Source organism: Malus sylvestris, assembly GCF_916048215.2.
Source record: "Malus sylvestris chromosome 4 unlocalized genomic scaffold, drMalSylv7.2 SUPER_4_unloc_1, whole genome shotgun sequence".
Classification (NCBI taxonomy): domain Eukaryota; kingdom Viridiplantae; phylum Streptophyta; class Magnoliopsida; order Rosales; family Rosaceae; genus Malus; species Malus sylvestris.
The window spans coordinates 8,909-133,096 of NW_025920893.1; the positions used below are offsets into that span (position 1 = coordinate 8,909).

At 38.0% G+C, this 124,188-nt stretch overlaps 2 protein-coding genes and 5 long non-coding RNA genes across 13 annotated transcripts; 4 read left to right on the plus strand and 3 right to left on the minus strand.

The window, feature by feature from the left end:
* The first annotated feature begins 7,133 nt into the window (after nucleotides 1-7,133).
* LOC126612788 (leucine-rich repeat receptor protein kinase HPCA1-like) lies at nucleotides 7,134-87,030 on the plus strand. 4 transcript variants are annotated; one of them, XM_050281145.1, is made up of 18 exons: nucleotides 71,213-71,402; nucleotides 71,497-71,886; nucleotides 72,001-72,107; nucleotides 74,362-74,485; nucleotides 74,596-74,667; nucleotides 82,004-82,078; nucleotides 82,167-82,238; nucleotides 82,329-82,490; nucleotides 82,604-82,678; nucleotides 82,762-82,833; nucleotides 82,932-83,003; nucleotides 83,101-83,169; nucleotides 83,261-83,335; nucleotides 83,451-83,522; nucleotides 83,598-83,732; nucleotides 83,827-84,293; nucleotides 86,423-86,593; nucleotides 86,695-87,030. In XM_050281145.1, the coding sequence occupies exons 3-18, from the start codon at nucleotides 72,029-72,031 to the stop codon at nucleotides 86,751-86,753; spliced, it is 1,851 nt and encodes a 616-aa protein (XP_050137102.1). In that variant the 5' UTR covers nucleotides 71,213-71,402; nucleotides 71,497-71,886; nucleotides 72,001-72,028; the 3' UTR covers nucleotides 86,754-87,030. The 4 variants fall into 4 exon arrangements, with proteins under 4 accessions (XP_050137104.1, XP_050137103.1, XP_050137102.1 ...); XM_050281147.1 differs by lacking the exons at nucleotides 71,213-71,402; nucleotides 71,497-71,886; nucleotides 72,001-72,107 and adding exons at nucleotides 7,134-7,355; nucleotides 7,470-7,576; XM_050281146.1 differs by lacking the exons at nucleotides 71,213-71,402; nucleotides 71,497-71,886 and adding an exon at nucleotides 7,134-7,355.
* LOC126612791 (uncharacterized) lies at nucleotides 20,110-20,972 on the plus strand. Its single transcript, XM_050281149.1, has 2 exons — nucleotides 20,110-20,722; nucleotides 20,821-20,972. The coding sequence occupies exons 1-2, from the start codon at nucleotides 20,382-20,384 to the stop codon at nucleotides 20,945-20,947; spliced, it is 468 nt and encodes a 155-aa protein (XP_050137106.1). The 5' UTR covers nucleotides 20,110-20,381; the 3' UTR covers nucleotides 20,948-20,972.
* On the plus strand, nucleotides 22,030-32,683 carry LOC126612796 (uncharacterized). The gene is made up of 4 exons (XR_007619331.1): nucleotides 22,030-22,202; nucleotides 22,413-22,543; nucleotides 22,673-22,946; nucleotides 32,629-32,683. It is a non-coding gene; the product is annotated as an uncharacterized LOC126612796 (long non-coding RNA).
* On the minus strand, nucleotides 22,949-32,097 carry LOC126612793 (uncharacterized). Of its 3 annotated transcripts, XR_007619327.1 has the most exons (5): nucleotides 30,607-30,648; nucleotides 24,987-29,690; nucleotides 24,813-24,881; nucleotides 24,055-24,113; nucleotides 22,949-23,138 (listed from the first exon to the last, which is right to left on the minus strand). It is a non-coding gene; the product is annotated as an uncharacterized LOC126612793 (long non-coding RNA). The 3 variants fall into 3 exon arrangements; XR_007619325.1 differs by lacking the exons at nucleotides 24,987-29,690; nucleotides 30,607-30,648 and adding an exon at nucleotides 31,528-32,097; XR_007619328.1 differs by lacking the exons at nucleotides 24,813-24,881; nucleotides 24,987-29,690; nucleotides 30,607-30,648 and adding exons at nucleotides 31,354-31,422; nucleotides 31,528-32,097.
* Nucleotides 87,031-88,043: 1,013 nt separating the features above from the next.
* Nucleotides 88,044-90,049, plus strand: LOC126612795 (uncharacterized). Its single transcript, XR_007619330.1, has 4 exons — nucleotides 88,044-88,235; nucleotides 88,341-88,409; nucleotides 88,974-89,032; nucleotides 89,831-90,049. It is a non-coding gene; the product is annotated as an uncharacterized LOC126612795 (long non-coding RNA).
* Nucleotides 90,050-117,420: 27,371 nt separating this feature from the next.
* LOC126612792 (uncharacterized) lies at nucleotides 117,421-118,826 on the minus strand. Of its 2 annotated transcripts, none has more exons than XR_007619324.1 (4): nucleotides 118,711-118,826; nucleotides 118,125-118,521; nucleotides 117,928-117,977; nucleotides 117,421-117,735 (listed from the first exon to the last, which is right to left on the minus strand). It is a non-coding gene; the product is annotated as an uncharacterized LOC126612792 (long non-coding RNA). The 2 variants fall into 2 exon arrangements; XR_007619323.1 differs by having other exon boundaries at nucleotides 117,928-117,982.
* A 110-nt stretch (nucleotides 118,827-118,936) lies between these two features.
* Nucleotides 118,937-120,129, minus strand: LOC126612794 (uncharacterized). The gene is made up of 4 exons (XR_007619329.1): nucleotides 119,876-120,129; nucleotides 119,426-119,542; nucleotides 119,207-119,287; nucleotides 118,937-119,065 (listed from the first exon to the last, which is right to left on the minus strand). It is a non-coding gene; the product is annotated as an uncharacterized LOC126612794 (long non-coding RNA).
* Nucleotides 120,130-124,188: the final 4,059 nt, after the last annotated feature.

Here is a 124,188-nt window from a genome sequence, read left to right on the forward strand (position 1 = left end):
ACTCAAAACCGAGCCCAGTAATGTTCTAAGATTCATATAGCCGACTCCACTTAATGAAATAAGGCTTTATTGTTGTTGTAGACACAGTCACGCTCAAGAAATCGTCTGTTTGAATAAGATGTAAATTTTTATTCAACAATCTTGGGGATCTAATATTTGATTAAATATGCTTGAATGCTAAGAAACAAAAGGAGAAGAAGACATTACCTTCATAAAAAAGGCCTCAACCGTCACCACCACCAAGTGGAGGCAATGACATTAGTTACAGACACACCATAGGTCGTCCTTACTCCTCTTATCCATTTCTTACGAAAACTGGTTCCTAGTTGCAAATAAATTAGGGTTTAACTTATATGTTGTTTTAATGCCATGTATTTCTAAAATACGAGATAAACTTGCTTGCAAGGATGCTATTGGCAGCATCTCTGTTAATAACGTGTGGTCAGGTGTTATAACTTGTTCAATATCTTTTAAGCCTATAATGCGTCCTCGTATATTTTAGTGAATCGACCTAGACACGAATACAATCAGTTTACCAAACTGATTGCATGTAAGTTCTTCTCATTTAAGATGCGTGATGCACTTAAGAAAGAATGACTCTATAAACAATTACTGTATATATATTGTTTTACTCCTTACATATAAAAAGTTATTTTTCTTCCAAATGAACATCTTTAAAAAAATTATTTGATCTAGAAATCCTTTAGTTATTCATATGAATCACACAAATTGATGATTCATAATAAGGATGTTACTTGTTATCATGACTGCCGATTGGTCTGACATATATGGATGACTAAATTGTGTCTAAACGAATGAATTTTTGTATAGATGGTTGTTAGATGGTGATAAAAGGAATGAACAATTCCGATAATAATATGACAAAATCATATCATGTCATGGCTGAAGGAGGAAGAATAACCACATGTATTGTCTCTTAATTTTAATTGGTCAAATTGATTATTTTTAAAATTACAATTGTCGATTATCGATATTTGATTGTTATGTCCTTATTATGTGATCGATATATCGTTATCTAATTTTGATGAGTTCTGAACATATTAGATATTTCCTAGAAAACGACCAAACCGTGTTCATTATTTCATTCAACAAGAAAATGGATGAAACCAGGAATCGGTCCCAGCCGAAGGAGGAGGAGCCCGTCGCCTTTAATTTACAAGTTGTAATCTTAATTAATTTTCATAATTTAATTGAGAGTCCCATTTGGTCATATATTCAAAAGAAACCTGCTTTGCTTGTTCATATTGCTGTCTTATTTGTATTATGCGTTTTGTTCTCTCAAATTGCGCGGGCGGGCAGAGGAAACGGTAAAACCTCCCACTTTATTTAATTAATTTACTCGCTTTATTTAATTAGTTTAATTTAATCTAATTCTATGCTAATGGACTATGATTACTACAGAGAATGATGAGGATGATAGTTGTTTTTTGTTCTGGACTAACTGGAAAGATCAGATGATTTTGGTTTGTGGGTTTAATCTGTTGAATAATTGGAGTATGTGGCCAAGTGGCCAACTTTTGGCTATAAAAAATTATAAAGAAAAAAAAGACAACTTGATTATGTCCCTTCCATGTTTTGGGGAGGAAAACATGGAACTTTGTCAAAAGTCCTTTGTTTTTTATTTGGCCTATGAAAAGCCATGGATGAGGTTTTGAATGAGAAGTAATTGCAACTTCTGATGAAGAGTAGTAATGAAGCCATAGAAGAAGAAAAAAACGCAGCAGAAAATATAGAGCAAAAACAGAGGTGCTGCAGCCCCATTTTGAAGAGAAGAAAGAAAGGTGATTTTCTTTCTTTGTTGGTACTCACTCAATCAAAGTTGTATTTGTGTATTAGCTTTGAGCTTTGTATAGAGAGGAAATTATTCACTATATTTCCCTCTCTATTTGTTTCTTTGGTGAGTGAGAGTTATTGGGTGTATTGTGGTTTTGGGTTGTGAGATTGCCAACACTTTGTAAACTCCCATTTGGTTAATAGTGGATTATTGGGTGAGCTCCTACTGCTCCGAGGACGTACTCCAGTTACACTGACTGTTGAGGAACCTCGTTAAAATCTTGGTGTCTTTAATATTTTGTTCTTGCATTTCATTTGATAAATTTATTGTGGGTTAGCTTGAGTTGGTTCCAACGGGTTTGGTGCTATCCTAGCACAACAATTGGTATCAGAGCACTAGTTGCTCTTGGGTACTGTCTAGTTGCCAAAGATGTCAGACGGGCAAGATGAGAATCCTTTTGGAAGCACCTCCGGGTTTGCAAGAACTACGGTGCAAAATGCAAAGTTCGAAGTTGAAAAGTTTGATGGCACAAACAACTTCGAGATGTAGCAATGTGAGGTCAAAGATGTGTTGGCTCAACAAGATCTACTTACCGCTTTGGGAGAGAAGCCAGAAGCTATGTCGAAGCCGGAATGGGAGAAATTAAATTTGTGGGCTTGCTCTTCAATTCGGTTGTGCCTTGCAAAAACTCAGAAGTATTTTGTGATGCGGGAGACGGTAGCAAGTGTGTTGTGGCAAAAATTGGAAGACAAGTATATGACGAAGAGTGCAGAGAACTGGCTACACTTGAAGAAAAAGCTCTACCGCTTCCAATACAAAGAAGGTACAAAAATGATTAGACACCTTTATGCTTTTAATAAGTTGATTGTCGACTTGTTAAATTTAGATGAGGATATTAAGGATGAAGATAAGGCCTTAATATTGTTGAATTCCTTGCCGGACTCTTATGAGCATTTTGTTACCACTATTATGCATGGTAAAGAAACTGTGAAATTTGAAGATGTGTCAAATGCCTTGATGAATTATGAAATGAGGCATAGAGATAAAAATCATGATAGTACCTCTGAAGCTTTGTTTGTTAGAGGTAGATCATCGGAGAGGAGGTCATCTTCTAGCAGGAAAAAATCACAGTCTCGACCTAGAGGAAACTCTAAAGGTAGAAAACCTTTGGAAATGGATGAATGTGCCTTTTGTCGTAATAAAGGTCATTGGAAGAAAGATTGTCCTAAATTGAAGACCAAAGGCAAAGAAAGTTCTGGAGCTAATGTTGTTGAGGTTGAAACAGATTTTTCTGATTTTGCTTTAACCACTTCCTCATCATTTGATTGTGCTACTAAGTGGGTGTTGGATACGGGTTGTACTCATCATATGACTCCTCACAAGGATTGGTTTTCAAGCTTGAAAGAGTTTGATGGTGGCGTTGTGTTCATGGGAGATGACAATCCTTGCACAACAAAAGGGATTGGTACAGTTCGTTTGAAGTTGCATGATGGCATGGTTAAAGAGTTGACAGGTGTTCGGTATGTACCGAATTTGAAGAAAAATCTTATTTCTTTGGGTACTTTGGAATCCAAGGGTTTCAGGTTTCATTCAGATAGACAGACATTGAAAGTTACTTATGGTGCACTTGTTGTGATGAAAGCTCCTAGATGTGGCCATTTGTATTTATTGCAGGGAAGCACTGTGACAGGTGAAGCATCTGTAGTCTCTGAAAATATGGGCACATCTGATTCAGATACTACTAGACTGTGGCATATGAGATTAGGCCATGCCGGTGAGAAAGCTCTACAAGGGCTTGTGAAAAAAAAGGTCTTCTAAAAGGTGCCACGACTTGTAAGCTTGATTTCTGCGAGCATTATGTCTTGGGGAAGCAAACTAGAGTGAAGTTTGGTACTGTTGTACATCAGACGAAGGGCATTCTTGATTATGTGGATTCGGATGTTTGGGGTCCTACAAAGACTCCCTCTTTGAGTGGTAGACATTGGTTCGTGACATTTGTTGATGATTATTCAAGAAGGTATTGGGTCTACACTATGAAGCACAAGAGTGAGGTGTTGAGCATTTTCTTGAGTTGGAAGAAAATGATTGAGAACCAGACTGGGAGAAAGATTAAGATTTTGAGATCGGATAATGGTGGTGAATACACATCCGACCCTTTCTTTAAAGTTTGCAAAGAGGAAGGAATTGTGAGACATTTTAGTGTTCGGGGAACTCCACAACAAAATGGAGTTGCAGAAAGATTGAATCGAACCTTGCTTGAGAAGGTTAGATGTATGTTATCTCAATCGGGTTTAAGCAAGTCATTTTGGGCAGAGGCAGTTAATTATGCATGTCACATCATCAACCGGTTACCCTCAGCTGCTGTTCAGGGTAAGACACCAATGGAGGTATGGACTGGAAAACCTTCTTCTGATTATGACTATATCCGTATTTTTGGTTCACCTGCTTATTTTCATGTGACTGAAAATAAACTTGATCCTAGAGCCAAAAAGGCTATCTTTCTTGGTTTTAGTAGTGGTGTCAAAGGTTACAGGTTGTGGTGTCCAGAGATGAAGAAACTGGTAATTAGTAGAGATGTGACATTTGATGAAGAAAGTATGTTCAAAGACTCTGAGAAGAATGTGAAAGATGTCAAACAGGTGGAGCTTGAGAAAGTTGCATCTAGTACTTAAAATCCTATTTCCGCTGATGTCGAAGCCACTACAAGTGAAGAAGTTGAACTTGAAGATTCTATTCAAGTTGAAGAGGAAGTTTCACCTCAAGAGTCTATTGCCAAGAATAGAGGAAAGAGACAAATTACCAAGCCAGCTCGGTATAGTGATTATGTTGCTTTTGCTCTTCCTATTATCACTGACGAGATTCCATCCAATTTTGAGGAAGCCATTGAGAGTGAGGAAAAGAAGAGGTGGTGCAATGCCATGGGTGATGAGATGAATTCTCTCTTGAAGAACAAGACTTGGGAGTTAGCTAAATTGCCTAAGGGCAAGAAAGCTATTGGTTGCAAATGGGTGTATGCCAAGAAGGAAGATGCTGATGAGAAAAGCAATGTGAGATTCAAAGCAAGATTAGTTGCTAAAGGGTATGCACAAAAGGAGGGCATTGACTACAATGAAATATTTTCTCCGGTTGTGAAGCACTCCTCAATTCGTATTATGTTAGCTCTTGTTGCACAATATGATCTTGAGCTTGTGCAACTCGATGTGAAGACGGCTTTCCTACATGGTGATTTGAATGAAGAGATTTATATGTGTCAACCGGATGGGTATATAGTGAAAGGGAAGGAGAATTTGTTTTGCAAATTGAAGAAATCACTTTATGGCTTGAAGCAATCTCCAAGGCAATGGTATTTGAGGTTTGATAAATTTATGAGAGGCCAAAATTATTCTAGAAGTCAATATGATCATTGTGTGTACTTCAAGAAGTTGCAAGATGGGTCTTTCATTTATTTATTGATATATGTTGATTGCCTCAAAGAATGTTGAAGAGATTGAGAAATTGAAGAAACAAATGAAGAATGAGTTTGAGATGAAGGATCTTGGTGAAGCAAAGAAGATCCTTGGCATGGAGATCATTAGAGATAGAGAGAAGGGTTTGGTCAGTTTGAATCAAAGACAATACCTTGAGAAGTTGATTCGGAAGTTTGGAGTTCATGATTCAACCAAACCGGTTAGTACCCCTTTGGCTCCTCATTTTAAATTGAGTTCTCTACAGTGTCCTAAAACTGATAAAGAGAAGCTGCAAATGAAAAATATACCATATGCAAATTTGGTTGGTAGTTTGATGTATGCAATGGTATGCTCTAGACCAGATATTGCTCATGCAGTTGGCATGGTGAGTCGATATATGCATAATCCAGGTAAAGAGCATTGGCAAGCAGCTAAGTGGATATTGAGATATCTCCATGGTACTCGAGATGTTGATTTATGCTTTGAGATAGATGACTCTGGTATTGGTCATTTTGCAGTTGGTTATGTTGATTCAGATTATGCAGGTGATCTGGATGGAAGGAAGTCTACTACAGGCTATGTGTTTACTATGGCTAAAGGGCCAGTTTGTTAGAGGTCCATTTTGCAGTCGTCTGTTGCCTTGTCTACTACAGAGGCTGAATATATGGCAGTTGCTAAAGCTATAAAGGAGGCCATTTGGATACATGGGCTGATCAGAGATTTGGGGGTTGATCAGAAGCAGGTGGAGGTACATTGTGATAGTCAGAGTGCCATTTATTTGGCTAAGTATCAGGTTCATCATGCGAGGACCAAGCACATAGATGTGCGTTATCACTTTGTTCGTGAAATTGTTGGTGAAGGGGAAATCATTCTCCAGAAGATTCCAACTAAAGACAACCCCGCTGATATGTTGACTAAGGTTGTTGGTGTAGCCAAGTTTGTTCACTGTTTGAACTTGGCTCACATTATGCCTATATAAAGAAGGCGTTGAGCAGTAGGAGTTTTGGAGCATTTGACTCGACATGAGTTGTTCTCTTGCTAGTGTTTGGGAGTGATGTTGTGTGTTAATTGTGTTGGTTGGCTTATCATGGCGTTTTTCTGAACTTGGCCAAAGTGGAGATTGTTGAATAATTGGAGTATGTGGCCAAGTGGCCAACTTTTGGCTATAAAAAATTATAAAGAAAAAAAAGACAACTTGATTATGTCCCTTCCATGTTTTGGGGAGGAAAACATGGAACTTTGTCTAAAGTCCTTTGTTTTTTATTTGGCCTATGAAAAGCCACGGATGAGGTTTTGAATGAGAAGTAATTGCAACTTTTGATGAAGAGTTGTAATGAAGCCATAGAAGAAGAAAAAAACGCAGCAGAAAATATAGAGCAAAAACAGAGGTGCTGCAGCCCCATTTTGAAGAGAAGAAAGAAAGGTGATTTTCTTTCTTTGTTGGTACTCACTCAATCAAAGTTGTATTTGTGTATTAGCTTTGAGCTTTGTATAGAGAGGAAATTATTCACTATATTTCCCTCTCTATTTGTTTCTTTGGTGAGTGAGAGTTATTGGGTGTATTGGGGTTTTGGGTTGTGAGATTGCCAACACTTTGTAAACTCCCATTTGGTTAATAGTGGATTATTGAGTGAGCTCCTACTGCTCCGAGGACGTACTCCAGTTACACTGACTGTTGAGCAACCTCGTTAAAATCTTGGTGTCTTTAATATTTTGTTCTTGCATTTCATTTGATAAATTTCTTGTGGGTTAGCTTGAGTTGGTTCCAACGGGTTTGGTGCTATCCTAGCACAACATAATCAAATTGCTTTGGCTTCTAAGACAAGGCTTAATCATTTAAAAGAAACAGAAAAAAGCCAGCCGTAAACCTTTCTCTCTCTCTAGTTTCTCTCTCTCAAGATATTGTAGCCTGCAGGGTATTTTTTTGGATACAGTTGAAAGAACCCAACTCAGGAAATCCAGCTTCATTGCTCAGAAATAAGCAGAGCTTCCAAAAAAAGCACTTTTTTGGTTGCTTGGTGGGAACTTGGAGGTTTGGCATGTACATGCATGCGTGGGACTCTTAATTTTCTTCATTAAATAAAATTCCAACCATCCAAGTGGTGTAGTAGTTGGTATGCAGTGGAAGAAGATATGTTTGAAAAGTGCTTTTTTTGACATTTCAAGGAAGTAAAATTTTGTACAAATGTGCTTTTTGGCCTCTGCTTACTAGCTGATCGGTCTCACAGATTCACACACAAATTTCCCAAGGCAACCATGCGGCTGCTGTTGCTCTTTCTGGCTTTCTGGTTCTCTGGAATTCATGTGATCTCTTCTTCTACACACCCGGATGATGGTATGTATAGTCTTAAATATCAATATATATATATATATATATATATATATATATATATTTGTGGATGCAAATTTTTTCCTCCTTGATCTTGGACAATTTTACGCCTACAAAACAATTAACACCTTAGGTTAAGGCCAAGAGTCTTACGCGCCCACGATGAATGGAGGGCTTTGGCCGAAGAACCTCCGATGCCAAAGTTAGAATTTAGAGAGAAAGAGTGTTTAGAGAATTTTGGGATTTTTGCCAAAGTGTTGGAATAGCTTTTTGGTGAGAATGAGTGCCTATTTATAGGGTTAGGCTTTGCCCAATTTTCTCAAGGTGTGACCGGCCACTAATGGGTTTTGGTGGTTATAGTTTTGGCTTAATTAGCCAATTTATTGGCTAATTAAGTATAAAAGAAATAAATAGGAGGTTACAAAATTGAATAGTTGTGTAAATAGGGTAATAAAATGGAAAAAGTGTGAAAAGCTAGGGAGAAAGGGGGTGGCCGGTCAATCATTAGTTTTGGGATTGAGTGGGATATATGTTGTGGTTATTTGGATGTTTTAATTGATGTTGAATGGATTAATTGGGTAATTAATCCATTAATTAACCAATTAATATAATTTTGGAATAAATATTTTGGAGGTTACGGGATTTGATGAGATGAATATTGAATTGTTACCTTTTTGGAGCATTTTTGAGCTGCTTGCATGTAGGAATCCCAGTGTGCCTCAAGGGTAGTTTGGTCATCTTTTACTAAAAAATTCACGTGTCGCCTTGTGATTATTTTTGGCTCCACAATATTGATCTCTTAATTCATGGGAAAATTGGGTTTTGTGTAGTTTCTACTTTTGGTCTACAATTTCAAAGCTACCATCATATCCGTTGACTTGATAGGTTTTTTGTGATATCATGTTCATCTTCCTATTCTCCGTGACGATATTCCAAATCAATTATCTATTATTATATGGGAAAGTAAAAACGGATGACACAATGTGATTGGTTTGGGATGCCACCTTGGTGTAGATTCTTTCGTGTGTGTTGACACGCCCGACCCCGATATCTTCCAAATACCCGAGGTAGGCACGTTCTGGCCGACACTTGAAGGTGACGAAGCCATACTAACATGCATGTGAAGTAACGAATATAAATAAAAATTATAAATTTAATTACAATGCTTATGCAATTGAGGAACGTGTTCAAAGCATACAATTAATCCTAGACACTAAAAAAGAATAATATAAAATTGAATGAACAAAGAGATGGGTCCTACACTGAGAGGACTCGAAGATGTCAATGCGGGAGTCCCTTGACACCAGGATTGTACGCCTCGATTCTAAGTCCTGAGGTGGTGCAAAACAAAACATGAGTGGACCAAGTTGATATATATAAGTAGTACAAAAATAGTTATTCAACAACGTACTAACCTCCAAAGTTTATGAAAACTCAATAGCATAATATATAATAGATTTTCCAAAACCCTAGCATGCCATAAAAACATTCATAAAACATATATTATATATAGTGTGCTTAGTAGTGGTGTGTGTATATATATATATATACATATATATAATATTTCATTCGCCCGAAGGCATATAGAACACTTCTTCAGTCATCTGAAGGTTCTACATCACGTGCTCGTAGGTAGATCATTTGCCCATAGGCAGTATCATTTGCCTGTAGGCACTACATCTCCCGATCGAAGCCAATATAAATATCTTCCGCCTGTAGGCCCTACACATGCCCGGCTAAAGCCAATATAAATATCATTCGTCTTTAGGCCCTACACATGCCTGACCGAAGCCAATCATATATCTCCCGCCTGTAGGCACCAACCAAACACCCGGCCGAAGCCAATCATATGCATCCAACCCATACCGGGCCATCATATGTATCCAACCCACACCCGACCGTAGCCAATCATATATATATATATATATATATATATATATATATATATATATATATCCAACCCACACCCGGCCATAGCCAATCATATGTATCCAACCACACCTGGCTGTAGGCAATCATATAAGTATCGTTTGCCCATAAGCAGTAATATTCGAATAACCACTAAGTAAGTACGTAAGGACATTAACATAATATTTCTAATATCTATATATATATCTATTTTAATTGGAGTTCAGTAGCTAAAACGTCATATCGTAAAACCTATACGTAGTATATAGTCATCAATCATATATACTACGAAGAATGTAAAATCGATAAAGCATGGTAATTCGTAAAGCATGAAACTAATTTACTCATAAATTTTTCATAAAACGTAGCCATTAAATCATGTTTTTCATGTATGCATTTCTAAAAATTAAAATATGCATTTTGGAAGGGGTCCACTTACCTTACACCGTTAGCGAAGAGCCGTGCAAACAAGCGTGGATGGAAACACCACTAACAATTGCACCTAAGCACATAAGGGTATCAATTAATAAAAATATACTAAAACGATTGAATTTGGGAAAACGGACGTCGAAAACGAATTTAGGACGTCGAATTTAGTCTAGGAAGGGTCTCGGACAAAATCCGAAAAAGTCAACGTTGTCCAGTCAATGGTCAGCGATGATCAGAAGTCAACGGTCAAATGGATTAGTCAAACAGGTTCGGGTCAAATGGGTTAAGTTGGATCCGGTTAGGGTTTAGGGTTTTGGACTTAGGTTAGGGTTAGGTTAGTGGGTTAGGGCCTAAGCTAATGGGTAGTAGATTGGGCTTTGGGTTTGGGCCGATTGCATGGCCCAAGGGTTAGGTTATTGGGTTGAACCTGGGTTGGGTTTGATACAAATTTGGGCTTGGGTCACAAAGGCCCAAGGTTTGGGTTGGTTTTAGGTTGGGTCTTAAGTCACGGGTCGGGAAGAAAAAGAGGGATAGGGAATAGTAGGTCGGGGGACAAATTTGTAAGAGTGGGCCCTAAGTGGCTCTCCAATTAAGACCAATCATCAACCCTAATTTAAAACAAAATCTCTCACCCATAATGAAATTATGAAATTGCCCTCCCATTACATAATATATGAGACGGGTCGTTACAGTGTACTTAGCGATTAGTCTATTTAATTTTCGTCTAATGTGAATTATTTTGAAGTTTTGGTTAAATTTCGTTCTAAACCCTCATTGTTCCTATTAAGGGTAGTTGATTGATTTATATGTGTGTTGATCTAGGTAATGCACTCCAATCCTTGAGGCAGACATGGAGCAAGTCCACTTAGCTGGGCAAGTCAAACGATCCATATGGGGAGCGCTAGGAGGGCATCACTTGCAACGGTTCGAGGGTGACTAAATTATGAGTGTTGTTCATCTTCGAATTTTAATGTGATCGTTGTAATTACGAGCATTCTCGCTTACTTTCTTAATCGATTTTGAACCAAAACCTCTTCTGATGTTCACTGTGCAGGGGATTATCAGGAATGAACATGGAAGGGAAAATTGAAGGCGACATCGAAGGGCTCTCTGAGTTAAGATCCTTGTGAGTGTGATTGTTCCTCTTTCATACCAGCATTATGTTTGCATTATATTATGAACTGAGCAACACAAAACAAATTTGATGTCTAATTATAAAAATATGCATAAAACATGTTTTATTTTTGCAATGTCAGTTATTTTGTTTAGCTCAATCTTGATTAGGGATGGAATTTTATTTTATTTTATTTTTTTGTCAAGAAGGGGGATTACAACCCAAAGAGAACTACAAAACAACAACAAAACGAGTCTGAGGGACTCCAGCAACATCATCAATGAGAGCTGATCTAATCCAAACGGGAGGCATATCAAAAACAAGAACACCAATATCCATATTATAACTCCAGTTAGCCAACTAATCCGCCATAATATTCTTCTCTCTGTAAATGTGATTCAATTCACACCTCCTCAATTGTCTCATCATTAATCTGTAGCTATGCATAATTGTCTCTAAATGATGGAAATTATCAACTTGAGTTTGCTTCAACAACATAATAATAGCCTTGGAATCCATCTCAATATGAAGATCAGTAGCACCTTTATCAATAGCAAGTTGTAAACCAATGTATAAACTCCATAATTCAGCATCACAAACTTGCCCTTGTCCTAAATACGTAGCAAAGCCACTTAACCAGTTGCCATTATGATCTCTTAGTACACCACCAGCCCCAATTCGACTAGAATTTGTCCTTCTAGATCTATCCACATTTACCTTACACCAACCTACATCAGGATGATCCCAAGAGAGTGAAATTTGCCTCTTGACAAGATTAACGGAAGACTTCACACAAGCCTTCAACCATTCAGCCACATCTCTCACGATGATCGTTTTTGGATCCATAGGCATGACAAAATTGACATACAAAATCTACTTGTTTCTCCATTTCTAAATATACCAGCAAATAAAAAGGAAAAGAGTACACCAAGCACCCTCATTGGTCCATTTTGAACTTACTTTCAAATTTGCCAGCAGCCAAGCCTTAAACTCAAGATTTTGGGTATTCCTCAGTTGCCTTGGAACTCCCATACTTTCCCAAATACACACAGCTCTGGAACAATCTTTAAAAATATGAGCAATAGATTTAATTGGTCCACAATAAGTGACACGCCCGACCCTAATATTCCTCGAACACCAAGGTAGGCATGTGCTGGTCGACACTCGAAAGTGACGAAGCCATATTAAAATGCATGAGAACCAAAAATATGAATAAAATAATAGAATTTTAAAGGTAATGAATATACATTTAAGGAACTTGTTCAGAGCATATGACTAACTAGAACACTAAAACAAATAATATAAAATTGAATGGACAAGGGAGTGGGTCCTACACCGAGAGGACTCGAAGATGTCGATGCGGAAGTGCCTTGATGTCGGGATTGTACGCCTCGATTCTAAATCCTGAGGGGGCGCAAAACAAACATGAGTGGTCCAAGTTGATATATATATATATATATATATATATATATATATATATATATATATATATAATACTGAAACAGTTAACAACATACTAACCCCCAAAGTTTTATAAAAACTAATAGCATAATATGTTATAGGTTTCCGAAAACCCTAGCATGCCATAAAACATTTCATAAAACATATCTTGTATAGTGTGCTAAATAGTGGTATCCAATAACAATATCTCCCGTCTCTCAGCCAACAACCATGTCTCTGCGCCCGAAGCCAGAGATTATTTTCTCCCGACCCAATGCCAGTGTCACGACCCAAAATTTACTTCGGAAGCTAATTACTAAGATATGCTCGAATTCCTTTTCTTAGCCAATTTTCAATAAAAGATTAATCTCAATTATTTTATGATGGCTGCACCACGCGCCGCCACACGTGGTGGTTTCCGGCGAACGGAAACCCCAAATTCCGACGAACTCTAAAAATTTCCAAATTTCACAGGCAAGTAGAGTTCAGTGAGTGGAACAACTTTCATACCAGGGCTGAAGTGCAATTCGGCTGGGAAACACCTCAATTTCACTCGAACCAGTCGGAAACCCTAAAAATGGGTGGTTTCAATCCGTCACCTTCGGTGCTCCACCGCCCAAACCAATGTTTGGGCTTTGTTCCTGGCCACTAGAAAAGTGTTTTGGTGGTGGTAATTGTAGGAAATAGCTTCAAGATTTGAGGAATCATCTCACGAAGCCGTCGCACCCACCGACGTTCTTCACCCATTTACAACCAATTTTCTTCTAAATTTGGGTGGAAATGGAAGAGGGAAAGGCTAGATGATGATTGGGAGTTGTGGCTCGGTCCAATTCATGGGAAATCTGATGGCAAAACCATCAAAAAATATGGAGAAAATGCGTTGAAGGAAGACCTGGTTCTTTCCCCCTATTTCCTTCTCTCATTTCCCTCATTTCCTTCTTCCCTGATTGGTCCCGTGCTCTCCACCCTCTCACTGCCTTTCACGTGACACTCCCGTTGCTCTAGATTTTCTGGAGCCTTCCAAAATAAATGGCAACATGATTATTTTGCCCTCAACTTCAATCGTTAATAACTTCTTCGTTATAACTCCGTTTCACAAACGGGTTTTGCCTACACGCTCGTGGAATTGTCCTCTATCCAGATATTTCAAGAAATATGATAAAATATATCCTCGAAAAATTCAATTTAGCCAACTAAAGGTATTTTCATCTTTTCCCCTTTTTGATAAATTTTTCCTCATAAACATATATTTTAAAATTTTTAGGGTATTACAGTCAGCTCTATGTCTCTCAGCCCGAAGCTAGAAATTATTTCTCTTGGCCCGTAGCCAATAACAAATCCTCGCCCGTAGGCGGAACAGTGACCACTAGATACACACAAAACATTGAACATAATATTCTCAAAAATCATATATCATATAACTCAAAGCCACTTCATAGTATATAGTCATCCATCATATACTATAAAGAGGGTGGTGCGTAAAAACATGTTCGTAAGTAGTAAATCGCCATCCATCAGATATACTACAAAGAACACTAATTCAATAAAATATGGTATTCCAAAATATTCTTAGTATAGCATAATATCTCATAAAACATTTCATAAAACGTAATCATTATATCATGCTTTTCATATATGCATTTCTACTATTAAAACATTCATTTTAGAAGGAGTCAACTCACAAATACTTTACCGCCGAAGTGCTACGCAAACTAGCGAAGACGAAAACGCCATAACAATTGCCCCTAAGCACATACAAGGTCCCAATTAATAAAACTATACTATACAATTGAATTTCGAAAAACAGATGTCTGAAACGGATTCAAGACGTTGAATTATCCTAAGAAAGGTCCCGGGTAAATTTCGAAAAAGTCAACAAAAAGTCAACACGGGAATATTTCAAAGAATATTACCTAACATATTCCACGAAATATTCCCTAACGGAATATTCCAGAGAATATTTCGTCAGGTCAACAGCCGGTCTCACGGGTTGGGTCAACATGCCACATGGTTGGGTTGAAGGCTTAGATGAGTTTAGGCTTTAAGCCCGGCCCACTGTTTTGGGTTGGGTTAAAGGGTTTTAAGTTAGCCAATAGGGCTTGCTCCATGGCCCAAAGGCCTGAGACTCAACTAAAGGTCACCATATAATATACCAAAATGAAGATAAAAGAGTGAGGATTCGAGTAGTACCAAGATGAGATTGTGTCGAGGTCGGGATTGGCTGGCAAATAGCCTGAGATTCACGGACCTTCGCCGGAAAACTAGAAAGAGTTTTCCCCGGGTATTCCTGCGTCCAAAAACATCCCAAAACGTCTCAAAAGCTACCTTATCACTTTTCTTAACCCGACTTAGGAAGATTTAGAGGTGAGTTCGACTTACCTTGTCGGAGAGACAGGAGGGTCCGATTGGTTGTGACGGTGGTGTGATGGTTGTTGCCCGTGTGTATGAATGTTTGTATGTGTGTGAGTTCGCCGGTGAGGAGAGAAAGGTGAGGTCAAGAGAGAGTTTCGGGGGAGACAGTGAAGAGAGAGCCGGGAAGAGAACAGAGAAGAAGGGGGAGAAAAAGAGAAGACTTGGTAGCCATAAGGGAAGGGAAACCGGGGAACCAAAAAGAAAAAGGGTCCCACCCGGCTCACCCTTTAAGGTTTTAAAGCAATCCCAAATAAAATATCCCCTTTTTCATAAAATTACAGAAATACCCATTCGTTCCGTAAAATTCATAAATAAATCCACGACAGGTTGTTACAACAAATCATACAAGAAGAACCAGAAGTTATTTGTCTTCTAACTCGCTGCTCATTAGAAAGCAATATCCCTTTACTCATCAACCAAAGAAAAACTTTTAGCTTAGGTGGAACATTAATTTTCCAAATAAAATCCCAGCAAGAATCAGGCAAATCCTCTCCATCAAAGAAAAGATTATAAGCTGACTTAATAATAAAAACTCCATTTGAAACACATCTCCAAATAATTTTATCCATACCTGCACCAGTAGTACATGTAGGCCGACATATAACTTTTTCAACCATATCCTTTGGCAACACATCTCTGAGCTTTTCAAGATCCCACCAACCATTACTTAAAAACTCAGAGACAGCACAATCAATATTGGAGATATTAGCAACATCAATAGTTTCAATTAAAGGGACATTTAAGACCGATGAATCCTTCCAAAATTTCACACTCTCACCATTGCCAATTCTCCAAGTCATGCCCTTTTTAAGAAGATTAGCTCCATACATAATTCATTTCCAAGAATAAGAAAACTCAGTTCTTTCATGAATTTTGGGGTCTAAAATAGAATAACCTTTTCAAATACTTGGCCTGATAAATTTGAGACCAAAGACCAAAGTCCTTAGCATGAATCCTCCACCCTAACTTGGCCAAAAGAGCTTGATTCATTACACAAGCTCTCTTAATCCCCAAACCACGCTTACTTTTAAGTCTGCAAACCATACTCCGTTGGCACAGATGAACTTTTTTCTTTTGATATGTATCCCCCAAAAAAAAATCCCTGTTCAACTTGTCTAACTCTTCACACACACTAGCAGGAAGCTTGGTCATTTGCATGGCATAAACTAGTATGGACGAGGTAACAACTTGAATTAAGGTAATTCTTCCAACCATGGACAATACCTTGCTCTTCCAAGTTGCCAACCTCTTCTGAACTTTATCAATAACGCCCAAATAAGTAGCCTTTGAAACTTTAGTCTAAATTAGAGGCATTCCTAAATAATTCCCAAGACTCTCAGAGACAGGAGAACCACAAATTGCACTAATACTACTAACAACAACCCTGGACGTGTTTGGAGAACAATAAAGAATAGATTTTTCAAAGTTAATAGCTTGACCGAAAGCTTTGCAAAATTTTTCAAGGCACCTTTTCATTAATCTTGCTTGCTTTGGAGTAGCTTCAGAAAACAAAATTAAATCATCAGCGAAAAAGAGATGAGAGACCCTAGGTCCAGATTGAGAAGCCTTAACAGGTTTCCACCTTCCTCTGTTTATAGTTGCAGAAATTAAATGAGAGAGTATCTCAATACATAGCACAAACAAATAAGGTGACAAAGGATCCCCTTGCCGAATACCGTTTTGAGGAGTAAAACAATCTGTTAATTCACCATTGAAACAAATTTGGTACTTAACGGTGGATACACATTTCATCATAAGTTGAACCAAATTCGAAGGCAACCTAACCTCATTCAGTACATACTCAATAAACTTCCAATTAAGTATGTCATAAGCCTTAGAGAGATCAATTTTCCAAGCTAAAAATCCTTTTTGGCCTTTTGACATTTTGAACTTGTGAAGAATTTCTTGAGCAATAAGGATATTGTCATAAATTTGTCTACCAGGAACAAAACTAGCCTGATTATGACTAATCAGATGAGCCAAAAGAGGTCTGATTCTAGCAACAATGATTTTAGAGAGCACTTTATAAAGAGTGCAACAAAGACTAATAAGTCTAAAATTCAACATCTTTTGAGTATTATCAATTTTAGGGACCAAAGTTATCAGCGTATTGTTTAACCTCGCATGCAATCTCCTTGACTGAAAAGCATTCCATACCATTTCAAAGATATCATTAGCACATATTTTCCACTAACTTTGATAAAAGCAAGCAGGAAAACCCTTAATACCTAGAGCTTTAAAGCCTCCAATATTAAAAAGGCTTTCCTTGACTTCAACCATATTGATATCTTTGATAAGAGCTTCACGATCATTATTATGTATATCAAGAAAAAGATTAGGAAGAGATTCCATTTGCTTAGACTTTTGCCCATGCGAAAAAATAGTTTGAAAGTACTCCACTGCCAACTTTTTCAGATCAGAAGACTCCTTTATCCAAGCACCTTGATTGTTAATGAGCCCCTCAATTCTATTTCTCCTCCTCTTTACAAGTAGTGAGATGAAAAAAGTTTGCATTACGATCACTTTCTTGAAGCCACCTCAACCGAGACTTTTGATGCCAAAATATAGCCTCCTTTTTCAGAACTACATTATATTCAAAAATCAACTTATCCTCCAATTTAGAAAGAAATTTATTAGGCCCACGACACAAAGCATTTTGAATCCCATCAATTCTTGCTAGAAGTATGCGCTTTCTGTATTTGAGATGACCAAAGACTTGAATATTCCACTTCTTAAGCAGTTCAACAAGAGCACAAGTTTTATCAACAACCGAACCTCCACCATTACTCCATTAACCATCAACAAACTCCTTGAAATTTTCATGCCTCAACCACATAGCTTCAAAACGAAAAGGACGATGATCTGACTTGGTTCGCGGGAGATGGTGAACATAAGCTTCAGAGAAAAGGCTCCTCCAACTCATATTACAAATCCCTTGATCAATTCTTTCTAAAACTTTTTTATTAGTTCAAGTAAATTTAGGACCAATAAAACCCAAATCAATCATATAATTCCTATCCACCCAGGATTTGAAGCCTTTTAATCTGCATAATAGAGCACCACCAAGTTTATTTTCCACACACAACATATTAAAATCCCCAACAATTAACCAAGGCAATTGATGACAATCGGCTACAAAATCCAAATAATCCCACAACATATTTGAATCGTCAAATACTATCCAAGGTCCACTAGTTAAAACAAACTCCTTATCCTCTTCCAAATCAAATTTAACAATATAAAAATCATGAACAATGCCAATAAGCTGCATACCTCATTTTAATTGCCTTTTTTTCCTCAGCCTGTTCAACAAAAAATTATAAGTGTGTGATCGCCCAAGAAGTTTGATGACCAGAGCATCATGCCAATCCTTACCAAATTTCGTCACAGCTTTTTTAGAGAACGTAAGACCATCTCCAACTGAATGGTCCATAGGGCCAGAAGGCCGAAAAATACCCGAAAACTGTCTCCAACCAAGGGTTAGGCCAAAGGGCTCGTGGGCCCCACTGGACAAAAAAGGCCAAAGGGCCAACCGGCTGGCCCAAATGAGCCAACCAGCCAGCCCCGGGCTGGGCCAGAAATTTGAGTATTCCTGTCGGATATAACCAACAGCAATATAAAAATATTGCTCTCAGTTATATCAAACAGGAATGATGGGCCAAATTTTCATATGCAACGGCTAAAAAAATTTTCTTGGCCCCCTACCCCCAATCCTCCTCGACCTATATCACACATGCCGAGCTCGGCGAGCTGAATTTTTCTCGACCATATGTTTCTTCGACTGAGCTAATTTCCTTAACCATTCGGCTTATGAGCCGAAGTTCAAGGAAACTGAGGGGCAATGTTTAGACCTAAAATTACACCATCGGCCCATACAATCAAGGCTGTTGAGTGAACATAGCTCTCGATTATTGGATCAAGAAATAAAGGTCATTATTAAAAGATAATGATTTTTAAAGTTATGATTTTATCATAATTATCTTTTAATAATGATTTATTATGAAAGATGAGATATATATCTGGAAGTATGACGGCACAACTGGCGTGTGAAATGTGTGGATAGGATTGGATTTAAGTGACAACCATCAAGATGCATGCATGGATGAGTTTAAATCATAGGAAACCTAGGTAGACTAGGCTTTTTACTTGGTGATGGATGTGGCAGACATGTCGTGGGAATGACTAATATATATATTTGGTGGTGGCCGTACTTTTTGGCAATCTGCATGCCATGGGGAAAGTGTGACGTAGGCTTGGTAGTTAGCTTATAGATTACTCGGTCTGCGCGCCACGTAGGCTTGGTAGTTTTTAGGGTCAACAGAGGGCTATCGAAACCATTCTGCAGAACGATGGGATGAACATAAACTCAACATCAGCATCTTCATTAGCCACAGAGTTTGCAGCATCAAAAGGTGCTCCGAAACATCCCTACAACGATGGCTTGCTGAAAAAGGAATTCAATGACAGCACCGGCTCCTTTGATTACAGCGGTGGATACGCTGTTTCAGCGAAAATCGAACCCAAGTAGTAATTATGGAGTGCAACGGAGTTTTGTGTTAATTAATTTCTTCTTTCGTAATTGTAATTTTCTGTCTCCATAAATGTAGCAAAAGAATACGTAGCGATCTTGATTTCAACTGACAAATAGGCATGTAATATTTTTATGTTGTGTCTAAGTTCTTTTGGATTTGATGCAAGAATTCTTTAAACGTGGTTTTTGACAATTGATAACGTTTCTAACTAGTGGCCACATTTGACATAAAAACTTACAATTAAGCATGGTTGTAGAAGCACTTTATAGAGAAGCACCTAAGTACTTTTTTAGAAAGCACTTAAATAAATCATTTGAATATATAATAGAAATTTCAACATGTTTACACTTGTAGCCTTATTAGCATAATTACTTTAGTCTAAAGAAGGCTTTTCAATTGCACGGTACAAATGAATAGTATTTGGAGCCGAATTTCACTTTATTTACGAGGTTGCCACTGACTCTCTCTGCCGCTAATCTTCATGCCGCGTGTTGATGATCGTGGAAAGGCAGGGGTGCAATGGTTAGTTTGGTCTGTAGGGTTTCAAACGGGTTGGGTGGGTTAGAGACTTTCATTTCCTTTCTTTCTGAGTTACAGTGGGACTCGGTGAGACCATGCCGTCGGGAGAGAGAGACCGAGCGAGCAGAGAGAGAAGAGAGACACAGAGGGAGAGAGATAGGGATTTGGTGAGACGAAGGCATGTGGCTTGCAGGCAAACAGAGTCACAGGGGGTGTACAGTTCGAGAGAGAGAAAGAAAGGGGATTGAGTGGTGATGCTCAATTTGGGAAGAGAAAGAGAGAGAGAGGGAGAGCGCGATTTTGGGGTTAGGCGACGGCGGGAGAGAGGGCGAGGGTTGTTGCATCTGTGCCACTCAAAGTGGGTTGCGAGAGAGTGAGAATGCTGAGTTCTAGGGTTTGAGAGTTGGTTTCGAGAAAGTGAGGAGGCCAGAGTTGGGGTAAGGCTTGGGCTGGGTTTATGGAATGGGGGAGGAGGGTGTGGAATGTCATGGAGAGGAAGGGTGAGGGAGGTCTGCCAAAAAACGTGGGTTGCAGAGCTACAACGAGGGAGATGGGCGTGGATTGGCAGGGAGGGGAAGGGAGAGGGAGGAGAGAGGCTTGCCAAAAAAAGTGTTGGATTGATTTTTCCTCCTCAAATCAAGGGTTGGTGTCAGGATTGAGCGGTGGGTCCAAAATAGGTATGGTTGTGAGGGAAAGAGGGATGGCAGAGACAGAGGTCATGGAGTTGGGCGTGGGAATTCCACAAATCAAGGGCTGCTATCAGTGGGTGTTAATATTAGCAATGAGCGTGATTGGGATGTGAGTTCTCTCAACCTTTTGATTAATTTTTATATTTTGGCTTTTTATATAAGCTATGTAAATGTTTAATTTCCATTTGAAAACTTGGGGAATTCTAGGTATATTGTTTATGGAAGAATCTCAGTCTCAAACCCCTCAAACGATCTCTCGATCTCTTCTCCCCGCCTAAGGCGAACTCCCTCCTCCCGACCCGAGAAGTGCCGCCGTTGCCTTTACTTTCTGTAATTTTTGGGGTTCGTGAAATTATTGAGTTGAATGTAGGTTTTTTTGTTTGTTTGAAAATTTGTATTTTAATTGTTGCTCACTCTTTTTTTTTCTTGCAGTAAAAGACTTTGCATGAGCCACAAGGTTAGTGAAATTATAGAGTTGAAATTGTTATTGTTTTTCTTTTGTTTTTTGTGAATTATAAGCTTTGTGAAATTATTGAGTTGAATGTAGTTTTTTTCGTTTGAAAATTTGTGCATTAATTGTGCTCACTCTTTGCAGTAAAAGACTTCGAATGAACCACAAGGTTACTGAAATGATAGAGTTGAAATTGTTAGTGTTTTTTTTTTTTTTTTTGGTGAATTATAAGCTTTGTGAAGTTATTGATTTGAAGAATGTTGTGTTGGAACTTGGAATGAAAATTTTGATTTGAATTATTAGATAAGCATGGAGTATGTAGGAATTCAACCCACGGCTAGCCAAAAACCGCCTCGCCGGGCTGAGTCTGGTGCACCGGGAAGTGGTTCTGAATGACCTTCTGATGCCCTTGCCCTCACAGGTATTATTTGTTCTAATTGAAATTTCTAATAAGCAGTTAGAAGTAGGGAAGTTATAGCATATTGCTTTGTGGAAGTTAAGTCTATCTGGGCATTCTATATTGCCACTGTAACATGCTTAAGCTATTTTGTTGGTTGTAATATCATGTGTATCATGAAGATTCTATGGAAACGCAGATGGGAGGAGCTCAAAAAGCTTTGGTTGTTGGTCTATTTGCACCAAGGGTACCGTGAGTAGTTTCTTGCTTACAGGTGTATTAATGGTTGTTTTCGCGTTTATTTAATATACCTATGTTGCACATGTTTCAACTTATACCCTATTGATTCGGTGACTCGAGCTTTGCAGTTCGCAAGGATGACAAGTCTACACGCAGCCCCGAAGGCCGAGTCAACTCACCAATGACTGTACGAGTTCACAAATCTGTGAAGGTACATATAGCGTGATGTTAAATTTACCCAATTTTTCGATTTTGATTTCGTTCAGAGTTGCAGTGGGATTGAAAATTGGGACTTTGTGGTACTCTCTCTCTCTCTCTCTCTCTCTCTCTCTCTCTCTCTCTCTCTCTCTCTCTCTCTCTCTCTCTCTCTCTCTCTCTCTCTCTCCTATGTGTATGAATTGAGTTCTGAAGTGCCTGTGCAAATGGGCGCGTTTACTAACTAAGCTTTCAAGGGGAGCCCATCAACGGTTTGCGTGCTGGGGGAATACGGAGATTACCAGTGTATGATTTGGTTATCTTTTATTTTTTATTTAAATTTATCCATATATAATGTGGGTATATTTATAATAAAGAATTGTGATAAGCTATTGTGCCATATGACTTTGAAAGCATTAATTTTGTGTTTAGTTTGGATTTTTACATTGTGAATGTTGAATTTGTGTTTATTTTGGATTTTTGTGTTTGAATTTGTAGCATGATCTTCCACTGCAGCATCCAAATTTTGCATTTGTAAATTGTGAAAGAAAAACGAAGTATGAGGAAATTATAGGAGATTGTGTTGGCTTTGGCCATTAAGGGTATTAGCAGGTTGTTCCCCCATACAGGTGATTAGTTGTTTTTCAGTCTCTGTTCTATTTGGATGAGAAAGTGATTGAAAAAAAGAGGATTTTTTTTATTCGTTGGTTGATTTGTGTGTGGACCATGTTTTTTTTTTTGTTTTTTTTTGTTTTTGTGTATAGATGTGAAACCAGCAATGCAAGAGCAGGATCTGATTAGTCGCACCCAAAAAGGGGTTTGTTTCTTAAATCACATTCATTAGATTATTAATGTGCTTTGAAGGCACTTCAATATGATTTTCTAATTTCTCCTTTCCAGCATTCTCTTTTTGGTTTTTGGAGTATGTTTGTGATTTATATTTGATTATATAAATGCAGCAATTAATTTGCATCCTTATGACATCGCATATGTGAAAGTGCGTTCGATTCCAATATGGGTATGTGCGACAGGATGTGCCTGCTGCTGCTGGTATGACACACCCCGTCCCGAAGGAGGGCATGCTGGCCGTCACGTGAGAGTGACGTAACCATTTGCACAGTACGGAAGCTTTAATTATACAATTTATAAGTTGATACACCCGAAAGTGAGTCTTAATTTTGTCCATTCTGTCAGAACACCGTCGAATTCCTCGTAGTCACCACACCTTTGTGATTCCTGAACCTGGAGGGGCGCAAAACCAAAATTGAGTGGGTCAGTAAAACAATTCTTTTCCAAATCCAAACATTTCTCAAAACGTTGTAACCCCTCTCCGTAAAACCTGTATACTTTCCCAGAAATGTAAAATATAAATATACATATATATTCTCAAAACTTCATTTTTACTATCTCAACATTATCTCTTTATCAATCATGCCATGCCATGTCATCTCAACATTTCTCATATTAATTATGCCATGCCACATCATCTCAACAGTAATAAGGTATGAATGCATCAACATAATCATATCAGGTGCAAGAAAGTAATCAACCGTAGGCCCTCTAATAGCCCTATACGGTTGAACCTAGAGCTCAAAATCTATCATTATCACTCTACCGGAGTCACCTCTGTGACCCGTCCGGCCTTCTGCACACAAGTTACGCTCTAGTGCTTCTCATAAATCATCTGTGCACATAATCTAAGGTCACCCACCAGTCGGAATCTCACTAACACTCTTCGACTGGCCCGTCGCACCCACTCCGCGTGGACTGTGCGACCAGCATCTACTTGGATCCAAGGCGAGCGTGCGATGCGGTGAATACTATAAGCACTAAACCAAGGTGCAGGATTTGAGCTCAATATACATCAACATCATCATAACAGTAATTAAATACTCACCTGATACTCACCTGTGCGTCCGCCGCACCATTCATTCATATGCATCATATATCTCAAATCATACTTTTCATATCATTTCATGCATGGCAATTCAATTTACATTTCCATATATATTTCATATACTTCTATGCATGATCTTTCAATTCACGTTTTCATATCATTCTATATACCTTTCATTTAAAACATAATTTCATTCTAATTCAATTTCTGGGAAAGCGTCAAGTATATATATATATACGGAAAACAAAACTGCCCACTCACCTGGAGTTCGCCCTACAACTCCCTAGCACAATACGCCAAGGCGTCATGACGATCGCCGCCTAGAACAGTAATCAAATCCAACCTCAGAATTCATATCGATAGAATACATAACTTATATAAAATACGTCACTACGTAGTTCGATCCGGAAGATCTGCCACTCAGATTTTAAATCCATAACTTCCAGAGGTCCACAATATATCTCTAGGATAACATCCTAAAATTTCATTACCATCCAACGGTCGGATCTCCGTCAATTTCCAAAACTAAGTGACGGTTAACATTTTATATTATGGACTTACAATTCCAATTCCGGAAGATCCGTAACTCGGATTCCCAATCCGTAAGTTCCAATAATCCTCAAATATTACGTATTACAACGTATCAAAGTTTGGTGACGATCCAACGGTCGGATCATCAATTCACATTTTCACCTAAATGTGAAAACTATAAAACGTTATTTGAACACCTAACCAACAATCTTCAATAACTTTCTCATACGGTGTTCAATTTAGGTATATGAATATACCACAGTGATCTACTCGACGTCACGGACGTCGACATATTTTTAAAATAATTTTATTTTTATTTTTTTATTTTTACTGTAGCACCTTCTTCTTCCTTGGGTCGCCGGACTGGTTTTTCCGGCGGCCGTTTTCTGGGCAGTTTTTCAAATTGCTATAACTTTGTCATTTCTCAACGAAATCAAGTGATTCAAAAACGAAAGTTGTAGCCCTTGAAGAGAAAAAGAGAATGGTACCTTGAAAAACACCTAGTTCGCCGTATTTTGGCCGGAAACTGCCTCGAAAGCCTCGGAGGTCGCCGGAAACTGGGTATTTTTCAAATGAGTATAACTTCTTCAATACTCAACGAAATTGAGTGAAACAAAAAGGAAAGTTGTAGTACTTGACGAGACGAAGAGATTGATACCTACCTCGACTCCTAACTCGCCGGGGATTCGCCGAAAAACGCCTCGAAAGCTCCGGCCAAACTTTGAACTTGTCGATCTCCGTGTTCTTACGTCCAAAAACTTCCAACGAAGCACTCCGAGCTTCCTTGGGACCTCACTAAGCTCACTATGAGCTTGGATTGTCCTAAAAATCAACCAATTCAAAGCTCATGAATAGTACACTTTCATGGGGAGTTTAGAATCTAGGTTTTCCGAAGTAAAACTTACCTGAAATGGATACCAACGTGATCGTGAAGTCCTCAGGATTCCAATGGTGGTCTCAAACTTGACGTTGGTATAGATTTAGGGTGGTTTTGTGGTGGTCCGTGTGAGTTCGAAGGAGAGGGAGAGAGAGAGAGTGAAAATCTGAAATGGAAGAAGAAGAGAGAGAAGGAAAGGTTACGGAAAATGGGGAGGAAATTAGGGTATAGGACCCTACCTAAAGTCCAACACAACAATAGCTTAGAAATTTTAGGTAAAACAAACACCAAAATTACGCACCTTAATCCCGTTTAAGGGCGTTTTTGTAATTTCACGTCCTCGGAATTAAAAATTCCGGGACAGGCTGTGACAATCTCCCCTCCTTATAGAATTTCATCCCCGAAATTCCAGCCACCAACCAAACTCTCAATACTAAAAAAAAATAGCCTCGGATACATATCTCTCATCCGTTCTTTTGTCTCCCAAGTAGCTTCTTCTGCTGAATGGTTCCTCCACAATACTTTTACCAAGCTCACGATCTTATTCCTCAGAGTCTTATCTTTCCAATCCAGTATAGTCACTGGTTCCTCATCAAGTCGAATCCGGATTAATCTCCAAAGGTTGAACCAGAATCTTATGCGACAAATCTGCCACCTAGTGACAACGCATCGAACACAAAATACATTATGTGCCTTAGCCAATTCTGAAGGCATCACAAACTTGTATGCAACTTCGTCGATTCCTTTAATGATCAAAACGGACTGATGTGTTCAAGACTTATCTTGTCTTCCTTTCTGAATCTTACTATTTCTGTTCATGGTGAAATTCCAAAAATATCAAACCATTTACCTTACACACTCGATTAGTGGCATATCCATCTGTTGATCTCTTTTGCCATTCCTGGTTACTTCAGTTTAACTTAATCACCTGAATACTTTGAGGAGACTCATCCATAGTCTCAGGGTCTACTAAAACTCTTTCTTGATCGAATCTTTCTCTATTCAGAAGCATTTCATTCACACGACACGCTTCAGGGACCCTATGGCGTTATTTCGGAAACTGCGCACCCAACATACTTAAGAAACTCAGCAGTTCCGTAATCCAATTCTCTTTCCATAAAACAAATAAGTACCGTTGGTTTTCAATCCACAAGATGATACTCTTGCCAAACGTGCCAGACATTAATCTTACTGTAGTCTTCTCACCAAGTGCTTCAGCTAGAACAAACTTTACGATCACCCTGATCGTACAATCATGTTCATTAAGCAATACAATTCACATTCGCTGCCTCATATCAAAATCCTTCCAAGTAATGGATATTGAAGACTTTTTGGATTCGTAAAAATCTTGCATTCCCACTAAAATATAATGTCTCCATAACTTCACAGCAAGAATGGTAATCGTGACTTCCAAATCACCCGTAGGGTAATTCATCTCATGAGATTCCATTTATCGTGAAACGTATGCAATCACCCTAACATTTGCATCAACATGCCTCCAATACTATTCAAGAAACATCACTAAAAATTTATGATTACCACTATTCTCTGGGAATACCAAAATACGTGCATGAGTGAGGAAATACTTCAGTTGTTGAATCCTTTGCTTACAATTCCTTCCCACTCATACCTAACCTCATTTCTCCACAGTCTCGTCAATGACAAAGCAATGACTGAAAAATCTTTCACAACCATCCAAGATAGCCTGGTAAGCTAAGAAATTCCGAATCTCAATTACAGCTCGTGGTTGTTCCAAATTTTAATTTCTGTTACCTTTTAAGGATTCACTTGAATACCTTAAGAATATATAACATATCCCAGAAATGCTGCTTGATTCATCCAACATTCGCATTTGCTAAACTTAGCATACAATCGACATTCTTCCAATCTTTGTTCTACCGACTTAATACGTTTACATGCTCTGCTCTGGCTCAGAATATGCCAGAATATCTTCAATGAAAATGATATCAATTATCAAGGCATTATTGGAATACTTCATCCATCAACTCATAAAACCGCATGAGTATCCACATAGCATCACCAAACTTTATAAGGACCATAACAAGTCCAGAAACCATCTTATGATCAACGTCACTTATAATATTCAATTGGTAGTAACCAGATCTCAATTCAATCTTTGAATCTTCGCAATTACTTCTGAGCTGGTTAAATAAACATCAGTACATCACCATGGATAACGGTTCTCAATCGTTACCCGACTTCATTGTCTATAATCAATGAACAATCTCTAAGTCCATTTTCTTTCTCACCAACAAACTGGTGCTCCTCAAAAGTGTTGTACTAGGTTGAATGAAACTTTTATCAACCAATTCTTTCAACTGAATTTCCAATTCCCTTAACTCATCCTGAACCAATCTTTAACATAGATTTATACCTGGCAACAATTCAATAGTGAACCTCATATCTCTGCCCGAAGGCAATCCAGGTATACTTTCAAGGAAGACATCAAGAAAAGTCTAACCCCTTTCTCATTTTTCACACTTCTCCGAGCAACATCCTTTAGTACCACATGAACTAAGTATTTTTGACAGCCTTTTGAAAACAATCTCTTTGCTCTCACAGCATAAATAACGGCCTGACTCAATCCACTTTGCATACTTACAAAAGTAATCTCTGGTCATCCAGATCGATGGAAAGTACTGGTTTCCCGTAACATTCCGTCTTGTCACAATTATAACCAACCAATCTAATGGAACAGAATTAACTGATACAATATATATTCTATTATTATTAAGCATTCTAAATAAGTACAATACTAACATAAAATAATCTACCGGGTTGCTTGCTTAACGAATCCACGAATGAGTTATTAATATTACGGTCTGCAGCCCGCAATACTGATAAATCATCGTTGTCTTGATAAGTAGGCAACCACTCTCAAAGATATAACATTACTATTTTGTTACTCAATGCAAAATACATACACTCGTCTCAACTACATTTATTTACTACTCTCTAGGTAATAACATACATAATAAGAAATATATCAGCCGAAGTCAACTAGAATGACCAATACGGCTGATTCAACTCTTATCTCAATAATACGTCGGCCGGATCCACTCCGCGTGGTCGGTACGGCCGAGCCTATAACTCATAAATTTCGCATGTGTCAATCGAATCCACTTCTCGTGGCCTGTACGGCTGAACATATAACTCATCAAATCTCTCTGTACTCACAGTCAATCCGACCAAACTACTAAGTTTATAACTCTTCTGAATCGACACTATGATATCATGGAAAATTATTGAGTACAACTGATTCTAGGGACGATTCACAATTCTGTGTCCCCTCTGTTCACATAAACACATTCATTAATTTCACACTTCCCAAAGTGTTAATTTTTGTACCTGCAGCACAAGGTACATTTCCTTTACTCGAGACACCTTGTCTCAAATATCTGGGATTACCAGTATATCCATCACTTTTATTCTGACCAGCGACATTAAAACCTCAGCTAGAAGAATTAACTCTAGCTTCACTTCTTTCGAAGCTCTAAATCTTTCTATATCCTTGATATGACGAATCATTAACTTTATCGTCTTCTTTTAATTCCCATTCATTTCTTATTCTTCTTTATTCTCGTTGCTCATGTTCTCAGAGTCCTCAAGATTCAACAACATCTAGCATACTCCTGATAAGAACTACAATGGATAGTGGTCACCCAAAATACCACTTCCCTTTTGTCACCCAGCTTAAAACAACATAACACCTCCACCAAATTAACAATAATATATGGATGGAACGAGGCAAGTCTGAAAACTTTCTATAATATCCCTCGATCATCACCTTCCTTGTCTCATATTTGTAAACTCTTGTTTACTACCATCGATAAATGCCGGAGGGATAAACTTTTTCTTAAACAAGTCCTTAAACAATTTTAAATCGGCTGATTCCTCTGGTGACAACAATTAATACTCCTGCTTCCATCAGGATACACGTTCATAACTCAAACCAGGTAGTCATCTCGACCCCTTGTCAGAAGGAAGATTCCTTTGACTTGCATAATCCGAAACATCTTTTCCAAATGGTTAAACCGTTACTTCGCTCCCTCAGGTTCATCATTTCATAAGGTGATTCAAATTCAACTCATAACCCGTCTTAAAATGTCCTTTTTTATAATAGACTGAATCACCATAATAATAGTTTCCCCCAAACCGCTAATTCAAGGAGACTAAATTCCTCTAACTACGTGGTTTGCTACGAGGCGGTGTAATTCTGACAGAATTCACTATAAACTTCTCAAGATGTCCAAGATTGCAACCATGCTCTGATACCAACTGACACACCCCGTCCCGAAGGAGGGCATGCTGGCCGTCACGTGAGAGTGACGTAACCATTTGCACAGTACGGAAGCTTTAATTATACAATTTATAAGTTGATACACCCGAAAGTGAGTCTTAATTTTGTCCATTCTGTCAGAACACCGTCGAATTCCTCGTAGTCACCACACCTTTGTGATTCCTGAACCTGGAGGGGCGCAAAACCAAAATTGAGTGGGTCAGTAAAACAATTCTTTTCCAAATCCAAACATTTCTCAAAACGTTGTAACCCCTCTCCGTAAAACCTGTATACTTTCCCAGAAATGTAAAATATAAATATACATATATATTCTCAAAACTTCATTTTTACTATCTCAACATTATCTCTTTATCAATCATGCCATGCCATGTCATCTCAACATTTCTCATATTAATTATGCCATGCCACATCATCTCAACAGTAATAAGGTATGAATGCATCAACATAATCATATCAGGTGCAAGAAAGTAATCAACCGTAGGCCCTCTAATAGCCCTATACGGTTGAACCTAGAGCTCAAAATCTATCATTATCACTCTACCGGAGTCACCTCTGTGACCCGTCCGGCCTTCTGCACACAAGTTACGCTCTAGTGCTTCTCATAAATCATCTGTGCACATAATCTAAGGTCACCCACCAGTCGGAATCTCACTAACACTCTTCGACTGGCCCGTCGCACCCACTCCGCGTGGACTGTGCGACCAGCATCTACTTGGATCCAAGGCGAGCGTGCGATGCGGTGAATACTATAAGCACTAAACCAAGGTGCAGGATTTGAGCTCAATATACATCAACATCATCATAACAGTAATTAAATACTCACCTGATACTCACCTGTGCGTCCGCCGCACCATTCATTCATATGCATCATATATCTCAAATCATACTTTTCATATCATTTCATGCATGGCAATTCAATTTACATTTCCATATATATTTCATATACTTCTATGCATGATCTTTCAATTCACGTTTTCATATCATTCTATATACCTTTCATTTAAAACATAATTTCATTCTAATTCAATTTCTGGGAAAGCGTCAAGTATATATATATATACGGAAAACAAAACTGCCCACTCACCTGGAGTTCGCCCTACAACTCCCTAGCACAATACGCCAAGGCCGCCGCCTAGAACAGTAATCAAATCCAACCTCAGAATTCATATCGATAGAATACATAACTTATATAAAATACGTCACTACGTAGTTCGATCCGGAAGATCTGCCACTCAGATTTTAAATCCATAACTTCCAGAGGTCCACAATATATCTCTAGGATAACATCCTAAAATTTCATTACCATCCAACGGTCGGATCTCCGTCAATTTCCAAAACTAAGTGACGGTTAACATTTTATATTATGGACTTACAATTCCAATTCCGGAAGATCCGTAACTCGGATTCCCAATCCGTAAGTTCCAATAATCCTCAAATATTACGTATTACAACGTATCAAAGTTTGGTGACGATCCAACGGTCGGATCATCAATTCACATTTTCACCTAAATGTGAAAACTATAAAACGTTATTTGAACACCTAACCAACAATCTTCAATAACTTTCTCATATGGTGTTCAATTTAGGTATATGAATATACCACAGTGATCTACTCGACGTCACGGACGTCGACATATTTTTAAAATAATTTTATTTTTATTTTTTTATTTTTACTGTAGCACCTTCTTCTTCCTTGGGTCGCCGGACTGGTTTTTCCGGCGGCCGTTTTCTGGGCAGTTTTTCAAATTGCTATAACTTTGTCATTTCTCAACGAAATCAAGTGATTCAAAAACGAAAGTTGTAGCCCTTGAAGAGAAAAAGAGAATGGTACCTTGAAAAACACCTAGTTCGCCGTATTTTGGCCGGAAACTGCCTCGAAAGCCTCGGAGGTCGCCGGAAACTGGGTATTTTTCAAATGAGTATAACTTCTTCAATACTCAACGAAATTGAGTGAAATAAAAAGGAAAGTTGTAGTAATTGACGAGACGAAGAGATTGATACCTACCTCGACTCCTAACTCGCCGGGGATTCGCCGAAAAACGCCTCGAAAGCTCCGGCCAAACTTTGAACTTGTCGATCTCCGTGTTCTTACGTCCAAAAACTTCCAACGAAGCACTCCGAGCTTCCTTGGGACCTCACTAAGCTCACTATGAGCTTGGATTGTCCTAAAAATCAACCAATTCAAAGCTCATGAATAGTACACTTTCATGGGGAGTTTAGAATCTAGGTTTTCCGAAGTAAAACTTACCTGAAATGGATACCAACGTGATCGTGAAGTCCTCAGGATTCCAATGGTGGTCTCAAACTTGACGTTGGTATAGATTTAGGGTGGTTTTGTGGTGGTCCGTGTGAGTTCGAAGGAGAGGGAGAGAGAGAGAGTGAAAATCTGAAATGGAAGAAGAAGAGAGAGAAGGAAAGGTTACGGAAAATGGGGAGGAAATTAGGGTATAGGACCCTACCTAAAGTCCAACACAACAATAGCTTAGAAATTTTAGGTAAAACAAACACCAAAATTACGCACCTTAATCCCGTTTAAGGGCGTTTTTGTAATTTCACGTCCTCGGAATTAAAAATTCCGGGAGAGGCTGTGACATGGTATGCTTGCTGTTGTTTCTCGCGCTGTTAACTTTTTTGTGTGTTGATTTGATTAACAATTCAAGCATATATTTTTTGTGGTTTTTTTTTTTGTGTTTAATTTTATTTGAATTTCTTAATTTGTTCAAAGGATGCTTGGTTAGCAGCCAGTTTTACTTATTGGTTTTTTTATTTGGATTTATAGCACTGAGGGTATAAGTGAACGGTGAATCGGTTTGTATGGGCTCATGCATCTTAAGCATGTAGTGAGAAGTGAGGATTTTGTTTTAGTGTTTTAGATAATCTAAAGGAATATGTAGATACTATGATTTGGGCTTGCGTTCTTAAGTCATGATAAAGCAGTCCAAGTAATTTTAACATAGATATCATCTTTTATCTAATGCATGAGTGTATGAAATGCTAGACGATAATAAATTGTGCAGCACCATGTGATTTAAAATTCAAAGAAAGACAATGAACTGTGTTTGATATTTTGTTTGTCTTGGTTCGTTTAAATTTGGGCTTTTTTCAGTTGGATTCATGGGTTTTGTGTAAGATATCATGTTTCCGTAAGAACGCCAGCGGACAGAGACAGAGCGACAGAGAGAGAGGGAAAGGGAAGAGTGGGGATCTCACAGCCATGGATTATGTCGCCTGTAAATTTGTAATTTTCGTTACTGTTATTTGTTAATTAATCCCTTTTTTTTTTTAAGGTCAGTTAATTTATCAGTTAATAGTGTTGCTGTTAATGATTTAGTTTAATTAATCAGTTAATAATGCTGCTGCTAATGATTTAGTTTTAGTATAATGATGCTGTTAATGATTTGGTTTTGAGTTTAAATCTGATTAGCGAAAATCGGAGGGTTTAAGGTTATGCACTTGCTTTGCATATGACTGCCAGAGAAATTCAAGCTTCTGCTAAGGTAATTATCGATAATTGGATTGTTTAAATCAAACGTGGTAGTGAAATGTTAAATTTTATGGCTACAAGTTTCTAATTAGAATGCTAATGCTGCAATTCATGATGATCAATATGTTCTGACTTAAACATTTACTACAAATGTATTGTTGCTTTGTGATGAATGAGTTATCTTTTGCATATAAGTCTTTTTGTTTCTTGATACTAAGTCTAAAATAGAGATTTCAGAGCAAAATGTTGATCCAGTATAAGCGAGTTGTGATTTTGTAGTTTTTATATGTTTCCAGATAAAAGTTAGGATCTGGAAAGTGATAAAGGGCAAAGGAAAGCTATGCTGACTCACGAAAGATGGTTCAAGTCTCTGTTGGAGGTACATTGGATTTATGTTTCTGGTGTGTTAACTACATTGTTAGGACTTTAGGTTTGGATTGAACTCAATATTGTCAGTGTATATAAATATATGTGTGTGTATATAGATTTATACATAAGGGGAGGATGGATGGATAGGTGTATGCTTAGTTTGTAAGAGAAGAAGAGAACACGAAAACCACACCAAACAACTCGCATTTAAAGCTCTTTTTCTTTTTCTCTTTTGACATAAATCTTTCTTTGTTAGATTGCTAGGGGGCTGCACTGTGTGAGGGATTACTATAGATACTAGCCTTACATGACTGCCTTGATTTATGCATGATGGAGCTAAATTACTTAAGAATAGATAATTTTTTTCGTCTTCTTTCTTTTGTTGGAATGTTGTCACTGTAATCCGTTAATTTTGGATTGTTTAGTGTCATGGGTTCTGTAGAATTAGACTCCAGTTGTGTCATGGGTTGTGTCATCCCACAAACAATTATGCCATGAGTGGGATGCTGGATGATTGCAAAAACATGAGACTTATCAAAATGCAAATAGGAAATAACACCTATGTAAGTATACTTTGGTTTTGGCCCTGCATTCTTAGTTGTGTGAGATATGCATGGTTGATATCAACTAATTATGCACATTGCAATTATATTCCCTTAATTGATGGGGTCTTCATAACCTTTATGAATTAAGTATAGGATTTAGATGCATAGTGTTGCGATGGGAACATGAAGACTGCATTTGGGAGTGTGCATTAAGTGTATTTGATGCATCAATATTTTTTTAACTTAAAATAACCCCAAAGGTTTGGCCTTTCTGTATTCTCATATAGCATTCAACCAACAACATGCCATTAGGTCTCCATTCTCTTTTCTCATTTTTGTCGGGTCTTCTGAAACAAAAGCATTCAAACATACAGTATGAAATTGCATGATTAGAAGAAAACAAAGATATCCAAAAAAAAACTACACAAACTAAACGAAATATTAAGTCTTCCGGACACCCAAATTCAAAACCAGTAAGTAATGATAACTACATTATTGTCTTTCCCAATACAGAACAAATTAGCACAAAAACTCTATATATATGTATATATAACGCTTCCATATGCTTATTTCTCTTTCTTATACGAAATTATCCATATGTCAAATAAACCATAGTGGATAATTTCACTTCATCATTAATAACACTTCCATATGCTTATTTCATCTCATTATTTTTTGCATTTCAATTGGTCTTTGTTTCATTCTCAGACAGTTATCGGCATAGATAAAGTAAAATTCCGTTCTTGGCTCTCCTTTTCTTTGCTGTAGCATCTGTTTGTTTGTTGATGTAAATTTGGGTTATGTTGGATTTTTCAATTTGATTCTCCAATATATTTTTTTGGTGACCAACTGTGTTAAATTGGAAGACTAAATTTATATAAAACATGACATAGTATGCCATACATTTATGTAACTGTAATTGAAGAGGAATGTATGCATTAGTATGCCATTAATATGGCATGGAATGGCATTGGATACTATATAGCTAGATTGTTCCAGGTTCAAGCTTATCCAGTGACTGCCTATCACTTTCTTATTAGTATTACTAATCTCCTTAGAGATTTGATCAAAATTAATACTTTTTCCAAGACGGTTGAGAGAATTATTATGTGTCACCTGTTGACAGCCTTATAAATAGTAAAATGCTGCTTAAATATTCATCACGTTAAGGTTTTCATGGTTTTTCTTGAAAACTGCAAGAGAAATTATTCTGAGTCAGAATGTTATTAAACGAATATGACAAGAAGATCGATCCCGTATGGAGCCACCGTCACAGTATGAGAATATCATATTTAAGTCACTAGAATTCTTTATACAGGACTGACTGGGCTCCTATTTTAAATGACAGGTCAATCCCAATTTTATGCATTTAAGTGGATCACCCTCCTTTTAACCCAGGAGTTCAATTTCGCTGACAGCCTTCACACTTGGGATACACTTTCAAGTGATCTGAGGGTCCTCAGGTGGTATTATATCCCTTTGGACTGTATAGACTGAAGAGTCTGTTTTCAAGGCATGAAATGAAAAAAAAATTTGGCTTTTGGTTTTCGCCTCCTGAATTATCTGAGCTATTGATTACATTAATGTGTGTAGTACATGGTATTTTTAAGCCCGAGAAGGACTAAATTATTAATTTATACAAATTTTCTTATGAGAAGACTTTCTACATCTTTTCTCACTCTTCTTAATTTATGATTGAACTTTATACTCCTTTCATTCATTAATTTATGAATTGGGTTGTTTTTCTTTTGTGATTTCAGTATTTAGGTCTTTAGTGACTGCAAAATTTCATGGTTTTTTACTATTTCAGAAGTAATTGATAGAGTTAGATGTGATGCTACTAAAGTTGGAAATCGTTGTGTCCTTAGAGCAAGCAAGTCTGCAGATATCCATTTTATTTTGATTCGGGCACCTTCTACCAGACTGTATAGGACATAAAAAATGATTTGATTGTGCTGTTATGTATTTCTTTTTTTTTTTAATTTTTTATGGCGGTATCATTTTCTCAACAAAATAGAAATCACTTAAATAAATAAACCACTCAAGCAATGAATCTTCAATGAGAACTTAATATCTTCTCAGGTTGGACAAACCAGCAGGTGTTTTCTTCACAAAATTTACTTGCCCATCTCTTAGATGGACATAAAGAACATCAATTGTGTGTCTCTTACTTTTTTTGGTTTAGCTTTAAGTTATGATTTCTGATACCGTAATGAGTTTTTTCTCATAATGCATATGAATACCTTTGATTATGTTGGTTCTATGTTTGAACTTTGAAGCCAGAAAAACTCATATGTTGCTTTTGCAGTTTGATTAGTAGTTGTTAATTAGAATTGGCTAATTCTTTTCCTAAGAATTTTTTTTTACTCACTCTGTTGGTTCTTCTTCATATAAGTACATAGAAAGTGCATCAAAGACTAACTAGAATTAGTTAGCTTATGGGTGTGTTAACATGTTTAAGTAGTAGTACTTAAACTCAAAAGATGCTGGAGTGTTTCTTAAATTAATAATTTGTATTGAACTCAGCATTTCATAAGAGTTGAACCTAAGAGCTTTGTGGAAAGGAATAAAACTAGATCGTACCATTTTATGTATGTTTGATTACATTGCTTATAATTAGTAATAATTACATTTTATGGACATTGTAGCTTTCATGGAGTCCCCTGCTCAAACATGTGTGAAGCTGAATGACAATAGACTACAGATATCAAACAACGTGGCTCACAGAATTAAGTAGGAGATTTAGGATGGTCAGTTTGTGGATACATCCATTTTAATTTTCAAATTAATTTAGTAATTGTTTGTGAAAACTCACATTTCTGATTTTTTTAATTCATTGGACTATTAAACCGTGTCTTTTCACTTTGCTTTGTTTTACATACGTATTCAGCTGGCAATGCAATAACTTTTTTACAGTATCACTAACAACTCCCTTTCATGAAACCAAGGATGTAAATAGAATTAGTATTTATGATGTAAGATGCCAATCATGTATATTTTTAGGAGTATTACTTAATTGAATTTGGCACTGCAAAAACCAATGTTGCTGCAATTGTTATTTACATCCATGCCATTGGTTTATAAGAATGGGCTTTGTGTGTTTGGTCTCCTGGAGTTTGTTTGGTTGCTATGAATTGTTTGTGGCGGATGAATTTACCATTTTGATGTGATCCTTTATATATATAAATTTATGAAATTGCTTTGTGGTTAGATTTTTATTATATATTTTTGGTTGCTATCAATTTACTTGAGTCACCGACAGAGAGCAGGGCTGACCTGCTGAGATGGCATACAGAAGACCAAGGCTGACCTGCAGGGATGGTAGAGAGAAGAGGAGAGAGGGAAGAGTCGTGTGGTTTGGAAACGAGCGGTGGGAAGAAAGCTAGGAGGAGAGAGGGAGGGGTGGGATGAGCAAATCAAGGGTTAGGGGTGCCTGAAAGCTTGATTGCGTTTTTATCGGAAACGGGTGCACAGAGAGACGGCTAGGCAGGGAGGGAAGGCGAGGGTAGGGTTGCTTTCAGGAATTTTGTTCCAGCTGGAAGTCATTTCCACAAGAATTGATGAAGGTCATTTCCACAACAATTGATGAGGTGTTCTCCCCAGCTGGTAGTTTCATTCGGTTCAAAAGATAAGTCTCAGTTTCGAACCAATTTTTTCTTCTTTGGCTGCTTATAGTTTGATCCAAAGTGAAGAGGCATTTTTTTTTCTTCTGGTTTGTTCACTGTTCAGTTGTGGTTCAGTTCTCCACCTTTTGGTTGGAGTACAACAAATGCTTTTAAATTATTAAATTAGGAAAGCTAAGAAAGATATTTTGTGCTAATTGCTATTTGATAACTCTGGTTTTCTCTTTTGGCTACCACCTTGCTCTCCATTTCTCTTTTTCCTCTTGCTCTGCTGGTTTTTCAGTGTTACAACCTCTCTGCAAAAACCACACTGTATGTGTTTTGCATGTTTTTGTTCATGCTTCTATTGTTTGTTGTTGTGGTGGTGACCCTGTGAATGGAATTCTCAGTTATCTATTCCTCTAGAATACATGATGCATCTGATTTTTGTTCATTGACAGATATGCCACATGCTTGAGATTTTTATGCCATCACTCTTGGTTCTTTTGTGATTGTTATTGTTTGTTTTAAAATGTGTATGTTGTGTGTGATGCACAGATTAGAGCAGAGGTTTCTACATGTGTTTTTAAATTGAGCAAAGGCCATAATTTTTTTTATCAGAGAAGGAATCATTGAGATCACTTTAGAAAATGGATGGGTGTCTGGTTATTTTGTCATTTGAGTGGTGTAGCTTTGTTATGATCTCTGTTCCGGCACTGTGTGATTAGTGCTAATGGTTTTTTAACACTTTTTGTAACCTATTTTCGTTGTTGTCATGTAACTTAGTGCTAATGGCTGTGTTTGTGATTTTCAGAAATTTGGATCGTTAGAGGGAGTCTTGGTATCACCGTTCTGCAACGGATTAAGTTCATGTCACGGCCTCAATGCATTTTATGGGTGCGGATGAGTGGTACAAATTTTTTGTTTTAGCACGTTTTTGTGTTTGTTGGAAGGTCTCAATTATTATTTTTAGATAATCTATCATCTCTGATGGAAGAGTTGAATGCAAAAAAGGTCATGATGACAGATGATACCTTCCTGTTATTAGCTGCTTTTCTTTCGTGAAATGTAATTCTGTCCTAGATTAAGTTTGTTGCACTGTCACAGATTGAGGTATTTTTCCTATGTCGGTTTATTTGCACTTTGAATTCTTACTCTGAATCTCATTGATTTTTTGCAGTTTAGATCGGACTATCATCGCAACATCATGATCTACTCTTGTTGCTGCCTTTGATCTAGGGGTTCGGAGCGATTGCACTTGAATCAAGGCTCTGGTAGTGAACTTTCTCATTCTTCCCGAAGTGCTTTAATATGCGTTGTTGATAACTGTGCTCTCAATGAACCAGAAATATTTTTAGACAAATCACAACTTCCATATTTAAGAAAATGAGTGGCTTTTTAACAATGCATGAATGTAGCTTACATGTTCAACAAAATTCATGGATATTTACATTCAACCCGCAAGGATCATTAACTCATAAAAAATTAAGTTTAATTCATGGATGTTTATATTGAACCCGCAAGAATCATTAACTCAAAAAAATATGTTTTGTATTTTCTTTATCGACTATCGCTTCAAATTTTTATCTAAAACACTGTCTAAAAGCTTATTGGTTGAGTTTTTTGTCCTTCTATTCATTCATGATTGTGTTGAATTTATTCAGGTCCCGCCGCAACGCGCTGGCCTATTTTCTAGTTGCTCCCTATAAAAACAGTTTCTCTTCAAGGTAGAAAAACTTGGAAGTGCTTATATGTAAGAAGCACTTCAAACTGTTTTTTCAAAAAGCACTTGAATTTAATAAATTTTTGACATTCTTCTAATAAAAGCACTTTTAGCAGCATTGAAATTCAGAGAATCGTTTCATTTCACACTTCTAATTATACACAATCCCATCTTAAAAATTCAGTCCTCGACTTATTTGGAGAAAGAAAAAAATGAGAAAGAAACATAAGGGAACAACTACAAATGCAGCAACCTTGAGCAACTCCTCACTCTCTTTTGCGATGGCTCTAATCCTCGACCAGTCTCCACTGTATCCCGCATCGATGAATCCCAACCCGAACACTGCAACCGCAGCCCTAGGAAGAACCGTGTTCGAAACCCTGACCCTCAACGGGAACGTGAAGTTTTCTGGCGTCGTCGAATCTTCAGACATATCTTTCAAAGACAAGGCTCTTTTCTGCGACCAACATTTTTTCTTCACTTTTGATCAACTTCTGAATTTGGTAGCTATATCTATATGACTTGGCTTCTTTTCCCGAAATACACCAAAACGGTTGAAGCAGTTTGGTTGTTGGACGGCCGCAACTACTTTACTTCCAGGAAAAAGATTGTTTGAAAACTCAACAGTTGAATTTTTACTGAAGTTTGAGCTAACACTCACGATTTGTAATGAGGTTTGTGATTAAAAATTTATGTAGAACATTTCAGAGGTGTTCCGACTGTCAAAATGGATTGTGGTCACAATTTTTAAGTTTTTTTTTTTTTTTTTTTTTGTCAAACGATAAATTTTGTTAGATTAGCCATTGACGGAATTTGAACCCACGCCGTCATGTAAGGACTCAACACATTTTCACGTTGTAGTAACACTTTGTTGACCCTAGAAATTACAAAGCCTACGTGGCGCGCAGGCCGAATATATTCTAAGCTAACTACGTCCTTCGGTGATTGCGGGGCGTGCCAACTCGTCGGCCGAGGCTCGGCCGAGGAGTAAATTTGATGATGCTGCGTTGGGTCGCGCTACTGACTTCTGCGTCTTGCGATTGCGGCCGAGAAAGGAACGCGTCTCGGCCTCTTGGGTTCTCGAGCCTGAAGACAAGGTTGCTATTTCTTACAAAGTTCACGAACCGAATTCGGCTTACAATGTGCCGAATGTAATAACTGTAACACCTCACCTCGCCGAGAAGGCTAATGAGATGACCTCGACCAACAAGGATTCGAAAACCCTTCTCGACCGAGACTTGGATAGGCAATCGACCGTTCTCGCCGCAGTGCTGTTGATGCCAACGGAAGATACTGCGAGACCGACCGACTCTACGGTGACAGAGCTATCTATGCCGACTTAAGATATCACCGGTTGCTTCCACAGTGCTGTTGATGCCAACGGAAGATGTGTCAGCGAAAAAGGAAAAGAAAAAGATCTCAAGTTGTGAGAGTTTGCGCAGGGCAATTTTTGTGTTGATTTTGTGGGGCTTTTCCATTGCTGAATGTCTTGTATTTATAGTAGCAGAACACCGAGCCCGAGTTCCAATCCTATTCGAACTAGGTTTCCCTCTCCGGATTAACATTACCTCGATCAGTCCTATCTCTGCTAGGACTACGAATCTAGTCCTTAACTGAGCCGGATTCGCCTTCTAGTTTTACTGATCTCGTCGAGGGTCCCTATTGTATTAGGACTCGACTTGCATTCTGATTTAACCGACCTAGGCCTAGAAGCCCATGAGCTGAACGCCCCATGACCCTCTCGCCGTACGTCTTCCTGGGCCGAAAGTGATTCCTCCCTCGGCCCAAACTGTTATTTTGGGCCCAAACACACTTACTTCACAAGATTAAATATTCAATAAAAATTCTTCTGTAAATTAATAAATGGTGAAACTGCTCACAAATGGTGTAAAACTCAATGGTCGCAAAAGTGGGTGAGTGTTAGTGTTGTTGGCGTGAGTCAACCATGTAGTGTAGGAATGTAATCCTATAATTTATTCCTTGTATAATTGGGATTCTTATTTCCTGTTATGTGGGATATTGTACAACTATATACTTACTTCCTAGAGAGAAGAATAAACATACAATTCAAACCCTAACCACTTTTATCTTGGCATCAGAGCAGATTTCGGCCTGTCTCTTTCTCTAAAACCTAATCATGTTCACTGACAACTCGATTTCTTCTCGGTTGGCTGCTTAACAGCTGTGTGGAATTGTGCCCAGAAGTCTCGAAGCAAGAGACTTCTGTTAAACATCCAAACCCAAGTCTCGAACAAGGTCTAAAATATCGATATTATCCCGATATTTCCATCGAAATTTCCGTGTTTTTGGACTACCAATATTTCCGATATCATCGATATTTTAGACCTTGATAGGAACTCTATGTGGTACTAAGTCACTCATGTATCTTACCATGCAATGTATAAAGTGTAAAATATTGTACTAATTCATTATATATAAATGATTATGGTGTGTTTAAACTTCTTTCATTAATTACTACATATTTTCTACACTCACAATGTTTGCCAGCTCGTTATATAATCAACTTAAATCAGTTAAATCCATCATGCAATGCATTTCCTTCCAATTTTTTGTGATAAAGTAATAGATAATTGACTAAATAAACATCTTGCAAAGTTTCAATAAAAATTTTCAAATTTTTCTTACAATTTCCGTGGTTTTTATTCAATTTTTATCGATATCGATAATATCCCGATATTTCCATTGAAATTTTCATATTTCCGATATCATCGATATTTTAGATCTTGGTCTCGAAACAAGAGACCAGACTTTCCTTTGAAAATCCCAAACCCAGACATTTAAAACATAAAAGCAAAACCACAACTATGGTAGATGGCAGAGTCGTGGTCCCAATCATGACCAAGACATCTGGTTCAAACAAGTCGTCCTATTTGAATGCCCAAGCCTAGATTGCAGACTCGGCACCTGGGTTTGCAGTGCTGATTTCCAGCGGACATGGCAGCAACACTCATCAGCGAGCTGGACTTGCTGAACCGAAGGCCCAAATCAAAGTGGGGCAGCTATCAGGAGGCGCTGACATAAGTGATGCCAGAGAAAAAGAAACTGCGAGCTTACCGAGTGGAAAAATAACCGTGGGCCTACCAAACCCATCAGCGGACATCAATCATGCACCGGATTTGGATCTAGACAGTATGGGCCAACAACTTTCATTATTGAATTTGATTTCGTCCCAAGAACAATCCGATGATCCAAGTAAAATTGGCACTGCATTCACAACATCCTCTAACCGAGATTCTGGTTGGATAATTGACTCTGGGGCTACAGACCATATGACATATAATGAATCTTTGTTTCACTACTTAATCGTGCCACCCAAGGAGAATGTTATCACAACAAACGGTGAAATTGCTCCAGTTACAGGAATGGGTTCCATCACCCTTACTCCATCTCTATCTCTGCATAACACTCTTCTTGTTCCTTCACTATCGAATCATTTACTTTCTGGTGGTCAAGTTACAGAACAATTAGATTGTGTTGTACTCATGTTTCCCACTTTTTGCTTACTACAGGATATCCAAACACGGACGATCATTGGGCGTGGTATCAAGAGAAGAGGGTTATATTATGTGGATGATGTGGTACCGGGCCGAGTCAACCAAGTGAGTAGTGGTCACAACAACAAGGTTAAGAGAATCTGGTTATGGCATCGTCGACTAGGACATGCATCTTTTGGTTATTTAAGAAAATTACTTCCGTCTTTATTTAATGGCGTTTCAGACTCTGATTTTCAGTGTTAGGATTGCATTCTTGCAAAAAGTCATCGTACTTCTTACCACTTGAGTCTCAATAAAAGATCAGTGCCCTTTGAGTTAATTCACTCCGATGTATGGGGTCCCTCAACAATTGTGACGTGCCACAGTATTCAGTGGTTTGTTACATTTGTAGATGATTGCACCAGAATGACTTGGCTCTATACCATGAAACAGAAGAGTGAAGTTAGGCAAATTTTCCAACAGTTTTATCGGATGATTGGAAATCAATTTTCTCTTCCTAACAAAGTCCTGAGATCCAATAATGGTGGAGAATATCTTAATTCTGGACTATCACAATTTTTCGCAGAGCAAGACATACTTCACGAGACTACTTGTCCTCAAACTCCTCAACAAAATGGTGTGGCAGAACGTAAGAACAGACATACCTTGGAAACTACGCGGGCACTTCTAATTGGGGCTTATGCTCCTCATGCCTATTGGGCGGATGCAGTTACGTATTCCGTTTATCTTCTTAATCGAATGCCCTCTCGAGTTCACAACTTCCGAACTCCCATGGAAGTCTTGACGGATTATGTCACTCTACCATCTTCTCTTCAAGTATGACCTCGCATATTTGGATGTGTGGCTTATGTGCATCTTCACAAGAATCAACGGAGTAAATTGGATCCGTGTGCTGTTCGTTGTATATTTCTGGGATTTAATAGCCAACAAAAAGGATATCGATGTTACCATCCACCTACTAAGCATTTCTATGTCACCATGGATGTCATGTTTTTCGAAACCGAGATGTTTTTCATCTCTGATCAAACCCATTGTACTCTTCAGGGGGAGTTGAATAGTAAATACGAAGACTACAGTTGGTTTGATATTCCACATGAACGAGACAATTGGCATGGTCCCAGTAGTACAGGCGAGACCGAGACTGAAGACTTAGGTGTTATGAGCAACCCACCTGATCGTGCCTTACTAGAGGGCCGCAACACATCAATTCAAAGCCCAACAGTAGGCCACGACATAGCAGTTCAGAGCCCGGTAGTGGCCAATGACACAACAAGCCAACGCCCAGTGGATCTTGACCGTGAAACCCCTGACTGAGAGATAGCTCATGCAGCGTCGAATAGTAGGCATACGCCATTTATAGATTCAGCAGAAGGTAATAGGTCCGCGAGTGATATCGAGACTGTGCAAACAGAAAATAACCCTCATTCTCCTCCCCTAGTACACTCTCATGTCACCGCGTATATCCAAGAGGTACGTTCTCATACTCCAGATATTGTTGAAAATTCCTATATTTTACCTCTTAGGCAAAACTGTGGGAAACCACCTGATAGGTTTTCTCCAGAAGGAAAAGTGAGATATGCAATTTCACAGTATGTGTCCACTCATCGATTATCACCTAAGTACCAAGCCATGGTGAATCAAATGGCTGGGATTAAAATTCCAATAAAAGTGGAAGAGGCTTTGCGAGACCCTCGTTGGGTAGAATGTGAGTAGAAATGAAAGCCTTATAAAGAAACGGAACATGGAATGTAGTGTCACTACCACAAGTGAAGAGACCAGTGGGATGTAAATGAGTGTTCACCATAAAGCACAAGGCGGATGGGTCCATTGACAGATACAAGGCAAGATTGGTAGCTAAAAGGTACACACAGACATTTGGAGTTGACTACCAAGAAACGTTTGCTCCGGTCGCAAAAATGAATACTATTCGAGTTCTTTTATCTTTAGCAGCTAACCTGGACTGGCCTTTGAAACAATTCGATGTGAATAATGCTTTCTTACATGGAGATCTGGAAGAAGAAGTATACATGGATCTTCCACCAGGATATGAAACACCGAATGAAGCAGGGAAAGTATATAGACTCCGAAAGGCTCTCTACGGACTCAAACAATCACCCAGAGCATGGTTTGGAAGGTTCACTGAAGCAATGAAAAAGTACGGCTATAGACAGGGAAATGCTGACCACACCCTGTTCATCAAATTCATGGGAGGTAAAGTTACTTTGTTAATTATCTATATGGATGATATGGTAGTTACTGGTGATAGCACAGAAGAAATAAAAAGGTTGCGGGGGTATCTTTCATCAGAATTTGAGATGAAGGATTTATGAGGCTTAAAATACTTCTTGGGCATTGAAGTTGCTCTTTCTCGTGATGATATTTATTTATCTCAGCGGAAGTATGTTCTTGATCTTCTCTCTGAAACTGGAATGTTGGCTTGTAAACCAGTTCAACTCCCATTGTGCAGAATCATCACCTGGTGATATAACAGGATCAAGTTCCTACCAATAAAGAAAGATATCAGAGATTGGTAGAACGGTTGATTTACCTATCACTTACACGTTCGGATATTGCGTATGCAGTTAGTGTTGTAAGTCAGTTCATGCATGCTCCTAGTGAGGATCACATGGCTGCAGTGATGTGTATACTGAGTTATCTGAAAGGTGCATCGGGTAGAGGATTGATCTTCAGGAAGCATGGACATATGGAGGTAAAAGGGTATACTGATGCTAATTGGGCGGGAAACATTACTGATCGTCGTTCCACATCAGGCTACTTCACATTCGTAGCAGGAAATCTGGTAACTTGGAGAAGCAAGAAGCAAAATGTAATGGCTAGATCCATGGCCGAGGCAGAGTACAAAGGGATGACACATGGAATTTGTGAATTGTTATGGCTCAGAATTCTTCTCACTGAGATTGGGTTCAAACCTCAGGGAGCTATGTTATTATACAGCGATAATCAAGCTGCAAGAGAAATAGCCAATAATCCAGTTTAGCATGATCGTACAAAGTATGTGGAGGTAGATAGACACTTCATCAAAGAGAAGTTAGATATCAAATTGATTGATATTCCATACGTGAGGTCTGAAGAACAATTAGCAGATGTGTTAACTCATGCGGTTTCAGCAAGGGTGTTTCAAGACTCACTTGACAAGTTGGGCTTAGGAGATATGTATGCACCAACTTGAGGGGGAGTGTTGGCGTGAGTCAACCATTTAGTTTAGGAATGTAATCCTATAATTTATTCCTTGTATAATTGGGATTCTTATTTCCTGTTATGTGGGATATTGTACAACTATATATTTACCTCCTAAAGAGAAGAATAAACATACAATTCAAACCCTAAACACTTTTATTTAGTGTTACTCAATAATCATATTTTCACACAAAAAAAAATGAAAATATGAGCAAGCATACATCAACAATTAAGCGTTCGTTTGAAAGCTTTTAAAATAGTTGAAAGCATTTGTTTTTTTGTGTGAAAATGAAAACATGTACACAATGGAACTAGGGTTTTGTAAGGGGTGGCGGCGCGGCCGCTCTAGTCTCCCTTGGCTAGAGTGGGTCGATTGGATTCCGCGCTGGAATCCAGTGAATTGGGGTGAAGATAATTGGTTTTCTAGGGTGGCTAGAGTAGGGTTGATAATTATTAAGCTTGAAGATAATTTTGATAGGGTTGAGAGGGCGTCTGCTAATTGGATTTGGGTAGAGAAGAAGCTAATTAGGCTTGTGAGGACCAGATCACTTAGAGTTGTTTGCTGTAGGGTGACCTTAGTGTTAATTCGGGGCACGCAACCTCCTTTCTGGATGCTAATTGTTGTTCAGTGGATTCCTATGGGGGGAGTCGAGAGCTATGGGTATTGGGTTCCTCTTAGTCTTTGGCTGGATTCTTGGGTTAGTTTTCTATTTCTTCATTTTGCTAATTACTTGTGGGAAGAAATTTCGATTTGTGAATTTTAGATTACATCTAGTTACTTTTATATGCTTAATGATTATAATTGGATTTCGTAATTGGGTTGAAACGGTTGAGATATGGCGAAAATAATTTTGCTTGCTATGTACTCATTACTTACTTTAATTGTTTCATATCTGCCTTAATGTGCTTAGTGAATTGTTGTTTGATTTATTTCACCGGTTGGGTTCCTCTAGATATGATATTTATAAGGTGGTGTATTGCAGAGCTGTAAGTTATGAAGAGTTCTAGTAGAGTAGGAGAAAGTTGTTCTGCTGCTGGTGATGTTGTGGCATCTAGCAGGGCAGCTGAGGCAGTGGTAAGTGATAGGTTAACTGTGGGGGTTTTAAGTCGAAAAAAGCGCATCCAAGAGGAGGTTGTAGCAGAAGCTAAAGGTAGTCAGAAACAATTTTCTTGAGGAACTAAATTAATGAAGTGCTTTATGTGGAATTGTAGGGGTATATGCAAGTCAGACTTTAGTGGCAACTTCATTTTTTTGTGTTCGTTAGTAAGAGTGGACCTTTTTTGCTTGTTAGAAACTAAAGTAGCCCTGGATAAAGTCCATCAGAATTTCTATGGAAGGTTCTTTAATCAAAATTATTGTAGGGCCCCTGCTGGTAGAGCCGGGGGAAATTTGCTTGTTCTGGGATGATACTTCTGTGTCTGTTACGATTTTGAAAGCATATGATCGTTTTATCCATTGTCAGATAAATGAATTATCTACAAATATGTCGTACTTTATCACTTTTGTTTATGCTTTCCCGCAAAAGAACTTGCAGGACTCTCTTTGGGAGGAGATTCTCGCCCTCAACCCTTTAAACCAACCTTGGTGTCTCAGGTTCTAAAAAACGCTAGGCGCTAGTCGGGCGGTGGGCGGTGGGCGGTGGGCGGTGGGCTGGCGCCTAGCGCCTAGGCGGCTAGGCGAGATCTAGGCGGGTGCCAGAAAATCTCTCGAACTTGCAGCAGGTGAGTGCACTGCAGTTGAGGAAAAAGAGACGAAGAAACTTGGTTTCTAAAATTAGGGTAGCTGCAGGGCACGGGAACTTAAAAAAAAAAAAACAAAAAAAAAAAACAAAACCGCCTAGCTCCGCTAGCCGCCTAGGGCCGCCTAGGCGGCTGCCTAGAGCCCAGCCGCTTTTTCCCACCGTTTTGCACAAAAACGCATCGGCCACCCTCCGCCCAGCGCCTAGGCGGCCGCCTAGGCCATTTTTTAGAACACTGCTTGGGAGACTTCAACAACATTATTGATTTGTCATAAAAATTGGGAGGCTGTCAAATTACTACTAGGAGTTCATGAACAAATTCATCAATTTTTTAAACAAGGGTAATCTCTTATCTCTCTTTGCTTCTGGTATGCCTTTTACTTGGTGTAATGGTCACAATGACAGTACAAGAACCTATGAAAGGTTGGACCGAGGGTTAGCTAATCCTTGTTGCTTAAATGCCTTCCCTAATTTTAGTCTTCACAATTACTCAATTTTTGGCTCCGACCATAGTCCCATTCTCCCTTAATACCAATGTTGAGATTACAACGAAGAACCATCGCCAATTCAAATTTGAGGCCATGTGGTTGCAACATCCTGAATTTCAGGAGTTTGTTAAGAAGGTTTGGTATTGTATGGATTGTGATAGACCTATTGATAAGTTTAGCCTGTTTAGGGCTTGTATGGGAACTTTTAAATTTCTGGTTAAGAAGCGGAACAAGAAGACATTCGGAGATGTTAGGGAACGTAAAAATAAACTTGTCAATGACCTAAAGAAGTACAAGGTAAACTAATGGCCAACCAACATACTCACAGTAATATTGAGTTGGAATTGAGAATTAAAGAGGACTTAAATGAGGTGCTGAAACAAAAGGAAATTATGTGGGCTCAAAAAGCAAAAGTTAAATGGTTGTAACTAGGTGATCAAAATACAAAGTACTTCCAAACAGTGGCAACCATAAGGAAAAAGCGAAATGCTATAGAGAAAATCAAAGATTCTAATGGCTACAAGTGGTTCAAAGGGGAGGGGCTCGAACAAGTTTTTGTGCAGGAGTTCACGCTGCGTTTTTCTTGTGGGAGTGCACCTTCTTTGGACAAGTTGGAGGCCTTAACCGCAAGTCTTCAACCTTGCATGGAGCATCGTCACAATTCCCAACTCCTCCAGCCAATCACGGAGGATGAAGTGTGGAATGCTGTGAAGAGCATTGGTCCTTTTAAGCCCCCAGGGCCTGATGGTATTGGAGCTGCATTCTATCAGGATTGCTAGGAAGTGGTTAAAGGTAATATAATTTCTATGGTCAATGATTTCTTCCAAAACAACTCTAGCCTTAAACTTATAAACCATACAAATATAGCTTTGATTCCTAAGGTCGAGAACCCAGAAACAGTTAGCAATTATAGACCTATTAGTCTTTGCAATGTTAGTTATAAGATAATAACAAAGATAATCATTAATAGACTTAAGCCGCTCATGAATTTTTGCATTTCCAAAAATCAGAGCGCTTTTGTCCCAGGTAGGTCTATTCAAGATAATATTCTCATTGCTCATGAGTTATTTGCTAGTTTTAAAAACAAGAAAGGACAAGTAGGGAGTATGGGTGTTAAATTGGACCTCGAAAAAGCTTACGACTTCCTTAATTGGTATTACATTAGACATGTACTCCTTAAAATTTGGTTTTGAAAATAAGTGGGTTCCCTTAATTTAATCATGGAGTGTACTACCCCTGCCTCGTTTTCAGTTTTGGTAAATGGTACTCCGCATGGTTATTTTTATCTTAAAAGAGGCATTCAACAAGGTGACCCTTTGTCGCCTTACATATTTATCCTTTGCATGGAGCCACTAATTCGCAATTTTAATTTGTTGGCAAACAACCATAAGTCTCATGTGGGCATCCTTTCTTCCCCGAGAGGTCTGAGAATTTCTAATCTTGTTTTTGCTGATGATTGCCTTCTGTTTGCTAAAGCTACTACTAAGGGAGCTAGGAACGTTCTTCGGATTCTTAATTTGTTTGCAGATGCCGCAGGCCAACACGTAAATTTCCACAAATCATCTCTTTATTTCTCCAACAACACGGTTAACCAAACTAAAATTGACATGGTAAATATTCTTCAAATCCAACATAAAACTACTATTGGTAAGTACTTGGGAATACATAATATTGTTTTTTGGAAAGATCTTGTAAATGAAAATGAGTTACTAAAGCGGGTTAAACAAAAAATGGCTGGGTGGAAGGCAAGTACCCTATTGAAAGCCGGAAGATTGACTCTCATTCGTTCAAACCTTACAGGTTTGCCTAATCATATTATGACTTGCTTTAAATGCCCAAATAGACTTACGAAGAAGATTAATAATGAGTGTAGGGATGTCTTCTGGGGTAGAAATAAGAAAATTTACCCCATGGCCTGGAATAGTTTATGTACACCGAAAGAAATGGGTGGTTTGGGAATCAGGCGCATTGACCACTTCAATAATGCGTGTTTAGCAAAACTCGGGTGGAAGGTGTTAACCAATGAGAATAACTGGTGGGTCCAAATAGTAAAGAATAAATACCTCAAAAATGATTCTTTTTTAAGTAGCAAGATTAAGCAAAATCACTCTCTTGCTTGGAAATGTATTTTGAATTCTAGAGACGTTCTGAAGAATGGGATGAGGCGGATTATGGGTAATGGTAAGAACATATTGTTCTGGTCCCATCATTGGGGTTTTCCTTACCTGTTATTTCATCTTATTCTAGAGAATGCGAGAGTTAGCTTTAATTGGGATCTTAAAGTTAGTGATTTTATTACTAATAATTGTTGGGACGTAACTAGACTAAACGAGACAATTCATCATGACATTGTTAGGAAGATTCTTTTAATCCGTCTCCTTAATAGGGATATAGAAGATAAGTTAATTTGGGGAATTACCAATAATGGTGAGTTCTCAGTTAAGTCTGCTACTTGGCTTCAAAACCAAACAATTAACTCAAATACAAGAAGTTCTCTTTTAAAGCGTATGTGGAAACTAACCTTACCTCCAAAAGTCAAAATTTTTGCTTGGCTTTTGATTAATGATAGACTTCAAACTAAATTGCGGCTAAGTATGTTTGTTAATAATATTGATAAAATTTGCCCTATTTGTAAGGGAGATGATGAGAATACTTCCCATCTTTTTGCTAATTGTCAGTTTGCGAAAGCAATATGGTCAAAAGCTACCCTTCAGGTTAATCAGTTCCAAGATTGGTTGGAAACTCTTAATTATAATGAGGATGATGGTTTATCTGATTTATTTATTTTTATTTTTTTGGTAAATGATGGTTTATTGTTGTTGGGAAAAGGCTTTGTTGTTGTTGTTGTTGGTAAATGATGGTTTATCTGATTTAAGCAAAGCTATTCTGTTTTGTTGGCAAATTTGGTCTAAAAGGAATAATCTTGTTTTTAGGGGAGTTCCTCCGAACCATGAGAGGGGGGCTGCCATTGCCTGCAGTGGTGGGAAGGTATTTTGGAATGCTAACAAGAAGAAGTCTAGAGTGGATTCGAGTCTTGCTAATAGTTGCATCAAATGGATGCCTCCGACAGAGCCAGCTACTCTTAAGCTAAATTTTGATGGCTCGGTGTGCATTGACAAAGCAGCGGCGGTTTTTGTTCTCAGAGATTGTGGTGGTCAGGTGGTAGGAGCAGGATCCTTGGACCTTGATAGAGCTACTATTACTTTTGCGGAGGCAATGAGCTTAAAGGAAGGTCTCAAGCTTGCTAAGGCCAAGGGCATTCGGAAGTTAATCGTGGAGGGAGATTCCAAAGTGGTGATCGAAGCAGTGTTAGGTAACTGGGATGTTCCTTGGAAGATTCAAACTATCATTGAGGAGGCTCGGTTTATTGTTGCTTCGTTCTAGCAGGTTGAATGGAGACATGCCTTCCGGGAAGCCAATTTGCGCATTTTCGGCTTACTCTTACTTCACCCCACATTTGGGACTATTGTCTGTCTTCGAGTGCTTTACCTGCTTACCATTTTGATTGTTTTGGGAACGGATGTACTAGAGGGTTTTCTCTTTAATTAAGGTTTTTCTATCAATTTTTTTTTGTTGGTGAAAATGCTTTTAAACCATTCTTAATAAAAATGCAAGTTAATCTTAGAAAAACACTTGAAGTGTTTGCCTGCAAGGAAGCACTTCAAGTGCTTTTGAAACTTAAAACTATTTTATTTACAAGCGCTTTCAGTCGCTATTTTAAAAGCACTCTCAAACCAAGTACATATTGCCTTCAACTTAATCACAGTTAAATGTTTAGTCTCAAACTATCTCAATTTAGCGTAAGGCAATTATGTCAACTCAATATTGGATACGTTACAACCACCAGAGATGCCTAGTGGTTGTGGACGAATTCCAAGTCCGTATTCCACACGGCACTTCTTGGGTTCAATTCCTAGAGTTGGTGAATCACAAGACGGTAGCCAATGAGAGTATGAAATGCCTCAATGAGTTTGCTTCCGAAAGACGGACTGTAGTGGTGAAGCCACTAGCTAGTCCCATTATAAAAAAAAATAGATATGATATGATATATACGTACAATAATTGTTCATGGTTGATGGCCTCCGATACTTATTTAGGTGTGAGAACAACGCAGACGTAGGAAAGGGGAGAATCAAACTCCAAGTTTCAATCACAAAGTTAAATACTTTTCACTATTGAAGCTCCAAATCTCTTCCAAAATGTTTCGTTTTTTATTCCCTTAGCTTGAATTTTCTTTGTGAACGAAAAACCCTATGGTTGGAGTTGTTCTTATTGGTGGGTGTTAGACGGCATTTTGTACTTGGTTTGTGTATTTGGACTTTGACTCACTAAAAGAAAGAATTTTCTTTGTTGTAGTGAATTTGGATATTTTATTTATTAGACAATATCGGTTAAAGTGGTTTGACCATGTGAAATGAAGGCATATACAGATGCTCCCGTTAGAAAATACGATTATGAGACAGAGGCTTAGGGCAAAAGGAGTAGATGAAGACTTGGAAGGAAACTTTAAGAAAAGATATTGAGTATTTGAAGTTAATGGAAGACTTGGCGCAAAACCGAGCGTAGTGACGTTGTAAGATTTATATAGCCGACTCTACTTAATGAAATAAGGCTTTATTGTTGTTGTACACATAGTCACACTCTAGAAATCGTCTCTTTGAATAAGATGTAAATTCAACAATCATGGGGATCTAATCTTTGATTAAATATCCTTGAATGCTAAGAAAACAAAAGGAGAAGAAGACCCTACCTTCATAAAAATGGCTTCAACTGTCACCACCACCTAGTGGAGGCAATGACATTAGTTACAGACACGCCATAGGTCGTCCTTACTCCTTACTCCTCTTATCCATTTCTTACGAAAACTGGTTCCCAGATTGGCGCGCCATTCGAATCCAATGGTTGTATCGCCTCATGAGTTTTGATCCAGTGCTGCGCGCCAGCTATATCCTTTTTAAATTTAATGGCTCAAATTCAATTTAATCAATTTTAACTGTAATAAAAAGATTAAACGGCTCAAATTTAAATTCAATTGTCAAAATAACATTATTTATTAACCAAATCATATCCAACACCAAAACTCTAGAAATACACATCCATGTGTTCATTAATCCATTAAAATTTCAATTTTCTCAACAATTTTTTTTGTTCAGAATTTGAATTTTTTTACATCCAAATGTTTGCAAAAATAAAACAACATAGATTATACAAAAGCTAATTCCAAAATTATTAACAAAAAAAATCAACTAAATATAAAAGTTTAACAAATTATAAAGTTTGGGGTGGAAATTATAGGCCTCTTACCGTTGAAGCAAACAAAAATGTCTACCTCAAGTGTCGAACTCACTATTGCTGGCTGTAGCAATGCTAATACTGGTTTAGTTGTTCACGACGCAGATGTAGGCCAGCAACGTTTGGTTTGGGATGAAAGGATTCTTTGCCATCCAAATGGAAGTATATATTTTTGTGTAAACTGTCTCTCTTGTCCAAACATCAATTTAGTTGCAATATTAGGGAAGTATCAACTGTCACTCCTCACTTGGATAAGAAGTATAGTTATTGCAACATGCTCATAGTCACGAGTACAATTTACATGAAATGAGTGTTGGTATGAGTCAACATTTTTTATATTTATCGTAAATTTGTAATTTCTTTATGGATAAGGATTTCCTTCTTGATGAGGGATTTTATGTATCTTGTACTTATATCAAATCTTCCTCGAGAGAAGAATATACAACAATTACCCTGAAATTCTCCTACAATTTTATAGCTCACTATTAGCTATTATGACGTTCCGTTCCAATAATACATTCTCACATATATGGAAAAAAGCCTTATACATGACAATGTATTATTATATCAGGATGCAGAATAGTGATAAACTCGTTCGATGTAAGTCTTCCTGCATACCAATGTTATGTAGAGAGAGAGAGAGCAATAGCTTAGCTACTTATGAGTTGGAATTAAATTCATACCAATGTTATGTATAGAGAGAGAGAGAGAGAGGAATAGGCTTAGCAAAACGAAAAATTATCCTCAGTTGCTGTTTATTGGCCTCGCTGTAAGTTTGGACAAACTTTGTTGATCCCAAATTCTTTGTTCTAATAAATTGCATTTATTTTCTTTTCTGAATATTGATACATGCATGATCTAGGTTACTGAAGTTGTAAGAATTTGAATTCAATGGTTGTAACACCTCATGAGTTTTGATCCAGTGTGGCACGCTAGCTATATCCTTTTTAAATTCAATGGCTCATATTCAATTTAATCAATTTTAACTGTAATAAAAAGATCAAACGGCTTAAATTTAAATCCAACAATCAAAATAACATTATTTATTAACCAAATCATATCCAACACCAAAACTTGTCCAAAACTCTATAGATACACATCCATGTGTTTATTAATCCATTAAAATTTCAATTTTCTCAACAATTTTTTTTGTTCAGAATTTGAATTTTTTTTACATCAAAATGTTTGCAAAAATAAAACAACATAAATTATACACAAAATAATTCCAAAATTATTAACAAAAAAATCAACTAAATACAAAAGTTTAACAAATTATAAAGTTGGAGTGGAAATTATAGGTCTCTTACTGTTGGAGGAAAAAAAACTATCTAACCTCATACGTATAGGTGAAATAATTGAAAATGTTGGGCTAAAATTTGAGAGCTCACCCTTGGATTGGAGATATCCTAACAACTAACTATTTAACTAAAAATAAATAAATTAATTAAAAAAAGTTAAGTAACTAAAATAAATAGGAGTATATAGAAAGAGAAAAACGTGTGTATAAATTATTTTTCAAGTGGTTTTGATCATTTGACAGAACCCTAACAAATAGTAGTGTGGTACCACTTATTCCACGCTATGAACTCACAACCTCAAGAAACCCATGCGCAAATGTACTAATCAATGTCATTATGCGCATGCCTATGTGCAGATCAAAAACTTAAAAGTCCAATAGTACTAAAGGGCAGAAAGATGAACATACTCATGCAACTGGTGCAAGAAAGTTCTTCTCATTCTTTGGGGGCGTCAAGGAAAAGCTAACCGAAGCTAGCCCCAAACAGAAACCTCTAGGATAACATGTCTCTTAGTGTTGCATCGATATTATCTTCCGCTTAACCGCATAAGCTGAATTAAAGTGACACAAATTGTTTGGATAAAACCTTAGAAAGAATCTCACTTGATGTACCAAAAAACAATTGCATTTATTTTACAAGATCCATAACATAAAATTAGGTCAAACTCAAATACTTTTGGTCAAGTGTCGAATTCACTCTTGCTGGCTGTAGCAATGCTAATACTGGTTTAGGTGTTCACAGCACAGATGTAGGCCAGCAACGTTTGGTTTGGGATGAAGGGATTCTTTGCCATCCAAATGGAAGTAGATATTTTTGTGTCAACTATCTCTCTAGTCCAAACATTAATTTAGTTGCAAGATTAGGGAAGTATCAACTGTCACTGCTCTCTTGGATAAGAACTATAGTTATTGCAACATGCTCATAGTTACGAGAGCAACTTACATGAAATGAGTGTTGGCATGAGTCAACGTTTTTTATATTTATTGTAAATTTATAATTTCTTTATGGATAGGGATTTCCTCCACTCCTTGATTAGGGATTTCATGTATCTTGTACTTATATCAATCTTCCTCGAGAGAAGAATACACAACAATTACCCTAAAATTCTCCTACGATTTTATATCCAGCTATTAGCTACTATGACGTTTCGGTCCAATAATACATTCTCACATATATGGAAAAAAAGCCTTTTACATGACAATGTATTATTATATCATGATGCAGAATAGTGATAAACTCATTCGATGTAACTCTTCCTCCATACCAATGTTATGTATAGAGAGAGAGAGAGGAATAGGCTTAGCTACTTATGAGTTGAAATTAAACTTGGGATGTCGAGTTTATTTACATAAGTGGCTTTTAGGATGGTGAATCATACTCAAAATCTAAATTACAGGAGTGAATACGTCCGCTTGGTGGCTTGGTTTGGAACTAATATCTTACTGTTTCGTGAACTTATAAATGCTGAGATTCAAAACTTATTATTTTACACTAACACTACTACAAAAGGTCTTTATAGTGTCAGTGGGTAATGTCGGTTTAACATAATATAGTGACGGACAAGACATTTGCGACACCTACTGGACATGACGTCGGATTTACTGTCGCTTGTAAGCGTCATAAACTGTCTATGTCGCTTTTAACTGACGTAAACATTTAATGTCGCTTATAACCGACGTACATTTTAATAATTTTTAAATAATTGTGTTGCTTTAAACAAAATAGTGTCGCTTTTAAGCGGCATAAAGTATTAGTGTCACTTCTAGCCGACACTAATTATTGTTTTTAAATATTTTAAACACTGCGTCGGTTCTGAACGACATAGATTTTACTTTTTTTTAATATTTTGAAACCCGGTGTCGGTTGTAAGCAACAGATTGATGGTACTCTCCCCCGTGTTTTCTTCTTCCTCTCTTGCATCTTTCTTAAGGATGAGTTTATGAGGTGGCACACAACTAGGCCTAGCAAACGGGTCGTGTCTGTCGTTTTCGTGTAACACCTGTTAAGAAAAATATATTTTTTTTCTTAAATTTGCACATACCACACATTGCCACATAAATATTACTTCAAAACATTAAAACAAATTTGTCGTTTAAGTACTACATCTACACTCAAAAATAAAAGCCTAATAAACAAACATCCATACACCACTAGTCTATTACAAAATGTTAAATGTGCAAAGATATGCAAAATGAAAGAGTTTTTGTTTTCAAGTTGTGAAGCCTTTCTTAAAAGTTTAAACCTTGCCAATGGAACTCAAAGCTTGCATGTTATTCTTTTGACAAAATCCTCAATTTTCATCGATCATCATGACATAAGATTTTGTGATATCCACTTCTGTAAATATTTTAAATTGACGATCAAATTAATTCATTGTATTCATATAGGATCAAGGAGTGTAGCTGTAAAAAAATCATCAAAATCGGAGTTAAAATAACCATTAAATCATGATTTTTCGTTTACAACCGTAGAAAAGTTTTGTCTCGTTACTTGATCTTTAAATATTTGTTTTTTTTTTTTTGCGATTTTTGGCGCATGCGATCTCGAAGTATATACAAACATGTTTGACGGTTGGATCGTTGAAACTAGTTTAGTAGAATGCGTATCCCATCAAAACAATAGATTCACTAACACCTAAGAGTTTATTTGTACTTTCATTAAGTATAACATAAGATTTTGTGGTATTCACTAGTGTAAATATTTTAAATTGAAGATCGAGTTCATTCATTGTATTCATATAGTGTCAAGGAGTGTAGCTGTAAAAAATCATTAAAATCGGAGTTAAAATCACCGTTAAATCATGATTTTTCGTTGATAACCGTCGAAAAGTTTTGTCCCGTTACTTGATCTTTGAATGTTTGTTTTTTGCGATTTTTAGCGTATGCGATCTCGAAGCATATATAAACAAGTTTGATGGTTGGATCGTTGAAATTAGTTTCGTAGAATGCGTATTCCATCAAAACGATAGATTCACTAACACTTAGAGTTTATTTATACTTTCATTAAGTATAACATAAGATTTTGTGCTATCCACTAGTGTAAATATTTTAAATTGAATATCGAATTCTTTCATTGTATTCATATAGGGTCAAGGAGTATAGCTGTAAAAAAATCATCAAAATCGGAGTTAAAATAACCGTTAAATTGTGATTTTTCGTTGATAACCATCAAAAAGTTTTATCCCGTTACTTGATCTCTGAATATGTTTTTTTTTTTGCGATTTTTGGTGTATGCGATCTCAAAGCATATACAAACAAGTTTGACGGTTAGATCGTTGAAATTAGTTTCGTAGGATGTGTATCCTATCAAAACGATAGATTCACTAACACTTAGAGTTTATTTATACTTTCATTAAGTATAACATAAGATTTTGTGGTATCTACTAGTGCAAATATTTTAAATTGAAGATCGAATTCATTCATTGTATTCATATAGGTCAAGGAGTGTAGCTGTAAAAAAATCATTAAAATCGGAGTTCAAATAACCGTTAAATTGTGATTTTTCATTTATAACCGTCGAAAAGTTTTGTCCCGTTACTTGATCTCTGAAAGTTTTTTTTTCCTATTTTTGGCGTATGAGATCTCGAAGTATATACAAACAAGTTTGACGGTTGGGTCGTTGAAATTAATTTCGTAGGATGCGTATCTCATCAAAACGATAGATTCACTAACACTTAGAGTTTATTTATACTTTCATTAAGTATAACATAAGATTTTGTGGTATCCACTAGTGTAAATATTTTAAATTGAAGATCGAATTCATTCATTGTATTCATATAGGATCAAGGAGTGTAGCTATAAAAAATAATCAAAATCGGAGTTAAAATATATTAATTATTTTATGTATTTTAAGTATTAATTAGACTATGTTTCAATTAGAATGTGATGATATTTTATAATAAAATTATATTTCTGTTTTTTATTACGTATTTTATTTATTAAAATCTTAAAATGTTATATGAGATAACAAAAAAAAAAGAGCTGGTTATTTTTTTTCTTTGGGTTAAACAATTTTTTTTAAAACTAGTATGTTGTCGCTTTTAGCTGACGACATTGGTCGAATAATTTGAAATATTAGGCGGGTAATTTCCCGCTTGTTCTGCATGGGGAAATGGATGGAGAGACTTAGTGTCGGTTTTAACCGACGCTATCATCTTTTAATTCGACGCGAGTTTCATTAAACCGATACTACGTGAATTTCAAAAAATGTGTCAGAAGTTGGTGTTGGTTTTAACCGACGCTATCATCTTTTATCAAAAAGTGTGTCAGAAGTTGGTGTCGGTTAAGACCGACACCAACATTAATTTAAACTGACGCCGTGATTTCCAATAAAGAGTGTCATAAAGTTGACTGGTTCATTTCAAGAGGTGAAGCCCAGAGGCTAACCTCCCTCATTTATCTCTCCCTTCTTCTAAGCACACTCTAAAATCGCAGCTCATCTCTCCACATTTTCTCAAACCCTAACCTCTGTTTTTGCAAACCAAACCTTAATCTTCCATCATCAACCCATAAGACCTCACAGCCATGGATTTACTGCATCACCAGAAGGGTAGTAGCACCGATCTTGGTGCCGACGCACTCAGGGGTAAATTTCTCACCTTCCTTTGTCGATTCATGCACTCAGGTTCACCGATTGAAATATACCATACAAGAAAGAAATCTTCAACTCCTCATACTTGTGTTGTTTCTTTTGCAGGGACTTGAGATCTGTATAAAATAAAATAAAATACATAAAAAAAAAGACGATGCAACCATTGGTACAACACCAAATCGCATCTCAAGGAAAAACCACCACAGAGTTGTCTCCGTTCTAGATCCGTCATTTAAAGGTATAATCTCTACTGAGCTCCTCTTTTATGTTCTTGTTCAGTAAGATCAGCAGTTCGAAAATCCATATAAAAATTCATGCATGTTCATTTTGGATCTGAAGAGTAAGGACAATGGAAATTTCAAATCCATAATTTTTGAAAGGTGACTAGAGCCCTAATGTTGAAGTAGTACAATATTGGAGCAGTGATCTGATGGCAAGCATGGCAGCATAGAGCTACAAAATCTGTGGTCTTCGACAAAGGCAAGCACGGGAAAGCATCATGGCAGCTGCTAGTATTATATGCAAGCATGGAGCTCTGATTAGTATTATATGTAATTATTAGTTTTTTTATCTTCATATTGTAACCGGTTCTCTAATGGCTCCTATATATGTGTTATTTGTACTTCCTTATTTATATGAAATAGAATACATTTAACAAGAAATTCTACACCTAAACACCCCAGTTGAATTCTTGAATAAATTGAATATGTGAAGTTTGCATCTCATGTACCATCTATGTAGGAATGCATGATAATTATTTCATTTATTGAGATGTTGGCTAATGTCGGTTAGGACCGACAATAGATTGAGTATTTTATTTGTTAGCTGCTAGTTGACGTCGCTTTAATGTTGAAGTATACGTCGCTTTAAACCAACGTCAGCGTCAGTGTCACTTTTAACCAACGCTGCGTAGTGTCGGATTAAGCGAACAAACCGACACTGAAGCCCCTTCGTGATGCTAGCATTAGTGTCGCTATTCCAATCCGACATTACATTGTTTTATGTCGGATTTTTGCCAAATTTCCGACAGAAATTGGATTTCTTGTCGGTTTTAGCTTTGCCGGTGATAAGTAGTGAAAACTTAATCATTTGACAGGATGAAACTTTGTCCAAACGATGCCAAAAAGTCAACAACTACAAGTCATTGGCAATTGTTAGAGTTGAGTTAAGGAAATGGATCCTCTCCGGATCCCTTCCACCAAGTCCACCAAATCCACCCATTTGGGCAATTGAAATTTGATCAAATGGCTATAAACACGGGACTCCTTTAAAAGTTATAATAACTTTAGTCGTTGGATCAAATTTCAATGGTCCGGATAAGTGAACTTGGTGGACTTGGTGGAAGGATCCCTTTCCCTGAGTTAATTGTGATTTTGATCGTTTGACATAAGACCTTAATCAAATAGTACTGTCGTATATGTACGACTTAGTCAAATGTCTCTGTTGCAGTCTCTGTCATTGGTCGTAGAGTTAACAGTTTAGCACTACAAAGCATTAGGCATAGACCTAAAGTCTCGAAGCCTTACGGATGAATCTGAGACTCATTTTGGGGGCGACATCTTTCAGGCTCTTACATTGTATCTATGTTACATGTTTTTGGTTTTGCTTTTACAAACCAAGAATAGAATCTTAAACCTTAAAAGCAAGAGTGACACTCTTAACTAAATGAGCCACAACTGTTTGTGATATTGCCTTCAACTTAACCACATGTAAATGTTTAGTCTCAAACTATCTCAATTCAGCGTAAGGCAATTAGGTCAACTCAATATTGGATACGTTACAACCACTAGAGATGCCTAGTGGTTGTGGACGAATTCCAAGTCCGTATTCCACACGGAACTTCTTGGGTTCAATTCCTGGCGTTGGTGAATCACAAGACGGTAGCCAATGAGAGTCTGAAATGCCTCTATGAGTTTGCTTCCGAAAGATGGACTATAGTGGTGAAGCCACTAGCTAGTCTCACTATTAAAAAAAAAAATAGATATGATACATACGTACAATAACTGTTCATGGTTGATGGCCTCTGCTACTTATTTAGATGTGTGAACAACGCAGATGGAGGAAAGGGGAGAATCAAACTCCAAGTTTCAATCACAAAGTTAAATACTTTTCACTATTCGAGCTCCAAATCTCTTCCAAAATGTTTCGTTTTTTATTCTCTTAGCTTGAATTTTCTTTGTGAACGAAAAACCTTATGGTTGGAGTTGTTCTTATTGGTGGGTGTTAGACGGCAATTTGTACTTGGTTTGTGTATTTGGACTTTGACTCACTAAAAGAAAGAATTTTCTTTGTTGTAGTGAATTTGGATATTTTATTTATTGGACAATCTCAGTTAAAGTGGTTTGACCATGTGAAATGAGGCATATACAGATGCTCCGGTTAGAAAATGCGATTATAAGACAAAGGCTTAGGGCAAAAGGAGTAGATGAAGGCTTGGAAGGAAACTTTAAGAAAAGACATTGAGTATTTGAAGCTAATGGAAGACTTGGCGCAAAAACGAGCGTAGTGACGTTGTAAGATTTATATAGCCGACTCTACTTAATGAAATAAGGCTTTATTGTTGTTGTAGACACAGTCACACTGTAGAAATCGTCTCTTTGAATAAGATGTAAATTCAACAATCATGGGGATCTAATCTTTGATTAAATATGGTCGAATGCTAAGAAAACAAAAGGAGAAGAAGACCCTACCTTCATAAAAATGGCTTCAACTGTCACCACCACCTAGTGGAGGCAATGACATTAGTTACAGACACACCATAGGTCGTCCTTACTCCGAACTCCTCTTATCCATTTCTTACGAAAACTGGTTCCCAGATTGGCGCGCCATTCGAATCCAATGGTTGTAGTGCCTTATGAGTTTTTATTTTTGTTTATAATTTGAATTTTTTTACATCAAAATGTTTGCAAAAATAAAACAACATAGATTATACAAAAGCTAATTCCAAAATTATTAACAAAAAAAATCAACTAAATAAAAAAGTTTAACAAATTATAAAGTTTGGGGTGGAAATTATAGGTACTCAAGCCCAAGGGAAGAGCCCAACCCAAAAGACTAGTCCAATAGGTGGGAGGACCACAAGGACTTAAGAACCTTTACACCCCCATAAGTGTAGTCGATGTGAGATCATAACATTACACCACCCTTCGGAAGCCGATGCCCATGGCGGCCCTTACTCTGGTGGCTTTCACTCTTAACAGTGGCGCACCCTTGGTCGTCCTGTTAAGGTAGCCCTTTCCAGGTCGCCCCATCCGCACCGTCGGGAACTTAGGCTCTGATACCAATGTTAGGTACTCAAGCCCAAGGGAAGAGCTCAACCCAAAAGACTAGACCAATAGGTGGGAGGACCCCAAGGACTTAAGAACCCCTACACCCCCATAAGTGTAGTCGATGTGTGATCATAACAAAATTATAGGCCTCTTACTGTTGAAGCAAAAAAAATGTCTAACCTCAAGTGTCGAACTCACTATTGCTGGCAGTAGCAATGCTAATACTGGTTTAGGTGGTCACGACACAGATGTAGGCCAGCAACGTTTGGTTTGGGATGAAAGGATTCTTTGCCATCCAAAGGGAAGTAGATATTTTTGTGTCAACTGTCTCTCTTGTCCAAACATCAATTTAGTTGCAATATTGGGGAAGTATCAAGTGTCACTCCTCACTTGGATAAGAAGTATAGTTATTGCAACATGCTCATAGTCACGAGTACAATTTACATGAAACGAGTGTTGGGATGAGTCAACGTTTTTTACATTTATAGTAAATTTGTAATTTCTTTATGGATAGGGATTTCCTTCTTGATGAGGGATTTCATGTATCTAGTACTTATATCAATCTTCCTCGAGAGAAGAATATACAACAATTACCCTAAAATTCTCCTACAATTTTATAGCTAGCTATTAGCTACTATGACGTTCCGGTCCAATAATACATTCTCACATATATGGAAAAAGCCTTATACATGACAATGTATTATTATATCAGGATGCAGAATAGTGATAAATTCGTTCGATGTAAGTCTTCCTCCACACCAATGTTATGTATAGAGAGAGAGCAATAGGCTTAAGCTACTTATAGTTGGAATTAAACTTAGGGATGTCGAGTTTATTTACATAAGTGGCTTTTAGGATGGTGAATCAAACTCATAATCTCAATTACAGGAGTGAATACGTCCGCTTGGTGGTTCGGTTTGGAACTAACATCTTACTGCTTCGTGAACTTATAAATGCTGAGACTCAAAACTTATTATTTTGGGTAAATTACATAAAAGTACCTCAACTATAAGTTAAACTACAATTCATACCTCATGTTTTAAAAGTGACAATGTCATACCTCATCTTACGAATTTGTTACAATGTCATACATCCGTCAGTTTCTCTATTAATTTTTCTGTTAAATGCTGACGTGGTTTGAGACGGAATCCTCTTCCTAGCCAAGTGAATAAAAATATTAATAAATTAAAGATAAATTATTTTAATATTTTTATTTTAAAACATGTGGGACCCACCCCTTCTCTCTCTCATCTGTCTCACATTCGGTCTCTCTCATCTCTCTCACATCCAATCTCTCTTCTATCTCTCTCTCACATCAGATCTCTCTCCCCTTTCTCTCTCTTATCTCTCTCTCACATTCAATCTCTCTCCTCTCTCTATCACACACAAGGTATAAAATATTGATGATATTGGAAATATCGGTAGTCCAAAAACACGGAAATTTCGATGGAATATCGGGATATTATCGATATCGATAAAATTGAATAAAACCCACGAAAATTGTAAGAAAAACTTGAAAAATTTTATTGAAACTTTGCAGGATGTTTATTTAGTCAATTATCTATTAGTTTATCACAAAAAATTGGAAGGAAATGCATTGCATGATGGATTTAACTAATTTAAGTTGATTATATAGCGAGCTGGCAAACATTGTGAGTGTAGAAAATATGTAGTAATTAATGAAAGAAGTGTAAACACACCATAATCATTTATATATAATGAATTAGTACAATATTTTACACTTTATACATTGCATGGTAAGATACATGAGTGACTTAGTACCACATAGAGTTCCTATGAGGTTCAAAATTTTCACTATCTTCATCATCTCTATGTGTAGATTTGTTTCTTGCAAAAAGAATTCAAAACAAAACCATATATATAAATATTTTAGCATATTTTCACAAAAACATAAGTGATATGGTGGTTAAGGTGTTGAAGGAGTAAAATGGGAAGGGTTCGAATCCCTTGGTGTTTTTTTAAATATAGAAATTTATCCTAGATAATAAATATTAGGGTAAATTACACAAAACTACCTCAACTATTAGGGTTTGATTTATTTATTTATTTTTGGGTTGCAGTTAGTGGGTGCGGCGTGTAACACCCCAACCCCCAATTATATGTATAATTTCGTAAGTCCCCTAAAGTTTTATTGAGATTTCATTTTGCCCCCCCCCCCCCAAAATTTTGATTAAATCTAGACCATTTATCTAGATTCCTAAACATTCCCAAACTGCCACGTGGCAGCACCATATCACTCCTCACTCTTCTCTCTTTCCGTTCCCTACCCCGTGACCCTCTTTCCTTTCTCTTTCTTCTTCTTATTTCTCTGCACTCTATCTCTCTCTCTCGAAACCCTTTATCTATTCCCTCTCTGTCGCCGAGACACACACACGGCAGCACCATCATGCAAACATCATTACCGTCATCATCATCATCATCAAACCTCGTCTTTCTCCCTCTCATTCTCGTCTCTGCAACTCGGCGAACACAGGAACTCTCCGGCAAACTTCTTAATCTTCTCCGGTTAGGTAAGCTTCGGGTTTACCTCTTTCTGTTCTAGATTGAAGCTTAGATGTGAATTTTTAAGTTCTATCTCGTGTTTTTCCAAGGTTTTTGGGACGAAATCGGCTCGGGATTAGGCACACCCATCTTCGGCGAGGCCGTGGGTGTCTAGAGGTGTTTCGACCACCACAAGTCGTTTCACGGCAAACGAAAATGGTTTGAGTGGATTCGATGACTGCCACATCGTCGGGAGTCGTTCACCGCCACAGAGAACGATGCAGCGGCGGCCGAGGGTCTTCAAGTCACCGATCTTGTTGAAGACGAGGAGGAGGAGGGAGTCCAGGAGGCGATTGAAGAGGTTGTCGTCAATGGGGGAGTAGGGTTCCAGACGACAACGACGAATTCCTCCGATAATATCGATAATATCGCAATATATTGACGATAATTAAGTGGATACTCGTAAAAATATCGTTCTTTCACAAAAACGATATTATCGGCATCGCCGATAATATCGATATTTTGATCCATGCTTACACACATCCTCTAGATTTCTTCTTCCATTCTTCACCTTAACTTTCATCCATTGTTCACCTTCTTTCTTCCTCCATTCTTCACCTTCATCCTCCAGATTTCACAACCTATTTCGTCCTTTTCCTAAACATTCAAATTGGCATAAAGAAAAAAAAATTCACCACTCTTCTCCTCTTTCTCCAAAAAAATTTCATCTTAAACCTCCAAATTTCACCACTCATTCTCTCTCCCCAGAAAAAAAAATTTGGACAAAACAAACCCAGATTTTTTTCTTTAAGGGGGGTCAAAAGCAAGAAAAAAGGCCAGAAAAAAAAAATTTGAACAAAACAAAACAAACCCAAATTTCACCACTCAGTATATATAAAATCTGGGGTTCAAAAGCCGAGGAGGACCCTGTTGGAACAGATTGGGAGAAAGGGAGACTTGGAACGGATCAGGAAAAATTTCATCTTAAACCTCCAAATTTCACCAAATTTCACCTTCATCCCCAGAAAAAAAAAAAAATTCATCTTCCATCAATTTGCAACGGCCGTGCCATGCGCGGCGTCAAGGCTCAGACCAACTTCGTCTATCCTCTTTCCCCGCCTACCGATGTCGTTGCTGATCACCCCTTCCCTTCTTTCAGCTACCACATGCACTCTCACCCGTCTACTAAAACCCGTAATGGCTACGGCGGCGCTAACTAATCTCCAAATTTCACCCTCATTCGTCGGGCCTGGGGACAAGGTCAAATTTGGGGATCTGGAATTTCACCCTCATCCGTCGGGCCTGGGGACAAGGTCGAATTTTGAGGTTTTAGATTGGGGAAGATGGATGAGGGTGATGGGTTTATAGGGGGTGGGTTCAGCTGCAGGGATTTGGTGGAGGAGGAGGAGGGGGACGAGCTCCATGGAAGGGCGGTGGAGATGGCCGAGGAGGACCCTGTTGGAACAGATTGGGAGAAAGGGAGACTTGGAACGGATCAGGAAAAAGGGGGAAAACGGAAAGAATTATAGGGGGTGGGTCCCACCTGTTTTAAATAAAAATATTAAAATAATTTATGTTTAATTTATTAATATTTAATTAATATTTTTATGCTAATGAGCGGGGCCCATCTGAAACCACTTTAGCATTTAACAGAAAAAATTAATAGACAAATTGACGAATGTATGACATTGCAACAAATTCGTAAGATGATATATGATATTGCAACAAATTCGTAAGATAATGTATGACATTGTCATTTTTAAAACATGAGGTATGAGATTGTAGTTCGATCCATAATTAAGGTAGTTTTATGTAATTTATCTTATTATTTTACACAAAACTTAATCATTTGACTTTGTCCAGACGATGCCAAAAAGTCAACAACTATAAGTCATTGGCAATTGTTAGAGCCGAGTTAATTGTGATTTTGATCATTTGACATAAGACCTTAATCAAATAGTACTGTCGTATATGTACGACTTAGTCACCAATGTCTCAGTTGCAGTCTCGGCCATTGGTCGTAGACTTAAAAGTTTAGCACTACAAAGCATTAGGCACAGACCTAAAGTCTAGCAGCCTTACAGATGAATCTGAGACTCATTTGGGGGAATTGGATCCCCTCCTGAGCATTAGGTGGGGATCCTCCTGACCAAGAAGTATAGGTCGTTTGATGAAAATCCAACGGCTATAATTATTATAACTTTAAAGGAACCCCCTTATTTGTAACTGTTGGATTTTCATTCAACGGTCCATACTTCTTGGTCAGGAGGATCCCCACCTAATGCTCTGGAGGGGATCCATTTCCTCATTTGGGGGCGACGTCTTTCATGCTTTTACATTGGAACTGGACTTCGCTGCTGCAAATTCAGCAGCAGCTGCTGCTTACACCCAATTTCGGCTGGACACGTGTCTAAGTTTTGATTTTTTTAATCAAACTCGGACATGTGTCCAACCGGAATTGGGTGTAAGCAGCAACTGCTGCTGAATTCTTCAGTAGTGAGTTAAATCCCTTACATTGTATCGATATTACATATTTTTGGTTTTGTTTTTACAAACCAAGAATAGAATCTTAAACCTTAAAAGCAAGAGTGATACTCTTAACTAAATGAGCCACAACTGTTTGTCATATTGCCTTCAACTTAACCACAATTAAATGTTTAGTCTAAAACTATCTCAATTCAGCGTAAGGCAATTAGGTCAACTTAACATTGGATACGTTACAACCACTAGAGGTGCCTAGTGGTTGTGGATGAATTCCAAGTCCGTATTCCAAATGGCACTTTCTGGGTTCGATTCCTGGCGTTGGTGAATCACAAGACGATAGCCAATGAGAGTCTGAAATGCCTCGATGAGTCTGCTCTCGAAAGATGGACTATAATGGTAAAGCCACTAGCTAGTCCCTATAAAAAAAATAGATACAGTACTGTTGACCCTAAAAACTACCAAGCCTACGTGACGTGCAGGCCGAGTAACTAATGAGTTAACTACATCATTCGGTTATGTGCGGGGGTGTGCCAACTCGACGGCCGAGCTCGACCGAGGAGTACAATATGTTGATGTTGCGTTAAGCGCGTTGCTGACTTCTTGATCTTGCGACTGCAGCCGAGGAAGGAACACGTCTCTGCCTTCAGTCTAGAGCCTGAAGACCAGGTTGCTAGTTCTGTGAAGTTCACAAATCGTCGACGCTGGGTTCGATCACGGTGATTATATTCGTAAGAGTATAAGCACGCCGAACTGGCACCAAACTATACGGAAACAAGTACTCGAATGACATGTATGTCTTGATGGTAAATGTGGTTCGGCCGTCAAAATGCCAAACTCTAAAATGTACTTGTGAATATTCAATCATAAAACTCGACGTTCAATGTGCCGAGCCCAGTAACCTGTAACACCTCACTTCACCGAGAAGGCTAATGAGATGACCTCTACCAACAAAGACTCGAAAACCCTTGTCGACTGAGACTTGGATAAATAACCAGTCAGCCTCGAAGCAGTGCTGTTTATCCAAATTGAAGGTGCTCCTCGATCGGTTGATTCTACGACTCCAGTGTTGTTTATCCAAATTGAAGATGTGTTGGCGAGGAGAAAGGGGAAGAAGATAAAATCTCAGGATGTCGAGAAGCTTTGTGCATGGCAACTTATGTGTTGATTTAAAGGGGCTCATTTGTTGCAACACACCTTGTATTTATAACATTCATATCTTCTGCTTGGCACGGCCAAATAATTTTGTAGAGTCCAACTGTAACTTTAACTCGCGGAACTGAAATTGATCTGTGTTAGAGGCCAAGGTATATCCTTCAGATTATTGTTCATGACTTTTCAAACAAAATAAAAGCCTATCTAGGCTTATCACATCTCATCAGAAGCCTAGCCCACCTAGGCTTCTTATCTCATCACCAAAACTACCTTGATAATATCCCTCAACCTTAGTCAAAATCAAGATTTCTTGGGTCAATGTCGTGCTCCTCTCATCTTTGCGGAGCACCAATTTAATCCAAAGATTGGTTTTAATATTTAAATGCCTAAATCGCAGTTTACATGGATCTCTGTCGTCCAAATTGCCATGCACCAATGACATTCCAATCTGCATCATTATCTTGACTTCATCGTTATCCCAAAACCATGCATCTTGACTATTCAAACCTCATCTTAATGTACCATGATGCTCCAATCCGATAACAAGAATCCTAGGTCCATTTGAACTGTACTGCTTGCTTGGAAATAAAATTTGCATCTTATCTATCCCATTTAAGAATATGCCAAGATAATTCATATTAAAAGATAATTATTATGATAAAAACCATAATATTATCCTTTAACAATAACAAAATTATCTTCACTTTTCCATCCAATGGTTGGGAGCTATGCTCACTCAACGGCTTTGATTGCATAGGCCGATGATGTAATTTTGGGTCCAAACAGGTACATACGTACAATAATTGTTCATGGTTGATGGCCTCTGCTACTTATTTAGGTGTGTGAACAACGCAGACGTAGGAAAGGGGTGAATTAAACTCCAAGTTTCAATCACAAAGTTAAATACTTTTCACTATTCGAGCTCCAAATCTCTTCCAAAATGTTGCGTTTTTTATTCCCTTAGCTTGAATTTTCTTTGTGAACGAAAAACCCTATAGTTGGAGTTGTTCTTATTGGTGGGTGTTAGACGGCAATTTGTACTTGGTTTGTGTATTTGGACTTTGCCTCACTAAAAGAAAGAATTTTCTTTGTTGAAGTGAATTTGGATATTTTATTCATTAGACAGTCTCATTTAAGGTGGTTTGATCATGTGAAACGAAGGCATATACAGATATTCTGGTTAGAAAATATGATTATGAGACAGAAGCTTAGGGCAAAAGGAGTAGAGAAAGACTTGGAAGGAAACTTTACGAAAAGACATGGAGTATTTAGAGCTAATGGAAGACTTGACTCAAAACCGAGCGCAGTAACTTTCTAAGATTCATATAGCCGACTCCACTTAATGAAATAAGGCTTTATTGTTGTTGTAGACACAGTCACACTCTAGAAATCGTCTGTTTGAATAAGATGTAAATTTTTATTCAACAATCATGGGGATCTAATCTTTGATTAAATATGCTTGAATGCTAAGAAAACAAAAGGAGAAGAAGACCCTACCTTCATAAAAATGGCCTCAACCGTCACCACCACCTAGTGGAGGCAATGACATTAGTGACAGACACACCATAGGTCGTCCTTACTCCTTAATCCTCTTATCCATTTCTTACGAAAACTGGTTCCTAGTTGCTGATAAATTAGGGTTTAACTTATATGTTGTTTTAATGCCATGTATTTCTAATATACGAGAGAAACTTGCTTGCAAGGACGCTATTGGCGGCATCTTTGTTAATAACGTGTGGTCATGTGTTATAACTTGTTCAATATCTTTTAAGCCTAGAATGCATCCTCGTATATTTTAATGTGTCGACCTAGACACGAATACAATCATTTTGCCAAACTGATTGCATGTAAGTTCTTCTCATTTAAGACGGGCGACGCACTTAAGAAAGAATGACTCTATAAACAATTACTATATATATATATATAAAAATATTGTTTGACTCCTTACATATAAAAAGTTATTTTTCTTCCAAATGAACATCTTTAAAAAAATTATTTGATTTAGAAATCCTTTAGTTATTCATATGAATCACACAAATTGATGGTTCATAATAAGGATGTTACTTGTTATCATGACTGACGATTGGTCTGGCATATATGAATGACTAAATGGTGTCTAAACGAATGAATTTTTGTAGAAATGGTTGTTAGATGGTGATAAAAAGAATGAACAATTCTGATAATAATATGACAAAATTATATCATGTCATGGCTGAAGGAGGAAGAATAACCACATGTATTGTCTCTTAATTTTAATTGGTCAAACTGATAATCTTTTAAATTACAATTGTCGATTATCGATATTTGATTGTTATGTCCTTATTATGTGATCGATACATCGTTTTCTAACTTTGATTAGTTCTGAACATATTAGATATTTCCTTAGAAAACGACCAAACCGTGTTCATTATTTCATTCAACAAGAAAATGGATGAAACCAGGAATCGGTCCCAGCCGAAGGAGAAGGAGCCCGTCGCCTTTAATTTGCAAGCTGTAATCTTAATTAATTGAGAGTCCCATTTGGTCATATATTCAAAAGAAACCTGCTTCGCTTGTTCATATTGCTGCCTTCACTGTATTTGTATTATGCGTTTTGTTCTCTCAAATCGCGCGGGCGGGCAGAGGAAACGGTAAAACCTCCCACTTTATTTAATTAATTTAATCACTTTATTTAATTAGCTTAATTTAATCTAATTCTATGCTAATGGACTATGATTTCGACAGAGAGTGATGAGGATGATGGTTGCATTTTGTTCTGGACTAACTGGAAAGATCAGATGATTTTGGTTTGTGGTTTTAATCAAATTGCTTTGGCTTCTAAGACAAGGCTTAATAATTTAAACGAAGCTGAAAAAAGCCAACCCTAAACCTTTCTCTCTCTAGTTTCTCTCTCTCTAGATATTGTAGCCTGCAGGGTATTTTTTAGGAGACAGTTGAAAGAACCCAACTCAGGAAATCCAGCTTCACTGCTCAGAAATAAGCAGAGCTTCCAAAAAAAAGCACTTTTTTGGTTGCTTGGTGGGAACATGGAGATTTAGCATGTACATGCATGCGTGGGACTCTTAATTTTCTTCATTAAATAAAATTCCAACCATCCAAGTGGTGTAGTAGTTGGTATGTAGTGGAAGAAGATATGTTTGAAAAGTGCTTTTTTTTACATTTCAAGGAAGTAAAATTTTGTACAAATGTGCTTTTTGGCTTCTGCTTACCAGCTGATCGGTCTCACAGATTCACACACAAATTTCCCAAGGCAACCATGCGGCTGCTGCTGCTCTTTCTGGTTTTCTGCTTCTCTGGAATTCATGTGATCTCTTCTGTTACACACCCGGACGATGGTATGTGTAGTCTTAAATATCAATATATATATACTCTTAATTCATGGGAAAATTGGGTTTTGTGTAGTTTCTACTTTTGGTCTACAATTTCAAAGCTACCTTCATATCCGTTGACTTGATAGGTTTTTTGTGATATCATGTTCATCTTCCTATTCTCTGTGACGATATTCCAAATCAATCATCTGTTATTATATGGGAAAGTAAAAACGGATGACACAGTGTGATTGGTTTGGGATACCACCTTGGTGTAGATTCTTTCGTGTGTGTACACACCCGACCCCAATATCCTCCAAATACCCCAGGTAGGCACGTGCTGGCCGACACCCGAAAGTGACGAAGCCATACTAACATGCATGTGAAGTAACAAACATAAATAAAACTTATAAACTTAATTACAATGCTTATGCACTAAAAAGGAATAATATAAAATTGAATGAACAAAGACTACACTGAGAGGACTCGAAGATGCCGATGCAGGAGTGCCTTGACGCTGGGATTGTACGCCTCGATTCTAAGTCCTGAGGTGGCGCAAAACAAAACATGAGTAGACCAAGTTGATATATATAAGTAGTACAAAAATAGTTATTCAACAACGTACTAACCCCCAAAGTTTATGAAAACTCAATAGCATAATATATAATAGGTTTTCCAAAATCCTAGCATGCCATAAAAACCTTCATAAAACATATATTATATATATAGTGTGCTTAGTATTGGTATATATATAAGGCATATACATATATATAATATTTCATTCGCCCGAAGGCATATAGAACACTTCTTCATTCATCCGAAGGTTCTACATCACGCGCTCATAGGTAGATCATTCGCTCGTAGGCAGTATCATTCGCATGTAGGTACTACATCTCCCGACCAAAGCCAATATAAATATCTTCCACTCGTAGGCCCTACACACGCTCGGTCGAAGCCAATATAAATATCATTCGCCCAAAGGCCCTACACACGTCCAGCCGAAGCCAATCATAATCTCCCGCCTGTAGGCACCAACCAAACGCCCAACCGAATCCAATCATATATATGTATCCAACCCACACCCAGCCGTAGCCAATCATATAAGTATTGTTTGCCCATAAGCAGTAACATTCGAATAACCACTAAGTAAGTACATAAGGACATTAACATAATATTTCTAATATATATATATATATATATATATATATATATATATATATATTTTAATCGGAGTTCAGTAGCTAAAACGTCATATCGTAAAACCTATTCGTAGTATATAGTCATCAATCTTATATACTACGAAGAACGTAAAATCGATAAAGCATGGTAATTCGTAAAGCATGAAACTAATTTACTCATAAACGTTTCATAAAACGTAGCCATTAAATCATGTTTTTCATGTATGCATTTCTAGCAATTAAAACATGCATTTTGGAAGGGGTCCACTCACCTTACACCATTGGCGAAGAGCCATGCAAACAAGCGTGGATGGAAACACCACTAACAATTGCACCTAAGCACATAAGGGTACCAATTAATAAAACTATACTAAAACGATTGAATTCAGGAAAACGGACGTCGGAAACGGATTCAAGACTTCGAATTTAGTCTAGGAGGGGTATCAGATGAAACTCGAAAAAGTCAACCTAAAAGTCAACGTTGACGGGTCAACGATCAAAGTTAAAGGTTAGCGTTGACCGGAAGTCAACGGTCAAATGGGTCGGTCAAACAGGTCAAATGGGTTGGGTTGGATCCGGTTAGGGTTTAGGATTTTGGACTTGGGTTAGGGTTAGGTTAGTGGGTTAAGGCCTAAGCTAATGGGTAGTAGATTGGGCTTTGGGTTTGGGCCGATTGCATGGCCCAATGGTTAGGTTATTGGGTTGAACCTGGGTTGGGTTTGATACAAATTTGGGCTTGAGTCACAAAGGCCCAAGGTTTGGGTTGGTTTCAGGTTGGGTCGTGGGTCACGGGTCAGAAAGAAAGATAGGGAGAGGGAATAGTGGCCCATGGGACAAATTTGTAAGAGTGGGCCCCAAGTGGCTCTCCAATTAAGACCAATCATCAACCCCAATTTAAAATAAAATATCTCACCCATAGTGAAATTATGAAATTGCCCTCCCGTTACATAATATCCGGGACGGGTCGTTACAGTGTACTTAGCGATTAGTCCATTTAATTTTGGTCTAATGTGAATTATTTTGAAGTTTTGATTAAATTTCGTTCTAAACCCTCATTGTTCCTATTAAGGGTGGTTGATTGTTTTATGTGTGTGTTGATCCAGCTAGTGCACTCCAATCCTTGAGGCAGATATGGATCAACGTTCCACCCAGCTGGGACAAGTCAAACGATCCATGTGGGGAGCGCTGGGAAGGCATCACTTGCAACGGTTCGAGGGTGACTGCATTGTGAGTGTTGTTCGTCTTCGAATTCTGATGTGATTGTTGTAATTACGAGCATTCTCGCTTACTTTCTTAATCAGATTTTGAACCAGAACCTCTTCTGGATCACTGTACAGGGGATTATCAGGAATGAATGTGGAAGGGAAAATTGAAGGCGACATCGCGGGGCTCTCTAAGTTAAGATCCTTGTGAGTGTGATTGTTCCTTCATTCATACCAGCATTATGTTTGCAGTATATTATGAACTAAGCAACACACAACAAATTTGATGTCTAATTATAAAAATATGCATAAAACATGTTTATTTTTTGCAGTGTCAGTTATTTTGTTTAGCTCAATCTTGATTAAGGATGAAATTCTTTTTTTTTTTTTTTTTGTGGTGAAGAAAGGGGATTACAACCCAAAGAGAACTACAAAACAATAGAAAAACGAGTCCGAGGGACTCCAGTAGCATCATCAATGAGAGCTGATCTAATCCAAACGAGAAGCTTATAAAAAACAAGAACACCAATATCCATATTATAAGTCCAGTTAGCCAACTGATCCGCCACAATATTCTTCTCTCTGTAAATGTGATTCAATTCACACCTCCTCAATTGTCTCATCATTAATATGCAGTTATGCATAATTGTCTCCAAAGGATGGAAATTATCAACTTGGGTTTGCTTCAACAACAGAACAATAGCCTTGGAATCCATCTCAATATGAAGATCAGTAGCACCCTTATCAATAGCATGTTGTAAACCAATGTATAAACTCCATAATTCAGCATCACAAACTTGCCCTTGTCCCAAATTCACAACAAAACCACCTAACTAGTTGCCATTATGATCTCTTAGTACGTCACCAGCCCCAATTCGACTAGAATGTGTCCTTCTTGATCCATCCACATTTAGCTTACACCAACCTACATTAGGATGATCCCAAGAGAGTGAAATTTGCCTATTGACAGGATTAACGGAAGACTTCACACAAGCCTTCAACCATTCAGCCACATCTCTCACGATGATCGCTTTTGGATCCATAGGCATGACAAAATTGACATAAAAAATCTGCTTGTTTCTCCATTTCCAAATATACCAGCAAATAAAAAGGAAAAGAGTACACCAAGCACCCTCATTGGTCCCTTTTGAACTTACTTTCAGATTTGCCAATAGCCAAGCCTTAAACTCAAGATTTTGGGCATTCCTCAATTGCCTACTTTCCCAAATACACACAGCCCTTGAACAATCTTTAAAAATATGAGCAATGGATTCAATTGGTCCACAATAAGTGCCACGCCCAACCTTGATATTCCCTGAACACCAAGGTAGGCAAGTGCTGGCCGACATTCGAAGGTGACGAAGCCATATTAAAATGCATGAGAACAAAAAAATATGAATAAAATAATAGAAATTTAATGGTAATGAATATACATTTAAGGAACATGTTCAGAGCATACCACCAACTAGAACCCTAAAATAAATAATATAAAATTGAATGGACAAGGGAGTGGGTCCTACACTAAGAGGACTCAAATATGTCGATGCAGAAGTGCCTTGATGCCGAGATTGTACGCCTCGTTTCTAAATCCTGAGGGGACGCAAAACTAACATGAGTGAACCAAGTTGATATATATATAAATAATAATAATAATAATAATAATAATAATAATAATAATAATAATAATAATAATAATAATAATAATAATAATAATAATAATAATGAAACAATTAACAACATACTAACCCCCAAATTTTTATGAAAACTAATAGCATAATATGTGATAGGTTTTGGAAAACCCTAGCATGCCATAAAACATTTCATAAAAAATATCTCGTATATAGTGTGCTAAATAGTGGTATCCAATAACAATATCTCCCGGCCCTCGGCCAACAACCATGTCTCTGCGCCCGAAGCCAGAGATTATTTTCTCCCGGCCCAATGCTAGCTCCATGTCTCTCGGCCTGAAGCCAGAGATTATTTCTCTCGGCCCGCAGCCAACACCAAATCCTTGCCCGTAGGTGAAACAGTGACCACTAGATACGCACAAAACATTGAACATAATATTCTCAGAAAACATATATCATATAACTCAAAGCCACTTTATAGTATATAGTCATCCATCATATATACTATAAAGAGGGTGTGTAAAAACATGTTCGTAAGTAGTATATCGTCATCCATCAGATATACTACAAAAAACATTAATTCAATAAAATATGATATTCCAAAATATTCTTAGTATAGCATAATATCTCATAAAACATTTCATAAAACATGATCATTAAATCATGCTTTTCATATATGCATTTCTACTATTAAAACATGCATTTTAGAAGGGGTCCACTCATAGATACCTCACTGTCGAAGAGCCACGTAAACTAGCGAAGACGAAAATGCCATAACAATTGCCCCTAAGCACATACAGGGTCCCAATTAATAAAACTATACTATAACAATTGAATTTAGAAAAACGGACATCGGAAACGGATTCAGGACATCAAATTACCCTAAGAAGAGTCTTGGGTAAATTTTGAAAAAGTCAACAAAAAATCAACACGGGAATATTAACAGAATATCCACGAAATATTCCCTATCGGAATATTCTATTCCAGAGAATATTCCATCAGGTCAATAGCCGGTCAAACGGGCTGGGTCAACATACCATAAGGTTGGGCCGAAGAGTTAGATGGGTTTGGGCTTTAAGCCCAGCTCACTGTTTTGGGTTGGGTTAAAAGGGTTTTGGGTTAGTCAATTGGGCTTGCTCCATGGCCCAAATGCCCGAGTTAGGGTTTTTGGATTAAAGGGGCATGGGTTTGGGCCTGGAGTAAATGGGGTTGGGCTCGCTGATTGGGCCGCTTCCATGGCCCAATCCTTTGGGCTCAGTTTAGGGTCACCGGACCCAAGGGAAAAAGAAGGCCGAATTTCGGCCGGAATTTCCCAAGCTTCGACGGAGCTCAAAACTTAACTAAAGTTCACCATATAATATACCAAAATGAAGAGTGAGGATTCAAGTAGTACCAAGATGAGATCGTGTTGAGGTCAGGATTGGTCGGAAAATGGCCTGAGATTCACGAACCTTTGCCGAAAACTAGAAAGAGTTTTCCTCGGGTATTCCTGCGTCCAAAAACATCCCCAAACGTCTCAAAAGCTACCTAATCACTTTTCTTAACACGATTGAGGAAGATTTAGAGGTGAGTTCGACTTACCTTGTCGGAACATCCACGTGCATAGTGGTGGTGCACAGTGCCGAGAGAGAGACCGGAGAAGTGAGGGAGAGACAAGAGGGTCCAATTGGTGGTGACGGTGGTGTGATGGTTGCTGCCTGTGTGTATGTATGTTTGTGTGTGTGTGTGAGTTCGTCGGTGAGGATAGAAGGGTGAGGTCGAGAGAGAGTTTTTGGGGAGAGAGTGAAGAGAGAGCCGGGAAGAGAACAGAGAAGAAGGGGAGAAAGAGAGAGGACTGCCACTTGGCATCCATAGGGGAAGGGAGACCAGGGAACCAAAAAGAAAAAGGGTCCCCTTTTTCGTAAAATTATAGAAATACCCATTCGTTAAGTAAAATTCTTAAATAAATCTGGGACGGGTTGTTACAACAAGTCATACAAGAAGAATCAGAAGTTATTTGTCTTCTAACTTGCTGCTCATTAGAAAGCAATCTCCCTTTACTCATCAACCAAAGAAAAACTTTTAGCTTAGGTGGAACATTAATTTTCCAAATAAAATCCTAGCAAGAATCAGGCAAATCCTCTCCATCAAAGAAAAGATTATAAGCTGACTTAACGGTGAAAACTCCATTAGAAACATATCTCCAAATAATTTTATCCATACCTACACCAGTGGTACCAGCAGACCGACATATAACTTTTTGAACCATATCCTTTGGCAACACATCTCTGAGCTTTTCAAGATCCCACCAACCATTACTTAAAAACTCAGAGACAGCACAATCAATATTGGAAATATTAGCAACATCAATAGCTTCAATTAAATGGACATTTAAGACCCATGAATCCTTCCAAAATTTCACACTCTCACCATTGCCAATTCTCCAAGTCATGCCCTTTTAAAGAAGATTAGCTCCATACAGAATTCCATTCCAAGAATAAGAACACTCGGTTCTTTCATGAATTTTAGGGTCTAAAATAGAATAGCCTTTTCAAATACTTGGCTTGATAAATTTGAGACCAAAGACCAGAGTCCTTAGCTTGAATCCTCCACCCTAACTTGGCCAAAAGAGCCTGATTCATTACACAAACTCTCTTAATCCCCAAACCACCCTTACTTTTAGGTCTGCAAACCATACTCAATTGGCACAAATGAACTTTTTTTCTTTTGGTTGGTATCCCCCCCCCAACAAAAAATCCATGTTTAACTTGTATAACTCTTCACACACATTAGCAGGAAGCTTGGTCGTTTGCATGGCATAAACCGGTACAGACGAGGTAACAGCTTCAATTAAGGTAATTCTTCCAGCCATGGACAATACCTTGCTCTTCCAAGTTGCCAACCTCTTCTGAACTTTATCAATGACGCCCGAATAAGTAGCCTTTGAAACTCTAGTCTGAATTAGAGGCATTCCTAAATAATTCCCAAGACTCACTGAGACAAGAGAACCACAAATTGCACTAATACTATTAACAACAACCCCGGACGTGTTTGGAGAACAATAAAGAACAAATTTTTCAAAGTTAACATCTTGACCATAAGCTTTGCAAAATTTTTCAAGGCACCTTTTCATTAATCTTGCTTTTTGTGGAGTAGCTTTAGAAAACAAAATTAAGTCTGTCCTAAGCCTTAGAGAGATCAATTTTCCAAGCTAAAAATCCTTTTTGGCCTTTTGGCATTCTGAACTTGTGAAGAATTTCTTGAGCGGTTCAACAAGAGCACAAGTTTTATCAACAACCGAACCTCCACCATTACTCCAATAACCATCAACAAACTTCTTGCAATTTTCATGCCTCAACCACATAGCTTCAAAACGAAAAGGACGATGCTTAGGAGAAAATGAATGATGAGAATATAAGCATATCTTAATTGGGCAATGATCTGACTTGGTTCGCGGGAGATGGTGAACATAAGCTTATGAGAAAAGGCTCATCCAACTCATATTACAAATCTCTCGATCAATTCTTTATAAAACTTTTTTATTAGTCCAAGTAAATTTAGGACTAATAAAACCCAAATCAATCATATAATTCCTATCCACCTATGATTTGAAGCCTTTTAATCTGCATAATGGAGCACCACCAAGTTTATCTTCCACACACAACATGTCATTGAAATCCCCAGCAATTAACCAAGGCAATTGATGACAATCGGCTACAAAATCCAAATAATCCCACATTCTCTCTCTTTTAGTAACACAAAGGCTAGCATAGACAGCGGTGAAAATCCAATGGTTCTGACCAACACCTCTCACAACAACAGAAATAGCTTGGTCAGTGGTACTGATAACTTCCACCTTTAATCTAGAATCATTCCACAACATCCACAAACCACCAGAGAAGCCAACAACATCCACAATCTCAAAGCACGAAAAACCAAGAGATTTCACTACTGAAATAGCTTTCTGACCACTAATCATGGGCTCACAAATAACCAAAATCTCCATTTGGTGAATATTAATTAAATTTGCAACATTTTCTTTAAATTTGGTGCAACCAGCACCTCTACAGTTCTATACTACAATGTTCATCATAAAAATGGAGGAGATAAATAAAACCAAGGCAAAAAGTCTAGCAACCCATAAGGGTTGCCTCCACATGGGAGGTATACATCTTATCAGACTTAGCTGAATAAGAATCCTCAGATGAACGAGATCGCTGAATAATTGAACCTGGAATAACATGATCAGTATTCATCATCTCTTCACCTGGATCCAGATCACACGTAGCTAACTCAACACCGCTGCCACTTGCATTGGATGGTTGGTGACCCAAAATACATGTTACCTTCGACATATTCGAACCATAGTACATATCAGTCTTGAAGGCATTAAAATTAAATTTGAACGGCTGAGCCTTAACATTACTAATCGAACTAGAACTTGACCTTCTCACCAAAGGTTGTCTTAGCTGCCCCAAATTATTAGTACTCAGTCGGGAAGGAGCATTTGGCTTACCACCAAAGTTAAATATTTCAGCAAGTGCATCCCGATCACCAGTTTCCTTCTTCTTCCTAGCCACCCAAACTTTCCTTTCAATAAACCCTTCACCCTTCTCACCATCTATGCCACTTCCCACATTGCTCTCATTCAGACTCTTATCTTCCCCATTAAGCACACTGAACCTTGACCCCTGCCCATTAAAAGAAACATCCACACCTCTCTGTCCATTATTTATTTTCCGAGGTCTCTCTCTAGGCTTAACTTGCATCCATGTACCATGAATAGCAGAAACATCATCGTTACTTTGAGCAGACTTTACTATAGGCTCATCCATATTCATACTATTACTCTCATTTTCACCACCATCAACCTTTTTCGCCATAGGATCAACGCTCCAAGGACAGCTCTCCCTCTTATGCCCATAGCGACCACATCTGAACAAATTTCTGGCATATCCTCATACTCCAAATTGTACCATCCTTTATTAATTTGAATAAACGCTTCAAGAGGCTTAGTCACATCAATCTCAACACAAATTCTAGCAAATTTGCCCCTTTATTAAGAGTTGGTGTTTACATCAATCTTCAATAGTTTTCCCAGCACACTATCTATCTTCCTCATTGCCCAAACATTAAAATACTCAATTGGAACACATAGTATCCTAAACCATATAGCCATACGAATAATAACCTCAGTTGCAGACACAAATCATGGTCTCCATTTTTGAATCGTCAAATACTGACCCGCAATTATCCAAGGTCCACCAGTTAAAACAAACTCCTTATCCTCTTCCAAATCAAATTTAACAATATAAAAATCATGATCAATATCAATAAGCTGCATACCTCCTTTTAATTGCCATTTTTGCCTCAACATGTTCAACAAAAAATTATAAGTGTGCGATCGCCCAAGAAGTTTGATGACCAGAGCATCATGCCAATCCTTACCAAACTTCGTCACAGCTTTTTCTGAGAAGGTAACGATAGGCCCTTTCACCTCACGAGAGAAGGAAGCGTCCATGTCAACGAGATCAGGATCAAAATTAAAATCAGGGATAGCAACCGAGTCAAGTCGCCGAGTTGATTTCATAAGCTTGTCTTTTAAACTCACATTAGGCTCCAAGAGCAGATCAACCATGTCACGTTTAGCATCCAAATTCAGTCCATCAATCCCACGAATTCTCTTACCAGATCGGGAAGAATCAGCACCATTAGCTCCAAATTCAATCGGTGAAGAAACTGATTCTCCACCCATCCCCGAGGACTTCCCCTTCGCCTGCCCACCAAGCTCCACTGGCTCCGCCACCTTCACTGAGCAAAAAAGCACGAACAAGTTATTTCTGGGTTTTTGGTTCTCAGTGCGTGAGGCGCGTTCAAAACTCTTTAATTCTAGGGTGCTCTGAATTATTAACGAAGCTGAAACGTTAACATTGCAGGGTTCTTTCATTCAACAAGGGCCTCACCGGTTCTCTCTCTCCACGATTAGGGGATCTGAGCAATCTGAACATCCTGTAAGAACAATTTACCAAGCAATTTTGAACTTTATGGAACATGAGTTTTTATATCAGATAATTATACGAGACTGTTTCCGTCTTTTAGGATCCTAGCTGGTTGCAGCTTCAGTGGAATTATTCCAAGTGAATTGGGGAGACTTGGAGAGCTAACCTTCTTGTAAGAATTGGACTAATTATTCATACTGTTAGTTCAAACCAATATGATGTTTTTCTTTTCCCAAGTTTATATAACTTTGGTTTTTCTCAGGGCTTTGAATACGAATAACTTCACCGGTAGTATACCTGCTTCTTTGGGTGATCTCTCCAACCTCTATTGGCTGGACCTGGCAGACAATCAGTTGACTGGACCTCTCCCAGTTTCAAGTGACACTACCCCCGGCTTAGACCAACTGTTCAAGGCTAAATATTTGTGAGTATTTTCCATTTTGAAACTCTCTCCATTCTGAAAAGAAAATGAAATTCTAGTAAGGATTATGCCACTGCTTATTGCGTAAGCATTAAACAGATTATATGAATTTGCAGCCATTTGAACCAGAACCAGCTTTCAGGTACCATTCCACCCGGACTGTTCAGCTCCAATATGATACTGATCCATGTGTAAGTTGATCGAACAATCAGTATCTAATTTGTCTATCAGTTTATGTTCTATACTTAAACTGCTTGTCATTCTTTATTTGCAGATTGTTTGATGGAAATAGATTCAATGGGACTATTCCATCAACAATATTTTCCGTTCAGACTCTCGAGGTTCTGTGAGTGAAAAGCCATCTTGATTTTTCTTTTTCTTCCGCATTTAAGTGTATCTGCTTCTTGACACTTATTAGACTAAAACCGTTCTTTTCTGCAACAGTCGCCTTGATAGAAATGCTCTGACGGGACCAGTCTCCTCAAATATCTCCAACCTAATAAATCTCGGTGAACTGTGAGTACAAACTCTCCAAGAAAATACTTTGATGTGCTTTTACCATGATCTTAGTGATGGTTAATCAGCTTTTACATGGTTTTATATTCTCTTCCAGAAATTTCGCGCACAACAATTTGAACGGCTCTTTACCCAACCTAACTGGATTGAATGCCCTCAATTATGTGTGAGTACATGGCATGGAGCTGTCATTTGCAGTTTCAGTTTTCCGGGTTGTTCTTGTGTTGTACTGATAAATCCTAATGATTTTACTTCAGAGACCTTAGTTACAACTCGTTTGATCCATCAGAAGCTCCGCGTTGGATCTCAACCTTGCCCTCGCTCACCACTATGTAAGTCTGGTGGAGGTTGCATGAAAATGTCTTGGTATAGATTGATGAGTCTTGGAAAAGGACAGTGAAATTTAATGTGATATCATTTTGAAATTATTTACTTTTATGAAGCCAGCGTTTTAGAAAATGGAGCACTTCAAGGGACTGTGCCAGAGAGAATGTTCAGCCTACCGTCATTGCAGCAAGTGTAAGTAAACTGGCCATTCATCTAGGTGCTGCAATTTCAGTAAACTGGCCATTCATCTTTTCTGTGATTCAACAGGAAACTGAAAAACAATGCGTTTAACGACACATTTAACATGGATGATAACATCAGTTCGCAACTGACGCTTGTTGATCTGCAGAACAATAAGATTGAGAAAATAACTCTGGCTTATGAGTACAACAATACATTAATGTAAGACAGTTCACGGGCCTCGATCTTAATTTTCTATGCTGTTCTGTATTTTCATGGGACAATTATTCTTAGTTGTGACTTTTACATATTGCAGACTTGTTGGGAACCCATTGTGCAGTGAATCTAGCTCGAGTTTGTTCTGTCAGCCTCCACAATCAAATACAAAAACGTATGCTACTAGCACAGATTGTCCATCCATTACATGCCCCGGGGGTCAGCAGCCAAACCCTCAGAGTTGTCAATGTGGATATCCTTATGAAGGAACACTGGATTTCCGAGCGCCCTCTTTCGGGGAATTGACAAATGTGACTCTGTATCAATCCCTAGAAAGGAGCCTATGGGAGAAACTTGACCTCATTTCCGGTTCAGTGTCACTTGATAACCCTTTCTTCGACATCGATGACCATCTTAAAGTACATGTGGCTCTCTTTCCACATACAGGAACATATTTTAATAGGTCTGAGATTATCAGGATTGGTTTTGATATGAGCAATCAGACTTACAAGCCGCCAAAGGAGTTTGGACCCTTCATTTTTATTGCAGCTCAATATAATTTCCCAGGTAATTTTAAATCAGTGTTCATATACACTTTCCCTGCATTAGAAGCAATGGCGGAGCCATAAATTATTTGTTGGGTGGGCTAAACTAAAATTATTACCACGAAATCAAATGGTTAATTTTTTTGTTACTTACATGAAGTTACACAATAATAAGCCTAAAAGCAATAATTTGAATTAAGAAATTATATTAGATGTTTGGTGAGGATCATGGGGTTGCTCAGTTGATACTGGTGCGATATCATTAGATGCAAAAGGTTTATCGCTCTCTAATTTATCACCATCATCTCTTTTTCTAAAAAATGAATCAATAATTCTTAACCTTTTCATTGAACAGACGTTGACCTAACAAATTGAAAAACAATAAATAAGTTTATATAATAAATTATATTTCTAAGAAATCTTTCAGAAAAAAATATATTAAATTTGAAACTGAACTTTTTAAGTACAAACTCTTAAAATTCAAACAATAAACAAAAAACTCATCAAGAATTAAGAATAAAGTTGACTTACCTACGAGAAAAATCAATAAACTTTCACAATTGTAGGCTCAGTCTCTGTGAATTGTACACGAACGTCACCAAAGCTTTCTGAAAAGTGAAAAAAATCGGCCACTATTATAGCCTTCAAAAGTCGAAATTACATTCTTAAGAAACGTGTAAGTACTCATTAAAATGAATAAAATAATAAAAGTTAATAATTACTCATAAAAACCTAGAACCGTGTGTGACTACTCCCAATGAAACCTAAAATAATGAAATACTAAAACCTAGTTTTTAAAACCGTGTGACTACTCCTAGGAAATCTAAAAAGGAAAATTTTATTTGAACTCATGTAACCTCTTTCTACACTCAACTCTCTCCACCTATATTGTTTTTTATTAAAGAATTAATATCTCTTTAAAACCAAATTTATTACCTACACTAGCCTCTTAAACCCAATTCAAAATGTTAAGTTATCTTTACACCCATTCTCTTTATAAAATAACATCTGTAATTGAATTTTTTTTTTAAAGAGGCGTCTTTGCCCCATCCCCCTCTTCCAACTAGCATTTGCATGGCTAATTTTTTTTTTTTTTCATATTTTTTTTTTGCTACCAAACCCAGACATTTGCCTTTTTTCTTTCTACTGATGTGCATAAGCAACAAATAAAAAATTCATCCCCTTATATTTATCAACAAGCAAGGAATTTTATAATCTAAGAACATTGGTAAGAAGTTTTTCCTTAGAATTTTCCAATTGCAGAAAGTTTAGCAAACCATTCGGGATTGATGAAAAAAATTGAAACCCACATACTCATCTTCTAAACTTAAAAAAAATTGAAATCAAACGAACAAAATATTTATAAATTGAGTCATAACTTAGTTGGAGGATTCAAAACTTTAAAATCATCATCTATCAATAAAAAAAACTTGTTTTTCTCTCCAAGCCTATTAGGGTTTTAGTCAGAATGAACGTAAGATAGACAAGAAGTGATGGTAGCGTTTAATGAGTTTATTGATAAATTTGAGTTTTATTATTATTTTCATTTTGTATTTAATAGTAATTATGCAACAAGGTAAAATAGACAATTAACAATTTAAATTTAAGTTGAGTGTAGAAAGAGATTACATGTTCAAATAAAAATTTTCATCTAAAAATAATAAAATATTAAAACCTATAGACTACTCCCTAGCAAACCTAAGAAATGTGTTCAAAACTTTCACTAAAGCAAACAATTTATTTAATGTTTTTTAACTCTTTCTTTTTCTAAAAGTAGTCTTACTGTCAGAACTTTTACTTATCGAGTGGCCTATAATAATTTAAAATAATAAAATAGCCTAAACTATTAGTATTTTTAAGCCCAAACAATTAAAACTCTCCCGATGCTAGAAGGGATTTTTCAATGTGACCGTCACACGAAGTGGTACATCACGTGTCCTTATACAAATTGTGGGTTATGTATGTTAAAAGATTATTAACTTAAAAATTAAAATTTTCCACCAGTTGCATAAAAACACGTGGTGTACCATCCGTGTTTCCGTTAGAATTAAAAATTTCTCCAATGCTGGAGCCTACCCTAACCTTGTTACTGCCTCTGCCGTTGATTAGAAGATCGATTAAACTGACAGTAAAAAACCTGAATTGTTTCAGACACGCATAAAAGCTGTACGAGCAAAAGAAACGCGCGGAATTTACGCCTCGTTCTTGTTTGGACATCAGGTAGTTGTCTCGTTCTTGTTGTGGGCCTCGTGTTAGTGGGAATTTACGCCATTAGGCAAAGGAAACGTGCGGAAAGAGCCATTGGTTTAAGCAGACCTTTCGGTAAGTAATCATTCCTGTTGTGGATAATTTCTAGACTGAAATTCTGTCACTAATACTAGATACTGTTCAGCGTATATTCACTACTCTCCTCTATCTTCCAGCTTCTTGGGTGCCAAGCGGAAATGATAGTGGCGGTGCACCACAGTCACTACAAAACTAAGAACAAGTAGAGGCCAAAACATTTGCATCTATTAGTTTAAAATAGGGGCAAATAATGAGGTTTTTTGCACCTAATGGTTAGGAGTGGCGGATATTAGATTTGCACCTAAAAGTGGCGTTGCTATTAGTAAATAGAGGCAAATAAGTACTTATTTCCGCCCCTAATACATTTTCTGCCACATAAGCTAATCTAGCGTGGAAAACTTATTACGTGCGGATGTTTATAGAATTAGGGGTGATTAATAATGCCCCGCCTTTTTTGTTTGCATTTAAATATATCATTTAATTATATTTGATTTTTTACAATTTGGTGTAGATTTATTTGCTCCAAATAAAATTTAAATTAATAAAACGTCAATATTATTTATTATTGGTTTTAATTACCAAATTTACATTCATAATTTTAATAACCAAATTTAAATTCATATTATTAAACCTAAATGCATTATTACACGACACGAAATTAACAGGTGTTCGGATCAACACGATAACGAATCGGGTCATTATCGGGTAACCCGATAAGTACCTGTTAAGATAACGGGTTGGTTCGGGTATACACGTGGGTAACACGATACACGATAAGCAGAATATTAATTTTATAATTTTATAACCCTAAAAAATACTATAATTATATATATATATATATATTAAATTAACTATAATAATTATAATAATTATACCCCCAAAATATTAACTATAATAATTATATATATATAATTTTAAATTAAATTTTATACCCCTAAAAACTATAATAATTATACGTACATATAAATAGATTTAAATCTACTTAATAAATATATATATATATATATATATATATATATATATCGTTGAACTTAATTGTCACAGCCCGTCCCGGAATTTTAATTCTGAGGACGTGAAAAGACGAAAATGCCCTTAAACGGGACTAAGGAGCGAAAATTTAACAATTGGTTTTACTTAAAGTTCCTAAGTTATTTGGTTTTAGGAACTTAAACTAGGCTTAAGTTTGGATTTTTATGTTGGAATTTATGAAATTGGGATTGGGTTGGACACGTGGGATCCCCACACCTCAAAACCCTCCCCATAACCCGTAACATTGTCTCTCTCTCTCCTCCCTCACGAAACTCTCAGTTCTCTCTCCCTCTCCTTCGAACTCACACGGACCACCACAAAACCACCCTAAATCTATACCAACGACGAATCTAAGATCACCATTGGAACCCTGAAGACTTCACGAGCACGATGGTATCCATTTCAGGTAAGTTCTACTTCGGGAAACCCTAGTTTTTAAGGTCCCGTGTTTATGTACTGTTCATGATCTTTTAAATGGTTACGTTTTAGGACAATCCAAGCTCATAGTGAGCTTAGTGAGGTCCCAAGGAAGCTCGGAGTGCTTCGTTGGAAGTTTTTGGACGTAAGAACACGGAGATCGACAAGTTCAAAGTTTGGCCGGAGCTTTCGAGGTTTGTTCCGGCGAATCCCCGGCGCGTTAGGAGTCGAGGTAGGTATCAATCTCTTCATCTCGTCAAGTACTACAACTTTCCTTTTTGTTTCACTCAATTTCGTTGAGTATTGAAGAAGTTATACTCATTTGAATCTTACCCAGTTTCCGGCGACCTCCGAGGCTTTCGAGGAAGTTTCCGGCCAAACCACGGCGAACTAGGTGTTGTGCAAGGTACCATTCTCTTTGTCTCTTCAAGGGCTACAACTTTCGTTTTTTAATCACTTGATTTCGTTGAGAAATGACAAAGTTATGGCAATTTGAAAAACTGCCCAGAAAACGGCCGCCGGAAAAACCAGTCCGGCGACCCAAGGAAGAAGAAGGTGCGCGTGGGGGCGCGTGGACCCGTGCCTTCCTTTGCGCGTGGGGGCGCGTGCTACAGTAAAAAATTATTTTAAAAATATGTCGACGTCCGTGACGTCGAGTAGATCACTGTGGTATATTCATATACCCAAATTGAGCACCGTATGAGAAAGTTATTAAGGATTGTTGGTTAGGTGTTCAAATAACGTTTTATAGTTTTTGCATTTAGGTGAAAATATGAATTGACGATCCGACCGTTGGATGGTAATGAAATTTTAGGAGGTTATCCTAGAGATATATTGTGGACCTCTGGAAGTTATGGATTTAAAATCTGAGTGGTGGATCTTCCGGATCGAACTACGTAGTGACGTATTTTATATAAGTTATATATTCTATCGTTATGAATTCTGAGGCTGGATTTGATTACTGTTCTAGGCGCCGATCGTCATGACGCCTTGGCGTATTGTGCTAGGGAGTTGTAGGGCGAACTCCAGGTGAGTGGACAGTTTTGTTTTCCGTATATATATATACTTGACGTTTTCCCAGAAATTGAAATTTAATGAAAGTAGATTGAAATGTGAATCGAATTGCCATGCATGAAATGATATGAATCAAATGATATGAATTGTTATATGATGCATATGAATGAATGGTGCGGCGGACGCACAGGTGAGTATCAGGTGAGTATTTAATTACTGTTATGATGATGTTGATGTATATTGAGCTCAAATCATGCACCATGGTTTAGTGCTTATAGTATTCACCGCATCGCACGCTCGCCTTGGATCCAAGTAGATGCTGGTCGCACAATCCACGCGGAGTGGGTGCGACGGGCCAGTCGTAGAGTGTTAGTGAGATTTCGACTGGTGGGTGACCTTAGATTATGTGCACAGATGATTGATGAGAAAGCACTAGAGCGTAACTTGTGTGCAGAAGGCCGGACAGGTCACAGAGGTGACTCCGGCAGAGTGAGAGTGATAGATTTTGAGCTCTAGGTTCAACCGTACAGGGCTATTAGAGGGCCTCCGGTTGATTACTTTCTTGCACCTGATATAATTATTGTTGATGCATTCATACTTAACTGTTGAATTCCGACATGGCATGGCATATTTGTACTGAAAAATGTTGAGTTAATGAATTGAAATATTGAGAATATATATGTATATTTATATTTTACATTTCTGGGAAAGTATACAAGTTTTACGGAGAGGGGTTACAATGTTTTGAGAAAAGTTGGATTTGAAAAGATTTGTTTTACTGACCTACTCAATTTTGGTTTTGCGCCCCTCCAGGTTCAGGAATCACAAATGTGTGGTGACTACGAGGAATTCAGCGGGGTTTTGACAGAATGGACCAAATTAGGACGCACCTTCGGGTGTATTAACTTTGAAGTTGTATAATTAAAGCTTCCGTACTGTGCAAATGGTTACGTCACTCTCACGTGACGGCCAGCATGCCCTCCTTCGGGACGGGGTGTGTCATTAATGGGATACGAATTATACAAAACTAATTTCAACGATCCAACCGTCAAATTTGTTTGTATATGCTTCGAGATTGCATCATTAAAAGATCGCAAAAAACAAACATTCAGAGATCAAGTAACCAAACAAAATTTTCAACGGTTATAAAACGAAAAATCATGATTTAACGGTTATTTTAACTTCGATTTTTATGATTTTTTACAGCTACACTCCTTGACCCTATATGAATACAATGAATGAATTCAATCTTCAATTTAAAAAAATTACACTAGTGGATATCTTATGTTATACTTAATGAAAGTATGAATAAACTCTTAAGTGTTAGTGAATCTATTGTTTTGATGGGATACACATTCTACGAAACTAATTTCAACGATCCAACCGTCAAACATGTTTGTATATACTTCGAGATCGCATACGTCAGAAATTGCAAAAAAAAAACATTCAGAGATTAAGTAACCGAACAAAACTTTTCGACGGTTATAAAACGAAAAATCACGATTTAACGGTTATTTTAACTCCGATTTTGATGATTTTTTACAGCTACACTCCTTTACCCTATATGAATACAATGAATGAATTCGATCTTCAATTTAAAATACTTACACTAGTGGATACCACAAAATCTTATGTTATACTTAATGAAAGTATGAATAAACTCTTAAATGTTAGTGAATCTATTGTTTTGATGGGATACACATTCTACAAAACTAGTTTCAACGATCCAACCGTCAAACATATTTGTATATACTTCGAGATCGCATACGCCAAAAATTGCAAAAAACAAACATTTAGAGATCAAGTAACGGGACAAAACCTTTCGACGGTTATAAAAAGAAAATTCATGATTTAACGGTTATTTTAACTCTGATTTTGATGATTCTTTACAACTACACTCCTTGACCCTATATGAATACAATGAATGAATTCGATCTTCAATTTAAAATATTTACAATAGTGGATACCACAAAATCTTATGTTATACTTGATGAAAGTATGAATAAACTCTTCAAGTGTTAGTGAATCTATTGTTTTGATGGGATACGCATTCTACGAAACTAGTTTCAACGTTCCAACCGTCAAACATGTTTGTATATACTTCGAGATCGCATACGCCAAAATTTGCAAAAAATAAACATTCAAAGATCAAGTAACGGGACAAAACTTTTCGACGGTTATAAAAAGAAAAATCACGATTTAACGGTTATTTTAACTCCGATTTTGATGATTTTTTACAGCTACACTCCTTGACCCTATATGAATACAATGAATGAATTCGATCTTCAATTTAAAATATTTACACTAGTGGATACCACAAAATCTTATGTTATACGTGATGAAAGTATAAATAAACTCTTAAGTGTTAGTGAATCTATTGTTTTGATGGGATACACATTCTACGAAACTAGTTTTAACGATTCAACCGTCAAACATGTTTGTATATACTTCAAGATCGCATATGCCAAAAATTGAAAAAAACAAACATTCATAGATCAAGTAACGGGACAAAACTTTTCGACGATTATAAAAAGCAAAATCACGATTTAACGGTTATTTTAACTCTGATTTTGATGATTTTTTACAGCTACACTCCTTGACCCTATATGAATACGATGAATAAATTCGATCTTCAATTTAAAATATTTACACTAGTGGATACCACAAAATCTTGTCATACTTAATGAAAGTATGAATAAACTCCTAAGTGTTACTGAATCTATTGTTTTGATGGGATACGCATTCTACAAAATTAGTTTCAACAATCCAACCGTTAAACGTGTTTGTATATACTTCGAGATCACATACGCCAAAAATTGTAAAAAACAAACATATAGAGATCAAGTAACGGGACAAAACCTTTCGACGGTTATAAAAAGAAAAATCACGATTTAACGGTTATTTTAACTCCGATTTTGATGATTCTTTACAGCTACACTCCTTGACCCTATATGAATACAATGAATGAATTCGATCTTCAATTTAAAATATTTACACTATTGGATACCACAAAATCTTATGTTATACTTAATGAAAGTATGAATAAACTCTTAAGTGTTAGTGAATCTATTGTTTTAATGGGATACGCATTCTACGAAACTAGTTTCAACGATCCAACCATCAAACATGTTTGTATATACTTCGAGATTGCATACGTCAAAAATTGTAAAAAACAAACATTCAAAGATCAAGTAACGGAACAAAACATTTCGACGGTTATAAAAAGAAAATTTATGATTTAACGGTTATTTTAACTCCAATTTTGATGATTTTTTACAGCTACACTCATTGACCCTATATGAATATAATGAATGAATTCGATCTTCAATTTAAAAAATTACACTAGTGGATACCACAAAATCTTATGTTATACTCAATGAGTATGAATAAACTATAATAATTATATACATTAATTTAACAATTTTATACCCCTAAAAACTAAAATAATTATATAATTGTAGACATTGAAATTTCGGCGAAATAAATGTTGACCAATAGTTACAATTTCAATGCTCACGTGTCATATAAATTTTACATGTAGCGTGTGACTAAATGAAAAATCAAAATAAATCAGAAAAGTCATCAAGCAGGACACGTGTCAACACATGGTAGAAACGATTTATTTCATCTGAATATCATATTGAAAATTAGGCCTTGGAAAATTCTATAAATAGAAGCCATTTCATTCATTTTAAAGGGACCAATTCATAACCAATTCACCTCACACCAAAACCTTGAAGCTTTGAAACTCTAAAGCTCCCAAGCAAATCCTGAAGGATCAAGAAAGCTCTTTTCGTTCTTCGTCAAATCCTCCTTCAAGACCAAGCCCTGACGGCCCTTGAAGAACTTTCACCAATTTAAGATTAAGCCCCGACGGCTCTTGAAGAAAGTGTTCATCGTTCATCAACCGATCATCCTAAGATCAAGCCCCAACGGCCCTTTGGATCAACAACATCAACAAATCCACACATCCAACCGTTCTTCAAGATCAAGCCCAAAGCCCTTGAAGATCCGTTCATCAACAGTTCTTCAAGATCAAGCCCAAAAGCCCTTGAAGATCCGTTCATCCATTAACCTTCAAGATTAAGCCCGGAAGGCCTCCTTGAAGAAACTTCCAACCATTCATCCGAGATCAAGCCTCGACGGCCCTTGGATCAGCATCACAATCCACAAATCAACATCTTACGGAGATCGAATCAGAGGATCAAGTTTGAGAGAGATTGTAACCCCTAAATCATTAATACAAATATTATTTTGTACACGTGTTCTTATCTCGGTCATCACAGGAATTTCCGTGTTTACAAATTTGGCACGCCCAGTGGGACCATCTCTACCTCTCATCTCTTTCTCCGTTCAAGGAATCCAAACACACCTCAAAGTCAATGGCATCAAGCAGGGGACAAGCCGTTCTCGCAACCACCAAGGGAAGGATCCTAAGCACTTCTGCCGTGAACGGACAATCCATTGGGGCCACTACCGCTCCTCAACATGCCACTTCAAAGTTGGGGCTGCTAAAGGAGCAATGGGAGCATCAAAGGTGCGAGTCTGTCATCAACCTGACCTCGCTGGGGGCACCGAAGCATGCTGCTGAGGTACACAAGATGACATCCCAAGGCAGCCAACGACATTCTTCGTTAGTACCCTGGACGTCTGAAGGAAAGTTGCGTCCATTGGTTGCACAAGTCATGACCATTGGCGTCACCTCCATTGAAGAACAACTGGTTCAGATGAAGGAAATGCTGGCAACGATGACAAGAACCATCGAAGAAAATGACTTGAAGATTGCTATGCTCTTGGGCAAACTGGGGGCAAATCATGATGAAGGACCCGGCTCTGGCGTGAATAAAGATGCCGACGAAGAAGAGGTGCCTCTGGTGGAGAAAGCTAAAGAAAAGCTGGAGCCAGACCAAGCAGCAACACTCATGGGATCTCTTTCTATCTAGCAGCTACAGGAGATGATCACCAACACCATCAAAGCGCAGTACGAAGGGAGCTCACATACCTCCTTGTTCTACTCGAAGCCCTACTCGAAGAAGATTGATGCCCTGAAGATGCCAAGGGGTTATCAACCACCAAAGTTCATGCAGTTTGATGGAAAAGGAAACCCAAAGCAGCACGTTGCACATTTCGTCGAAACTTGCAACAACGCAAGGACGGAGGGAGACTACCTCGCCAAGCAGTTTGTGCGCTCGCTGAAAGGAAACCCCTTTGAGTAGTATACGGACTTAGAGCCTGAGTCCATCAACAACTGGGAGCAATTGGAAAGAGAATTCCTTAATCGCTTCTATAGCACCCGCCGCCCTGTAAGCATGCTGGAGCTGACAAATACGAATCAATGGAAAGATGAGCCAGTCGTGGACTACATCAACTGATGGCGTACTCTAAGTCTCGACTGCAAAGATAGACTTTTGGAGACCTCCTCGATCGAGATGTGTGTTCAAGGCATGCAGTGGGGATTACACTACATCATTCAAGGCATCAAACCACGAACCTTTGAAGAGTTAGCCACCCGCACCCATGACATGGAGTTGAGTATCGCCCATCGTGGGAAGAAAGAACCGATCACCGACTACAAGAACGACAAAGTTCTTGGGACAAAAGTGGAGAAGGCTGCATGGAAACCCACCAAGGAAGCAATGACGGTCAACACAGCTCCTGTCAAAATCTCTACACGAGGCAAGGCGATTCAAGCCGAAACTTTTCGTGATCAAGAGATGCGTAGACGCATTTTGAAGGATCTTGAAGAGAAGACTTATCCATTCCCCGACTCTGATGTAGTTACCATGTTGAAAGACTTGCTTAACAAAAAGGTGATCGACCTACCTGAGTGCAGACAGCCGGAAGAGATGAATCGTACTGACAGTCCAAGGTACTGTAAATTCCACCGTTTCATCAGTCATCCAACGGAAAAATGCTTCGTACTAAAAGAGCTCATCCTGAAGCTAGCACAACAAGGGAAAATCGAGCTTGACCTCAAAGACACGGTTGCGGCACACGCTACTACCATCATGTTTGGATCACTCGATCCTGTGCCTCTCCAAAGTATGCATGACCATTCCCGTCAATGTTCAAGTCACACGGCACCTCCTACACAACCATCACCGGGGGCAAGCAACCAAGATGCATCTACCGGTGATAAGGAAGGATGGACATCGACGACCTACAAAAAAACGAGGAAGCCAAGACCACAAGCCACAAGGCCAAAAGAGGAGCCTAAACCCGCCCCTCGAACTTCAGTCTTCGACAGGCTGAATCATTCAAAACCTAGAATTTCGGCACTTGATCACATCAGTGGTCGAGACCGAACTTCCGTCTTCAAAAGGCTTAAGACGCCAACACCGCAAAGATCTATCTTTGAAAGGTTATCAAAACCCAAGAAACAAAGCGGCACAGCTAGATCTCCTCCGCAACGATCGACTTCGGATAGACTTGAAGAAACTAAGAAGCCTTCTAGAAATAGGAAGACAACGCCAAAGGAAGAAAAGCTCGACAGTCTAGCAGGAAAAGACGATGTTCAAAGCTTGATTCCTTCAAGGATGAAGCGCCAAGCAACTTTGGAGGTCGACACAAAAGGACCACTGAAGGTAAGGACGCCCACCATCATCTACACCGGCCAATCTTCACGCCAACAAAACCAAGAGGACCGCACTGAAGAGGAGGCCCAAGAAGACAAAGAAGATGAAATCCCGGAAGAAGACGTCACGTCCGGCTCTGTCAACTCAAAATCTTCATCTCAATCTCTAGGGGCATGCTCCAAAACCATGCCAGTCAAGCCGAGTGAAGTTGAAGGATGAACTCATGTCACTCCGAAGAAACTGCACAAGAAGCATATGTCTTCTCCACAAGTGCACCAATCGGAAAGGGGGCAGAGCAGCTTTCGCCAACCTCCAAAGCGATGTGAAAGTGTTGAAGATGAGGAAATTTCGACACAAAGATCTACCATGCGCGATCTTTTCTTCCTCAGAAAATTATTCAGCTACTCGGTCAAGGCTCCTTGCTATAAAGATTGCGAGGAACGCCTCTCCAGGCAGCAACCATCTCTTCTACAAGTTCACCAATGGGAAAGGGGGCAAAGCAGCTCCTGTCAAAATGCCAAATAAAAACTCCAGTATATTACCAGATGACAAATCGATGAGAGAGCTTTTGGGTAAAAGGGTCAGAGAGGGCTTGAAGCTGGAATCTACTGATGCTGGGGTGAGTCAAGACGATGTTGCAGTCCGGTTGTCGGCCGACGACCAAGATTTCTTCATGGGGTTTCTGTCCAGATGGGTTTGTAGTGCGGCTGCGGTTGAGATTTGTTGACAATGAAGTGGTGAGTGAGAGAGAAGAGGTGATTCTGAGAGAAATTGCGAAAATGGATTTGTTGGTTTGAGGTTGTTTACGATGATTGTGAGCGACAAAGGAGATAAAGCGGCATGAAGCGGTGAGCAAGAGCGAGATGGGGGAGTACGCAGGAAGTGTCAATGGAACGGGATCCCACGTGTTCAGGAACGCTCTGCACTTGACAGCAAGGCAAAATGTCAAAGTTGAAAAAAGGGGAAACGGTTTTAGTATATACTAGCAATGGTGCCCGCGCGATGCTGCGGGTTATAAAACTGTATAAAATATGTAGAAATTTCTAAATACATACAATATGCAATACTATTTACATGTAGGAATCTATTTACAACCATATGGATTGGCGATTTTATTGCCATTGTTCTAATATTTACATCTTTTACAAATTGAACTTCTAACTAACCTTAGCTGTACAAATTTTTTTGTATGTAATTTTATTTACATACAAAAAATAATATTTGATGTGTATATACATACTATTTACACACAAAATTTGGTAGATAGTCCCTATTGATATCCTCATGAAATATGCAGATAATCAACCTATTTTACCCAATCATAACCAAACTGTGTAGTTGCAGTTGACTTTAAGTCATCAATGGAACAAAATACCTGAAGTCAAAGATAAACCTGGTGAATGTAGAAATCTTCAAGCCCTAAATAGAGTGGCCCTAAACAAAAGTATAAAAGTGCAAAATCAAGCAAACATTCAAACCATTATGTAATATTGCCAGGAATAACTAAAAATATTCATTCAAGTTCAAACTTTTCCACTGTAAAATACACATACAAAAGGTCAAGAGTCGGAGACAGTGGGAGGGATGGACGAGAGAGAAGTGATATGAGAGATGAGAAGCGAGAAACACTGAGGGGCTTCCCCGATCAGAATTTATCCTAATCAACAAACAAAACCTAGATTTCAAAAACTAAAATCATAAAAAATTCCAACAAATAAAAAAGAACCCAGGAACCAAACCCATCAATCTTTCCTAAAATCGGAGAACTCACCAGGAAACCCAAGCTTTTTCTGGGTTTCAAAATTTTCTTCGAATCCGAACGAGATTCAACTACGAGAGGGAAGGCTAAGTTTCTGAGATGTTTTCGTTTTTTAGATAGGGGAGGTGAGCCATTCACGATACTCTATGATTTCGATTTGAGGTTGAAGATTGGAACGATCTGGATGAATTTTGGTTTCGGGATTGTAGGGTTGATTTGGATGAACGTAGGTTTTTGTATCAATTTAAGGGAAAATGGAGATTCATCTGGGAACAAATGAAAAAGCTTTGTTGTGGAAACAAATGGAAAAGTCACGATGACCAACACGTGTACATCAGGGGCAAATTAGTAAATTTACTGTGCAACCCAGGGAAATAGGTTGACGATGGTAACAGCTGGAGGTGCAAATCCGTCTACACACTATAGATCAATAGTAACCCAAAACTGGGTTTTAGTATATATAATATAATTTGGACCCAAAAATTTGGGGTTTTGTTGTTTCCACCCTCCCGTTGGAGACAATCTTAGGGAGAAAAAAATCGGTAAAAATCGAAAACGCACCAGAAGCCACAAACATTTGTAGCACAAACCCTTTTTTGTTATCATTGGATGAGCAGAAAATGGGAATATAAACGAATAGTTCACATGACTTACTGTGGGGGAAGATCAACATCTGTAGTACTTTCACTAAGAACACGCTCCACCTCCTGAATATTTTGTCTCAACTCACGAGATAACTTGTCCTGTGATGGAAGTTTCGCGATACTAGGAAAATATGCTCGAGCCATAAATAGTTGTGTTCATGGCAGGAATTTCCGTTGGGGATGTTTCCTGGCCGACGAGCACACAGCTCCCCGAGAAGTTGGCGCCGGTTGATGCTTTATGTCGGGCTTCTGTTTTACTGGCGGGCTTATCGGGCAAGGCTTGTCGGGCAAAGCTGAAAGAGAATGACAGAGTTAACTTTGAAAGGTGTCTTTGTGAGGCCTTAGGTGTAGGCCTTGAGGCTCACAATCAAGGTTAACTTTTAAGTGCTCAGGCATGCCACTTCCATCTTCAGTATGGCAGATGTAAAACGGATGTAGAGTTTTAGTTGTATATATGCCCGAGAGACCGTGTTAGTTATAATAGGTGCCTTTGTGGGGCCTTAGGTGTAGGCCTTGAGGCTTCCAGTCAATAAGTAAACCAGTGCTTGAACATATAATGTTTGTTTCATTGGTTGCAGGAGTCTTATAACCATTATACTTCTGATTACCTGAGTCCGAAAAGCAGAATGAATCCAAATAGGTGCCTTTGTAGGGCCTTAGATGTAGGCCTTGAGGCTTCCTATCAGAACCCGTTCTATACTCAAACGTTCTAGCCCGAAGAGCAGAATGAATCCAAATAGGTGCCTTTGTAGGGCCTTAGATGTAGGCCTTGAGGCTTCCTATCAGAACTCGTTCTATACTCAAACGTTCTAGCCCAAAGAGCAGAATGAATCCAAATAGGTGCCTTTGTAGGGCCTTAGATGTAGGCCTTGAGGCTTCCTATCAAAATTCATTCCATACTCGAACGTTCTATGATAATCATAATATAATAGAAATAAAACTAAGGGATAGGTCGATTACTTGCGCCTCAAGTAACTTCAAACTTCTTGTTTATCAAAGACTGTCGTGGATGGGTTAAGTCCACATAAGGTTCTTTTTTATGCCTTGAGACCAAGGACTTTTGAATGATCAATATTACATGCCCGAGAGCTTAGAACTTAGATCTGATTTAAACTGTGAAGACATATTCAAATCGGATTCAAGAACTGAGAGAGTCTTTTAATCATCATCTTACTAGAAATAACTTGAATACAACTGGAAGTATACAACATATTGCTAGGCTAATGAATGAAAAGATAAAACCAAAGAGGGTCGGGCAAGGCTGATCGTCTTGCAGGTTCCTATCTTTGTGATTTATCAAGGGGTCTGAAAGCTTAGAAAGAGGGGTAAGGAGATGAGTTTACAGAGAGAAATCGATACTACAGCACGTTTTTTAGACGAGGTAGCAGAGCTATTACAAAAGGTTTGGGTGAGAGTTGATCCCGAGAGGGATGAAGGCTTGGGCTGACTGCAGCTTCGTTTTGAAGGCAAATCTGGCTTTGAGCAGAGTTTGTGCTTTTATTTGTTTGATTGAGTGTCCAGTCGGGGATGTTTCCTGGCCGACGAGCACACAGCTCCCCGAGAGGTTGGCGCCGGTTGATGCTTTCTGTTGGGCTTCTGCTTTACTGGCGGGCTTAACGGGCAAGGCTTGTCGGGCAAAGCTGAAAGAGAATGACAAAGTTAACTTTGAAAGGTGCCTTTATGGGGCCTTAGGTGTAGGCCTTGAGGTTCACAATCAAGGTTAACTTTTAAGTGCTCAGGCGTGCCACTGCTATCTTCAGCATGGCAGATGTAAAACGGATGTAGAGTTTTAGTTGTATATATGCCCGAGAGACCATGTTAGTTATAACAGGTGCCTTTGTGGGGCCTTAGGTGTAGGCCTTGAGGCTTCCAGTCAATAACTAAACCAGTGCTCGAACATATAATGTTTGTTTCATTGGTTGCAGGAGTCTTATAACCATTATACTTCTGATTACCTGAGTCCGAAGAGCAGAATGAATCCAAATAGGTGCCTTTGTAGGGCCTTAGATGTAGGCCTTGAGGCTTCCTATCAGAATTCATTCCATACTCGAACGTTATATGATAATCATAATATAATAGAAATAAAACTAAGGGATAGGTCGATTACTTGCGCCCTAAGTAACTTCGGACTTCTTGTTTATCAAAGACTGTCGTGGATGGGTCTTTTAATCATCATCTTACTAGAAATAACTTGAATACAACTGGAAGTATACAACATATTGCTAGGCTAATGAATGAAAAGACAAAACCAAAGAGGGTCGGGCAAGGCTGATCGTCTTGCAGGTTCCTATCTTTGTGGTTTATCAAGGGGTCTGAAAGCTTAGAAAGAGGGGTAAAGAGATGAGTTTACAGAGAGAAATCGATACTACAGTAAGTTTTTTAGACGAGGTAGCAGAGCTATTACAAAAGGTTTGGGTGAGAGTTGATCCCGAGAGGGATGAAGGCTTGGGTTGACTACAGCTTCGTTTTGAAGGTAAATCTGGCTTTGAGCAGAGTTTGTGCTTGTGTTTGTTTGATTGAGTGTCCTTATTCCTGATTTCTCTTTCTTCTTTTATAGACACTTCGGCTTGGCCTCCTGTAGCAGTAACCTTGCCCGAATGCAGCTTGAAGGGTAGTGACTCATAAGCTATTTTACTTGTACTGCCACTATAAAGTACTTTTGGGCTTATTAGCTGGCTGGCCTACACCACTTGGACTCCAAGTAGGTGAGCAAGTGGTTCAGATGAGCTGCACCAAGTCGGAAAGAGCCTTTTCTGCTTTCTGGGCGACGGCTGGGCTTCGACCATCTCTCTTTCTAGGCCTCTCTTTAGGCCAGCTCCTTCTTGAGCCCAAAGTTCAAGTTTCAATCTAAACAAGTTGATCCTTCAATCTCTTCACTATAGCATCATTCATGTCTTCTCTATGTTGTTCAAGCCAAAGGCAGTAGCTCCCAAAGTTCAACTCGCATGACTTTCCACTTTGATCCACACCACATTTCGCATAATCAATGATTTGAGCTGAGTCACCAGCTTGAGGGCTCTGCCACAAAGATCCAAATTAAACAGAGCAGAAGGCAATAGCTATACAAGAACATAATCTGTTAGCATGTTAATCAGATTCCAAGGAAAAAAGATGGCCGATTCATGCATACATTTTCAATGGGAAGTGAGTGCGGACCATCATGAGGTGGAGCTGAAACTCCTGTAGTTACTGAAAACAAAATTCGAGTTAGAATTTATTACGTGGCAAGTAAAAAGGATAGACAAACCTTAGAAGGCATTGACCATTAACAGGCCGTTTGATTGTTTATTGTTGTGGACGACACTGGTTTGTTCGTTGTTGTGAATGACAATGGCTTGTTCATTGTTGTGAACGACACTGGCTTGTTCATTGTTGTGAACGGCACTGATATTTTTTGTTTCATTTTCAGATTTATGTGAAATAACTTTACGTGAAATATTCTTTAGTATATATGTTACACTCCACCCCTTATTTAATGCATAATTTCATTTTGCCCCTAAACTTTTTAAAAAATTATCAATTTGATCCCCCTTACTTATCCAATCTGGATCTAGAATGGGGATTCTTTCTCCCCTCACAAGATGCCACGTGGCAGCACCCCAACCCCTTTTCTTTTTCCCCACCCCGTGACCCTCTTCTCTCTCTCTTTACACTTTCCCATATCTCTCGAAACCCTCTCACCCTGCAACCCACAACCGTGTTCACCCATCACCACACCACCCTCCCCGATGTCAACGGTGTCATCATCATCATCCTGCCGTCTCTCTCTCTCATCGTTGCGTGGCGCGGCGGTAAGATTTCCTCGTATTCCCGACTAGGTAAGCCTCAGGATTCTCTCTGTGTCTTAGATTGATGCTTGGATGAGATTTTGAATGTTATCCTTGTTGTTGCTGTAGTTGGAATTGGATGATGAAAACCCAGTCTTGTTTGGATAAACAGACTCCTTGAACTTCACTTGGGTCTGGTACTCGGCGGTAAACCCTAGCTCATTGTCCTCGTACTTTTTGATAGAGGTGGACTTAGCCTTTTGTTTGTAGCCCAACTGACCAGTGCTCTTGTCCCCTAATTGTTCAGCCTTGTAATTTTCAGTGTAATGGCTTGAGATTCCACCATATTCATCATTGTACGAAGATTGAACTTTATTCTGAACTTCTCTGGACTCATTGAACTTTGGTTTCCTTAAGGGCATCACTTTAAGATAGCCAATCGTGCCATTGCATGCATACACAAGCTGCTTTGTATCTTTCTTCTTCATCATTCTGTTGTTTCAGATGCTCTATGTTTAATTTTTGAACTTTGAAACAGCTCTCACAAAGTATTATGAATTGCGAAATGTCTTTGACCTCGTCAAATCTTATTAATAGTTCTTTACTATTCTTGAGGTTAGACCTATTTCCTTTTTGGCTAAGAAACTAGTCAACCTTACGGTGATGATTAACCAAATAATCATAAACAGTGACTTCCATTTCTGCATCTTCACCTTCCTTCGCTTGTTTGTTTCTCAATGTAAAACTAGATCATGCCGGAACATTACAATGAGGGTAAAAAAATTAAAAAATAAAAAACGGTTATTCTCGGCATGATTTCTGTTGGAAATATGCCCTGAAAGTCAATCTTTGGAAGAAATCTTTCAGGACAAATAAATGAATGTTTGGATGAATCTTATACATCAAAGGCAAAGACACGAATTAGGACTATCTCAATAAACGAAATATGTCCTTAATAGTGTATCCATGGACAATGGATCGATTGAAGAAGTAATCTAATGATGTTAGACTACAGAGACCTTCTTCACATAACCAGATGTCCAGTACATACTATGTCTGCTTCAAATGGAAGGATGGAAAGTCTCATCCCATTCGTGTTGTGACACTAAGACAAGTATGTAGGTGCTCATTAGGGGAATGAGTTCACTGAACACAATCGAACGAGAGTACTTGCATGGAGGTCTACTCACATGTCAAGCAAGTAACTCTAATGGTTGGAATAATGTAAGTAGTCCTTAGACCTGAGGCATCGTCGTTGTCTTGTGGCTAAGTACTTAATCTTTGATTATGTCAAAGTCTCCCCATTCGCGGGTGTCCACGGCATGATTGGGGTTAAGCCACTTAGTCATGAAGGCAAGTGTATGCGCAACAAGGAATCTCTAATCCTCGATAAGAGAGGAAGAATACTCTAAGATGTGATTCGGGAATCTTCGGCCGAAGTATCGAGCATATTAAAAAGGAAAGCGTTCCTATACGACTCAAATGAATCATATATGAAGGAATAATCACATTAGGGGTTTGACATAATATCCATACCCTAATGATGTGATTGAGAGTATTGTATTAGAGAAGGATCGAATTACATTGTAATTCCAACTGAATAGGTTCTTCGAATAAACTTCTACATTAGCTTGGGTAGCTATGACATATGGTTAGATGTCACTCATAGCTTGTGAGTTCTTCTAGATGATTAAATGTAGTCACCAAAGAAGAATGGTGAATTGAAATGAAGTTTCAATTCAATAAGTGATTGAATTAATTGGATTGATTCCGATCACCTCACTGCCTTGCTAATTAGAACCTAAAAGATTGTTCACCAATACACTATTGTAGTGAGTAACTAATGGATGATGGAAATAATTAATTGGATTAATTAATTGTTGTGATTAATTTAGAAAGTCTAAAGAAATCATAAAAGCGATAAAGATCGTTTTGGGCTTAAAACAACGTTCGGGTTTAATTGGGCCCATTGGGCCTAAACCCATTGGGCTTTTATTCAAGCATTGGATGACTTGAAATTATAAAAGCCCAAAGCCCAAACAAACAACAAAGAGGCCGGCCATATAGGTGTGGATTGGGTGAGATATTTAGTCAATTTGTTGGCTAGGTTTTCTTTTGTCTATATAAGGAACTTTATAATGATATTTTCCTTAAGGGTTTTTGGGTGTTTAGAACAACAAAGAGGCAAAAGAATATCTCTCAAAAACACTACAAAGGGCCGGCCACCAAAGGGAGTGATTTAGCTAACAATCTTTCACCCTTTTGGTTATTCTTTCATCTTTCTCACTACACTAGTGGGTGAGGATCTTTAGAGGTTTCCTACTTTGGAAACTTGAAAAGAACCTAGGAGCACTCATTCTAACAAAGTGGAGGAGGCAAGGAGGGAAGCTAGGCTCAAGGATTTCAAGGAGCAAAGAGCTTGGAGGTGGTCCATGCTTGGTCTAAAATCAAGATCAAGAGGTATACGACTAACCTTCACTTTGTTCTTGATTCTATAAAATGTTTTGATGCATTATATATAAACCTATGAACGTTGAAGGGGATTTGCATGACTATAGCTTTGATATTATATGATAACATGCTTCCGTTGCTCATGTATATAAATATTGAATTGTATATGCATGCTAGTCATTAAGAAATCCCACATGAAACTCATAGATTTCCCTTCAATTGGTATCAGAGCCAAAGGTTTATGTATAATGTGTCCTTTTGGATTTTATGCATATGGGTATTAATGTTATGTATGACATATTATTGTTTCATTCAAAGTATGTTTATCTTTTGTTTTTCAAAAGTTGAAAAATGTTAATCAAAAGTTGAGAAAGATATGTATGCAAAAGTTGTTTTGTATGCATGAATGAAAGATGAGTTTTGACATATGATTTCTTCATTTAAAAGTATGTTTATCTTTTGTTTTTCAATGGTTGAAAAATGTAAATCAAGAGTTGAAAAAGATATGCATGTAAAAGTTGTTTTGTATGCATGAAATGAAGAATAAGTCATGAACAAATTTTGGGGTTTTGTTCTTTGTGGTTGGCACGTTTTTGGGGAAGTTTTGAGCATGTGTTTGTGTTTTATTGTAAGACACTCACACATCATTTCAAAGCTAGAAAGTAGAAACCTTGTCACTTTTGTTTTTGGGTTTGAAAAATCATCAAGAATACACAAATCTTGAAAATATGTTCATGGTTTTGTTCTTGGTGTTCATGGTTTGGTTTTGGGTGAAAGTGTTTTTATTTGGTTTTCATGCATAGTTTTATGGTTTTAGATGATGTTCTTACCATCCATAACCATATTAAAACTTATAAAACCATAGACTTGTCTAAGAGATTTCCATCACCTTTTGAATTAAAACCATTTAAACCAAAACCAAGTGACAAGTAAAATTTTGATTTTTTCTACTTTGCATGATTTAAGGCAAGATAAGTGAGACTTTCTATCTTTCCCCAATTCATGGCCGGCCTCCCCTAGTGGTATACCCACTTGTGGGGTATTTTGTAATTTGGAAAAGATATTTTATACTTTTGAGTATTTACGGTTTGACCCTTAACTTTTTCATATTTGCATTCAAGCCCTTACTAACTAGAAAGTTAAAATATTTGATTTTAATTTTGTTAGTTGTTTAAACTCATAATTATATTATGCTCATATGCACTAAATCTAAATGTTTATGTTGCATTCCATTATGGTTATTTAAATGTGTTTAAGTAGTTGTAAAATGGATGACTTTGGACTTATGCCTTAAACGATAATTGAGCTATGAGATAAGGCGCTAAAATCAAATTGTTTGAGCCTTGGGAATGTGTTTTAATTACTGTTTAATTGGACCTTGTCACGTTTGACGTTAATCTATCTCTCCCCTTTTAGTATATGTAATTTATAGGAATTTGTACAAATCGGTTTGTAATTCTTATTACTTCTTAATCTCTATTCGTTAGTTGATTCACTCTAGTGCTAGACTAGAGTTTCTTTAACTATTGGTAAGGAGACATAACTAAAAGAGGGTTTTGACATGAGATAAAAGATTAAAAGGGTCCAATGCCCTAATTAGCAATGAATGATTGTCTTTCATTTCTAATGGCTCAATGAAAATGTTTTAATTGGATTGATAAGCACGTAATTAAATTGACACAACCTCCCCGAGTTTATATTCAACAATGATGGCTCGTTGTTGCAATAACCTAATAAGTCCATGGTCATCCAAGAGCCTAAAATAACTATAAAGTCCAATTTCAAAGGAATGCAAAAACCTTAGTAGTAGTAGTTACTTCCAATATTTGAAAAATTCGTTTTTGATATTGATTTGTTTTTCTCAAAACAAATAGTGGGAGTATCATACGCTACTAAAACTATAATGAATACAATTAGTAGTTATATATATCTCCAATATTTTGAAAAATGTTTTGATATTGATTTGTTTTATGAAAACGAATAGTGGGGATATTATATGCTACTAATTTCATTAACTATGGACTAGTAGTTGTAATAGGACATTATTTATTTGATTGTGATTAAATAAATAAAATTGATGAGACCTTAAAATCCCTCAACCACTCAATATTAAGTTGTAAAACGTAAGAGTGCTTTGAACACTTTTTCGTGGCCTTCCACCGTGGTAGGCTCCAAGCGTTTATGACTTGTACACCGCCTTCACCCTATAATGGGGAAGTGACAAAGTGCATGCTTATATTCAGGAGGAGCTTATTTAAAAACATTTGATGAGGTTAAGGTAGGCAACGAGTGTGGCCAACATCGTATAATCGTGAGGTCATGCTTGAACCCCTATCTAAACCAGCATGGTGGGAAAGAACTTAACTAAGAGAAATGATGCCAACATTGTATAATCATGAGGCATTGTTCTCTAGAGGCCAAAAAGATGGGTAATTGCAAGAGGTTGTTGCAAATGAGTAAGCGTACTCTCTCATTATTATTGTTGCTAGCCGACATCGTATAATCGTGAGGTGGGCTTGGTAATAGTGAGTCTCCCATAACCCGCTAGGAGCTTTCTTTGAAATCTCCCGGATTCCATTATGGGGGATATGGAATTTGCCAAAAATGGTGGGTGGTGTCATTCGGTTTAAAGACCCGAATCGTTTGACTTAATCAACAATCAAACTAATTATTTTATTTGTTTATGTATATAGATATGGTTGGAAGCACACTCGCAAAAATACTCGACAAACATTGCCTAGAGGGGCACAATTTCCCATCATGGTATCGTAATGTCAAGATTCTCCTAACATTGGAGAAGATTGTTTACGTACTAGATAAGCCTCCACCTCACATACCTCTTAGCCCTGAGGCTACTGAGGATGAACGTGTTAAGTATGACAAGCACGTTGAGGATGATATACAAGCCAAGTGCTATCTGTTGGCTTCCATGAATGAGGAGCTACAGAGACAGCACGAGGGCATGGATAGTGCATTTTCCATAATACTCCATCTTACGGAGTTATATGGCGAAGGGACGCGCAACCGTCGCTTTAGCACTGTTTGTGAACTTGTAAAGACCAAGATGGTCAAAGGGGCTCTAGTACACCAACATGTACTGAAGATGATAGGATTCATTGAACAATTGGAGAACCTTGGTACTCCACTTGACGGGGAATTGGCCTAGGACTTCATATTGGCTTCTCTTTCTGATTCATTTGCGCAGTTCGTAATGAACTACAATATGAATAAGATGGATAGTACTCTCTCTGAGTTACTAAACATGTTAGTAACTGTTGAGAAGACTATGAAGAAAGAGAGCGGTGTAGGGACTGTTGCAGTAGCCTACAACAAGCCATCCTCTTCCAAGGCCATGCCGCAAGGCAAAGGCAAAGGGAAGGAGAAGAAGTCACCCACTCCTAAGCCGAAAGGAGGAGTGAGGAAAAAGAAGGCAAAGGAGCCCAAAGGGACTTGCCACCACTGTGGAAAGGATGGGCATTGGAGGAGGAATTGCAAGTTTTATCTTGCAACCCTTAAGGACAAACCACAAGGTATGGTTTATGTTCTAATCTTCAATTCTAAATGTTAGATCTTCTAAAAATTTATATTTGATATAAATGGCTAATCACATGTATAATTGTATATAGGTGAAGGAGCCAAGTAGAAGAAGAACAAGCAAAGAAAAAGTGGTGAAATGTTCGGCCACTATGTTTTTGCTCACTACTTAGGAAGTTTGTTAAGCATTAAAGATTGTCTTTAAACTTTCTTATTTTGATAAGAACTTATTATGTGGCTTCATATGATGGATGACCACTATTAATGTCTAAATGTATAAAGGTATTTATATTAGTCTCTAAATGTATAGAGCTAATACTTTTTGTATTAAACATTATGAATGTTTGAACTATCATAGTAATGTAATGTGAAGTATGCCTTTTTAATATATTATTTCCTTAAAGTAGTGTTATGACTTGAAAATTATCTTGTTGTATCCTAGATGAGATACAAGAGTTATATCACTTATTGTAATGTGATAACCAAACTTTAGATTTATCAATTATGGATAGATCTCACATGTAGGACATAAAAGGATACAATGAATCTTTAGATTCGGTTCCATTTGTCTACTTATGAGTTCTATATGAATTGACAAAAGTCTAGAGAATCTTTTCTTGAAGAAAAGGAAGATCACATTATAATGATATAAGTAATAAGAAAAATGTTTCTTATATGGTTATCACTTGAAACACAATGATCAAGATCACTCTTGATTCAATTAGTAGTTTTGAACAATTAATTGGGCATTCTTAAAATTGTTTTAAAATGTCAATTGTGTTAGTGACTAAACCTAGAAAGAAGTGTCTAAATCTATAAAATGTTTAAAGACTTTAGTCACTTAAATAACAAGACATTGACTTAGTGAAGATTGAAACAAATAAGCTTGAAATGTTTTAAAGCTACTACACAATGTCTTCTTCCAATATATTCCAATTTTATACATTTTGAATGTATGAAGTAATTTCTCATTAAAGTCATGAGAAATAGTGGGAGGTGTAAAATGGATATAAACTTGAATATGATTGGTTTATAGTTGTCTAAAGAATAATAGTACTTGACTATTATTAAGAGTTTGTAATTTTAATTGTTAAAAGGACTCAAGCTCTTCAAACGTTAAAATTCTATGTTGTGTGACATTTAAAGAATAGTCTTTGAATGTTGGTTTCGTCAACCTAGCATAAAATAGTTATATGTTGGGAGTTGTCCATCATTCTCTTTTATGAGAACAAGCTAATAAACAAAGCATATGGACAAGTTGATGAAACAAAAGGGAATAAATTTCAAAATGAGTCACAACATATGTTTTAACAACAAGACAATCCAAATTCAAACATCTCATGTAACTATATTGCTCTATGTAGTTTTGATATAGAATTATATCAACCACCTAGAAGGAATGGTTGAGTTTCTATATCCTTAGTAGGAGCCATGCTTCACTAAAGACTTGGATAATTCTTATATGACTACATTAAAGGTCTTAGTATGACTAAAACTTGAAGTATGGTGTATGACACCATATACCATATAATTTAAATGAATTGACTTGATAAAGGAAGTCATACACATTTCATAGAATTACTTGAGAAGGAATTCTTTTGTGTATGATTCATTTAAGTTAGTGGGAGCAATATGCATTCAAATCAAGAAAATATAATTGTTATTTTTGAATGAATGCTAAGTTACAACAAGGCCAGTGGGAGTGATGTCATAATTTGAGGAACAAGATGTGAATAAAGTCCATTTGATAGACTTAATAAAACATAGATGTTACTCAAAAAATGACAATGCATGACACGGTCAATTTTGAAGTATAGACTTGAAATTGGACTTATTGATATAGCAAGGCTATCTCAATAATGTTATATGGGAAATAAATCTCAAATGTTGTAGATTTAAGAAAGCATTTTCCTATGTGATAGGAAATCACTTTCATAACCCTTATAATGAATGTGTCATAAAATCACAAAAGGGACACATGTATGGACTTGTGAAGTAGATATCCAAAGGTGAAGAACCACATGGGTTGTCACTTTAGATATTACTATATCCCAGGATCAGAACCAAAGCAACTGATAGAGTATTATTGCCTTTAAGAAAGAAACATCAGAGTATGACTTTGGAAGCGTGCATTCACTTAGGTTGTTAACCAAAGTGAAAATAAGCCATTTTAACAAATGGAACTTCATAATGGATGAAGTACTAATCATATGAATGAATTGTTAGTATTGTACTACAATGGTCTCAAGGTTGGAGCAAAGTTTGTATAAAGTATGCAAACGAAATATATGCTGATATATATAGTTTTAAAAACTGCTTCAAAAGGTGTTTTGAATGGAAGGGGTTCTTTTAGAACCAATGATTGAATCCAAACCATAAGGTCGTTAGTAGTGTACTACGACGTAATGGGGCGATAGCTCAAGCCATGGAATCAAGGTCTCATCAAAGTATTCGAACACAACAAAGAGACATCATCAAATGTTTTGGAAACATTTGATAAGTAAATCCCTTTTAAATGAAAAGAGATTAATACATAACCAAGTTAACCTACGAGCATAAGCTCTCTTAAATAGATGTATAAGATACACTAGTGATTGACTTTAGTGCAAGTGGGAGATTATTGGAAATATGCCCTGAAAGTCAATCTTTGGAAGAAATCTTTCAGGACAAATAAATGAATGTATGGATGAATCTTATACATCAAAGGCAAAGACACGAATTAGGACTATCTCAATAAACGAAATATGTCCTTAATAGTGTATCCATGGACAATGGATCGATTGAAGAAGTAATCTAATGATGTTAGACTACAGAGACCTTCTTCACATAACCAGATGTCCAAAAGGTTCCTGGTCATTGGATTGTCGGAGGGATACTGACAATGCTTAGACCAGTACATACTATGTCTGCTTCAAATGGAAGAATGGAAAGTCTCATCCCATTCGTGTTGTGACACTAAGACAAGTATGTAGGTGCTCATTAGGGGAATGAGTTCACTGAACACAATCGAACGAGAGTACTTGCATGGAGGTCTACTCATATGTCAAGCAAGTAACTCTAATGGTTGGAATAATGTAAGTAGTCCTTAGACCTGAGGCATCGTCGTTGTCTTGTGGCTAAGTACTTAATCTTTGATTATGTCAAAGTCTCCCCATTCGCGGGTGTCCACGGCATGATTGGGGTTAAGCCACTTAGTCATGAAGGCAAGTGTATGCGCAACAAGGAATCTCTAATCCTCGATAAGAGAGGAAGAATACTCTAAGATGTGATTCGGGAATCTTCGGCCGAAGTATCGAGCGTATTAAAAAGGAAAGCGTTCCTATACGACTCAAATGAATCATATATGAAGGAATAATCACATTAGGGGTTTGACATAATATCCATACCCTAATGATGTGATTGAGAGTATTGTATTAGAGAAGGATCGAATTACATTGTAATTCCAACTGAATAGGTTCTTCGAATAAACTTCTACATTAGCTTGGGTAGCTATGACATATGGTTAGATGTCACTCATAGCTTGTGAGTTCTTCTAGATGATTAAATGTAGTCACCAAAGAAGAATGGTGAATTGAAATGAAGTTTCAATTCAATAAGTGATTGAATTAATTGGATTGATTCCGATCACCTCACTGCCTTGCTAATTAGAACCTAAAAGATTGTTCACCAATACACTATTGTAGTGAGTAACTAATGGATGATGGAAATAATTAATTGGATTAATTAATTGTTGTGATTAATTTAGAAAGTCTAAAGAAATCATAAAAGCGATAAAGATCGTTTTGGGCTTAAAGAAACGTTCGGGTTTAATTGGGCCCATTGGGCCTAAACCCATTGGGCTTTTATTCAAGCATTGGATGACTTGAAATTATAAAAGCCCAAAGCCCAAACAAACAACAAAGAGGCCGGCCATATAGGTGTGGATTGGGTGAGATATTTAGTCAATTTGTTGGCTAGGTTTTCTTTTGTCAATATAAGGAACTTTATAATGATATTTTCCTTAAGGGTTTTTGGGTGTTTAGAACAACAAAGAGGCAAAAGAATATCTCTCAAAAACACTACAAAGGGCCGGCCACCAAAGGGAGTGATTTAGCTAACAATCTTTCACCCTTTTGGTTATTCCTTCATCTTTCTCACTACACTAGTGGGTGAGGATCTTTAGAGGTTTCCTACTTTGGAAACTTGAAGAGAACCTAGGAGCACTCATTCTAACAAAGTGGAGGAGGCAAGGAGGGAAGCTAGGCTCAAGGATTTCAAGGAGCAAAGAGCTTGGAGGTGGTCCATGCTTGGTCTAAAATCAAGATCAAGAGGTATAAGACTAACCTTCACTTTGTTCTTGATTCTATAAAATGTTTTGATGCATTATATATAAACCTATGAACCTTGAAGGGGATTTGCATGACTATAGCTTTGATATTATATGATAACATGCTTCCGTTGCTCATGTATATAAATATTGAATTGTATATGCATGCTAGTCATTAAGAAATCCCACATGAAACTCATAGATTTCCCTTCAATTTCTCACTCAACCAGATATCTTGTACTCTAGATTTTAATGGACTTGTTTTGACTATCAAATTCTTGAGTATTCTTTTAGCCTTCTCGACATGGTTTCTCGCTCAAGCAGTGAGGAATTCACGATCGATCGATTCGGCAGAAGTGTGCGCCCAATTCTTATCGATTTGGACAGGAACGGTAGAAGTATAATCTTTTCACAAATTTACCAGACTTACCAGAAAGTGTCCCACGTGAGTGTGAGGTTAAACCGTCTTTTGGTAAGAGATTGGTGAAGATTGTTGTGCAGGTGATCAGCAGATTGCATCGCTATCTTCACGCTGAATTAAATGGTCACCATTCATTATCCTATTGTAATTCATCAACATCATATCGTACTCTAGTAGACCTTTTCGATGAAGTGATGTGTTCGCCTCAATGCAACTTTCCACTACCTCGCACCAGGATCCTTCAGTTCGCGAGCACGTGGGCGTGAGGTTTGAGCGTTCTTTTAGTAAAAGTAGGATGAAGGTCAGCGGATTGTATCACCATCTTACTATAATTCATAGGCATCGCATCAGTTCTTTTCTAACGATATGTGTTCATCTCAACGCATCTTTTCACTGCTTCACTTTCGGACCTTATTGTTGTGAGTATATGGATGTCGAAACGCTTCTAGCATATCTGTTTAATGCACTCTGGGATGGCACCACAGCGCGGTCGAGGCGAGAATCGGATAATCTTTACACTTCTCTCGAAAGGTGTGTACTCTCATTGGGGTTTTTAGGTTGATCACTTGCGAGTCCTTCTTTCCACCAACTTTGACCTTGTTTGACTAGAAATTTGCAACTAAGAAAAAATGGAGAGGTGGATTGAGCATTGCAACAACTCCCAAGAAATATTGCTTGTAGAGAAAGGTGACTTCTCGTTTTATGCTTGCTTGGCTCGAGCTTTTGGGTCTACTACTAACATAGTAGCCACTTCTTTTGAATCCAAAGGTACAGTTTTCAAATGGGTTCTTTGTTGGCAAAACATTGGAGTAGTTGGTCATATTTGGAAGAACTGAGGAGGATAAGATGCTTGGTGATGGATAGAGTTTTACGACGACAATTTCTGTTTTGTTCGGTTTGGGTATGGCACTATTGTGACATGGTACGAGAATTTTCTATGGGAAACACTAGTTGGCAGGGGAGTATTGTGAATTGGTATTCGGATGCTCAAATTTACGACGTGTGAAATTGTGCATCCTCAAGAAATTACTACTTGCTTATCGAGACAACAAATGTGTGATTGATATTGCGGGCGGCCGACTGTGGTATCGATAACTTATTCATTGGGTTCGTTAAGCAAGTGGGCAGGAAGACCCATCTATGGTAGTTGTTACAGATTCACTATTGTTGGGGCTTGACCTAAAGACACATTTATTCTCGGAGTACGTGACGTTTCGTATGCCTGGGCGAGACCCACTCTCATTTTCCAGTTTTGGCTTTCAGCACAAGTATTTTAAATTACCTTATTTTAGTTGTATATTTGTATTTTGAAGTTACAAATGTTTTGGGAGAAATATTTCCATTTTCAGTTTTAAGCTCAGCATGAGTTTTCGATCTATATGTTAGTACATATATATGTTGGCGTTATCGTATTTTGCGTATTTACTTTTGACCCTACGTCAATATATGTTTTCGACTCTATATCTTTATAAAGTATGTTTTCTACTCTTACACTAATGAGGGAAGAAGGTATGGGCATGGAGGCACGAAAGATGGAATCACTGCAACCCGATCATGACGGTGTGGCATTTTCCATTTTGTGCAACTACTTTGACTTGAATTCTTCGTTATGTGTGTATATATATACATATACTCTTCTCTCTATATTTTACTAGTTTTCCAATGCAGGATTTTATTTCAAATTTTGGGGATGAATTTTTTTTATAAGGAGGGTAGATTGTTACACCCCACCCTTTATTTAATGCATAATTTCATTTTGCCCCTAAACTTTTTCCAAAATTATCAATTTGGTCCCCCTCACTTATCCAATCCAGATCTAGAATGGGGATTCTTTCTCCCCTCACAAGATGGGGATTCTTTCTCCCCTCACAAGATGGGGATTCTTTCTCCCCTCACAAGATGCCACGTGGTAGCACCCCAACCCCTTTTCTTTTTCCCCACCCCATGACCCTCTTATCTCTCTCTTTACAGTCTCCCGTATCTCTCGAAACCCTCTCACCCCGCGACCCACAACCGTGTTCACCTATCACCACACCACCCTCCCCGACGTCAACAGCGTCATCATCATTATCATCATCATCATCATCATCATGCCGTCTCTCTCTCTCTCTCTCGTCGCTGCGAGGCGCGGCGAAGCCTAAAAAAACCCTTCGGCGAGATTTCCTCGTATTCCTGGCTAGGTAAGCCTTGGGATTCTCTCTTTCTGTCTTAGATTGATGCTTGGATGAGATTTTGAACGTTATACTTGTTATTAACAAAGTTTAACATGAGATCAGCTCGGGGAAAACGAAACACATCTCCAACGAGCTTGTTGGTGTCAAGGAGTTTTCTGACCACCACCGGCTGTTCCACGGCGAACCAAAGGTATAACCTCACTCTCCTCGTTTTCCTCTACGTGTTGGTACCTAGATCGGAGTCTAGGGTACATATTTGCAGTCGGCCGGAGCTGGGATAGCTCCGGCGTGCACCTTCGACGAGACAGGCCTTTCAGGCCGTGTTAAAGAAACCCCAAGGCCTTTGGGCCTTTCTGTCGAGCCCAACCCAAACCCATTTTCCTTTTATTTTGTTTTAATTTTAATTGTTTAAGTATAAAGGCCTTTGGGCCATGTTTAAGGCGCAGGCCTTAGGCCCGTATCGTTTGTAACCCAAGCCTTTAAAGGCTAAAGTCTTTGGGCCTTTTGAACCAGGGCCCTATGCCATTTCCTCTTAAAACCCTAAACCCTTGGGCCTTAGAACCAAGCCCAAGAACCCAAGCCCTGAACCCGGTCAAACCCTAAACCCAGACCCTTTTGACCTGATCCGACCCGAACCCTGACCCGTTGACTGACCCGGTCTGACCTTTGACCAGGTCAACGTTGACCGTTGACTTTGACTTTTCGAGTTTTCGTCCGAGACCCCTCTTAGGCTAATTTCGACGTCCTGATCCTGTTTTCGACGTCCGTTTTCCCAAATTAAGTCGTTTGAGTAGAGTTTGACTAAATGATTACCTTATGTGCCTAGGGGCAATTATTTGGGACGATTTCATGTTCGTTAGTTTGCGTGGCTCTTCGGCGGCTAAGTATCTGTGAGTGGACCCCTTCTAAAAATGCATGTTTTGATAGTAGAAATGCATACATGAAAAGCATGATTTAATGATTACGTTTTATGAGATAATATGCTTACTGAGGCTAGTTTAAATTATTACTATTTTTCCTATAACCCGTGTTCTTATAGAATATCTGATGGATGATGATATAATATTTAGAACATGTTTAGAACACATCTTTTTAGTATAGATGATGGATGACTTTATACTATGAAGTTGCTTTTCAATATATATATGTTCGATGGTTTTCTACTTACCTAGTGGTCCCAATTTCCGCTACAAGACGAAGGGATATATTCTGGTCCGTTCCGTTCTGGACGACGGTTATGGTGTTGGCATAGGGCCTGGAGTGGTTTTCCTCTGGCTATTAGCACAGGGACGGGGAGCTGGCACAGGGCCTGACGGGATATTTTCCTCTGACTGTACGCTTAGACACAGGGAGATGGCATAGGGCCTGGAGGGATATGTGGACATTTCACTAGTGATTATTATATATACAAGTTATGATTTAAGACATTGCACTGCATGTTAGGTTTCGAAAAACCTATGTTTATCATGATATGTGTTTTTATAAAACCTGAGGGTTAGTACGTTGACAACTGTGTTACTATATATATATCAATTTGATCCACTCATGTTTGTTTTGCGCCTCCTTCAAGACTTAGAATCGAGGCATACAATGCTGGCGTCAAGACACTTCTGCATCGGCATCTTCGATGCCTGTATCACATCACTCAAATTATTGACCATGTTTGTAAACCAAATGAATAAAATATCGCTGCAATGATTCCTATAGGCCTTAAATGCCAAACACGAGAGTCAAAAAATTAATTCTCATATCATGGATTAGTGAATGGCTGCCTTAACCCAAACCACAAGAACCTGGATAGGCAGGTGTTCCTAAGATACAAATTCTGTTAATTAGGCAGCAACTATTAAAGACTAGGAAGACCCGCGAAATAAATAGAACCACGGATGGAGAAACTAGTATGGTAAATTATAAAGATATTTCTTCACTGTGGATCTTTAATTTTCACATCTCAAAGACAGATTAAAATATAAAAAATTCCAACAAATAAAAGAGAACCTAGGAACCAAACCCATCAATCTTTCCTAAAATCGGAGAACTCACCAGGAAACCCAAGCTTTTTTTGGGTTTCAAAATTTTCTTCGAATATGAACGGGATTCAGCTGCGAGAGGGAAGGCTAAGTTTCTGAGATGTTTTCGTTATAGGGAAGGTGAGCCATTCACGATACTCTATGATTTCGATTTGAGGTTGAAGATTGGAACGATCTGGATGAATTTTGGTTTCGGGATTGTAGGGTTGATTGGGATGAACGCAGGTTTTTGTTTCAATTTAAGGGAAAATGGAGATTCATCTGGGAACAAATGAAAAAGCTTTGTTCTGGAAACAAATAGAAAAGCCACGATGACCAACACGTGTACATCAGGGGCAAATTAGTAAATTTACTATGCAACCCAGGGAAATAGGTTGATGATGGTAACAGTTGGAGGGGCAAATCCGTCTGCACACTATAGATCAATAGTAACCCAAAATTGGGTTTTAGTATATATAATTAGAATTTGCACCCGCACGTTGCTGCGGGGTTGAAAATTATATGAAAGATTATGGAACTGCAATCTTCATAAATAATGTTCGAGTCAAAAATTGATTTACAAACGCTAATGCAACCAATGCAATTTATTCACGACTTATAATACATGACCCAAGAATATTCATGCAGATCTGAACAGCATCAGCATCAAGATCCTGAAATTTAACATTTATTCTCTAACCACAAAACTACATAGTTAAGCAAATATGGACTGAAGCTGATTTTAAAAGTTATTTAAAAGGGAATGGAAAATCTTATGCATGGCAAAGAAGATTCAGAGCAAAATATTACAAAACATTTCCAACTCGTTTACTTTTGGAGTACATATATGTGTGTGTGGGTGTGTGTTTATTGTTCTTAAACTAATATATTGTACAAAATTGGGTCAATTTTCAGATTTTCACCAACCTAGCAACTTTAAATTCTTCGACAATCGACATTCACATACACTGGTAACACATATTGTTTTCATCTTACTTATTCCCAAGCAACAACGAAAGGATATTCCCAAGCAGCTTGCTTTCCTCCGTGCTTTTTCAATAGATACTGGAAAGATGTTCTGCAACAACATAAATAAACATATTTAGACAGCCTAACATGGTTGGAACATTAAGTATATATCAGTCAAGCACATTAGCCATAATAACACGTGTACATCAAGCTTCATAGTTTCTTGTTATGTTGGGAGTATGCGAAACCTATTTCTTGTTGTTTCAAACTTTCTAGTTACATATCAATGTAGGAATCTTACCGAAAATGTCTTCGCAAAGAACAGTAGGTTCTCCAAAGAAATGAATCCATCTTCTCTGCCACGTAATTCAAACTAAGCAAATAAGAGAATGGACAACACAAACTAAGCAATAAGATAATGCTATTAAACTGTAATAATTAGATAACTATATTTCAATTTGAATGGATGAACACAACTATTGTAATCATTTAGTTTACCTCCATCATTATGTCTATGTGTAATAGACCAAATTTCAATAAGGGATACATAATTGAACGGATCAAAAAGTCCAGCACAAAAGAAAAAATAGTTGTTAATCCTGGTACTTTAAAACAGATAACAAAGAGAAAGCATTTGTCATTCTATGTATAAAAGCCCGACACAACCCTTGCAGAAGAACTGGAACAAAGAGCAAAGAGTTGGATAAAACTTTGTCCAGTTCATAGACATCATGGTTTCTGCTTTTATTTAAGCCATGTTACCAGACCACAACCTCCCTTGTCACAAAACCTCAAATAAATTAAAATAAAAATAAAAAAATTAGTGCAAAAGAGCCCAGCCATTTTTCTCTTCCACCCCTGCTCTCCCGTTTCTCTCTCCCCCTAATATCCATTTCTGCAAACGACAGATCTTCATCTAGTTATTTTACCATGCCATAACATGTTTTACAGAAATCAAAGGTCCAAGATCCAATAGTAAAACATACTAAAGTAAAACAATAGCCCAAATAATTATTAAAAAAGAGAAGAGAAGAATTGACATAAACCCAACAAAGATTAAACACTTCCCCAGCTCCAAAATTACCTTGTCATAAGCATCTCCTCCAAAGTTTGCTGAAACGACAACAGATCAGACAGCGCCCAGCACGGAAACTTCACCCCGTAGTGCGTCACAACTGAATCAATGGCGTATCTCGTATCCTTACACATAAATTCCAATTCTGAATCATTTAGGCTTCCAAAAAATTGCACAAAAATGCTAAAGAAAATGAACAAACAGAAACAAAGTAACATGTACACGCGAAGACTTACCCAAATTGCTATGAAGGTCTGCTGCACAATCGAGGACACATTCACAAAGCCTTTCAAGGCTGAGATTCAACTTTCAAATATGAAGACTTTAACTCACAATTGTTCTTTCTTAACTTTAGCCACTTCAGCTACATAACCGGAAAAAAAAAAATAATTATAGTTAATTAATCTGGGTTAAGATTAATAAAAAAAGCTTGGAAATTTCAGATCTAAGATCACACCTCAGGCTGCAAGTAGAATCAAAACCATGGAATTTCAAAACCACTCACCTTAAACACAGAGGTCTTCGCAGCCTTCAAGTGTAATTTCAGCAGAACAAAAAAACCCCAAAAAAAAAAAAACCTGAAAATCTAATAAAAATGAAGAACAAATATTACAAATCAGATAACCAAAATTATTAAAAAGAAAAAAATGAACATGCATCAAACACAAAACTAATCTGTAAAAGCGAGGAAATCCATTTGCAAACATGCTTTTTGGTTTCGAACCTGGAAAGTTTGGTATTTTGACCAGCACACCGAGGAATCGAAATAAAGACCCGATGAATGATGATTTCTATGGTTTAACCGCTGCGGAGCTAGCCAGAATCCACCAAGCACCAAAAACTGAAAGCTCGAAAGAAACAACGATCAGCAAAGGGAACACAGAGACTCTAGTTCAAGTAAAATAAAACATTCAAACAACTCAAATCAAACATTCAAACAAAGTATACTGTTGAGATAAGACTCACCAGGAAACCCGAGCTTTTTGGGTAACATTTTCTTCGAATTAAATTGAAAATTTGAAGAAGGTGAGAATCGTGACGGAGAGATAGAGAGAGAGAGACGAAAGGAAAATAAAAACGGAAAAGAAGTGGAAGCAGGAGCTCCAACGATGATCAAAATTCGGTCCTGAATTGAAAAAAAAAATATGTGAGAGAGAAAGAGCGAGAGACAAACCTGATTCGCTTGCGGAGGCTAGGGTTCCGGGCTTGAGAGAGAGCTCGATAAATCTGTGGAAGCAAATGAAAGAGCTCTGCTTTTCCACCTTTCTTCCTTTCCCAGATGACTAACACGCGTAAATTCAACATCATTCCCTTACCAACACGCGTCCAGCATGGAAAAAACCGGGATTTTCGCACCCCAAAAACCGAAGAGAAGAACAGCCGGAGGAAAAAGCCAGGGGCAAAACCGTCCGCCCACTGGTCATCCACAGTACCACCCTGATTGGGTTTTATTATATAAAGATATAATTTGGACCCAAAAATTTGGGGTTTTGTTGTTTCCACCCTCCCGTTGGAGACAACCTTAGGGAGAAAAAAAAATCGGTAAAAATAAAAAACGCACCAAAAGCCACAAACATCTGTAGCACAAACCCTTTTTTGTTGTCATTGAATGAGCGGAAAATGGGAATATAAATGAATAGTTTCCATGACTTACTGTGGGGGAAGATCAACATATGTAGTACTTTCACTAAGAACACGCTCCACCTCCTGAATATTTTGTCTCAACTCACGAGACAACTTGTCCTGTGATGGAAGTTTCGCGATACTAGGAAAATATGCTCGAGCCACAAATAGTTGATCCTTCAATCTCTTCAACATAGCATCCTTCATGTCTTCTCTATGTTGTTCATGCCAAAGGCAGTAGCTCCCAAACTTCAACTCGCATGATTTTCCACTTTGATCCACACAATCTTTCGCATAATCAATGATTTGAGCTGAGTCACCAACTTTAGAGTTCTGCCATTACGTGGCAAGTAAAAAGGATAAACAAACCTTAGAAGGCATTGAACATTAACAGGCCATTTGATTGTTTATTGTTGTGGACGACACCGGTATTTGGGTTAATATTTGAACTTTGGACTTAAAGGAAGGAAAGCCCAAAAGAACTAAAATGAGGAGACTTGCCCGAGGCCCAGTACCAAGCCCAACCATCCATCTCAAGACAATATGACGGCTCCTCATTAATGCAAAAGCTATGAGCTTACAATGGAAGTGACAACCGATAGAAATCAACCCACTCTCAGGCCAAAAGCACTTTCTAGTGACAGAACATGTAAAAAGAATGATGACTCACTAAAGTGCTTTCGGGCAAAGCCTGCAACGGCCAAGACGAGATGCCTATAAAAGGGAAGACAGGGCCCAGGGACAAGGACACTCAACCAATCAAACAAACAAGCATACAAACTCTGCTCTCAAGCCAGTTTATACATTTCAAGCCTTTTTAGCCAATAGTTCCCTTAGAAAGACATCTTTTGTCCAGTGTAAAAGTTCTGCTACCTTCTCTAGAATGTTGTAGTATCGATTCTCTCGTGTAAACTTGGTTACCATCCATCCTTTTTTAACACACCACCCTCTGTAACCACAAAGAGAAGAGATTGCAAGACGTTCAACCTTGCCCGACAAGGTGAAATCTTGCCCGACTCTTTTTGTTTTGTCTTTCAATTAGTAGATCTGATATTATGATGTACTCTTCAGTATATATTCAAGTTATTTCCAGTCATTTGATGATCAAAAGTTCCATTGGTTCTCAGATCCGGTTCACTTAGTGGTTTTTACTGTCATAAAAGACCAAATGGGGATTAAACCAATGACTTAGTAGATCTGGGCTTCCACCTTTTTAAGCATACAAGATAATAAACTAAAAGTCCTTGATCTCAAGGCACATAAAAGAACTTAATGTAAACTTAACCCATCTACGACAATCCTTTGATAACAAGAAGTCAGAATAACTTGGTGCGCAAGTAATCGACTTAAACATACTTGTTCTACATCTGCCATACCGAGATGGCAGTGGCATGCCTGAGCACTTAGTTAGTTTTGATTGTGAGCTTCAAGGCCTACACCTAAGGCCCCACAAAGGCACCTTTCATAACTAACTCTGTCCTCCTCTTGCAGCCTCTCGACAAGCAGGAGCCCGATAACCAACCAAAGTGCCAACTCCTGGGGGAGCTGTGTGCTCGAGCCAGGGACTTTCTCCATAGAAATTCCTGCCCGAACATAGTTTTGGCACGCCCAGTGGGACCACAAATCTTGTATGCCAAGAAAATGAAGGAAATAGCAAACCTGCAGGTGGGAAACATAACAAAAACCACCCAGTGTATCCCAAGATCATACATGGCAAATCTCCCCGAAGATCTACAAGGACCTGTCATGACAGAAAGCCCAACTCATTCTGAGAAATTAGGAGGAAATGTCACAAATGAAGACCTACAGGCCACCATAGTAGCTGTGTTAAGAAGTATGGCGAAAATCTCTCTAGAAACTAGAGGGGAAGTAAGCAGACTTTGTTCCCTAACAGGGAATCTGCAAAGAAGGCTAGATCTGGAATTCTCTACCTCAGAAAATAATCGTACTAAAGAGATGATGAGAGAAGCTAGCCTTATGAAGGAGCCAGTCATTCCTCTGTTTCCTGTGCTTGAGGAAAAGAGGAATAAGAGGAAGAACAAGGAAGGATCTGAAACCAGTCAGCCAGTGGTGGAAGAAATCCTAGAAGCAGGGTTGCCCGACCCTCTATTATTTTCACTAAATAATAGGGGGCTGAGCGGGCTAGAAAGAACAAAGTATGGGATGCCCTAGTTGATCAGGGAATCCAGTGGGAAAAGCGAGCCTGCCAACGCAGACAAGCCTCCTCCTTATAGGCCACCATCATTGGCTATTAAAAGAGGAGAGACCAAGTGGAGAAAGCCCGAGATAAGAAAAGAGGCTCTCTTGGGCAATGATCGTAGCTCGAAGTGGGAACTTCCTCATACCCCTAATAACAATACAGCTCACCAGCAACTCAGAGATGAGTTCGCCTAGTTAAGAAGGATGATAGCCCAGAATGCTCAACCTCAGGCTCGCCCGCTGTTCAGGGTCACTTACCAGAAGCCATATCCAGAGTATATTGATGAGCAGAATCCTTTTCCCCATAACTTCAAGATGCCCGCGGTCTCAACTTTTAGTGGAGAATATAGCAGTGTCCTCCAGAGATCACATCTTCAAGTTTTCAAACCATTGCGTGGCATTTGAAGACAACCCCAATTATAAGTTGAGGTTGTTTGGGAACTCAGTGGTACTCTTTGTTGCCCCCTCAATTCTATTGCAAAGATGGAGATGGCCTTCCATGAGCAGTTCTACATGATGAAGCCCGAGATGTCTATTAATGACTTGGTAGAGGTGAAGCAGTATGAGCATGAGTCTACTGAGGACTTCATGATGAGGTTTAGGAGGACAAGAATGAGGTGCCAATTCCCTATCAATCATGCCCAACTCATATCTATTGCACATAAGGCTTTGAGGTTGCTTTTAAGGAAGAAGTTTAATGATGTGCAGTTCAACGAGTTGCAAGAGTTGGTGATTGCGGCCACTAAGTATGAGAAGTTGTTGCTTGAGGAACAACAACTAAAACACTCCTCTAAAGCACCACCATTCTACAAAAGTAAAGCTGCCATTCATCAAATAGAGTTCGACGAGACGAAGCTAGAAGAGAATGATGGTTATAGAAAAGATGGAATTGATATGTGTGCAGCAGAGATGACCACTCCTTTCAAACCTTTGATAGTAAAGGGATTGGTCCAGCCGATTAAAGACTAGAAGGTGGTCATGAATGATGGTGGATTTGTACCAATGAAACCCCCCAAGTATCAGAGCTACTCTTTTGATCTAACCAAGGCAGCAGAAATCTATGAGGAATTGGTGCGGGCAAGAGTGATTGTGCCCGATAGCACCAAAAAGCTGCCTAACCCCGAGGGATTAAGGGGAAAGAAGTATTGCAAGTTGCACTAGACCTTCAACCACTCCATTACCAATTGTGTCCAATTTAGAGACTGGATACAAGATCTCATTGTCAAAGGAAAGTTGTTGTTGGAAAAACCACAGGCCAATATGATGATTGACACAGATCCCTTCCCAGAAGCCCTAATAAACATGATCAACCTGAAATGGGCTGAAAAAGGGAAGGGGAAAGCCACTTGGGAGGTAAAGGCAGAAAGGAGGTAAATTGATAGGCCGACTGAAGGAGCTCTCAAGCTAACCGAGAAACCCAAAGCAGCTATAATCAAGGGAGTGGTTTTGTGTAGTAAATGCCAATGCAAGTGTGAGTTGGAAATGCCAACATCGGGAGCTATCATTGATCAGGAGTTGATCAAGAGGAGAGAGAGAGGAGCAAGAAGCCCGCAGAAATATCTTGCGGGCAGCTGAAAAAGAAACCTCAAGGAATGTCTTCCAAAGGTCTGTAGACCAAAGGGAAAGCCACTCAAATTTATTCTGTCGGTTTTATCCGACAGAAAA

What these genes read in the sequence shown, in the direction of transcription:
- LOC126612791 (XM_050281149.1), top strand. Translation starts at nt 20,382, where the DNA reads ATGGAATGGGGGAGGAGGGTGTGGAATGTCATGGAGAGGAAGGGTGAG. An exon ending in GCAATGAGCGTGATTGGGAT is followed by an intron (nt 20,723 to 20,820) that starts GTGAGTTCTCTC and finishes GGGGAATTCTAG; the next exon opens with GTATATTGTTTATGGAAGAA.
- LOC126612788 (XM_050281144.1), top strand. Translation starts at nt 71,359, where the DNA reads ATGCGTTTTGTTCTCTCAAATCGCGCGGGCGGGCAGAGGAAACG. An exon ending in GGTTCGAGGGTGACTGCATT is followed by an intron (nt 74,486 to 74,595) that starts GTGAGTGTTGTT and finishes ATCACTGTACAG; the next exon opens with GGGATTATCAGGAATGAATG. An exon ending in GTTCAGACTCTCGAGGTTCT is followed by an intron (nt 82,834 to 82,931) that starts GTGAGTGAAAAG and finishes TTTCTGCAACAG; the next exon opens with TCGCCTTGATAGAAATGCTC.